We start from the raw sequence: 144,179 nt of genomic DNA, 5'->3' as shown, positions 1-144,179 counted from the left end.
GCGCTATGTGTACCCCTAACAACAATATTCAATACATCTATCGAAACAGGGAGATTGCCTGAGGCATGGAAGACAGCAAATGTAGTCCCAATCTTTAAAAAAGGAGACAGACATGAAGCATTAAACTACAGACCAGTGTCACTGACATGTATAGTATGCAAAATCATGGAGAAGATTATCAGGAGAAGAGTGGTGGAACACCTAGAAAGGAATGATCTCATCAACAGCAGCCAACATGGTTTCAGGGACGGGAAATCCTGTGTCACAAACCTACTGGAGTTCTATGACATGGTGACAGCAGTAAGACAAGAGAGAGAGGGGTGGGTGGATTGCATTTTCTTGGACTGCAAGAAGGCGTTTGACACAGTTCCACACAAGAGATTGGTGCAAAAACTGGAGGACCAAGCAGGGATAACAGGGAAGGCACTACAATGGATCAGGGAATACTTGTCAGGAAGACAGCAGCGAGTCATGGTACGTGGCGAGGTGTCAGAGTGGGCACCTGTGACCAGCGGGGTCCCGCAGGGGTCAGTCCTAGGACCAGTGCTGTTTCTGGTATTTGTGAACGACATGACGGAAGGAATAGACTCTGAGGTGTCCCTGTTTGCAGATGACGTGAAGTTGATGAGAAGAATTCACTCGATCGAAGACCAGGCAGAACTACAAAGGGATCTGGACAGGCTGCAGACCTGGTCCAGCAATTGGCTCCTGGAGTTCAATCCCACCAAGTGCAAAGTCATGAAGATTGGGGAAGGGCAAAGAAGGCCGCAGACGGAGTACAGTCTAGGGGGTCAGAGACTACAAACCTCACTCAAGGAAAAAGATCTTGGGGTGAGTATAACACCAGGCACATCTCCTGAAGCGCACATCAACCAAATAACTGCTGCAGCATATGGGCGCCTAGCAAACCTCAGAACAGCATTCCGACATCTTAATAAGGAATCGTTCAGGACCCTGTACACCGTATACGTTAGGCCCATATTGGAGTATGCGGCACCAGTTTGGAACCCACACCTAGCCAAGCACGTAAAGAAACTAGAGAAAGTGCAAAGGTTTGCAACAAGACTAGTCCCAGAGCTAAGAGGTATGTCCTACGAGGAGAGGTTAAGGGAAATCAACCTGACGACACTGGAGGACAGGAGAGATAGGGGGGACACTCTCTCTCTCTCTTTTTTTTTTTTTTTTTTTTTTTTTTTTTTTTTTTTTTTTTTACACAGGGTTTGACAAGGTTAAGGATCCCTAGCTTTATTGACAGCTATTTACAGGTTAAGGATTCCTAACTTTATTGGCAAGCTAAGAGCTGTTACCTACATCAGCTCATTTGAAAGCATTTTTATTGTTATGAGACATACAAGTAGGGAACAGGATGAAGTTGGAGCCATCTGTGGGCCAGCATTTTCATTTGATCAACTGACTTTATCTCGTTGACATCATTATGCTGTACGAATGTGTTCCATACTCGAGTCATCCTGGGTATGTATGATCTCAGATGGAGTGATGTTCTGGAGAAGGGTACAGCCAGAGTGAAGTTGCTGCTTTCTGCCCGTCTTGTGGCATAAAAGCTTGTTTCACGCTGTCCTCGAAGTGGATCCAAGTGTGGTATTTTGACAATATTGGCCTTGTACATAACAGTAAGGCCACCCACATCCCTCCTATGTTGAAGGCTCTGCTGAAATGACAGATCTATCCAGGATGGGTCCAGGCGAGAGATGAGACGTCTTGCTCTGTTCTCTACTCTGTCAAGCAGTCGCAGATGAGAGGGGGGGCAGGCAAACCAAGAAAGTGGAGCATACTCAAGGTGTGAGCGTACTTGTGCCTCGTACAGGATCTTGCAACCCCTACTGTCAAGCAGATGCGAGATACGGCGAAGTGCTGTAAGCTTCCTGGCTGCCTTGTTTGCAAGATTTACAACATGGTTCTTCATGGTTAGTTTGGAGTCAAATTTCACCCCAAGGATATCAACTTCTTCTCCAGGTGCCAACATCCTCCCATTCATCCTTACTACTGCACCAGCATTACCATCATGGTGCCTAGAGACGATCATCATTTGCGTTTTCTCAGGTGCAAATGTTACTTGCCATCTATTTCCCCAAGCTGATATAGCTCTCAGCTGGTGATTGATGTAGCTTAGAGCAGCTGGCATTTCTTCTCTTGGATAAGTGAATGTCAGTGTACAGTCGTCTGCATATGCATGTGATTCTGGGATGAGATGAAGAAGGTCGTTGAAGTAGACATTCCATAACAGTGGACCCAGCACACTTCCTTGTGGAACGCTTGCCCCAATAGGATGTCTTGCTGATTCCGTTCCATTGAGGACTACACTTAGAGATCTACCATGAAGGTAATCACTGAGGAGACATAGCGTAGAGCCTGCAATTCCCAGTGCTTGAAGTTTTGCTAAGAGGCCCTGGTGCCACACCCGGTCGAAAGCGCCAGCAATGTCCAGTGCTACCACACAGCTGACTTTGGATTCATCCAGTGACTGGTGCCACTTAGTGGAGAGGTTTAACAACAGATCAGCAGCAGAGTAACCTTTCCTGAAGCCATATTGACGATCACAAAGTAGTGAGTGGTAGTCAAAAAAATCTGTCATTTGTCTTGAGATTATTGTCTCAAGGATCTTACCAGTGATTGACAGGAGTGACACTGGTCTGTAGTTGCTGATTTCTGCTCTGCTCTTCTTTTTGTGAACAGGGACTACATTTGCCTCTTTCCATGGAGAGGGCCATTTACACTGTACTAGGCAGTGCTGAAAGATGCGAGTTAGAGGTGCTGCTAGCTGGTCTGCACATCTTCTCAACAATCTTGGGCTCAACTTGTCTGGGCCCACAGCCTTTTCTTGGTCAAGTGATTTAAGAAGGAAATGCACCTCCTCCTGCCTTATTGTCACCACTGACAGTTTTGACACAGTTCTTGCAGCTAGCCAAGGAGGGTCCCTTGCTGGATCAGGAACTTGCATTTTGGTAGCAAAGTGTTCAGCAAAGAGGTCCGCCTTCTCTTGACTACTAGTAGAGGTGGTCCCATCCTGTCGATTTAGAGGTGGAATAAGTTCATCAGGCAGATAACCTTGTCTGTCCTTGACCAGGGACCACCAGGTTTTGGAGCCTACCCTACCTGATGCTAGCTTTCTTTTAGTGTCCACCTCCCATTTAGCAATGGCCCACTTTTGAACATCACCCATATGCCTACAGGCTTGCATGTGCAAGTTCCTGTTATAGGTGGTAGGATGTCTCTTATACCTTCGCCATGCTTTGTACTTAGCAGTAGCAGCCTCTCTACAACGAAAGCCAAACCAAGGCTGATCTGTAGGCTTCGTCACATATTGCCGGTGAGGAATGTGTTCTTGTTGTAGATTAAGGATGTGTCCAGTGAAGGCTTTCACTTGGTTGTCAACATCCCCTTGGAGAAGAGCATTCCAATCGGTGGTGGCGAGCTCAGAGCAAAGGGCTGGCCAATTACCTCTTTCCCATAGCCAGGTTGTGCGTGTGGACTCCTCACCTCGTTCTGTTGGGATCTTAAGTGTCGTAAAAACAGCCTTGTGGTCAGACGATCCAACGTAGCCGAGGGGTTGACAAGTGACTATGCCTTCTGCCAGATCACTCACTACTGGGTCAAGGGAGGAGCCAGAGATGTGAGTAGGGAAATCAACAAAGTTTCTCATGTCAAACACTGCAAGAAGGTCATCAAAGTCCCTCTGTATAAGGTGCTGGTTGAGGTCACCAACAATTATAATATGTTGACAGTTGTGTTGTAGCAGAAGGGAGTCAATATTTTCCATTAGGAAGTTGATGGGGTCTGCATGTTGCCACTGAGGTCTGTACATTGCACATGCTAGTACAGAGGTACTAGTGTTTATGCAGAGCTTGAAGAACATCATTTCAAGATGTGTAGGGGTGGCAACATCAATGTGCTGGGCATGAACACTTTTAGAGAAGCACACAGCAACACCTCCTCCTTGCCCTTGCCTGTCTCTTCTCATCCATGAGGTGTAGCCAGCAATTCTTGCAAAATTTTCTGGAGTCCTGTCATCCAAAAATGTTTCAACAACAGCTATCATGTCGGGACGTCGAGTGTTCACAAAACTATGTGTGAGCTCTCCAACATTAGTAATGAAACCTCTAATGTTGGCCGACAGGATGCTGATAGACTGGCTCCTCATGATGTGGTCAGCTTGAGGTGGTGGGTGTGTAGGGCATGTAAGGTGCCTGCCCTTGAGAGAGGTAGGGTACTGAGGCAGCTGCAGGGATGTAGGTCTGTGGTCTTGTATAAGGCACAATACCACCTGCTGGGCTGGGATAGGAGTAGCTGAGTGGGTGACGTGTGAGAGTGTTCACCAATTCAGAGATCCTGCTGGTTTGTTCTGAGAACAGGTCTCTAAACAGGTGGCCCTGTCTGTCAAGTTCCTTTTTCTTCCGACACTGGTCCTCCTTATGTCCTTTCTTGTAGCAGTAATTACACCTGGTATCTTTCTCTCTCTCTCTCTCTCTCTCTCTCTCTCTCTCTCCCTCCTTCTCTCCCTCTCTCTCTCCCTCTCTCTCTCCCTCCTTCTCTTTTTTTTTTTTTTTTTTTTTAACCAGGGTTTGAACAGGTTAATGATCCCTAGCTTTATTGACAAGCTATTTACAGGTTAAGGATTCCTAACTTTATTGGCAAGCTAAGAGCTGTTACCTACATCAGCTCATTTGAAAGCATTTTTATTGTTATGAGACATACAAGTAGGGAACAGGATGAAGTTGGAGCCATCTGTGGGCCAGCATTTTCATTTGATCAACTGACTTTATCTCGTTGACATCATTATGCTGTACGAATGTGTTCCATACTCGAGTCATCCTGGGTATATATGATCTCAGATGGAGTGATGTTCTGGAGAAGGGTACAGCCAGAGTGAAGTTGCTGCTTTCTGCCCGTCTTGTGGCATAAAAGCTTGTTTCACGCTGTCCTCGAAGTGGATCCAAGTGTGGTACTTTGACAATATTGGCCTTGTACATAACAGTAAGGCCACCCACATCCCTCCTATGTTGAAGGCTCTGCTGAAATGACAGATCTATCCAGGATGGGTCCAGGCGAGAGATGAGACGTCTTGCTCTGTTCTCTACTCTGTCAAGCAGTCGCAGATGAGAGGGGGGGGGGCAGGCAAACCAAGAAAGTGGAGCATACTCAAGGTGTGAGCGTACTTGTGCCTCGTACAGAATCTTGCAACCCCTACTGTCAAGCAGATGCGAGATACGGCGAAGTGCTGTAAGCTTCCTGGCTGCCTTGTTTGCAAGATTTACAACATGGTTCTTCATGGTTAGTTTGGAGTCAAATTTCACCCCAAGGATATCAACTTCTTCTCCAGGTGCCAACACCCTCCCATTCATCCTTACTACTGCACCAGCATTACCATCATGGTGCCTAGAGACGATCATCATTTGCGTTTTCTCAGGTGCAAATGTTACTTGCCATCTATTTCCCCAAGCTGATATAGCTCTCAGCTGGTGATTGATGTAGCTTAGAGCAGCTGGCATTTCTTCTCTTGGATAAGTGAATGTCAGTGTACAGTCGTCTGCATATGCATGTGATTCTGGGATGAGATGAAGAAGGTCGTTGAAGTAGACATTCCATAACAATGGTCCCAGCACGCTTCCTTGTGGAACACTTGCCCCAATAGGATGTCTTGCTGATTCCGTTCCATTGAGAACTACACTTAGAGATCTACCATGAAGGTAATCACTGAGGAGACATAGCGTAGAGCCTGCAATTCCCAGTGCTTGAAGTTTTGCTAAGAGGCCCTGGTGCCACACCCGGTCGAAAGCGCCAGCAATGTCCAGTGCTACCACACAGCTGACTTTGGATTCATCCAGTGACTGGTGCCACTTAGTGGAGAGGTTTAACAACAGATCAGCAGCAGAGTAACCTTTCCTGAAGCCATATTGACGATCACAAAGTAGTGAGTGGTAGTCAAAAAACTCTGTCATTTGTCTTGAGATTATTGTCTCAAGGATCTTACCAGTGATTGACAGGAGTGACACTGGTCTGTAGTTGCTGATTTCTGCTCTGCTCTTCTTTTTGTGAACAGGGACTACATTTGCCTCTTTCCATAGAGAGGGCCATTTACACTGTACTAGGCAGTGCTGAAAGATGCGAGTTAGAGGTGCTGCTAGCTGGTCTGCACATCTTCTCAGCAATCTTGGGCTCAACTTGTCTGGGCCCACAGCCTTTTCTTGGTCAAGCGATTTAAGAAGGAAATGCACCTCCTCCTGCCTTATTGTCACCACTGACAGTTTTGACACAGTTCTTGCAGCTAGCCAAGGAGGGTCCCTTGCTGGATCAGGAACTTGCATTTTGGTAGCAAAGTGTTCAGCAAAGAGGTCCGCCTTCTCTTGACTACTAGTAGAGGTGGTCCCATCCTGTCGATTTAGAGGTGGAATGAGTTCATCAGGCAGATAACCTTGTCTGTCCTTGACCAGGGACCACCAGGTTTTGGAGCCTACCCTACCTGATGCTAGCTTTCTTTTAGTGTCCACCTCCCATTTAGCAATGGCCCACTTTTGAACGTCACCCATATGCCTACAGGCTTGCCTGTGCAAGTTCCTGTTATAGGTGGTAGGATGTCTCTTATACCTTCGCCATGCTTTGTACTTAGCAGTAGCAGCCTCTCTACAACGAAAGCCAAACCAAGGCTGATCTGTAGGCTTCGTCACATATTGCCGGTGAGGAATGTGTTCTTGTTGTAGATTAAGGATGTGTCCAGTGAAGGCTTTCACTTGGTTGTCAACATCCCCTTGGAGAAGAGCATTCCAATCGGTGGTGGCGAGCTCAGAGCAAAGGGCTGGCCAATTACCTCTTTCCCATAGCCAGGTTGTGCGTGTGGACTCCTCACCTCGTTCTGTTGGGATCTTAAGTGTCGTAAAAACAGCCTTGTGGTCAGACGATCCAACGTAGCCGAGGGGTTGACAAGTGACTATGCCTTCTGCCAGATCACTCACTACTGGGTCAAGGGAGGAGCCAGAGATGTGAGTAGGGAAATCAACAAAGTTTCTCATGTCAAATACTGCAAGAAGGTCATCAAAGTCCCTCTGTATAAGGTGTTGGTTGAGGTCACCAACAATTATGATATGTTGACAGTTGTGTTGTAGCAGAAGGGAGTCAATATTTTCCATTAGGAAGTTGATGGGGTCTGCATGTTGCCACTGAGGTCTGTACATTGCACATGCTAGTACAGAGGTACTAGTGTTTATGCAGAGCTTGAAGAACATCATTTCAAGATGAGTAGGGGTGGCAACATCAATGTGCTGGGCATGAACACTTTTAGAGAAGCACACAGCAACACCTCCTCCTTGCCCTTGCCTGTCTCTTCTCATCCATGAGGTGTAGCCAGCAATTCTTGCAAAATTTTCTGGAGTCCTGTCATCCAAAAATGTTTCAACAACAGCTATCATGTCGGGACGTCGAGTGTTCACAAAACTATGTGTGAGCTCTCCAACATTAGTAATGAAACCTCTAATGTTGGCCGACAGGATGCTGATAGACTGGCTCCTCATGATGTGGTCAGCTTGAGGTGGTGGGTGTGTAGGGCATGTAAGGTGCCTGCCCTTGAGAGAGGTAGGGTACTGAGGCAGCTGCAGGGATGTAGGTCTGTGGTCTTGTATAAGGCACAATACCACCTGCTGGGCTGAGATAGGAGTAGCTGAGTGGGTGACGTGTGAGAGTGTTCACCAATTCAGAGATCGTGCTGGCTTGTTCTGAGAACAGGTCTCTAAACAGGTGGTCCTGTCAAGTGCCTTTTTCTTCCGATACTTGTCCTCCTGATGTCCTTTCTCTCTCTCTCTTTCTCTCTCTTTCTCCCTTTTTTTTTTGTTTTTTTTTTGTTTTTTTTTTTTACACAGGGTTTGACAAGGTTAAGGATCCCTAGCTTTATTGACAAGCTATTTACAGGTTAAGGATTCCTAACTTTATTGGCAAGCTAAGAGCTGTTACCTACATCAGCTCATTTGAAAGCATTTTTATTGTTATGAGACATACAAGTAGGGAACAGGATGAAGTTGGAGCCATCTGTGGGCCAGCATTTTCATTTGATCAACTGACTTTATCTCGTTGACATCATTATGCTGTACGAATGTGTTCCATACTCGAGTCATCCTGGGTATATATGATCTCAGATGGAGTGATGTTCTGGAGAAGGGTACAGCCAGAGTGAAGTTGCTGCTTTCTGCCCGTCTTGTGGCATAAAAGCTTGTTTCACGCTGTCCTCGAAGTGGATCCAAGTGTGGTACTTTGACAATATTGGCCTTGTACATAACAGTAAGGCCACCCACATCCCTCCTGTGTTGAAGGCTCTGCTGAAATGACAGATCTATCCAGGATGGGTCCAGGCGAGAGATGAGACGTCTTGCTCTGTTCTCTACTCTGTCAAGCAGTCGCAGATGAGAGGGGGGGCAGGCAAACCAAGAAAGTGGAGCATACTCAAGGTGTGAGCGTACTTGTGCCTCGTACAGAATCTTGCAACCCCTACTGTCAAGCAGATGCGAGATACGGCGAAGTGCTGTAAGCTTCCTGGCTGCCTTGTTTGCAAGATTTACAACATGGTTCTTCATGGTTAGTTTGGAGTCAAATTTCACCCCAAGGATATCAACTTCTTCTCCAGGTGCCAACACCCTCCCATTCATCCTTACTACTGCACCAGCATTACCATCATGGTGCCTAGAGACCATCATCATTTGCGTTTTCTCAGGTGCAAATGTTACTTGCCATCTATTTCCCCAAGCTGATATAGCTCTCAGCTGGTGATTGATGTAGCTTAGAGCAGCTGGCATTTCTTCTCTTGGATAAGTGAATGTCAGTGTACAGTCGTCTGCATATGCATGGGATTCTGGGATGAGATGAAGAAGGTCGTTGAAGTAGACATTCCATAACAATGGTCCCAGCACGCTTCCTTGTGGAACACTTGCCCCAATAGGATGTCTTGCTGATTCCGTTCCATTGAGAACTACCCTTAGAGATCTACCATGAAGGTAATCACTGAGGAGACATAGCGTAGAGCCTGCAATTCCCAGTGCTTGAAGTTTTGCTAAGAGGCCCTGGTGCCACACCCGGTCGAAAGCACCAGCAATGTCCAGTGCTACCACACAGCTGACTTTGGATTCATCCAGTGACTGGTGCCACTTAGTGGAGAGGTTTAACAACAGATCAGCAGCAGAGTAACCTTTCCTGAAGCCATATTGACGATCACAAAGTAGTGAGTGGTAGTCAAAAAACTCTGTCATTTGTCTTGAGATTATTGTCTCAAGGATCTTACCAGTGATTGACAGGAGTGACACTGGTCTGTAGTTGCTGATTTCTGCTCTGCTCTTCTTTTTGTGAACAGGGACTACATTTGCCTCTTTCCACAGAGAGGGCCATTTACACTGTACTAGGCAGTGCTGAAAGATGCGAGTTAGAGGTGCTGCTAGCTGGTCTGCACATCTTCTCAGCAATCTTGGGCTCAACTTGTCTGGGCCCACAGCCTTTTCTTGGTCAAGCGATTTAAGAAGGAAATGCACCTCCTCCTGCCTTATTGTCACCACTGACAGTTTTGACACAGTTCTTGCAGCTAGCCAAGGAGGGTCCCTTGCTGGATCAGGAACTTGCATTTTGGTAGCAAAGTGTTCAGCAAAGAGGTCCGCCTTCTCTTGACTACTAGTAGAGGTGGTCCCATCCTGTCGATTTAGAGGTGGAATGAGTTCATCAGGCAGATAACCTTGTCTGTCCTTGACCAGGGACCACCAGGTTTTGGAGCCTACCCTACCTGATGCTAGCTTTCTTTTTGTGTCCACCTCCCATTTAGCAATGGCCCACTTTTGAACGTCACCCATATGCCTACAGGCTTGCCTGTGCAAGTTCCTGTTATAGGTGGTAGGATGTCTCTTATACCTTCGCCATGCTTTGTACTTAGCAGTAGCAGCCTCTCTACAACGAAAGCCAAACCAAGGCTGATCTGTAGGCTTCGTCACATATTGCCGGTGAGGAATGTGTTCTTGTTGTAGATTAAGGATGTGTCCAGTGAAGGCTTTCACTTGGTTGTCAACATCCCCTTGGAGAAGAGCATTCCAATCGGTGGTGGCGAGCTCAGAGCAAAGGGCTGGCCAATTACCTCTTTCCCATAGCCAGGTTGTGCGTGTGGACTCCTCACCTCGTTCTGTTGGGATCTTAAGTGTCGTAAAAACAGCCTTGTGGTCAGACGATCCAACGTAGCCGAGGGGTTGACAAGTGACTATGCCTTCTGCCAGATCACTCACTACTGGGTCAAGGGAGGAGCCAGAGATGTGAGTAGGGAAATCAACAAAGTTTCTCATGTCAAACACTGCAAGAAGGTCATCAAAGTCCCTCTGTATAAGGTGCTGGTTGAGGTCACCAACAATTATATGATGTTGACAGTTGTGTTGTAGCAGAAGAGAGTCAATATTTTCCATTAGGAAGTTGATGGGGTCTGCATGTTGCCACTGAGGTCTGTACATTGCACATGCTAGTACAGAGGTACTAGTGTTTATGCAGAGCTTGAAGAACATCATTTCAAGATGTGTAGGGGTGGCAACATCAATGTGCTGGGCATGAACACTTTTAGAGAAGCACACAGCAACACCTCCTCCTTGCCCTTGCCTGTCTCTTCTCATCCATGAGGTGTAGCCAGCAATTCTTGCAAAATTTTCTGGAATCCTGTCATCCAAAAATGTTTCAACAACAGCTATCATGTCGGGACGTGAAGTGTTCACAAAGCTATCTGTGGGCTCTCCTGCATGTTGGCTGATCAACTGACTTTATCTCGTTGACATCATTATGCTGTACGAATGTGTTCCATACTCGAGTCATCCTGGGTATGTATGATCTCAGATGGAGTGATGTTCTGGAGAAGGGTACAGCCAGAGTGAAGTTGCTGCTTTCTGCCCGTCTTGTGGCATAAAAGCTTGTTTCACGCTGTCCTCGAAGTGGATCCAAGTGTGGTACTTTGACAATATTGGCCTTGTACATAACAGTAAGGCCACCCACATCCCTCCTATGTTGAAGGCTCTGCTGAAATGACAGATCTATCCAGGATGGGTCCAGGCGAGAGATGAGACGTCTTGCTCTGTTCTCTACTCTGTCAAGCAGTCGCAGATGAGAGGGGGGGGGCAGGCAAACCAAGAAAGTGGAGCATACTCAAGGTGTGAGCGTACTTGTGCCTCGTACAGGATCTTGCAACCCCTACTGTCAAGCAGATGCGAGATACGGCGAAGTGCTGTAAGCTTCCTGGCTGCCTTGTTTGCAAGATTTACAACATGGTTCTTCATGGTTAGTTTGGAGTCAAATTTCACCCCAAGGATATCAACTTCTTCTCCAGGTGCCAACATCCTCCCATTCATCCTTACTACTGCACCAGCATTACCATCATGGTGCCTAGAGACGATCATCATTTGCGTTTTCTCAGGTGCAAATGTTACTTGCCATCTATTTCCCCAAGCTGATATAGCTCTCAGCTGGTGATTGATGTAGCTTAGAGCAGCTGGCATTTCTTCTCTTGGATAAGTGAATGTCAGTGTACAGTCGTCTGCATATGCATGTGATTCTGGGATGAGATGAAGAAGGTCGTTGAAGTAGACATTCCATAACAATGGACCCAGCACGCTTCCTTGTGGAACACTTGCCCCAATAGGATGTCTTGCTGATTCCGTTCCATTGAGAACTACACTTAGAGATCTACCATGAAGGTAATCACTGAGGAGACATAGCGTAGAGCCTGCAATTCCCAGTGCTTGAAGTTTTGCTAAGAGGCCCTGGTGCCACACCCGGTCGAAAGCGCCAGCAATGTCCAGTGCTACCACACAGCTGACTTTGGATTCATCCAGTGACTGGTGCCACTTAGTGGAGAGGTTTAACAACAGATCAGCAGCAGAGTAACCTTTCCTGAAGCCATATTGACGATCACAAAGTAGTGAGTGGTAGTCAAAAAACTCTGTCATTTGTCTTGAGATTATTGTCTCAAGGATCTTACCAGTGATTGACAGGAGTGACACTGGTCTGTAGTTGCTGATTTCTGCTCTGCTCTTCTTTTTGTGAACAGGGACTACATTTGCCTCTTTCCATAGAGAGGGCCATTTACACTGTACTAGGCAGTGCTGAAAGATGCGAGTTAGAGGTGCTGCTAGCTGGTCTGCACATCTTCTCAGCAATCTTGGGCTCAACTTGTCTGGGCCCACAGCCTTTTCTTGGTCAAGCGATTTAAGAAGGAAATGCACCTCCTCCTGCCTTATTGTCACCACTGACAGTTTTGACACAGTTCTTGCAGCTAGCCAAGGAGGGTCCCTTGCTGGATCAGGAACTTGCATTTTGGTAGCAAAGTGTTCAGCAAAGAGGTCCGCCTTCTCTTGACTACTAGTAGAGGTGGTCCCATCCTGTCGATTTAGAGGTGGAATAAGTTCATCAGGCAGATAACCTTGTCTGTCCTTGACCAGGGACCACCAGGTTTTGGAGCCTACCCTACCTGATGCTAGCTTTCTTTTAGTGTCCACCTCCCATTTAGCAATGGCCCACTTTTGAACATCACCCATATGCCTACAGGCTTGCCTGTGCAAGTTCCTGTTATAGGTGGTAGGATGTCTCTTATACCTTCGCCATGCTTTGTACTTAGCAGTAGCAGCCTCTCTACAACGAAAGCCAAACCAAGGCTGATCTGTAGGCTTCGTCACATATTGCCGGTGAGGAATGTGTTCTTGTTGTAGATTAAGGATGTGTCCAGTGAAGGCTTTCACTTGGTTGTCAACATCCCCTTGGAGAAGAGCATTCCAATCGGTGGTGGCGAGCTCAGAGCAAAGGGCTGGCCAATTACCTCTTTCCCATAGCCAGGTTGTGCGTGTGGACTCCTCACCTCGTTCTGTTGGGATCTTAAGTGTCGTAAAAACAGCCTTGTGGTCAGACGATCCAACGTAGCCGAGGGGTTGACAAGTGACTATGCCTTCTGCCAGATCACTCACTACTGGGTCAAGGGAGGAGCCAGAGATATGAGTAGGGAAATCAACAAAGTTTCTCATGTCAAACACTGCAAGAAGGTCATCAAAGTCCCTCTGTATAAGGTGCTGGTTGAGGTCACCAACAATTATGATATGTTGACAGTTGTGTTGTAGCAGAAGGGAGTCAATATTTTCCATTAGGAAGTTGATGGGGTCTGCATGTTGCCACTGAGGTCTGTACATTGCACATGCTAGTACAGAGGTACTAGTGTTTATGCAGAGCTTGAAGAACATCATTTCAAGATGTGTAGGGGTGGCAACATCAATGTGCTGGGCATGAACACTTTTAGAGAAGCACACAGCAACACCTCCTCCTTGCCCTTGCCTGTCTCTTCTCATCCATGAGGTGTAGCCAGCAATTCTTGCAAAATTTTCTGGAGTCCTGTCATCCAAAAATGTTTCAACAACAGCTATCATGTCGGGACGTCGAGTGTTCACAAAACTATGTGTGAGCTCTCCAACATTAGTAATGAAACCTCTAATGTTGGCCGACAGGATGCTGATAGACTGGCTCCTCATGATGAAGTGGTCAGCTTGAGGTGGTGGGTGTGTAGGGCATGTAAGGTGCCTGCCCTTGAGAGAGGTAGGGTACTGAGGCAGCTGCAGGGATGTAGGTCTGTGGTCTTGTATAAGGCACAATACCACCTGCTGGGCTGGGATAGGAGTAGCTGAGTGGGTGACGTGTGAGAGTGTTCACCAATTCAGAGATCCTGCTGGTTTGTTCTGAGAACAGGTCTCTAAACAGGTGGTCCTGTCTGTCAAGTTCCTTTTTCTTCCGACACTGGTCCTCCTGATGTCCTTTCTTGTAGCAGTAATTACACCTGGTATCTCGCAGGCAGTTGTTGGCAGTGTGCCCCTTCCGGTGACAGCGAGAGCACAGCCTAGGTGCCTGGGAGGGTGGACTATGATTTGTTGCACCTCCTGTGTTTTGCAGATTTGTCCTCAGGTTCTGCCGCTGGAACTGTGTTAGTGGAGGGTGAGACGGCTGTAGATGTCTTCCTCCTCCACGTCCTCTTCCACGTCCTCTACCCCGTCCTCTACCAGTTCTGACAGATGTGTCCCTGCTGTTCGTACTTTGGCGCAGTAGGTGATCAGGTGCAGTGATAGTTCCCTGATTATTAACTGCACCAATCTCTGGTGGAGAAACTCCTGACTCAGAACTTGCTGATGAAGCACTGCTGCCAGATTCTGGAATAGTGTCGGCAGGTGTGCTGACAGGTGTAGGATCAGAGATGGTATGTGCACTGTCAAGTGGACTGGCAGTGGCTGAAGCAGAGATGTCAGGTGTAGGAGAATTAACAGATCCAAGGCTTCCCTCGTTGCTGGGAAGAGGATTTGTTCCCTCTGTGGTGGTCAGAGGAATTGTGTTAGAATTCCCAAAGGTAGTGTTTTGAACTCTGTCAGTCTGTGGGACCTTAGCGATGACAGAATTCCACCAGTTATTTACCCCTGAGTTAAGCTCAGTGTGGGACTTCCAGTCTTTGTCAATAGTGTCACCATCAGCTGAGCAGCTTACGTCACTTGATGTAGGCTTGCACTGGCCTTCTACAATAGCTTGTAGGTTATCTAATGATTTGAGGAGCTCATGAAGTGCTTCCCTGTGATGGATTATCTTAGCTGCAACTTTACAACACAGCCCAAGAGGGCAGTCTTGATCTTTGGACAGGAGTCCCTGAGGTAGGACTTCTGAACCTTCCTCCTGTAGCTCCAGGCTTGTATCCACATATACCACAGGATTATGGATATCCTTCAATTTTCTGAAATTTTCAACCTGGCTGCAACAAAATTCTTCTTCTGGAATGCAATCTGTGTGGCAGTAGTTGGAACAAGTAGGCTCCTTACATCTAAGAAGAATTTTGTCCCTTGTGGTATACCCACAAACACTGCAGTAACTACTGGGACAATAGCCAGATAGCGTAGATATTCTTGCTATTTTGCGATGTGAAGTCATCCCAGAGGAGGCTTGTAGGTTTGCAATGAAGTTCACAGGAGAGAGAGGGTGGGTGGTGGTATCGTGGGTGGGGTGGAGTATGGTGGGTGTCTCTCTCTATTTTTTTTTTTTTTTTTTTTTTACACAGGGTTTGACAAGGTTAAGGATCCCTAGCTTTATTGACAAGCTATTTACAGGTTAAGGATTCCTAACTTTATTGGCAAGCTAAGAGCTGTTACCTACATCAGCTCATTTGAAAGCATTTTTATTGTTATGAGACATACAAGTAGGGAACAGGATGAAGTTGGAGCCATCTGTGGGCCAGCATTTTCATTTGATCAACTGACTTTATCTCGTTGACATCATTATGCTGTACGAATGTGTTCCATACTCGAGTCATCCTGGGTATGTATGATCTCAGATGGAGTGATGTTCTGGAGAAGGGTACAGCCAGAGTGAAGTTGCTGCTTTCTGCCCGTCTTGTGGCATAAAAGCTTGTTTCACGCTGTCCTCGAAGTGGATCCAAGTGTGGTATTTTGACAATATTGGCCTTGTACATAACAGTAAGGCCACCCACATCCCTCCTATGTTGAAGGCTCTGCTGAAATGACAGATCTATCCAGGATGGGTCCAGGCGAGAGATGAGACGTCTTGCTCTGTTCTCTACTCTGTCAAGCAGTCGCAGATGAGAGGGGGGGCAGGCAAACCAAGAAAGTGGAGCATACTCAAGGTGTGAGCGTACTTGTGCCTCGTACAGGATCTTGCAACCCCTACTGTCAAGCAGATGCGAGATACGGCGAAGTGCTGTAAGCTTCCTGGCTGCCTTGTTTGCAAGATTTACAACATGGTTCTTCATGGTTAGTTTGGAGTCAAATTTCACCCCAAGGATATCAACTTCTTCTCCAGGTGCCAACATCCTCCCATTCATCCTTACTACTGCACCAGCATTACCATCATGGTGCCTAGAGACGATCATCATTTGCGTTTTCTCAGGTGCAAATGTTACTTGCCATCTATTTCCCCAAGCTGATATAGCTCTCAGCTGGTGATTGATGTAGCTTAGAGCAGCTGGCATTTCTTCTCTTGGATAAGTGAATGTCAGTGTACAGTCGTCTGCATATGCATGTGATTCTGGGATGAGATGAAGAAGGTCGTTGAAGTAGACATTCCATAACAATGGACCCAGCACGCTTCCTTGTGGAACACTTGCCCCAATAGGATGTCTTGCTGATTCCGTTCCATTGAGAACTACACTTAGAGATCTACCATGAAGGTAATCACTGAGGAGACATAGCGTAGAGCCTGCAATTCCCAGTGCTTGAAGTTTTGCTAAGAGGCCCTGGTGCCACACCCGGTCGAAAGCGCCAGCAATGTCCAGTGCTACCACACAGCTGACTTTGGATTCATCCAGTGACTGGTGCCACTTAGTGGAGAGGTTTAACAACAGATCAGCAGCAGAGTAACCTTTCCTGAAGCCATATTGACGATCACAAAGTAGTGAGTGGTAGTCAAAAAACTCTGTCATTTGTCTTGAGATTATTGTCTCAAGGATCTTACCAGTGATTGACAGGAGTGACACTGGTCTGTAGTTGCTGATTTCTGCTCTGCTCTTCTTTTTGTGAACAGGGACTACATTTGCCTCTTTCCATAGAGAGGGCCATTTACACTGTACTAGGCAGTGCTGAAAGATGCGAGTTAGAGGTGCTGCTAGCTGGTCTGCACATCTTCTCAACAATCTTGGGCTCAACTTGTCTGGGCCCACAGCCTTTTCTTGGTCAAGCGATTTAAGAAGGAAATGCACCTCCTCCTGCCTTATTGTCACCACTGACAGTTTTGACACAGTTCTTGCAGCTAGCCAAGGAGGGTCCCTTGCTGGATCAGGAACTTGCATTTTGGTAGCAAAGTGTTCAGCAAAGAGGTCCGCCTTCTCTTGACTACTAGTAGAGGTGGTCCCATCCTGTCGATTTAGAGGTGGAATAAGTTCATCAGGCAGATAACCTTGTCTGTCCTTGACCAGGGACCACCAGGTTTTGGAGCCTACCCTACCTGATGCTAACTTTCTTTTAGTGTCCACCTCCCATTTAGCAATGGCCCACTTTTGAACATCACCCATATGCCTACAGGCTTGCATGTGCAAGTTCCTGTTATAGGTGGTAGGATGTCTCTTATACCTTCGCCATGCTTTGTACTTAGCAGTAGCAGCCTCTCTACAACGAAAGCCAAACCAAGGCTGATCTGTAGGCTTCGTCACATATTGCCGGTGAGGAATGTGTTCTTGTTGTAGATTAAGGATGTGTCCAGTGAAGGCTTTCACTTGGTTGTCAACATCCCCTTGGAGAAGAGCATTCCAGTCGGTGGTGGCGAGCTCAGAGCAAAGGGCTGGCCAATTACCTCTTTCCCATAGCCAGGTTGTGCGTGTGGACTCCTCACCTCGTTCTGTTGGGATCTTAAGTGTGGTAAAAACAGCCTTGTGGTCAGACGATCCAACGTAGCCGAGGGGTTGACAAGTGACTATGCCTTCTGCCAGATCACTCACTACTGGGTCAAGGGAGGAGCCAGAGATATGAGTAGGGAAATCAACAAAGTTTCTCATGTCAAACACTGCAAGAAGGTCATCAAAGTCCCTCTGTATAAGGTGCTGGTTGAGGTCACCAACAATTATAATATGTTGACAGTTGTGTTGTAGCAGAAGGGAGTCAATATTTTCCATTAGGAAGTTGATAGGGTCTGCATGTTGCCACTGAGGTCTGTACATTGCACATGCTAGTACAGAGGTACTAGTGTTTATACAGAGCTTGAAGAACATCATTTCAAGATGTGTAGGGGTGGCAACATCAATGTGCTGGGCATGAACACTTTTAGAGAAGCACACAGCAACACCTCCTCCTTGCCCTTGCCTGTCTCTTCTCATCCATGAGGTGTAGCCAGCAATTCTTGCAAAATTTTCTGGAGTCCTGTCATCCAAAAATGTTTCAACAACAGCTATCATGTCGGGACGTCGAGTGTTCACAAAACTATGTGTGAGCTCTCCAACATTAGTAATGAAACCTCTAATGTTGGCCGACAGGATGCTGATAGACTGGCTCCTCATGATGAAGTGGTCAGCTTGAGGTGGTGGGTGTGTAGGGAATGTAAGGTGCCTGCCCTTGAGAGAGGTAGGGTACTGAGGCAGCTGCAGGGATGTAGGTCTGTGGTCTTGTATAAGGCACAATCCCACCTGCTGGGCTGGGATAGGAGTAGCTAAGTGGGTGACGTGTGAGAGTGTTCACCAATTCAGAGATCCTGCTGGTTTGTTCTGAGAACAGGTCTCTAAACAGGTGGCCCTGTCTGTCAAGTTCCTTTTTCTTCCGACACTGGTCCTCCTTATGTCCTTTCTTGTAGCAGTAATTACACCTGGTATCTCGCAGGCAGTTGTTGGCAGTGTGCCCCTTCCGGTGACAGCGAGAGCACAGCCTAGGTGCCTGGGAGGGTGGACTAGGATTTGTTGCACCTCCTGTGTTTTGCAGATTTGTCCTCAGATTCTGCCGCTGGAACTGTGTTAGTGGAGGGTGAGACGGCTGTAGATGTCTTCCTCCTCCACGTCCTCCTCCACGTCCTCTACCCCGTCCTCTACCAGTTCTGACAGATGTGTCCCTGCTGTTCGTACTTCGGCGCAGTAGGTGATCAGGTGCAGTGATAGTTCCCTGATCATTAACTGCACCGTTCTCTGGTGGAGAAACTCCTGGCTCAGAACTTGCTGTCGAAGCACTGCTACCAGATTCTAGAATAGTATCGGCAGGTGTGCTGACAGGTGTAGGATCAGAGATGGTATGTGCACTGTCAAGTAGACTGGCAGTGGCTGAAGCAGAGATGTCAGGTGTAGGAGAATTAACAGATCCAAGGCTTCCCTCGTTGCTGGGAAGAGGATTTGTTCCCTCTGTGGTGGTCAGAGGAATTGTGTTAGAATTCCCAAAGGTAGTGTTTTGAACTCTGTCAGTCTGTGGGACCTTAGCGATGACAGAATTCCACCAGTTGTTTACCCCTGAGTTAAGCTCAGTGTGGGACTTCCAGTCTTTGTCAATAGTGTCACCATCAGCTGAGCAGCTTACGTCACTTGATGCAGGCTTGCACTGGCCTTCTACAATAGCTTGTACGATCATGTGGTTTTAAGCTTCGAATACACAGTAGATCTACAAGTGGAGGGAGAAGCAGGAAGGCCAGGACGAATGAAGCCAAACTACAAGAAAGGGGACTACACAGGAATGAGGAACTTCCTGAACGGGGTTCAGTGGGACAGAGAACTGGCAGGGAAGCCAGTTAATGAGATGATGGAATATGTAGCAACAAAATGCAAGGAGGCTGAGGAGAGGTTTGTACCCAAGGGTAACAGGAATAATGAAAATGCCAGGATGAGCCCATGGTTCACCCAAAGGTGCAAGGAGGCAAAAACCAAGTGTGCTAGGGAATGGAAGAAATATAGAAGGCAAAGGACCCAGGAGAATAAGGAGAGCAGTCGTAGAGCCAGAAACGAATATGCACAGATAAGAAGGGAGGCCCAACGACAATATGAAAACGACATAGCAGTGAAAGCCAAATCTGACCCGAAGCTGTTATACAGCCACATCAGGAGGAAAACAACAGTCAAAGACCAGGTAATCAGGCTAAGGAAGGAGGAGAGACAACAAGAAATGACCATGAAGTATGTGAGGAACTCAACAAGAGAGTCAAAGAAGTGTTCACAGAAGAGACAGAAGGGGCTCCAGAAAGATGGAGAGGTGGAGTTCACCACCAGTTGCTGGACACAGTACACACAACCGAGGAAGAAGTAAAGAGGTTTCTGAGTGAGCCTGAGAGAGGGTCCTGAGAGAGGGAGCAGAGGCGCTGTGTGTACCCCTAACAACAATATTCAATACATCTATCGAAACAGGGAGATTGCCTGAGGCATGGAAGACAGCAAATGTAGTCCCAATCTTTAAAGAAGGAGACAGACATGAAGCACTAAACTAGAGACCAGTGTCACTGACATGTATAGTATGCAAAGCCATTGAGAAAATTATCAGGAGAAGAGTGGTGTAACACCTAGAAAGGAATGATCTCATCAACAGCAGTCAACATGGTTTCAGGGACGGGAAATCCTGTGTCACAAACCTACTGGAGTTCTGTGACATGGTGACGGCAGTAAGACAAGAGAGAGAGGGGTGGGTGGATTGCATTTTCTTGGACTGCAAGAAGGCGTTTGACACAGTTCCACACAAGAGATTAGTGCATAAACTGGAGGACCAAGCAGGGATAACAGGGAAGGCACTACAATGGATCAAGGAATACTTGTCAGGAAGACAGCAGCGAGTCATGGTACGTGGCGAGGTGTCAGAGTGGGCACCTGTGACCAGCGGGGTCCCACAGGGGTCAGTCCTAGGACCAGTGCTATTTCTGGTATTTGTGAACGACATGACGGAAGGAATAGACTCTGAGGTGTCCCTGTTTGCAGATGACGTGAAGTTGATGAGAAGAATTCATTCGATCGAAGACCAGGCAGAACTACAGAGGTATCTGGACAGGCTGCAGACCTGGTCCAGCAATTGGCTCCTGGAGTTCAACCCCACCAAGTGCAAAGTCATGAAGATTGGGGAAGGGCAAAGAAGACTGCAGACGGAGTACTGTCTAGGGGGCCAGAGACTACAAACCTCACTCAAGGAAAAAGATCTTTGGGTGAGTATAACACCAGGCACATCTCCTGAAGCGCACATCAACCAAATAACTGCTGCAGCATATGGGCTGTTACAAAAAACGCGATTCTAAAAGCTTAGAGATCTCCAGTGAATACTAGAAAGGACTGCCCTTCTAGCATCCAGCCTGTTACTGGGTTTTCGTAACAATTAGTCAGTATCCTGGTCCAATTATCCATTAGAATTCAGTATGAATTATTAGTGCTTCAGGATTACAACTGGTAGGCCACTAAGTAGAGAAATTAAAATTTAATAAATTTATTAATCATAGTCTAGAGGTATATTATCAAATTAAATTAAATTAATCAATTAATCAAAATAATAAATCACTTCTCTCGAGTACAATATTATTGTGCTGAAAGCACATATCACATTTATAATTCTTAAGTACCGTCTGGTACATTAACATTTAATAAGATATTACAAATATGTACAAGTAAGTTTGTGTGTATGTGTGTAAGTGCTCTAAGTAGTTCGCTATGTCTCACGACTCGACTAGACTTAAACAAGTGACTGACAAAGTCCTCAAATAAACTAACTTCTTAACCAACTGGCAATCAGAACAGTCTGCTTGAACAATAAAAAAAATGCTAAGCCCAATAGCAATATAACAAGCAACTGCGACACAGAATCAGGAACAAGGAGATAATATAACGACACTAAGTAGGGACCATCAGCAGATCCTCCACAAAAGTCACAAAACTCCCATACTACTGAATCTAAGTTCAGCATAAGAAAATCCCCGACTGTGATAATACACAGATACCAGTACAAGTTAGATACCAGTACAAGTTAGGTCAGAAGCTACAGTTCAGGACCTGAGTTACTCAGAGTGTCTATGAGACACACAACCTCAGTACAACGTCGAAAATCACTAAGTCTATACAGTGTTCTGTGAACAGAGTCCCACAGAACCTACAAGAAAGCTAGAGCCGATCTTCCAACAAATGCCAATAAGGGAGATTTAGGCACTTCTTGTCAGGAATACGTCCAACCACCCAGCGAGTCTAGACCAGACTGAATACTTCAGGAGAGGTGAGAACACCCCCCCCCCCCTCGATCACGTGATAGCTCCGTGGACAGCTGCTGCCCAGCAACACCGAGAAGCCGGCAGAGTAACGAGCCACGAGCGATAATTACAGTAGTTAGACAATCAAGACTTGAACTATAAGCACTGAATAATATGTTACATCCTACCTAACAAAAGTAACTAAGACAAATAATAATATAAAGCAATATATTCACGATTTAGCTATTATCGCAAATATAAGCAATATAAAATTACATGAAAAGGTAATATAATTATATACATAAAAATCATATACATTGTAACCCATTCAAGGGTTGCAACACACTCTTAAGTAGTGGTTGTGGAATGCTATGCAGTATGGACATCTGAGTATGAAACAGCTTAAAGTGTGTAGTGAGGGGGGGGGGGGGGTCTGCGGCAGGACAGTGTTGCGTCACGCAGTACAACGCCCACACAACACTACCCACTCAACACTCAGCTTCTGTCTCCTCCTCACACATATCAACTACTGTGAATATATAAATATAATAATTAGACATGAGTATATATAGTTAATATGGGCTGGAGGGATTAAGTTACTTTACTGAATTTGACTAGCAAGTAACAAAAGGTATTTGGGCATAAAATTACGTTAATTTAATGTAACATAATTATTAAGGACGTGACAGAGCGTCAGCAATTACATTACAATGACCACTCATGTGTTTTATACTAATAGAATAAGGTTGGATTCTGAGAGCCCACCTCATGATCCTAGCATTTTTACTCTTCATAGTGTTTATGTAAGTGAGTGGATTGTGGTCTGAAAAAACGTTAATTTTAAATGGGGAAGTGCCCAAATACACGTCAAAATGTTCCAAGGACACCACAAGAGCTAGAGCCTCTTTCTCAATAGTGGCATAATTTTTCTGGTGTCGTTTAAGCTTAGATGAATAGTAACATATAGGATGGAGAATGTCAGTGGATGTTGACTGTTGGAGCAGCACAGCACCCACTGCATAACCACTCGCATCTATATGTAAAAAGAAGGGAAGATTGAAATTAGGACTCCTCAACACTGGAGCAGAGGAAAGCAGATGCTTCAACCTTTTGAACAAATCTGAACAATCACTAGTCCAGATGAACTGAACTTTGCTACTAGTGAACACAGTGAGAGGTGTAGGTGGAGGTGTGTGTGCTGGCTTGCCTGTCACTTGACACACGTGGCAACGTCGCACATGATCAGCTACTGTTTCCTTCATCTTTGGCCAAGTAAAATGTTTTGCCAGTTTACCGAGTGTCTTCTTGACACCCAAATGTCCTCCTATGGGACTATTGTGAGCAAAATCAATGGCTTGTTCACGAAATGTAACTGGTAACACTACGAGATGCTTGACTGTGGTGGAAACACTATCAGCTGACAACTTACATGTATTTTTCTCCATCAGTACACCGTTACTATAATAGTAACAATTATCGAGATCCTTTGCTTCACTCTCAGTAACTGCTATATCTCTCAGTCTTTCCAGTGACTGATCAACAAACTGATCCTTGATTAAATCATCATGAGTTAGAAATTTAACGTCAGTTGTGTCCTGACTAGGTTGATGACCGGGGGGAGTCAGTGTTAATGATCCTGGGCGCAGAGCGTCACTAAACAACATATTCAAGCCCAAATCATTGTCATCCACTAACTCAACAGGAGACAAGGATGGTTGTTGAATCTTTGACATAGCTCTAGTAATTGCGCTGAGAGGAAATAAAATAGGTTTCTCTCTACAAGCTTCAATGGCATAATTATCATCAGTGTTATTATCAATCACAAGTGGTTCTTTACATATACCAGCATGAAGGATATCGTTCCCTATCAACAAGTCCACTGACCTGATGGGAAATACACCACTGGATATACCCACTGAAATATAACCAGTATAATAGCTTGTTTCAATGTAAACTTTGTGCAGAGGTACTTTTATAACAGCCCCTCCATAGGCTTCTAACAATACATCTATCTTGCAATAGGTATCATCAGTTATGGGCAGTACATCTTCTCTTAATAACGTGAGATAACTGCCAGTGTCTCTGAAAGTAATTATCTCAGTTAGATGTGATTCGTCAAATCCTACTTTACCTCTCGAAAAGTAAGGACTCATCGCTGAACGAATCTTTTCGTCAGATACACTTTCTGACGCTAGTCATCTATCCTGAGTAATATTATCTAAAACAGTAGGATCAGAGGTATTACTAGGATTTTGGTGCCTTTGTTGCTCGGAAGAGGATACGACTTGAGTGGGGGCGCCAGCCGCACGACTGCTTCTCGTATCTCTTTCTAACTCATAGCAATACTCTCTAGCATGTCCTTTTCTGTTACAATAGGTACATTTAACTTTCTTCTTCTCGATATCAGATTTCTGTCTAGCCACAGAGACAGATTCAGGATTGTGAGTTTTCCTGGTAAAGGTACGAGAAGTTACAGTAGCAGGTACATCAGGCCGGCAATGAGCAGCTGATTTAGGTTGCCAACTTCTAGGACAATTTTTAGTTACCTTGTTTCTCTGTGTTTTAGTACGTACAAGTTTGTGAGAAATCTCGTAATTGTCTGCTAATGCTGCAGTTTCCAGAATATCCGAGGTAGTATGATCGATCAGATATTCTTGTAAGTCTGCAGATATACAGTTGTTAAACTCATCGTGTAGTAACAACTGAACAAGGCTGTCGTAGTTGTTACACTTGGCAGACCTACACCATCTCTCAAATGCAACTTTTTTCTCACGAGCAAACTCTACACAAGTTTGATCTTGTCGTCGTTGTAACGTACGAATGCACATTGATAACTTACAGGCAACAAGTTATATGTCTCTAGAATAGTTTGCTTGACAGCGTCATAACTAATGTACTTGGCAAATGGTAAAGCAGCAGTACAAGTTTGAGCTCTTCCTGTCAAAGCTGTGTGCAACAAGGTAGCCCAGTGCTTACGTGGCCAGTTCATAGCACGTGCCTGGTTCTCAAACACATCAAAATAGGTGTCTAAGTCACTCTCAAAAAACTTAGGAACCATGGATGCAGCTTTCTGCACATTAAATGTGTCCTGTGATCTATCAGTCTGTTGTCTTCCCAGACGAACATTTTCTCTCTGGAAATCTTCTTCGTTCAATTTCCTCTGTGCCTCTATTTGTGCAGTCTGCAACATAATGAGGCGTTCAAACCTCTCAAACTGTTCCTGAGAGATAGGACCAGTGGGTAATGGAGGAGTAGGGAAATTAACATGTCTTTCTAGACGGTCCTTGGGTCGGACACCTCGTCCAGCCATCCCTAGAGAGTCTAGATATGGTCTAGCATAAGTAGATACAGGTGTAGCATACACTGTACTAGTATGAGGCTGAGTCATACTACCAGCTTTACTCTGTACTATTGTGTCAGTGAGGCGGGGAGGCGTGAGTGAGAACTGAGCTACACTAGGCTCAGACACTTCTGCCTGCCTAGTTGCTCTTTCTTCTACGTCATCAAATAGAGTCATACTTCCTAATTGTGACACTAGGCTTTCTGAATCTGAATCATAATCAGACATCTCTGTATGAGCAGGAAACAATATATCTTTAATTAATGCTCTGACAGTTTCTGCGGTGTAATTCCTGTTATACGTCACACCGAGATATTTGGCTACTCGCCAACACGTCTGAAGTTTTAATGTACTTAACTCAGACAAAGTCAGAGTATCAATTAACTGTTTCACTTTGGCATACATCACGAAAATAATTGTACTACGAGAGAGTGATTATGGGAAACTATAATCCTAATAGGAATTTTAGTGTTGGTTGTCTTAGAGCTAGAGCTCATAAACAGTATTTCCATCTCCTTGGATCAAGAGACTCAGTCAAGTACATACATCCACCTGGTATGTTGTACAAGACTAAACTCAAAGTCTTCAGATTAGGAAAGTACTCAAAGTGTTTGATCATAGAGTTACTAGTATGTCAAACTGGACAATTTCTCCAACACCTTGGATCAAGAGCATCCCGGACAGGCCCCCATTTGTTACAAAAAACGCGATTCTAAAAGCTTAGAGATCTCCAGTGAATACTAGAAAGGACTGCCCTTCTAGCATCCAGCCTGTTACTGGGTTTTCGTAACAAGTAGTCAGTATCCTTGTCCAATTATCCATTAGAATTCAGTATGATTCAATAGTGCTTCAGGATTACAACTGGTAGGCTACTAACTAGAGAAATTAAAATTTAATAAATTTATTAAGTCTAGAGGTATATTATCAAATTAAATTAAATTAATCACAGTAATCAAAATAATATCACTTCTCTCGTGTACAGTACTATTGTGCTGAAAGCACATATCACATTTATAATTCTTAAGTACCGTCTGGTACATTAACATTTAATAAGATATTACAAATATGTACAAGTAAGTTTGTGTGTATGTGTGTAAGTGCTCTAAGTAGTTCGCTATGTCTCACGACTCGACTAGACTTAAACAAGTGACTGACAAAGTCCTCACATAAACTAACTTCTTGACCAACTGGCAATCAGAACAGTCTGCTTGAACAATAAAAAGAATGCTAAGCCCAATAGCAATATAACAAGCAACTGCGACACAGAATCAGGAACAAGGAGATAATATAACGACACTAAGTAGGGACCATCAGCAGATCCTCCACAAAAGTCACAAAACTCCCATACTACTGAATCTAAGTTCAGCATAAGAAAATCCCCGACTGTGATAATACACAGATACCAGTACAAATTAGGTCAGAAGCTACAGCTCAGGACCTGAGTTGCTCAGAGTGTCTATGCGACACACAACCTCAGTACAACGTCGAAAATCACTAAGTCTATACAATGTTCTGTGAACAGAGTTCTACAGAGCTAACAAGAATAATGAGACAGACAATACTGTCCAACCACCAAGAGAGTCTAGACCAGACTGAATACTTCAGGCGAGGTGAGGACACCCCCCCCCTCGATCACGTGATAGCTCCGTGGACAGCTGCCCAGCTCAGAAGCCGGCAGAGTAACGAGCCACAAGCGATAATTACAGTAGTTAGACAATCAAGACTAGAACTATGAGCACATAATAATATATGAAGGTTACATCCTACCTAACAGCATAACTAAGTCAAATAATAATATAAAGCAATATATTTACGATTTAGCTATTATCGCAAATATAAGCAATATAAAATTATATGAAAAGGTAATAATACTCTTGTGCTACAGTCCACAGGATGAATTTGGGGTACACAGTAAACTAGTCACTTCATTGGCAAAATCTAAAAACTTCTTCCTGCCGTCTGTATCACCATAGACGAGGAATTACAGAAGAGTAGAGTATTCCCTGTGGTTTGCTGGAGGTAAGAACATGCACCTGTAACTTAATTTTTCTGTTACTGGAGTATACCTGGACAGAGTTCCAGGTGTCAACGCCCAGCTGACCTCAGTCACATACTACTATATAAAAAACTCCTTGTTATGCAGAGCATTTCCCACAAATTAGATTGCTACACTTTCAAATCTAACAAACAATTAGGAAATAAATTTTTGAAAGATACCAGATGAGGAAATCTCAAAGAGTTTACCTGGAGTTTACCTGGAGAGGGTTTTGGGGGTCAACGCCCCCGTGGTCAGTCTGAGACCAGGCCTCACTTATATTTAAAAAGTCTTTTGTGGGTATTAATTACTAAAACCTGTTGGCTTCTCTCATCTACTGGTATTTACAAATATTCCTTCAAATCTAATTTGATAAATATCTTCTCTTGACTCGCTATAGACAATAATTCTTCAATTCTGGGTATAAGATATCTTTCACAATGAATTATGTTTATTTGCATAACTAAAAACCCCACATATCCTCATAGACTCAGCATTAATACAGGTACAATAGGCACAGATCATACATGTCAGAAATAGGCTCAATAATTCCTCTCTTTACCTAATTTTATATCATTCTGCTGTAATCATTTCTTTGTGAAAAAAAATGTTACCAGCCTCACTTTCACAATCTTAGGGACAACATCACTTTTCACATGAATTGTGGTCACAATGCTGGCGATAAGTCTACTAGAATTTACCTTAAATTTATCCTTACATTTCTTAAGTACTGTTTAGTTTGTTAATTTTGTTAGATTCATCTAATCCAGCAAAGTAAAATCCTACCTTTTATCATAAGATCTTTTCCACACCAGGAGGCCTGGTCACAGACCATACCTGGAATTTACCTGGAGAGATTTCCGGGGGTCAACGCCCCCGCGGCCCGGTCTGTGACCAGGCCTCTGGTGGATCAGAGCCCGATCAACCAGACTGTTACTGCTGGCTGCACGCAAACCAACGTACGAGCCACAGCCCGGCTGGTCAGGTACCGACTTTAGGTGCTTGTCCAGTGCCAGCTTGAAGACTGCCAGGGGTCTGTTGGTAATCCCCCTTATGTATGCTGGGAGGCAGTTGAACAGTCTCGGGCCCCTGACACTTATTGTATGGTCTCTTAACGTGCTAGTGACACCCCTGCTTTTCATTGGGGGATGTTGCATCGTCTGCCAAGTCTTTTGCTTTCGTTGTGAGTGATTTTCGTGTGCAAGTTCGGTACTAGTCCCTCTAGGATTTTCCAGGTGTATATAATCATGTATCTCCCGCCTGCATTCCAGGGAGTACAGGTTCAGGAACTTCAAGCACTCCCAGTAATTGAGGTGTTTTATCTCCGTTATGTGCGCCGTGAAGGTTCTCTGTACATTTTCTAGGTCAGCAATTTCACCTGCCTTGAAAGGTGCTATTAGTGTGCAGCAATATTCCAGCCTAGATAGAACAAGCGACCTGAAGAGTGTCATCATGGGCTTGGCATCCCTAGTTTTGAAGGTTCTCATTATCCATCCTGTCATTTTTCTAGCAGCTGCGATTGATACAATGTTATGGTCCTTGAAGGTGAGATCCTCCGACATGATCACTCCCAGGTCTTTGACGTTGGTGTTTCGCTCTATTTTGTGGCCAGAATTTGTTTTGTACTCTGATGAAGATTTAATTTCCTCGTGTTTACCATATCTGAGTAATTGAAATTTCTCATCGTTGAACTTCATATTGTTTTCTGCAGCCCACTGAAAGATTTGGTTGATGTCCGCCTGGAGCCTTGCAGTGTCTGTAATGGAAGACACTGTCATGCAGATTCGGGTGTCATCTGCAAAGGAAGACACGGTGCTGTGGCTGACATCCTTGTCTATGTCAGGTATGAGGATGAGAAACAAGATGGGAGCGAGTGCCTTGTGGAGCAGAGCTTTTCACCGTAGCTGACTCAGACTTTACTCTGTTGAGTACTACTCTTTGTGTTCTGTTTGTGAGGAAATTATAGATCAATCTACCAACTTTTCCTGTTATTCCTTTAGCACGCATTTTGTACGCTATTATGCCATGGTCACACTTGTCGAAGGCTTTTGCAAAGTCTGTATATATTACATCTGCATTCTTTTTGTCTTCTAGTGCATCTAGGACCTTGTCGTAGTGATCCAATAGTAGAGAAAGACAGGAGCGACCTGCTCTAAACCCATGTTGCCCTGGGTTGTGTAACTGATGGGTATCTAGATGAGTTGCGATCTTGCTTCTTAGGACCCTTTCAAATATTTTTATGATATGGGATGTTAGCACTATCAGTCTGTTGTTCTTTGCTATTGCTTTACTGCCCCCTTTGTGGAGTGGGGCTACGTCTGTTGTTTTTAGTAACTGTGGGATGACCTCTGTGTCCATGCTCCCTCTCTATGGAATGTTAAAAGCTCATGATAGGGGCTTCTTGCAGTTCTTGATGAACACGGAGTTCCACGAGTCTGGGCCTGGAGCAGAGTGCATGGGCATATCATTTATCGCCTTTTCGAAGTCATGTGGTGTTAGGATAATATCAGATAGGTTTGAATCTACCAAAATCTGAGTCAGTCTCATAAAAATTTCATTTAGGTCTTCGACTCTTCGGCTGGTTAGCTGCTCTGCAAAAACTGAGTCATACTGGGACGTAAGTAGCTCACTCATTTCCTTGCTTTCATCTGTGTAGGACCCATCTCATCTAAGTAGGTGTCCAATACTGGATGTTATACTCGACTTAGATTTGGCATAATAAATGAAATATTTTGTGTTTCCTTCAATTTCATTTATAGCTATTAGTTTTACCTGCATTTCTTGCCTCCTATAAGATTCCTTTAGCTTAAGTTCAATGTTTGCTATTTCTCTTTGTATTACAGATAAATTGGCCTCTTTTAGCTGCTGTTATTCTTCGTCTTCACCTGTATAAGGAGCGCCTCTTACTTTCTAGTTTACATCTTCCCTTACTTTTCCTTAAGGGAATATGCCTTGAGCATACCTCGAGTGCAACAGAGCTAATTAATGCTCAGCATTAATTAATTGCACCTTAGGAACAGTGTGCTTCTCACTAACAAATGCCTGTTCCAAATTCAACTGTCTCTCAAAAATTTTGGGAGGTTGCATACTTTGCAAGTTCAAATTTTCTGCAACTAAGTTAGTGGAAATAAATTTCATTCACCACTGTCGTGAATAGTTGATCTCTAACTCTGGGGTCAAATTGGCCCCCAAAGTTACATTTTCCTGGCAAAGCGTTTAAATTCATGCAGGGACTTATCCTATCATTTTTAAATTCAAAGTTTATTCTCTATAAGGATTACAATGCTGAGTTTACAGAATTTGGTTATTGTGTGGTTTACATGTAGTTAAATAATGATTACAGAGTGTACCACTAGAACACCTAGCATGGCTAGGCATTTCGGGCAGACTTAGTTTAATTCTTAATTTTAAAATATTACAAATTATGAGGTAAGTTGGTATTATGGCTAAGTGACTAAATACTAGTTTGTGAGTTTAGCAATGTGAATGCTTTTGTTTTGGCACAGTACATAGTTTCAGTATTGGAGTATCACAGGATTCATTATTTTAAGATTGAGATTAATATTTCTGTTTATGGTCAAATGGGTGAGTGAGTGTAAGTGTGAACCACCAGGTGGTATTCGTGTAGTTAGTTGACGGGGTGTATCAGGGAGATAAGATGTTTTCTAATGGTAGTTTTGAAGGTGATGAATGTGTCTGCAGTTCTAGAGTTCTCAGGTAGGGTGTTCCAGATTTTAGGGCCTTTGACATACATTGAATTTTTGTAAAGGTTTAGTCGGACACGGGGAATGTCGTAGAGATGTTTGTGTCTGGTGTTATGCCTGTGGGTTCTGTCACAACTATCAAGAAAGCGTTTTAGGTCAAGGTTGATATTGGAGTTTAAGGTCCTGTAGATGTAGATTGCACAGTAGTAAGTGTGGATGTACTGAACAGGGAGTAAGTTTAGATCTATGAAGAGTGGGGGGGGGGTGTTGCCAGGGATGGGATTTAGTGATTATTCTTACTGCAGCTTTTTGTTGGGTTATTATTGGCTTTAGGTGTGTTGCTGCAGTTGATCCCCAAGCACAAATAGCATAGGTGAGGTATGGATAAATAAGTGAGTGGTATAGTGTGAGAAGGGCATTTTGCGGCACGTAGTATCGTATCTTGGAGAGGATCCCAACCGTTTTGGATACTTTTTTGGTTATGTGTTGGATATGGGTGCTGAAATTCAGGTTGTTGTCAAGGTATAGGCCTAGGAATTTGCCCTCATTATGTCTGGTAATTAGAGTGTTGTCGATCTTAATGTTAATTTGTGCATCTCCTGCTCTGCTACCAAACATAATATAGTAGGTTTTGTCAGTGTTAAGCGTAAGTTTATTGGCTGTCATCCAAGTCGATATTTTGATCAGCTCCTCGTTAACAATGGTGTTGAGGGTGGCAAGATTAGGGTGAGAGATGACATAAGTCGTGTCGTCAGCAAAGAGAATGGGTTTCAGGTGTTGGGATACGTTTGGAAGATCATTGATGTATATGAGGAAGAGCAGGGGACCAAGGACACTTCCCTGCGGAACTCCAGTATCAAGTGGCCGTGTTGTTGATGCTGTGTCTTTAATGGTGACATACTGATACCTATTAGTAAGGTAAGATTTGAAATAAGCAAGCGCATGGCCTCTTATACCGTAATGGTCAAGTTTGTGGAGTAGGATGTCGTGGTCTACTGTGTCAAAAGCTTTTCTTAGGTCAATAAAAATTCCTAGTGGATATTCCTTATTTTCCAATGCTGTGTAAAGCAGATCTAGCATTTTTATGATTGCATCATTAGTGCTTTTATTTTTCCTGAATCCAAATTGGCAGGGGTTGAGTATGTTTTGTGCCGTTATAAATGAATATAGTCTCCTGTGCACGAGTTTCTCAAAGATTTTGGATAGCAATGGTAAGTTTGATATTGGCCTATAGTTGTTTAAGTCTGTAGGGTCACCACCTTTATGTATTGGTGTAACCCTTGCCATCTTGAGTAGTTTCGGGAAGGTGCTAGTTTCTAGTGACTTGTTAAAAAGTAATGAAATAGCATGCGAAAGGACATGGGCCGCTCGCTTGTACAGTAATGGTGGGACATGAGACAGATTCCCTGAGTTATTTTTAAGTGACTTTATAATCTCGGTGACTTCCGTGGGCTCAGTTGGTGCAAGATAGAAGGAATTTGGGAAATTCCCATCTAGGTAGTCCCCGGCATGGGCATTGGTATGTGGGATTTTATTGGCGAGATTAGATCCTATGGTTGAGAAGAAGTCGTTTATCTTGTTAGCTGTGTCAGTGGGATGTAGTGGTGTTTCATTAGGTTTAGTTAGGACAATATTCTTGTTTTTTTTTCAGTTTGTGGGTCCCTAGAATCTGAGAGAGTGTTTTCCAGGTCTTTTTTATATCTCCTCTAGTGTCTGTGAATCTACTGGAGTAGTATAGTTGTTTGGCTTTCTTTATTACTTTGGTGAGAACTGATGAATAGTGTTTAAGAATATCTTTGTGTATTAAGCCCTGTCTATATTGCTTTTCATATTGGTGTTTCTTGTCAATGGATTTCAGAATGGTGCTGGTTAGCCATGGGCAACCAAGCCGTTTGTTTGTGATCTGTTTCGTTTTTATAGGACAATGTTTGTTGTATAGTCTAAGTAATTTGTTAAGAAAAATGTCTGTCCAGTCATCAATACCATTGGCCTTGGAGAATTCTGTAGGCCAGTCAACAGTCTCTAGGTCAGCTGTGAACTTCCTTATTGAGGCCTCGTCATGGAGTCTAAATGAGACTTTGTTGTATTCAAGTGGTGGTTTACTAATGTTTGTCAGGAGGAAGGTAGGGTAGTGGTCTGTAGTGCTATCTGTGATTATCCCTGATTTAAGGGGGGCTAGTATATTGGTCCATATGTGGTCTATTATGGTTGCACTTGTCTCAGTGAGCCTGGTTGGTTTAGTTATTGTTGGTATGAGAAGTGTGTTGTTCATATTGTTGATGAAATCAGTTACAGGCTGATCATCTAGTAAGCCAAGGTTGATGTTGAAGTCTCCAGCTAAGAGAAGGTGGTGCTTATTCATTTGTCTGTTTGTTATTAGTGACTTTAATTTCTCACTGAAATTTGGGATGTTTGTGTGAGGTATCCGGTAAATGGCACCGATTGTTATAGGTGTCTTAAGGTTTTTTACAGTAAAATTAGCAAAAATGTATTCCCCATATTCATCACTAAAGCAAGTGGTGCTAATACAAGATAATTGGTTAGAGTAATAGATTGCAATACCACCCCCAACTTGGTTTGGTCTGCAGTTGTGAATTGCTGTGTATCCTGGTAGAGGGTAGATATCTATTGTGTCCTGCTTAAGCCAGGTCTCAGTAAGAATAATGCAGGAGAAGGGTGTCTTTAGTGATTCAAGGAGTGCCAGGAGGTCATCATAGTGTTTGCTTAAGGACCTGATGTTGTAGTTAAGTACTGATAGACTTTTAGCATTGTTTAGGATAGTGCTGGCTTGTGATGCTGTGTAATAAAGGCAGTTACTTTCCAATAGGTTTTGATTGGGTGTCAGATTATGGAGGTTTAGATCAGGGTCAACGTGATCAATCATCTTCTAGGTTTAAATTATGGTTATTTATATCCTGAGTTGTGTGTTGAGTTCTAGTACTGATATCTGTAGTGGTGGGAAGTTTGGACAAGTATATAGCTAGAGTATTTTGGTCATATAGAGTATAGTCACTACTACACATAATGAAGTTGATGTTGTCTATGTGTTGTGCTGGAATGAACTAAAGTACAACTAGGTATAAACTAGTAATATAAAAATACAAATTAAAAATAGAACAAGACTCTCACTTGTAATTGCACTAAGGTCTAATATAATGACTTTTGTGGAGTCTATGTTTTGAGCTAGAATGAGCTATAGTACAACTAGGTTTAATCTAATAATATAAAAATACAAATTAAAAATAGCACCAGTCTCTCACTAGTAATTGCACTATGGTCTAATATAGTGAATTTGGTATTGACTATGTATTGAGCTAGAATGAGCTATAGTACAACTGAGTTTAATCTAATAATATAAAAAGTACAACTGAGTTTAATCTAATAATATAAAAAAGGCACAAGACTCTCAATTGTAATTGCACTAAGGTCTTATATAAGTTGTTTACAAGAATTAGAGTATAACTAGATTTAAATTGACAGGATAAAATACACAAGTTAAGGTAGCAAAAGAATAATAAAAAAAAAAATGATAAAAATAAAAATGGCAATGACTTGGTTATAATATGCTAGTAAGATGGTAGACAGGATAATATAAAAGTTGTAGTTGAAAATACTAGTTTAAAAAAGTATAGAATAAAAATGGTCAATAAAAGAAGTTTACAATAAGTTTGATCAATATAGTTTAAAGCAAAATTGGGCAATAATAGGGATTTTAGAATAAAATTGGGCAATTGAGTATTTCTTAAAGTGAGGTAGAATTATTGAGGACAAGTTATGGTTAGTTTATAATAAAATAAGATGGAACAGTGATGTGGTAAGTTGTAAAAAAGGAGATAGATTCTGTAGATATTAAACACAATTAAGACTATGAGGTAGAATGGTCGTTGAATACAACAATGACAATCAAAAGTAGTTGGGGTATTAGAATTTTAGGGGGGCACAAATTTATGACAATATAACACTAACGGTGGACTGTGGGTATTATCTGCACTTTACTCTGATTCTGTTAGTCCAGCCTCACTTAGGAATGTTTTAAGGTCATGTTCTGTAGAGATGAAGTATCTCTTCCCAGTGGGCTGTTTCCTAACTGCGATTTTTCCATCCCTCACAAAGCACTGGTGGATTTTTTGGGCATAGCGTAATTTTCTTAGCCGATAAAGAAGGTTTTGTCTTGTTTTGGTAAGGCACTCATTGACGTAAACATCAGTTTTCATAGAAATAGATGTTTTTAGTAGGTTGTTTCTTTGTAGGCTAGTTTGGAATTTTAACAGCACTGTTTTTTTACCTGCTTGGTAGCCCATCAGTTTGCAATCCTTTAGGTCATCACTACGTATGTTAAGGCGAAGGTGGTCCTTGATAAGCTGTAGGGTGGTCTCCATGCAGGTCTCTTGGGTGACTGTGGGTGGGAGATGTTTGCTGTTAACTACAACAGCGTCAGATAGCTGCTGTTGGTCATTATGGTCTTGGAAGTTGGTTATGACATTGGCAAGTTGTTGGTCCACTCTTGATCTTTCCTCTGTAATGTTGGTAGTAAGTAGGGTGACTTGGTCTTTTAGAGTGTTGATGGTGTCTAGGGACTGGGTGTGGGTGTTGCTTTGTTGTTCCAGAGTGTCTAGTTTATGTTCAAGAGCAGTGATCTTGTTGAGGTAATCTGCATTGCTAGCTTTTAGTTCCTGCATTTCTTGAGTTAGTTTGGTGATCGTTTGGTTCTGAATCGTAAGGAGTTTAGCTATTTCTGGGTCGGTGATCTTCTTGACATCAAATACTGGGAAGGAGTTATCTTGGACTGTGGCGGCGGCCATGTTTGTTGTTGTCTGTCGTGTGTTGTGGTGGTGCCGGTGGGTGATGAGGGTTGTGTCCTGGCTGGCAGTACCACAAGTTTTCCTCGTGTTATTACTGCTCTCACCTTTGATGTTAGGAGTCCTTAGCTGGTTACTGGATCTTCTTTTATTGCTCTGACCCTTGTCCATTGGCTGTGGCTTCGGGTGAATAGTAGGCGATGGGTGAATGTTGTGGAGTATCACTTCAGTGGCAGCGGGGTAGGAGGTGGTAGTACGAGTCCTATTAGTTGGTAATTTGTGAACTTTTGGGTGATTTCTGCAGTTGATTTATATCATTCTGGGTATCCACACATGTTAGTGTTATGTGGGTCTTGATTAGGTCATCACTGGGCTGCTGGGAACCTCAGGTAGAAGTAAAAATAGAGGACAAGGTTCCTGTTGCCGCTGCCGACCCGGCATTGGCTCCCTGCGTAGGGAAGTGACAGTTATCGTTACTTGCACCTGCATGGCAGGTCTTCAGCAGGAAGGGAGGGGTACCTCACCGGCCCTATGGCCAATTGACGTACCAAACGTTAGTGTGCACTAACAGTGGCTGGTGTGCAGTGCAATGGAGGCCCAAAGCAGGCCCTCGCAGCAACTTCAGCGGGGGGGCGGGCGGATGACGTGCAAGGACTGGAATTAAGGTTTCCAAGTCCCTGACAGCTAAGTACACAAGATGTGCTGCCTCATCCTCTCGGGCCTGCCTTACTGGGGTCATTGGGAAGTGTCTACGGCGAAGGGGCATCGTAGCCAGGCAGTCTAACAGGTAGTGCACCAAGGGCTGCGGAACCATTCGGTCACAATGGGCACAGAGCTCCTCTCGTGCCCGTTCAACAATCCGCGCAGTGGTGGGATACCCTAAGCGTAGGCGGTGGATATGCACCCTCAGTTCTCTGGACTGTGTCTGAATACTTGGAGGGGGCACCCTGTGGGTTGCCCTGACATACCAACAGAGGCTCCGTGAATCCCCAGGGTCAGGGAATGGGCGCCTGGCCGCACCAGCAGCCCACAGCGCAATCTGGCTGAGGCTGATGGAGATCGCAGCACGTGGCTGTGCCTCGAGGGTTGCAGTCCTAGCAGCCTCATCTGCAGCATCATTGCCAGGGATACCCACATGGCTCGGGATCCAGTTGATGGTAGCCCTGCGACCCTGGGCCATGAGAGTCTGCAGGTCACCCTGGATGGATGTGATTAAGTGTATGTTGTCCTTTGGCTCTCTGTGCATAAGTGCTTGGATCGCTGCCTTGAAATCAACGTGGATGATGGGGGGGATGCTGATGTCTGCAAGAGCATGCTGCAGAGCTTGTTGGATGGCAAAGAGTTCGGCCTGGAGGATGGTGCAATGGTCTGGGAGGCGCCAACCTGCTGTCAGATTGCTGTGGAACATCCCAGCAGCTGTGTGGCCTGCCACTGGGTCTCTGGAGCCATCAGTGTAATATGGCACACACCCTGGGCCTTCCGCACCCACAATGCTAGCCGAGGCAAGGTGGTGCAGAATGTCCCAGGTGCAATGCCTATTGCTGTCTGGTAGGATTGTCCAGCGCACCGCAAACAGCTCTGGTGCCCAAGGGGGTTGCACCGTGTAGTTCGCTGACAGTCTGTCGCAGCCTCCCACCTGGAGCAATGTCATGGGCAAGAGCTTCTGTGTGGCATCTGCTACCGACCACATCCATCGGCGGCCGGGATGCAGTGGAATGACCTGTCCCTGGCGGACCCGTAAATCTCTCATCAGTTTGTCAGCCCCTGGGAGTCGGAGATACTTTGCAATCCTCCTGGCAGCTACCAGTTGGATCCTGTCTTCAAGAGGCTGTAGCTGCACCTCAAGGTTCAGAGCCACTGCATTGGCCCACCTAGGAGCCCCCAGCATGGCCCGTACAGCTGTGTTCTGGATGACACAGAGGGATTTGATGTTTGTGGGTCTGGCGTGAACCAGAGCAAGTGCCCCATAGTCAACGAGGGAACGTATTGCCTGGATGTAGAACAACCTCATGACCTCGAGGCTGGCCCCAACCCTAGGGTTGGCCATGGCACTCAATGCCCTGACCCTCTGCAGAGCCCTCTCTTTAATGTGGCGCACATGTTTCTGGAAGGTGAGGTGCCTGTCAATGTAGATGCCAAGGTACCTATAACTGTGAACCCACTCCAGGTCGATGCCCAGGACCCACAGCCTCTGACTGGGCACCTTCGTGCGAAGGATCATGGCTTTGGATTTTGCCGCAGATATCTTGAGCCCCAAGTGACGGCAGGTGGAAGCCAGCAAATCGAGGTCCTCCTGGGCACGCTGCAAAAGCCGGCACTTCCTAGGTACGACAAGTGCCAGGTCATCGGCATAGCTGAGGAGGATGGTGCCTCTGGAGAAAGGCAGGCACACCAGCTGGTGCATCAGTACATTGAACAGGGTGGGACTAAGCACCCCACCCTGTGGAGTGCCGTTGTCCAGGGTCTTGAGAGAAGAGGCATGCCCCTGGAAGCGTACCCGGGCCCGCCTGTCCTGGAGATAGGAACGAAGCCATGAAAGCAGCCTGCCTTTAATCCCCCTGCGGGCCAAGAGTGAGAGGATGGCAGGTGCACTGGCTAGCTCAAAAGCTTTCTCGAGGTCAAGAAAGACAACAATGTGGGCTTGGGCGTCCGACCCAATGCCGGTCAGTAGAGTGGTAAGGCTTTCGAAAGTGCCCACTCCTCTGGTGAAGCCATAGAGGTGTTTATGAGGAGGGCCAAGCTTCCACCTCAGGCGCTCCAACACCATCCTTTCAGACACCTTCGAGATGCAACTGGTGAGGGAGATGGGTCTCACACTGCCAGGATCCCCAGGCTTAGGAATCGGTATGATGTCAGCCTCCTTCCATACGACAGGGAGTTTGCCAGCTCGCCAAGTCTGGTTGATGACCCCCAGGACAGCTGAATGTCCAGAATGGCCAGACCGAGTGATCATGCCATAGGTGATACCATCATGCCCCGGTGCAGTGTCTCGATGAGATGTGAAGGCTGCCTGGAGCTCCTGGTCGGTGAAGTCTTCATCCGTGATGTCCTTAGCCTGGCATGCCAATTGGATCACCATCACCCTTCTAGGAAGGAGGGTGGCTTGGAGGTCCTGGAGATCGTGAGGAAGTTGAGCCATGGCCGCTCTGGAGGTGAATAGGTCCACCAGACGCTCTGCCTCTGTTGCGGGGTCTGGGTGCAACCGAGCCACACTGCGATGCTGCCCAGTGGCCAATCGTAACTTGGTCCAAATCTCAGATAAGGTGGAGGAGTAGCTGAAGGAGGCACACCACTCGAACCATTTAGCCTGCTGGACCCTGTGTGAGACACGGCGTGCATGCCGCACCACTTCCCTGAGCAGACGCATGGACTCAACTGTGGGATTACGCCTGTGCATCTTGCGTACAACATTGATGCGGTGGTTCTGTTCCCTGATGTCCTCATTGTAAAACCACCAGTCATGTTTATATGACCCTCTGCCTGTAATCTTAGGTATTGCTGCCTCAGCTGCACATGTGAAGGCCACCTTCAAGCTTTGAGCCACCTCATCTGTGTCTTCTGGAAGAGGAGACTCCGCCCACCAGCGCTCAATGACCTCCTGGAAGCACTGCCGGCGGCCTTTTTTAGATTTCATCTGAGAGTAGGTGTGGGGATCGGGCACCGCTGGACCATCAGCATGGTGACCACTGCAAAGTGATCACTGGTGAGACGGGGGTGGACCTCCCATCTCGCACTCGAGAGCAACCGCCTAGAGATGAGTGTGACATCCAAGCGGCCACCATAGTGATGGGTTGGCTCACCATTATTGAGGAGGGCGATCTCAGGGACCTCCTCCAGCACAGCCGCAAGGTGCCTCCCAGCTGCGTTGGTAGGAGAGACAGAAGAAAGTATTGGGTGGTGGGCATTGACATCCCCAGCCACAACAAGACCCTCCCGTGGGGCGAGTGCTGCCACCTCTGAAATGTCAAGGGTGTACCGAGAGCTTCTGTAAATATTGTAAACCACGAGAGGTCCATCCGCCAGGTGTAGGGTGACAGCCTGAACCTCTACGCCCTCCCCACAGTCGATGGGGTCAGTGGAGATTGAATGAGGGATAGTGGTCCTGACATAGATCGCCGTGCCCCTGCCAGTCCCTTCCAGGCGCTGAAGGTAGGCAGAGAATCCCGGAATACGTGGCTGCATTTGACGTGACGAATCGGTGAGTGTCTCCTGAAACAGGAAGACATCAACCTCATCCTGAACTGCAGCTTCAATCACTAAGTGAATTTTCCACTGCAGCCCACAAATGTTCCACTGGAGGATCTTCAAGGGCCGCAGAGGTGGCTCACTGATTCCATCTCTGCCTGGGACTCGTCGTCCGTTGTTGGCGACTCCGGGGCCTCCTCCATCACAGACTGGAAGGACTCCTGGATGATGGCTTGAAGTTCCATTGAGTCTTTCCTGTCCAGTAGGACCACGCCCAGCATCCATGACAGGAGCTGCCTGCAGGCGCCCCTGTCCTCTGCCGACGGCAGCAGGCGACAGAGGAGCGCTGAGATGACCCCGATGGTTTTCTTCAGTCGATCCGGAAAGGATTCGACCATTACCTTTGCAGGCATTGAGCTGGACGACCCGTCGAGTCGGGGCTGGGTCACTGGGTATGTCTGGGTGGCTGTCGACACTGCAGCAGCATAAGCTGGGTGCACCCTGGGCCTGGCATGAGTGGCCATGGGCTTCCAAGTCCCCTGGCGGGGGAACCTCTGCCTGACTCTTGCCGCTCACAGTAGGGGCCTGCCCTTGGGAAGAGGCCTGCTGGCGGTATGGCAAGGAATGTTGGTGCCCAGCTGGGACCTGCTGGGCAGTGTGCCTGGCCTGTGGCTGTTTTTCCCAATGATTCTGTCTTCTTGGCCACCTTGCCATCTGACCCCGCAGTTGACCGCGCTGCTGCAAACCAGTGCCTGCCCCCTGATGCCACTGCTGGGAGCCCAGTGCTGGGAACTCGCTGGTATTGCCCTCCTGCGGTATCCGGGGAACCATGATTGGAGCCCATGCTGACTGTTGCTGGGCAGTTCCAAGGCTGGGTGGCGTCGGGGCTGTCGGGTCGTTCTGATGACGAACCTGCTGCCAGTGCTGCACCATCACAGGACAGCTCCGGTTCCAGGCATGGTGCCTCTTTGAGCAGTTGGCACACTTGGGCTCTGGCCGAAGGGCTTCGCCAGTTGGCTGTTTGAGGATTGCAATGCAGTCCTTCGAGTCGTGTGCCTTGCTGCACACACCACACTTCTTCTCTCGCTGGCAGGTGGCTGCAATATGATTGAACCCCTGGCAGTTGAAGCATTGTACTGGGCCCGACAGGTATGGTCGGGTCTTGAATCTTCACCAGACCCCAAGGTCCAGGTGCGTGGGAAGTGGACCTTTGTGTTGGATCCGCACCTGGTGGGTGGGCACCTTGCTCACCGTTGCAGTGAGTCGCTCTGCCTTGACAATATTGGGCACTTCCAAAATGGGATCCAGTGGGAGGGGCACAGGGACGTGTAAAAGCACCCCCTTGTACATCTTCTCCGAAGCAACTAGTTCCACCATGCTGGGATGGGTCACAACCAGCCCCTTCAACTCCTCGTAAGTCTTCGTCCCGAGGAATGACCAGAACCTAGTCTTCGTCCCGAGGAATGACCAGAACCTCGTTCCTGAGAGTGAACTCGCAGCAGAACTTGAGGTGGGGTAGACCTTCCAGATACCGTACAAACCCGTAGTTGGGAACCTTGAATTTGTTGAAGGCCCTGGCTGCTTGTGCCCGAGCTGAGCGGGAACTCCTCCTTCCACGTGGAGTCAGCCAGTCCCCGTCCACTGTGGAGGCTGACGCAACTGGTGTAGGGACCTGGGATGGCTCCATCCTTGCCAGTTGAGGAGCTACATCCTCCTGGCTTCCTTCCACGTCCCCCATGGCCATCTGGGGGTGCAAGTCTTCTTGGGTAGGGGATGCCGACGGACCTAGTGGCAGTTTGGTAGATACAGTAGTCTCCACTGCATCCTTGGCCTTCTTGGTGGGGGCTCCCACCTGCCCCACGTCGTCCTCCAACTCGTCCCCGCATTCCATGGAACGTTTAGGCCGCTCTCCTGGATCTGTCATGGTGACTGTAGGTGTGGGGACAGAGCCAGCAGCAGAGCTGCTGCCTGTGACCTCACAGCCGCCCACACTGGGTGCAGAGCTGTGAGGCTCAGAGCCCCAGTCAGGGCCTGTAGCCACCCTCTCGTGGCTCACTGCTCTGAAGCACTGAACACAGTCCAAGGATCACCAGTTATGACGCTAATCTGTGCATAAACTAACACAGATTTGCGAACACAACACACACTGTTTTCCAACCTTCGTCCAGTTGATAATCCTTATTTTGCTTCCTTTCCGATTCTTCCGACCTGTGTGATAATAATAATAAAATAATAATAATAAAATAATAATAATAATAATAATAATAATAATAATAATAATAATAATAATAATAATAATAAAAATAATAATAATTATTATTATTATTATTATTATTATTATTATTATTATTATTATTATTATTATTATTATTATTATTATTATATATTATAAAAAGCACTAAACCCACAAGGGTCGTGAATTGCGATACATAGAGTAAAGGCATACGAAAAGAATATTTTTCTACAGTTACCCCCCAGTGTTTGACTAGAGAAAACGTAATTCTTCCGACACTACCTACACAGCTGCTTGGTAAACAAATCTCATATTTACATAAATTTTTATTCTGAGTGTATGTATCATGTTTATATGCTATGTAATGGGTTTAATATATAATTTTGAGGAAAATATCATAGATGGATTAATGAAAATGCCTATATTGATGTAAAATAAGACATTTAGTGTGCCCAAGAGTGATTATTATTACCTAGTATTGGCGTCATGAGTAGAGAGAGACTTAGCGATTTTAATTTGTACCTGCACACCAGCTCAGTGTGTAAGTATATTTAAATACAGGTACACATAAGTATAATTATCAGAGTACATATAAAATATGCAGTAACTTTAAAACACTTGAAATTTTGGAAAGTTTCCTGACATAATAGATGTGGTCACGGAAAATGTAAACAAACCGGGTAGGGGGCGCAGTATTTAAAAGACCACTTGCCCTATACCAAATTTTGGTCATAATTTGACATCGCCGTATTAGCGGAACGCCGTAAGGCGAAACGCCGTAAAGCGGGGCCTTACTGTACTTGCTTGCTAGGTGACTGGGACAACAGGTGTAAGGAAAGATGCCCAATGTTTTCAGCCGGCTGGGGTTCAAACTACGAACAGTGTGAAGCAAGAGTGTTGCCTACCAGGCCGTGGGCCACCGTGGTTGTAGGTAATAATAAAAGCTGGATTAGCAATAACAACACCGTACTCTGAAGTCACTGATTGCAACAATAACATGAAACAAAATATGATTGGCATGTGCAAAGTAATATAGGATTTAATTTTATTTACTGCTTCCAACACCTTACAGTAAGAAACTACTAGCACTCGGCATAGGTTCCGTAGATTGGTTTTAGTCCTACCTAAACAACAGAAAACAAATTATCAAGGTAACTACATAGAATTAGAACTCCTGCAGATAGCATGTGGGGTTCCGCAAGGCAGTATTTGGGTTCCCTTATTGTTCCTGTGTTATGTGAATGACATGCTTATCAAGTGTAAAGAAATGATATGGCGATACCGACAAGATATGAACTAAACAAGCCACTTGTGGCGACATGTTTCCATTAATAAATGTCCTGAACTCTACAAAAGTGTTATTTTCCACATTAAGTGTAAGCTTCTGTTGTATTCAGACGACAATGCTCTATTAGTGTCAGGTAAAGACCCACTGTAACTAGAGTCCTGCAGCAAATGATTAGTAGACCTGGAATTTACCTGGAGAGAGTTCCGGGGGTCAACGCCCCCGCATCCCGGTCTGTGACCAGACCTCCTGGTGGATCAGAGCCTGATCAACAAGGCTGCACGCAATCCAACGTACGAGCCACAGCCCGGCTGGTCAGGTGCTTGTCCAGTGCCTGCTTGAAGACAGCCAGGGTAATCCCCCTTATGTATGCTGGGAGGCAATTGAACAGTCTCAGGCCCCTGACACTTATTGTATTGTCTCTTAACGTGCTAGTGACACCCCTCGTCTGCCGAGTCTTTTGCTTTCATTGTGAGTGATTTTCATGTGCAAGTTTGGTACTAGTCCCTCTAGGAATTTCCAGGTGTATATAATCATGTATCTCTCCTGCTTGCATTCTAGGGAGTACAGGTTCAGGAACTTCAAGCGCTTCCAGTAACTGACGTGTTTTATTTCCGTTTTGTGTGCCGTGAAGGTTCTCTGTATATTTTCTAGGTCAGCAATTTCACCTGCCTTGAAAGGTGCTGTTAGTGTGCAGCAATATTCCAGCCTAGATAGAACAAGCAATCTGAAGAGTGTCATCATGGGCTTGGCATCCAAAATTTTGAAGGTTCTCATTATTCATCCTGTCATTTTTCTAGCAAATGCGATTGATACAAAGTTATGGTCCTTAAAGGTGAGATCCTCCGACATGATCACTCCCAGGTCTTTGACGTTGGTTTCTTGCTCTATTTTGTGGCTGGACTTTGTTTTGTTCTCTGATGAAATTTTAATTTCCTCAAGTTTACCATATCGAAGTACTTGAAATTTCTCATCATTGAACTTCATATTGTTTTCTGCAGCCCATTGAAAGATTTGGTTGATGTCCGCCAGTAGCCTTGGAGTGTCTGCAATGGAAGACACTGTCATGCAGATTCGGGTGTCATCTGCAAAGGAAGACACAGTGATGTGGCTGACATCCTTGTCGAAAGCTTTTGCAAAGTCTGTATATATTACATTTGCATTCTTTTTGTCTTCTAGTGCATCTAGGACCTTGTCGTAGTGATCCAGTAGTTGGGACAGACAGGAGCGACCTGCTCTAAACTCATGTTGCCCTGGGTTGTGCAATTCATGGTATCTAGATGGGTGGCGATCTTGCTTCTTAGGACCCTTTCAAATATTTTTATGATATAGGACGATAGTGCTATCGGTCTGTAGTTCTTTGCTATTGCTTTACTGCCCTCTTTGTGGACTGGGGCTATGTCTGTTGTTTTTAGTAACTGTGGGACGACCCCAGTGTCCATGCTCCCTCTCAAAAGGATGTTAAAAGCTCGTGATAGGGGCTTCTTGCAGTTCTTGATGTACACGGAGTTCCATGAGTCTGGCCCTTGGGCAGAGTGCAAGGGCATGTCATTTATCGCGTGTTCGAAGTCATTTGGATAACATCAGATAGGCTTGTGTTTACCAAATTCTGTGGCTCTCTCATAAAAAATTCGATTTGGTCTTCGACTCTCAGTCTGGTGAGCGGCTTGCTAAAATCTGAGTCATATTGGGACTTGAGTAGCTCACTCATTTCCTTGCTGTCATCTGTGTAGGGCCCATCTTGTTTAAGTAGGGGCCCAATACTGGACGTTGTTCTCGACTTTGATTTGGCATAAGAAAAAAAATACTTTGGGTTTCTTTCGATTTTATTTATGGCTTTTAGTTCTTCCCGTGATTCCTGACTCCTATAAGATTCCTTTAGCTTTAGTTCGATGTTTGCTATTTCTCTGACCAGTGACTAAGATAAGATTTCGTTCGGATTTTTAACCCCGGAGGGTTAGTCACCCAGGATAACTCTAGAAAGTCAGTGAGTCATCGAGGACTGTCTAACTTATTTCCATTGGGGTCCTTAATCTTGTCCCCCAGGATGCGACCCACACCAGTCGACTAACACCCAGGTACCTATTTGCTGGTAGGTGAACAGGACAACAGGTGTAAGGAAACGTGTCGAAATGTTTCCACCCGCCGGGAATCGAACCCGGGCCCTCCGTGTGTGAAGAGGGAGCTTTAGCCACCAGGCCACTGGGCCACCCCTACGTATTTCAGATATATTGGCCTCTTTTACCCGCTCTGTTATTCTTTTCCATCGCCTGTAAAGGGAGCGCCTGTCTCTTTCTATTTTACATCTACTCCTCCTTTTTCTTAAAGGACTAAGCCTTGAGCATACATCGAGTGCCACCGAGTTAACCTGTTTTAGGCATAAGTTGGGGTCTGTGTTGCTTAGTATATCTTCCCAGCTTATATCGGTTAGGACTTGGTTTACTTGGTCCCACTTTATGTTCTTGTTATTGAAGTTGAGTTTGTTGAAGGCTACCTAGTGACTGATCAAATTTTATCGGTCTGGGGCACTGTGCATACATGTCTGAACCTCAATTATGTTGTGATCTGAGTATATTGTTTATGATTGCCTGGAGTTTACCTGGAGAGAGTTCCGGGTGTCAACGCCCCCGCGGCCCGGTCTGTGACCAGGCCTCCTGGTGGATCAGAGCCTGATCAACCAGGCTGTTGCTGCTGGCTGCACGCAAACCAACGTACGAGCCACAGCCCGGCTGGTCAGGAACCGACTTTAGGTGCTTGTCCAGTGCCAGCTTGAAGACTGCCAGGGGTCTGTTGGTAATCCCCCTTATGTATGCTGGGAGGCAGTTGAACAGTCTCGGGCCCCTGACACTTATTGTATGGTCTCTTAACGTGCTAGTGACACCCCTGCTTTTCATTGGGGGGATGTTGCATCGTCTGCCAAGTCTTTTGCTTTCGTAGTGAGTGATTTTCGTGTGCAAGTTCGGTACTAGTCCCTCTAGGATTTTCCAGGTGTATATAATCATGTATCTCTCCCGCCTGCATTCCAGGGAATACAGTTTTAGGAACCTCAAGCGCTCCCAGTAATTGAGGTGTTTTATCTCCGTTATGCGCGCCGTGAAGGTTCTCTGTACATTTTCTAGGTCAGCAATTTCACCTGCCTTGAAAGGTGCTGTTAGTGTGCAGCAATATTCCAGCCTAGATAGAACAAGTGACCTGAAGAGTGTCATCATGGGCTTGGCCTCCCTAGTTTTGAAGGTTCTCATTATCCATCCTGTCATTTTTCTAGCAGATGCGATTGATACAATGTTATGGTCCTTGAAGGTGAGATCCTCCGACATGATCACTCCCAGGTCTTTGACGTTGGTGTTTCGCTCTATTTTGTGGCAGTTTTCCCTAGGTGTAATGATAGTTTGTTGTCTACTAATCATTTGTTGCAGGACTCCAGTTCCAGTGTTAATACATTAGCTATGTCTTGTGGGTCATTACCTTACACTAACAGAACACTGTCATCTGCATATAGTAGGAGTTTGCACTTGACATCTAAAGGCATGTCGTTAACATAGCATAGGAATAATAAGGGACCCAGAATACTACCTTGGGGGAACTCCACATGCTGTCCGTTTTGTCGATTTTGGCAATTTGTCTCCTGTTACTAAGGTATGACTTAAACCAGTCTTCAGAACCTATACCGATAGCTTGAAGTTTCTTACATAATATAGGCCTTTTGCAGGTCTAAGGTTACCATACCTATGAGGTTCCCCTTTGACATTTAAGTTCTCATGTAATCCATCAGATTAATTAGGGAGGTGTCGGTTGAGTAAGATCTTCTGAAGCCCGATTGATAGCTATGGAGAATGTTGTTGTCATTAAGGTACTTAACTACTTGACAGTATACCGCCCTCTCTAGAATTTTGGATATTATACTGAGTAATGGTCTGAGCTATGATATGTATACCTTGTACATGTACTTGTATTCCTTGTACATGTACTTGTATACCTTGTACATTTACTTGTATACCTTGTGCATGTACTTGTGTACCTTGTACATGTACTTGTATACCTTGTACATGTACTTGTATACCTTACACATGTTCTTGTATACCTTGTACATGTACTTGTGTGGAGAAATTTTCTCCAGGAGGGGGGTATCAGCCCCCTTCAGCCCTTTCAGCCCTGAGGGGCCAAGCCCTCTCAGAAGGGGCGAGCGTCTTGTTTACTGCTAGAGTGAGTAATTGATCACAGATGCTATGCCACGTAGTCAAGTGACCTCTGCTCCTTGCAGCGGTGTTGCAAAGTGTATTTTTATAAGAGACAGTACATTCTTACTTTAGGAGGACAATTAAGGAAAATCCTGCTCCCAATTTATTACCATAGTAAAGATAGTGTACATTGTTGTCTATGCTTAAGACAGCGAGAAACAAACATTCTGCTTTGCTTCATCGAGGAGGTGACAAGGATGCAAGGTACTAGGTCAGCGTTTTTTTTGTGTACCAGGGCAGTGACGGCAAGGGGCGCTGTGGCGTCGCCAGACTATCTTTGACTCTAGGGAGAGTGACACTGACGCCAGGATAACTAGCAAAGAACACTGATCTGTGCGTTAGTGTGAACAAAGTGTCTCAAATACAATAAACATAAGAGAAATGTGATCAGCTTCTCTTGTGATACATTGTGAACAATAAAGACAAATCTTGTGGAACATAGTGTACCAGTGTGCGTTTCCTAGACAATGGAAGACGTGGACATCCAAGGACACTTCAGCTTCTATCAAGTCACCGATACCTGTCGAAGGTGTTGAGAACACCATAGCTCACGTTACAAAGAGCAAGGTATGTTACGAATTTCCTGTAGATCGGGGGATTGCGCAATTCTTGAGTCACAAGGAGTTTGTAATCAACCTATAGTCGGCAGTAAGGTGTGGACTTTTGAGTCCAAACAAGTACGAACATCGTCAGCCACCAGTGTATGAAACATGCTGACATAACACCCCCTAGGGGCAATTTATACTTACAAATTATATTTTTTTGACAGCCCATGTTGAGATGGTTTCGACAGCTTCTAGACCTCGTCTGCAGGGGCGGCTGTGTAGACGATTTGCTGTCCTTTATCAGCTAAATGTTCATATTCAAATTTATAAATTATATCTTAGCTGGTAAGGCCAATATCTTCAACAACTTGTATAACTTGTACATGTACTTGTATACCTTGTACATGTACTTGTATACCTTGTACATGTACTTGTATACCTTGTACATGTACTTGTATACCTTGTACATGTACTTATATACCTTGTACATGTACTTGTATACCTTGTACATGTACTTCTATACCTTGTACATGTACCTGTAGAAATTAATATATTATTATTAATCCCACTTTGGTCGAGCTTTCATTTCCGCACACTGGAAGTCAGGGCTCGATACGGCGCGCGTCTCAGTGGCCCTACATACCACAACAACATCCTGCCAGTGTTGTCACTGACCGTCACTGCTGCCAGTGTTGTCAATGACCTTCACTGCTGCCAGTGTTGTCACTGACCTTCACTGCTGCCAGTGTTGTCACTGACCTTCACTGCTGCCAGTGTTGTCACTGACCTTCACTACTGCCAGTGTTGTCACTGACCTTCACTTCTGCCATTGTCACTGACCTTCACTGCTGCCAGTGTTGTCACTGACCTTCACTGCTGCCAGAGTCGCCACTGACCTTCACTGCTGCCAGTGTTGTCATTGACCTTCACTGCTGCCAGTGTTTTCACTGACCTTCACTGCTGCCAGTGTTGTCACTGACCTTCACTGCTGCCAGTAATGTCACCCTGACCTTCACTGCTGCCAGTGTTGTCACTGACCTTCACTGGAGCCAGTGTTGTCACTGACCTTCACTGCTGCCAGTGTCACTGACCTTCACTACTGCCAGTGTTGTCACTGACCTTTACTAGTGCCAGTGTTACCACTGACCTTCACTGCTGCCAGTGTTGTCACTGACCTTCACTGCTGCCAGTGTTGTCACTGACCTTCATTACTGCCAGTGTTGTCACTGACCTTCACTGCTGCCAGTGTTGTCACTGAACCTCACTGCTGCCAGTGTTGTCACCCTGACCTTCACTGCTGCCAGTGTTGTCACTGACCCTCACTGCTGCCAGTGTTGTCACTGACCCTCACTGCTGCCAGTGTTGTCACTGACCTTCCCTGCTGCCAGTGTTGTCACTGACCTTCACTGCTGCCAGTGTTGTCACTGACCTTCACTTATGCCATTGTCACTGACCTTCACTGCTGCCAGTGTTGTCACTGACCTTCACTGCTGCAAGTGTTGCCACTGACCTTCACTGCTGCCAGTGTTGTCACTGACCTTCACTGCTGCCAGTGTTGTCACTGACCTTCACTGCTGCCAGTGTTGTCACTGACCTTCACTTCTGCCATTGTCACTGACCTCCTTCACTGCTGCCAGTGTTGTCACTGACCTTCACTGCTGCCAGTGTTGCCACTGACCTTCACTGCTGCCAGTGTTGTCTTTGACCTTCACTGCTGCCAGTGTTGTCACTGACCTTCACTACTGCCAGTGTTGTCTTTGACCTTCACTGCTGCCAGTGTTGTCACTGACCTTCACTGCTGCCAGTGTTGTCACTGACCTTCACTGCTGCCAGTGTTGTCACTGACCTTCACTGCTGCCAGTGTTGCCACTGACCTTCATTGCTGCCAGTAATGTCACCCTGACCTTCACTGCTGCCAGTGTCGTCACTGACCTTCACTGGTGCCAGTGTTGTCACTGACCTTTACTGCTGCCACTGTTGTCACTGACCTTCACTACTGCCAGTGTTGTCACTGACCTTTACTATTGCCAGTGTTACCACTGACCTTCACTGGTGCCAGTGTTGTCACTGACCTTCACTGCTGCCAGTGTTGTCACTGACCTTCACTACTGCGAGTGTTGTCACTGACCTTCACTGCTGCCAGTGTTGTCACTGACCCTCACTGCTGCCAGTGTTGTCACTGACCTTCACTGCTGCCAGTGTTGTCACTGACCTTCACTGCTGCCAGTGTTGTCACTGACCTTCACTGCTGCCAGTGTTGTCACTGACCTTCACTGCTGCCAGTGTTGTCACTGACCTTCACTTCTGCCATTGTCACTGAACTTCACTGCTGCCAGTGTTGTAACTGACCTTTACTGCTGCCAGTGTTGCCACTGACCTTCACTGCTGCCAGTGTTATCATTGACCTTCACTGCTGCCAGTGTTGTCACTGACCTTCACTGCTGCCAGTGTTGTCACTGACCTTCACTGCTGCCAGTGTTGTCACTGACCTTCACTGCTGCCAGTGTTGTCACTGACCTTCACTGCTGCCAGTGTTGTCACCCTGACCCTCACTGCTGCCAGTGTTGTCACTGAGCCTCACTGCTGCTAGTGTTGTCACTGACCTTCACTGCTGCCAGGGTTGTCACTGACCTTCACTGCTACCAGTGTTGTCACCATGACCTTCACTGCTGCCAGTGTTGTCACTGACCTTCACTGCTGCCAGTGTTGCCACTGACCTTCACTGCTGCCAGTGTTGTCACCCTGACCCTCACTGCTGCCAGTGTTGTCACTGACCCTCACTGCTTCCAGTGTTGTCACTGACCTTCACTGCTGCCAGTGTTGTCACTGACCTTCACTGCTGCCAGTGTTGTCACCGACCTTCACTGCTGCCAGTGTTGTCACCCTGACCTTCACTGGTGTCAGTGTTGTCACTGACCTTCACTGCTGCCAGTGTTGTCACTGACCTTCACTGCTGCCAGTGTTGTCACCCTGACCTTCACAAGTGTCAGTGTTGTCACTGACCTTCACTGCTGCCAGTGTTGTCACTGACCCTCACTGCTGCCAGTGTTGTCACTGACCCTCACTGCTGCCAGTGTTGTCACTGACCTTCACTGCTGCAAGTGTTGTCACTGACCTTCACTGGAGTTTATCTGGAGTTTACCTGGAGTGATTTCCGGGGGTCAACGCCCCCGCGGCCCGGTCTGTGACCAGGTCTCCTGGTGGATCAGAGCCTGATTAACCAGGCTGTTACTGCTGGCTGCACGCAAACCAACGTACGAGCCACAGCCCGGCTGGTCAAGTACCGACTTTAGGTGCTTGTCCAGTGCCAGCTTGAAGACTGCCAGGGGTCTGTTGGTAATCCCACTTATGTATGCTGGGAGGCAGATGAACAGTCTCGGGCCCCTGACACTTATTGTATGGTCTCTTAACGTGCTAGTGACACCCCTGCTTTTCATTGGGGGGATGTTGCATCGTCTGCCATGTCTTTTGCTTTCGTTGTGAGTGATATTCGTGTGCAAGTTCGGTACTAGTCCCTCTACGGTTTTCCAGGTGTACATAATCATGTATCTCGCCTGCGTTCCAGGGAATACAGGTTTAGGAACCTCAAGCGCTCCTAGTAATTGAGGTGTTTCATCACTGTTATGCGCGCCATGAAGGTTCTCTGTACATTTTCTAGGTCAGCAATTTCACCTGCCTTCAAAGGTGCTCTTAGTGTGCAGCAATATTCCAGCCTAAATAGAACAAGCGACCTGAAGAGTGTCATCATGGGATTGGCATCCCTAGTTTTGAAGGTTCTCATTATCCATCCTGTCATTTTTCTAGCAGATGCGATTGATACAATGTTATGGTCCTTGAAGGTGAGATCCTCCGACATGATCACTCCCAGGTCTTTGACGATGGTGTTTCGCTCTATTTTGTGGAAGGAATTTGTTTTGTACTCTGATGAAGTTTTAATTTCCTCATGTTTACCATATCGGAGTAATTGAATTTTCTCATCGTTGAACTTCATATTGTTTTCTGCAGCCCACTGAAAGATTTGGTTGATGTCTGCCTGGAGCCTTGCAGTGTCTGCATTGGAAGACACTGTCATGCAGATTCGGGTGTCATCTGCAAAGGAAGACACGGTGCTGTGGCTGACATCCTTGTTTATGTCAGATATGAGGATGAGGAACAAGATTGGGGCGAGTACTGTGCCTTGTGGAACAGAGCTTTTCACCGTAGCTGCCTCAGACTTTATTGATTAATACTCTTTGTGTTCTGTTTGTGAGGAAATTATAGATTCATCTACCAAGTTTTCCTGTCATTCCTTTAGCAAGCATTTTGTGCGCTATTACGCCATGGTCACACTTGGTTGTACCATAGTCATCATTGGTTGAGTCATAATTATCATTGGTTGTGCCATAGTTATCATTGGCTGTGGCATAGGTGTCATTGGTTGTGTCATAGTTATCATTGGTTGTGCCATAGTTGTCATTGGCTATGTCACAGTTATCATTGGTTGTGTCATAGTTGTCATTAGTTGTGTCATAGTTGTCATTGGTTGCATCCTATTTATCATTGGTTGTGTCATAGTTATCATTGGTTGTGTCATAGTTATCATTGGTTGTGTCATAGTTATCATTGGTTGTTTCTTAGTTATCATTGGCTGTGTCACAGTTATCATTGGTTGTGTCATAGTTATCATTGGTTGTGTCATAGTTATCATTGGTTGTGTCATAGTTATCATTGGTTGTGTCATAGTTATCATTGGTTGTGTCATAGTTATCATTGGTTGTGTCATAGTTATCGTTGGTTGTGTCATAGTTATCATTGGTTGTGTCTTAGTTATCATTGGTTGTGTCTTAGTTATCATTGGTTGTGTCATAGTTATCATTGGTTGTGTCATAGTTATCATTGGTTGTGTCATAGCTATCATTGGCAGTGTTATAGCTGTCGTTGGTTGTGCATTAGTTATCATTGGTTATGTCATAGTTATCATTGGTTTTGTCATAGTTATCATTGGTTGTGTCATAGTTATCATTGGTTGTGTCATAGTTATCATTGGTTGTTTCTTAGTTATCATTGGTTGTGTCATAGTTATCATTGGTTGTGTCTTAGTTATCATTGGTTGTGCATTAGTTATCATTGGTTGTTTCATAGTTATCATTGGTTGTGTCATAGTTATCATTGGTTGTGTCTTAGTTATCATTGGTTGTGTCATAGTTATCATTAGTTGTGTCTTAGTTATCATTGGTTGTGCATTAGTTATCATTGGTTGTATCATAGTTATCATTGGTTGTGTCATAGTTATCATTGGTTGTGTCATAGTTATCATTAGTTGTGTCATAGTAATCATTGGTTGTGTCATAGTTATCATTGGTTGTGTCATAGTTATCATTAGTTGTGTCATAGTTATCATTGGTTGTGTCATAGTTATCATTAGTTGTGTCATAGTTATCATTGGTTGTGTCATAGTTATCATTGGTTGTGTCATAGTTATCATTGGTTGTGTCATAGTTATCATTGGTTGTGTCATAGTTATCATTAGTTGTGTCATAGTTATCATTGGTTGTGTCATAGTTATCATTGCCGGTGTCACAGTTATCATCGGTTGTGTCATAGTTATCATTGGTTGTGTCATAGTTATCATTGGTTGTGTGATAGTTATCATTGGTTTTGCATTAGTTATCATTGGTTGTGTCTTAGTTATCATTGGTTGTGTCATAGTTATCATTGGTTGTGTCATAGTTATCATTGGTTGTGTCATAGTTATCATTGGTTGTGTCATAGTTATCATTGGTTGTTTCATAGTTATCATTGGTTTTGTCATTGTTATCATTGGTTGTGCATTAGTTATCATTTGTTTTGTCATAGTTATCATTGGTTGTTTCATAGTTATCATTGGTTGTGCATTGTTTATCATTGGTTGTTTCATAGTTATCATTGGTTGTGTCATAGTTATCATTGGTTGTGTTATAGTTATCATTGGTTGTGTCATAGTTATCATTGGTTGTGTCATAGTTATCATTGGCAGTGTTATAGCTATCGTTGGTTGTGCATTAGTTATCATTGGTTGTGTATCAGTTATCATTGGTTATGTCATAGTTATCATTGGTTTTGTCATAGTTATCATTGGTTGTGCATTAGTTATCATTGGTTGTGTCATAGTTATCATTGGTTGTGCATTGTTTATCATTCGTTGTTTCATAGTTATCATTGGTTTTGTCATAGTTATCATTGGTTGCGCATTAGTTATCATTGGTTGTGTCATAGTTATCATTGGTTGTGCATTAGCTATCATTTGTTGTCTCATAGTTATCATTGTTTGTGTCATAGTTATCATTAGTTGTGTCATAGTTATCATTAGTTGTGTCTTAGTTATCATTGGTTGTGTCATAGTTATCATTGGTTGTGTCATAGTTATCATTGGTTGTGTCATAGTTATCATTGGTTGTGCAATAGCTATCATTACCTGGAGTTTACCTGGAGAGAGTTCCGGGGGTCAACGCCCCCGCGGCCCGGTCTGTGACCAGGCCTCCTGGCGGATCAGAGCCTGATCAACAAGGCTGTTGCTGCTGGCTGCACGCAAACCAACGTACGAGCCACAGCCCGACTGCTCAGGAACCGACTTTAGGTGCTTGTCCAGTGCCAGCTTGAAGACTGCCAGGGGTCTGTTGGTAATCCCCCTTATGTATGCTGGGAGGCAGTTGAACAGTCTCGGTCCCCTGACACTTATTGTATCGTCTCTTAAGGTGCTAGTGACACCCCTGCTTTTCATTGGGGGGATGTTGCATCGTCTGCCAAGTCTTTCGTAGCTTTCGTAGTGAGTGATTTTCGTGTGCAAGTTCGGTACTAGTCCCTCTAGGATTTTCCAGGTGTATATAATCATGTGTCTCTCCCGCCTGCGTTCCAGGGAATACAGGTTTAGGAACCTCAAGCGCTCCTAGTAATTGAGGTGTTTTATCTCCGTTATGCGCGCCGAGAAGGTTCTCTGTACATTTTCTTGGTCAGCAATTTCGCCTGCCTTGAAAGGTGCTGTTAGTGTGCAGCAATATTCCAGCCTAGATAGAACAAGTGACCTGAAGATTGTCATCATGGGCTTGGCATCCCTAGTTTTGAAGGTTCTCATTATCCATCCTGTCATTTTTCTAGCAGACGCGATTGATACAATGTTATGGTCCTTGAAGGTGAGATCCTCCGACATAATCACTCCCAGGTCTTTGACGTTGGTGTTTCGCTCTATTTTGTGGCCAGAATTTGTTTTGTACTCTGATGAAGATTTAATTTCCTCGTGTTTACCATATCTGAGTAATTGAAATTTCTCTTCGTTGAACTTCATATCTTTTTCTGCAGCCCACTAAAAAGATTTGGTTGATATCCGTTTGGAGCCTTGCAGTGTCTGCAATGGAAGACACTGTCATGCAGATTCGGGTGCCATCTGCAAAGGAAGACACGGTGCTGTGGCTGACATCCTTGTCTATGTCGGATATGAGGATGAGGAACAAGATGGGAGCGAGTACTGTGCCTTGTGGAACAGAGCTTTTCACCGTAGCTGCCTCGGATTTTACTCTGTTGACGACCACTCTCTGTGTTCTGTTAGTGAGGAAATTATAGATCCATCGACCGACTTTTCCTGTTATTCCTTTAGCACGCATTTTGTGCGCTATTACGCCATGGTCACACTTGTCGAAGGCTTTTGCAAAGAATGTATATATTACATCTGCATTTTTTTGGTCTTCTAGTGCATTTAGGACCTTGTTGTAGTGATCCAATAGTTGAGACGGACAGGAGCGACCTGTTCTAAACCCATGTTGCCCTGGGTTGTGTAACTGATGGGTTTCTAGATGGGTGGTGATCTTGCCTCTTAGTGCCCTTTCAATGATTTTTATGATATGGGATGTTAGTGCTATCGGTCTGTAGTTCTTTGCTGTTGCTTTACTGCCCCCTTTGTGGAGTGGGGCTATGTCTGTTGTTTTTAGTAACTGTGGGACGACCCCCGTGTCCATGCTCCCTCTCCATAGGATGGAAAAAACTCGTGATAGGGGCTTCTTGCAGTTCTTGATTAACACGGAGTTCCATGAGTCTGGCCCTGGGGCAGAGTGCATGGGCATGTCATTTATCGCCTATTCGAAGTCATTTGGCGTCAGGATAAGATCGGATAGGCATGTGTTAACCAAATTTTGTGGCTCTCTCATAAAAAATTCATTTTGATCTTCGACTCTCAGTCTGGTTAGTGGCTTGCTAAAAACTGAGTCATATTGGGACTTGAGTAGCTCACTCATTTCCTTGCTGTCATCTGTGTAGGACACATCTTGTTTAAGTAGGGGCCCAATACTGGACGTTGTTCTCGACTTTGATTTGGCATAGGAGAAGAAATACTTTGGGTTTCTTTTGATTTCATTTATGGCTTTTACTTCTTCCCGCGATTCATGACTCCTATAAGATTCCTTTAGCTTAAGTTCGATGGTTTCTATTTCTCTGACCAGTGTCTCCCTACGCATTTCAGATATATTGACCTCTTTTAGCCGCTCTGTTATTCTTTTCCGTCGCCTGTAAAGGGTGCGCCTGTCTCTTTCTATTTTACTTCTACTCCTCCTTTTTCTTAGAGGAATAAGCCTTGTGCATACATCGAGTGCCACCAAGTTAATCTGTTCTAGGCATAAGTTGGGGTCTTTGTTTCTTAGTATATATTCCCAGCTTATATCGGTTAGGACTTGGTTTACTTGGTCCCACTTTATGTTTTTGTTATTGAAGTTGAATTTGGTGAATGCTCCCTCGTGACTAGTCTCATTATGTCGGACTGGGGCTCCACGCATACATGTCTGAACCTCAATTATGTTGTGATCTGAGTATATTGTTTTTGATATGGTGACATTTCTTATCAGATCATCATTGTTAGTGAAGATGAGGCCTAGTGTATTCTCCAGTCTAGTAGGCTCTATTATTTGCTGGTTTAAATTGAATTTTGTGCAGAGATTTAAAAGCTCGTGTGAGGTGAGTTTTCATCAGAGCTGCCTCCTGGTGTTATTACTGCAACAATATTATTTGTTATATTCCTCCATTTGAGGTGCCTTAAGTTGAAATCCCCCAGGAGCAAGATGTTGGGTGCAGTAGCTGGAAGATTTTCCAGACAGGGGTCAATTTTTAACAGCTGTTCCTGGAATTGCTGGGATGTTGCATCCGGAGGCTTGTAGACTACCACAATGACTAGGTTCTGGTTCTCGACCTTTACTGCTAAAACTTCCACTACATCATTTGAGGCAGTTCTGTGCAAACAACTGACTCTGCAATGTACAGGCCAACCCATCCCCCCCCTTTTGCCTCTTCACTCTGTCACATCTGTATAGGTTGTAACCTGGGATCCATATTTCGTTGTCCAAGGGATCCTTTATGTGGGTCTCAGTGAAAGCCGCGAACATTGCCTTTGCCTCTGCAAGCAGTCCACGGATGAAAGGTATTTTGTTGTTTGTTGCTGGCTTTAAACCCTGTATATTTGCAAAGAAGAATATCATCGGACTGGTGGTATAGTTGGTACTGGGGGGGGGGGATTTTTTTTTCCGGCATTAGTATCTGTATCTGTTGGTTTAGAGTGGAGGCCATCGACTGTGGTTCCACTCCACGAATGACTGGATTTGGTGTACGATTTCTGCCATTTCCTGCCAGTTTTTTTTCCTTCCTGGCACTAAAAAACCTCTCCCTCTTGAGTGGCTGTGGCTACCCAGGTTTTCCCTTGGCCTGGATGTTTTGTATCTTTTTGTCCCCTTTAGATGGTGTGCCTGGCAATTTAAGTTATAGCACAGTCTTTCCTGTACTGAAGAGTTTCCGTTTGCCTTGGGTTTCTGTGACTGTATTCCCTGTTGGTGCATGTTTCCCTGTCTTATTCCTATCCTCCCTAGCACCAACAATGGAGCTCCCACCAGTTATTTTTGGTAATACATCCTCACTATTGCTAGTGGAGTCCTCTTGTTTGCTATTTCCTGTGGTATTTCTAGTTTGCAATATTGGTTTTATCTTATCTTTGACTACACTTGTTTCCCCACTACGGCTCCTGTCCCCTATGAGGTCATTTATATGTATTCCTTCCTGCGTATTATTCCCGACTACCTGGACAAAATCTCCAGCTTCACCATTACTGTCTCCCAGGACAGCACCTCCAGCTTCACCATTACTGTCTCCCAGGACAGCACCTCCAGCTTCACCATTACTGTCTCCCAGGACAGCACTATCAGCCCCACATTTACTGACTACCAGGACATCACCTCCTGCCTTACAGTTTCTGACTACATGGCCAGTATCAAGGGCAGTACCATTCAGCCCAGACTTTTTACGTTCCCATCTGTTGTAGAATGCTTCCAGGTTGTCTATGAAAGCAGCTTTGATGTTATCCTCTTTTAATACCCTTGTGATTTTAGTCCACAGATTTATCTCATTTGGGCATACCCAAAAAGACTTCCCTGTTTTAATACTGCTTCTAGCTAGTTCTTGGATATCTGCACAAGGGGCGTGACACCAATTTCCACAAAAATGACAATTTATCCATGTGGAAACCCGTTTGTTTGATTAACTGTAGACTATACAGGGCTTCATAATGATTTGAATGGTTGATTTACTGTAATTCTACTAGCAACCTCTTGAATATTCTATTAATAACCTCCATAAATGAAGCTCTAGCTATTTGTATTTCTATTTCTAACTTTACTTGTATATTGGACAGCTTACCGTGTACGTTCCTGATTTATATTTATTGTTTGTGTTTGATAAGGGCGCCTACAACCCCATGTGTTTACAATCTGCTTTATTGTCCAACGAATCCGTTTGAAACCAGTCAAGGGTTCGGACCAGTCATTGGTTGTGCCACAGTAATCATTGTTTGTACTATAGTTATAATTTGTTGTGCATTAGTTATCATTGGTTTTGTCATAGTTACCATTCGTTGTGTCATAATTTTCATTTGTTGTGTCATAGTTATTATTGGTTATGCCATAGTTATCATTGGTTGTGCCATAGTTATCGTTGGTTGCGCCCTAGTTATCATTGGTTGTGCCTTAGGTACCATTGGTTGTGTTATAGTTATCATTGGTTGTGCCTTAGGTACCATTGGTTGTGTTATAGTTATCATTGGTTGTGTCATAGTTATTTTTGGTTGTGTCATAGTTTTCATTGGTTGTGCCTTAGTTATCAATGGTTGTGCCAGAGTTATCATTGGTTGTGCCTTAATTATCATTTGTTGTTTCGTAGTTATCATTGATTGTGCCATAGTTATCATTGATTGTGCCTTAGTTATCATTGGCTGTGTCATAATTATCATTGGTTGTGTCATACTTATCTATGATTGTGCCATAGTTATCATTGGTTGTGCCTTAGTTATCGTTGGTTGTGTCATAGTCAGCATTGGTTGTGCCTTAATTATCATTGGTTGTGCCTTAGTTATCATTGATTGTGTCATAGTTATCATTAGTTGTGCCTTAGTTACCATTGGTTGTGTCATAGTTATCATTGGTTGTGTCATAGTCAGCATTGGTTGTCCCTGAGTTATCATTATTAGTGCCGTAGTTATCATTGTTTGTGCCCTATTTATCATTGTCACTTCAGAGACAGATATGATTGCCAGACATAGATAAGATGAGCAGTTGGAAGAGCACCACCACTAGTAGCAACCAGTCTACCACAAATAAGAGTATCAGCAACTACACCATGTTGTGTTGGTCAGTGAGAGTACTACTGCTGGGTCTACTGTTACTGACTGTTACCGCCCTCAACACTGAACAACATGACGTAGGTCCTACTGATGATCTCTGTTTTAAAGTTCAACGTTATCTGTATAGGATATTGTTGTACTGTAGTGATGTTCTTTATTGTAGAGGTTAATAATACATTTATAGGGCGCTGTTGTACTGTAAGAGAGGTACTGAAAAGTAAAAATCTAGAAAGCGTAAGACAGTTCCTAATGTGCTTGCCAGATATATACAACTAGTGGAAAACAAGGGGTAAGGAACAAGAAAAGGGAGAAAGTGCAAATAAAGGTAACAACGAAGGAAAAGAACAAAACATGGGTACAAAACATAGAGGAAAAGGAAAGGGAGGAAGAGAAAGCAAAAGCAGGAACAAACCGAAATGAAATAAGGGAAGAAAAACACAAAGATGAAAGAGAACAAGATAACTCAGATCAGGTGGCATAACTTGGGAACGACACAAAATCAGTAAATATAGATAGTCAGTACATTTGCAGATACTAAGCACAAGGTATGTGGTTATATGGCAGAACTTGCTGGAATAAACACACCAGAAAATGTGCCGACATGTTGAGGAAGGGAAAGTGTCGTTCTGACAAAGAGTGCAGCAGCAGGTACTTCCATCCAGTGATGTGTAAAGCTTCAACACAGTCCAGAGAATGTTATAACCTGAGCTGCTCAGACCTTCATGTAAAAGGAACGTGACGATAAAAGAGAAACCAGAGATAAGGAAAATGAACAGCAATATTTTTTATATACATAAAGAGAAACGATCCGACCAAAGAAAGAGACAAAAAGAGAGAAAAGTACAGAGGGGAGGGCGCAGATGGGCAGCAAAATGGGACATACCAAACCAATCATCAGCCCATCAGGGCAGAATAAACAACCAAATGCAAAGTTAGTACTGGAGAAACCAGGAGTATGTACACCAGGGGTCATACCAGGTAGTACATCACCAGTGGTATGTACACAAGGGGTCATATCAGGTAGTACATCACCAGTGGTATGTACACCAGGGGTCATATCAGGCAGTACATAACCAGTGGTATGCACACCAGAGGTCATACCAGGTAGTACATCACCAGTGGTATGTACACCAGGGGTCATATCAGGCAGTACATAACCAGTGGTATGCACACCAGAGGTCATACCAGGTAGTACATCACCAATGGTATGTACACAAGGGGTCATATCAGGTAGTACATCACCAGTGGTATGTACACCAGGGGTCATATCAGGCAGTACATAACCAGTGGTATGCACACCAGAGGTCATACCAGGTAGTACATCACCAGTGGTATGTACACAAAAGATCATACCAGGTAGTACATCACCAGTGGTAAGTACACCAGGGGTCATACAAGGCAGTACATCACCAGTGGTATGTACACCAGGGTTCATACCAGGCAGTACATCATCAGTGGTATCTACACAAGGGGTCATACCAGGCAGTACATCACAAGTGGTATGTACACCAGGGGTCATGCCAGGAAGTACATCACCAGTGGTATGTACACCAGGGGTCATACCAGGTAGTACATCACCAGTGGTATGTACACCAGGGGTCATACAAGGCAGTACATCACCAGTAGTATGTACACCATGATTCATACCAGGCAGTACATCACCAGTGGTATGTACACCAGTGCTCGTACCAGGTACTACATCACCAGTGGTATGTACACCAGGGGTCATACCAGACAGTACATCACAAGTGGTATGTACACCAGGGGTCATACCAGGTAGTACATTTCCAGTGGTATGTACACTAGGGGTCATACAAGGTAGTACATCACCAGTGGTATGTACACCAGGGGTCATACCAGGCAGTACATCACCAGTGGTATGTACACCATGGGTCATACTCTCAGTAGTAGTAACCAGTTACCAGTAACCAGTGTACCAGTAGATGACTCACTACCAACCGTCTCTGCCTGAATCACTGACTGTATTCATATTGTTGCTGACCACAGCAGTATTTCAAAGACCCCCTCACATATGGGTACTGTCAGTCAGTCTAGCCAAGAGAGAGCAAGGAGGCAGGTTCGGCTGTTTGGCCCTTCCACATACTTATCCGTTAAATATACGTACTTCCAGCCTACGTGAGTATTACTTTACCCTATCCACGTGTTCGAACCCCACATGATAAATGGTGGCAACGGTGTGGAGCGTGGATTTAAGCTTTTTAAGGGTATTTCAAGACGTTAGAAGACTGTTTGTGAGTAGCCGGCAGGTCAAAGGTGAACCGTCTCAGCTAGCCGCTACTCGCTCCCCTCACAACCTCCACCCTCCAGCCTGCAAGCCTGTTGCAGCCGTTTTTTCAAGCTTCCTGGCTTAGTTCGTGTGCTAATTGCTTCAATCTCCGAGGGGTTGACCCGGATTTTGCAATTAAGCCAGTCAGTAAGCCAGACTGTGGAAGTGAACGCCAGTCAGCCTATCATCCAGCCTGTCTCCTGTCATCCACCTGCTCCTCCGTGCTGTGTGCATCGTTACACGTCTTCCAGTCAGCCATTCTCGTGGGTTAAGCCAGTCAGCCAACCCAGCTTCTAACCCAGCTGAGAGAGAGAAGTAAGCCACGCAAGTTCCTCTGAAGTTCCTCTGAAGTATTGTTTCATATATCGCTTTGTGCTCCCAGTTGGATGCTTGGATGCTAAGAGTGGTCTTCACCATCCCTGTGGCATAGTGGCTTATCAAGCCACCTTCGTGGGTAGTGAGTGGAGTGCGCGCCAGTGAGCGCCAGCGAGCGTCACACCCACCACCACCCATCCACTCTACTCACACCACCACCACCACCACCCACCTCATCTACCTGTGGTTGTTTGCACCCTTGTACCGGGTCCTAATACTGTTTTGGCTCACATAATTGGTCAAGAGATTGTAGCTGAGCGCCACCGATAAAGCCAGTTATGTGAGTTCACCGAGAAAGCGCATTTCTTCACGACGACAGTGTGAGTGTCGGCGTCATCACCGCGCAGGACAACCTTCCTCATCACCAGTCATCCCGTCGACTCCTCCAGACTTCAGTGATAATTTTCTGTTTAGAGACATTTTTCTTGCATTTAAAGACATTTGCGTGTGTGAGACATTTATAGTGAATTTCTTGTGTACTCTAAACCTTGTGTTTTCAGTGTAGACTCAGTGTTTCTTTGACTCGTTATTTTTGCAATATTTTTCAGTGTTATTCGCTCATCTCATATTTTTTTATCTGTGTTTTTTTTTTGGCTACTCTCTGTCTGTAGTAAGTATTATTGTGTAGTGTACCAGTCAGTCACTCTGTGTGAAGTGATTCATTCATTTTTTTTGTATTCTTTCAGCATTGTATTCTCCAGTAATTGTCATTGTAGTTCATGCAGTGATATTCACCCCAGTATACCAAATTATACATTTATTTCTATGTGTGTACTTTTTTTTCGTATGCCAGCAGTGTCTCATTCCTCTAATTTTTTCGCAGACTTGTGTACCATTATTTTTGCTAGCAAATTTTTGTCGTATCAGTCACAGCAAGATTTTGTTGTAAGAATATACTAAAATAATGAATACGTGATTAAGTGTTGTGTGCCCCGCCACTTGTAAGTGTTACACTTGCCTCACCACTTGTATGTGTTACACTTCCCGTTTTATTCCTTTGTTTTATTTTTATTCCTATTTTTTATATTTCTTTGAACAAATTCATTCTTAATGTAATTTCAATTACTTTTAACGTAAAGTGTTTTCTTTACTCTGTTTGAGTAAATTGTTTTGTCTAATTTACAATTAAGAGTTAAAGTGTTCAATCAGTTTTTCTTCATATTTTTATTTTATTATTTAACCTGAGTTTTCCCAGTGAGACTTTATTATTGCAGTGATTATTTCTACACCTTATTTTGTTGCACTTGTTCTGCAGTGAATTATTTTGTTGCACTTGTTCTGCAGTGAATTATTTTGTTGCACTTGTTCTGCAGTGAATTATTTTCTTTTATTGATATTTTTATGCATTATTATTCTCAGTTCATTATTGCATCTTGTTTTTCATTTTATTAATTTTCCTGATGTTGTCTTTGCATTATATTTTAATTTTGTTTATGCATTCTTAGAAAATATTTAAATTTCCCAGTTATCTCTCGTTGCATACAATTTAGTGATTTTATTTTATACTTTTTACATTGATTTAAAATTTTATTAGTTAATTCCTTTATTAGCAAGAGTAAAGACAGCTCATTTTGCATTTAATTCAGTCTCCAGTAATATTTTTACTTGTATATTTCAATGTAATTTTTTTTTCTTGGCCAATAGTCCTTTACATTGAGTTGTCCTTCCTCTTGCAGTGTATCTTAGACATTTTTTTATTACTTATGCAGAATTGTTAAGCATTTTCTTCCACTTAAGCTTACTGTGTCATTTCTCTATTTTTTTTTTTTTTTTGCCTTATGTCCTTGAGTAAGTTCCCTGAGATCATGTCCCAGTCACTTTTGAATGTTCACTTAGTGTATCATGCCAGTCAAAGTCAATATGAATCAGTCCACAGTACCAACATTCCCTTACTGACTGAAAGACAATACCTAGCCCTTGAGCAATGTGTTTGTTCTCACAGCTTGTATCTGAGATTTGTTAAAGTGCTGCGAAATGTGAAGTTCAGATTAAGTTCCTATAGATCCGTGAATTACTTATTAACGTAGCCGAGCGGTCAGGCACTAGTAATACTGTCACTCCTGTCTGGACTCCAGCCACAATATCACGCACGCAGGATAGTGCCTTGAGTGCACTACTATCCTTGCAATGGCGACTTGTTCAAGTATTCGTTCCTTCCCAGGGGACGCTTTGAGAAGAACTTTACTTGCAACGAGTTATGCCATCTCTTGCTGATGCCACAAGCCGTTGCAGAAAGACGTTTCTGTGGCTAGTGTGCTCACTTGAGTGTTGTTGTTGTCCCTTGTGTTTCAGATTGTGATCCCATCCTAGTTGACAGTAATCAGTGCATTGTAAGAAGTTATTTCTCGAGTAACTTCCACGTTGTTAACGTTTGTAAGTGAAGTTTATAGCTGATACCTCGTGTCACTGTGTGCGACTCAGATTGAATATCAGCATTGTTCACCGTGTTCATTTCTTTTCTCCTGTGCTTGCAGTTTGAGATAGTAGATTCGTTCTCCCTTGCTCATATTGCGTGTTATAGCGTTAATTTTTTTCAACCGGGGGGAGTCATCCACTCCACCGAGTTTGTTCATTCCTCCAGTAAGAAAGAACCGATCCCTTGTGTTCTGGTGATTCGATTCCTGCTCCAGGAAGATCTTATTCTGACTGTGAAGCCACCAGCACCCATCAGTGACTTTGTCATGAACCAAGAATTACTGTATCGAACAGCCGAGTTGGGTACTCCTAGCAGAAGAGTATACCAGTTAGTAATTCCACAGTCACTAGTGAATGTAGCCTTACAGCTAGTTCACGATGTACCAGGTGTTGCACACCCTGGTATGGATCGTTCAGTAAAACAAGCCAGATTGAAATACTTTTGGCCTCGTATGGCAACTGATATTTCTGAGTATGTTAAGAAATGTAGTGTCTGCATGCAACATAAAGGTAATGCTAATGGCCCTAATCCAATCCAAGTGTATCCAACTACTAGCGAACCGTGGGAAAGAGTTGCGCTAGATTTGTTAACTAATTTCCAATGTTCCCTCCAAGGCAACAAACATCTGTGTGTTATGGTAGACCATTTCACCAGATATTGTGAGTTAGTTCCTATTGCAGATAAGACTGCCGAGACAGTAGCTAAAGCGTTTAAAGAACGCATTATCTGCAGGCATACCACCCCTAAGTCCCTAGTAACAGATAATGGAGGTGAATTCTGTAATGAGATTCTTGAAAATTTGTGTACCTTGTACAAGATCTCTAAATCCACCATTGTTCCTCATCATCCTGCCAGCAATGGGTTAGCGGAACGAACCAATAAGAAAGTACTTGATGTCTTGAGAGCCACTATCAATCCCAACAGTGAAACTTGGGATGAAGTTATACCTGATGTGCAGTGTGCTATAAATTCTGCTTACAATGTTTCTATAGGTGACACTCCACATTATGCATTGTACGGTGTAGATAAACGTTTGCCTTATGAGTTGTTATATTCTAATCCGAAACCAAATTACAACCCTGATGATTTCATAGCAACTCGTACCAGCTTAGCTCAAAGTGTTTTTAGAAGAATCCGTGAAACACTTCATAAATCAACAGCAGAATTTACAAGAGTCGCAAACACTCGAGCAAAGCCATCCAAAATCAAAGTAGGTTCGAGAGTTATGCTGACTAACTTTAACAAAACGTCTGCAATGCCAAAGCTTGATCAAAAGTTTGTTGGTCCTTATCGAGTAGTTGAACATATCACTGGTAATAAGTATAAGGTTAGAGAGATTAGTACTGGTCAGTATAAAGAATCGCATTTAGATCATATGAAGTTAGTATGTGATGATAATGATGTTCCAACCCAGACTAATGTGACAGACTCTGACAATCCTCCTGATCCTGTACTCTCTTCCTCTGATACTCAGTCAGACGATCAACCTGAATGTCGTTATTCCCTACGTACACGACAGGTATTGAGAAATCCTCAAGTATCATTTGTAACTTCCAATTCAGATTTGCCTCAAATACAGCATGAGTTAGCCAATGCAACAGAGTTTGATCCTCCCAGAGATGACACCCATTCTGCATATGTCAATCTTACCCTAGCAGAGTTGGGGTTAAATGTAAATAACCTGTATAGATGAATAATTACAGTATCAACTTATCAGTATTCAAGAATTTTTTTTTTTTGTGTTCACGTTCTCTCCGAATTCTGAGAGTTAACAGTCTAGATTTGAGTGCACCGAATCTGCCTTTCTGTTAAACACTTCTTTCTTTGTATATATTCCTTCCTCAGAATCCGTAGATCACATGAATACAGATCGATCGATCAAATTTTTTTTTATCACTTCTCTATTGTGTAATCTCATCGTTGAGTTTCTTCGATGAGTTGTGCTATATTATACCTTGTATTGCATTACAGTTTCAGTTACGTAAGCTTCCATTCCAATGTTCTACTTATGTATGTTATAATGTTCAATTGTTGTGTACTTTGACATTGTATAGAATCAGCCCAAGCCGTATACCTGCCATCTCTAGTTTGTATTAGTTGTATGTCGGGACGACATACGTTAGCGTCGCCGAGCTCTCAGTAGTAGTAACCAGTTACCAGTAACCAGTGTACCAGTAGATGATTCACTACCAACCGTCTCTGCCTGAATCACTGGCTGTATTCATATTGTTGCTGACCACAGCAGTATTTCAAGCACCCCCTCGCCCATGGGCACTCCTCAGTCAGTCTAGCCAAGGGGCAGAGAGAGGCAGGTTCAGCTGTGGCGCCTTTCCACATACTTCAGTAACAATATACGTACTTCCAGCCTACGTGAGTATTTTTACCCAATCCACGTGTTCGAACCCCACATGATATCACCAGTGGTATGTACACCAGGGGACATACCAGGGAGTACACCACCAGTGGCATGTACACAAGGGGTCATAACTGGCAGTACATCACCAGTGGTATGTACACCAGGGGTCATACCAGGTAGTACATCACCAGTGGTATGTACACCAGGGGTCATACCAGGTAGTACATCACCAGTGGTATGTACACCAGGGGTCATACCAGGTAGTACATCACCAGTGGTATGTACACCAGGGGTCATACCAGGTAGTACATAACCAGTAGAATGTATACAAGGGCCATACTAGGTAGTACTTCTCCAGTGGTATGTATACCAGGGGTCATACCAGGTAGTACATCACCAGTGGTATGTACACCAGGGGTCATACCAGGTAGTACATCACCAGTGGTATGTACACCAGGGGTCATACCAGGTAGTACATCACCAGTGGTATGTACACCATGGGTCATACCAGGTAGTACATCACCAGTGGTATGTACACCAGGGGTCATACCAGGTAGTACATCACCAGTGGTATGTACACAAGGGGTCATACCAGGTAGTACATCACCAGTGGTATGTACACCAGGGGTCATACCAGGCAGTACATCACCAGTGGTATGTACACCAGGGGTCATACCAGGTAGTACATCACCAGTGGTATGTACACCAGGGGTCATACCAGGCAGTACATCACCAGTGGTATGTACACCAGGGGTCATACCAGGTAGTACATCACCAGTGGTACTAACGAAACACAAAGCAAAACAAAGCATCCCTAATGGTAATTCCTGCTTCATATTTGCAAATATTCAGGGTCTGAATCAAATAAAAACGACAAAGTTAGTTACGTCAGTTGGTTCCTGCCAGAAGTGAATGCCATGTTTGGAGCATTTATAGAAACACATACAAGGGATGTTTTGTACTGAGAAATAAAGACAGAAAACTGTAATATGTACAGATGTGATTGAATTAATAGATCACAGGAAGGAGTAGGAATCTATGTATTGGATACTTTCTGTTGTACAGAAGTACTGAACTTTTCAAATGATATAGTAGAAATTCTAGGCATTAAAGTTGAAAATAGAAATTTGGTAATTATCCTAGTATACAAACCACCATCAGCAACTGCTGAGGAATTCACAGATCAGTTAAGTAAGATAGCTATCTGGATAGGCTAGAAAATCCTACACCAAATATTTTACTCCATGAAGATTTTAATTTCCCTCATGTAAAATGGAAGATGACGCAACATAACGTTATACCAGAAATATTCTCCAGGAAGCACCCTGGCTCAACAGGCACATACCAGGGAACTATTGAGGATTTGTGAAAAATACTTATTAAACCAACAAGTAACTGATTGCGCTGGAAATGAAAATACACTGGATCTGATATTCACAAACAACGAGGAACTGATCAGAGACATAACAGTTACAATATATTCTGACCACTACATCATAGAAGTTCACACGAGTATTAACTCTGGGTTAGGAAACTCCATCACTAATGTTTAATTTTAACAACCATAGAACTGACTTGGTAAAAATAAACCAAGAGCTATCAGACAACTCTGGGAACCAGACATGAGCGCCCTAAATCCACACCAGTGCCTAGAGAAGCTGAATACAGAAGCATACAAGGCATGCTTCTGTGTTCTGTATGCATAGGAGATGGTACAGAAGAAGAAAACGGGTTATGAAATGCTTTAAAACACAAATATGTTTCAACAGAGGAAAGATTGTCTTAACAGATAGATCACTGAATTAGAGCAAAAACTGAGGATGTCATACCTGACAGAAGTACAAAGGGAACAATGGGCCATACAAGATATTGCAAGAAACCCAAAATATTTCTATTCCTATGCAAAATTCAAGCATTGGACCATTATTGAGAGGAGACTCGTATACTGACGATAAACAGGAAATGAGTGAAATCCTAAAAGAACAGTATGAGTCGGTGTTCAGCAACCCACTAAATGACAGTAAGGTAGAAAATGCAGAAATATTTTCACTCCAGCAGAAGGCCGCACAGACCAACTAAATGACGTTAGTACAAATCCCATAGATTTCGAAGAAGAAATGGAAAACATACACACTCAGCACCTGGACCAGATTCACGGAATGTTCTATTTATAAAAAAGTGCAAAGTACCACTAGCACGAGCCCTCGGTATTCTTTGGAGAAAGAGCTTAGATCTAGGTGAAATACCGGAGGCCTTAAAGAGTGCAGACATAGCTCTTTTGCATAAGGGAGGTAGAAGAGTACTAGCTAAAAGTTACAGACCAGTAGCACTAACTTCTCACATAAAATCATTCGAAAGAGTGATGAGAAGGCAGATTACAAATTTCATGTAGCAACACAACATAATATAACCCGAACCAGCATGGTTTTAGAGCAGGACGATTATGCCTATCACAGCTGCTGAACCATTATGACAGAATATTGGAGGCGTTGGAAAACGATCAAAACACAAACATGATTTACGCAGAATTTGCAAAGGTGTTTGACGAATGCGATCATGGAGTGATAGCTCACAAAATGAGGGCCATGGGCATTACGGGGAAGGTAGGCAGATGGATTTTCGGGTTCCTAGCACACAGAACACAAGAAATAGTAGTGAACAGCATCAGCGAAGTCAAAAGCTCAGTGCCCCAAGGCACTGTCCTGGCACCTCTATTGTTTCTTATCCTCATAGCAGACAGATAAAATCACCCGTCACACTTTTGTATCATCATTTGCAGATGGCACTAAACTAAGAATGAAAGTCAATACGGTAGAGGACACTAACAAAGTACAGGAAGACATAAACAGGGTTTTCCAGTGGGCAGTGAAGAACAACATGACGTTCAATGGTGATAAGTTCCAACTGCTTAGGTATGAAAAGAATGAAGAACTTAAATGGAACACTATATACAAAACTCAAGAAGGTCACCAAATAGAACGAAAGGAACACGTAAAATACCTGGGAATAATTATGTCAGCTGACCTTTCTTTTAAAGACCATAACAAGACAAAGATCACGACAGCCAGGAAGATGACGGGGTGGGTATTGAGAACTTTCAAAACAAGGGAAATAATGCCGATGGTGACACTCTTCAAATCTCTTGTGCTCCCTCATTTAGAACATTGCTCAGTCCTGGCGGCCCCGTTCAAAGCAGGAGAAATATCAGAGTTGGAACAAATACGGCTCACATTGAGCCAGTAAAGCACCTAAATTACTGGGAACGCCTTCAAGTCTTGAACATGTACTCATTGAGTGGAGGAGAGAGAGATATATACATGATAATGTATACATGGAAAGTACTCGAGGACCTGGTCCCAAGTCTGCACACTGCCATAACAACGTACTGGAGTGAGAGATATGGGAGGAAGTGTAAAATAAACCCAATGAGGGGCAGGGGTGCAGTGGGGACAATAAGGGAACACTGTATCAACATCCGGGGTCCCAGATTATTCAGCATGTTACCAGAAGATATCAGAATCACGGCTGAAACAAGTGTAGAAGCCTTCAAGAGGAAACTGGACAAGTGTCATCAACAGGTGCTAGATCAACTATGCTGTGACGCATATGTGGGGCAGCAGGCCTGCAGTAGCAACAGCCTCGTTGACGAGGCAAGGACCAGACGAGCCTGGCCCATGACCGGGCGCCTAGAGTAGAGAAACTCTCGAAAGTTTTCAAAGGTATTCAAAGGTAAGGAAAGGATGCTCTATAATCCAGTTGTTGTTGCACTGTGCACACTGACTGTGTGGTCTGTTGTTGTACTGTGCACACTGACTGTGTGCACACTGACTGTGTGGTCTGTTGTTGTACTGTGCACACTGACTGTGTGGTCTGTTGTTGTACTGTGCACACTGACTGTGTGGTCTGTTGTTGTACTGTGCACACTGACTGTGTGGTCTGTTGTTGTACTGTGCACACTGACTGTGTGGTCTGTTGTTGTACTGTGCACACTGACTGTGTGGTCTATTGTTGTACTGTGCACACTGACTGTGTGGTCTGTTGTTGTACTGTGCACACTGACTGTGTGGTCTGTTGTTGTACTGTGCACACTGACTGTGTGGTCTGTTGTTGTACTGTGCACACTGACTGTGTGGTCTGTTGTTGTACTGTGCACACTGACTGTGTGGTCTGTTGTTGTACTGTGCACACTGACTGTGTGGTCTGTTGTTGTACTGTGCACACTGACTGTGTGGTCTGTTGTTGTACTGTGCACACTGACTGTGTGGTCTGTTGTTGTACTGTGCACACTGACTGTGTGGTCTGTTGTTGTACTGTGCACACTGACTGTGTGGTCTGTTGTTGTACTGTGCACACTGACTGTGTGGTCTGTTGTTGTACTGTGCACACTGACTGTGTGGTCTGTTGTTGTACTGTGCACACTGACTGTGTGGTCTGTTGTTGTACTGTGCACACTGACTGTGTGGTCTGTTGTTGTACTGTGCACACTGACTGTGTGGTCTGTTGTTGTACTGTGCACACTGACTGTGTGGTCTGTTGTTGTACTGTGCACACTGACTGTGTGGTCTGTTGTTGTACTGTGCACACTGACTGTGTGGTCTGTTGTTGTACTGTGCACACTGACTGTGTGGTCTGTTGTTGTACTGTGCACACTGACTGTGTGGTCTGTTGTTGTACTGTGCACACTGACTGTGTGGTCTGTTGTTGTACTGTGCACACTGACTGTGTGGTCTGTTGTTGTACTGTGCACACTGACTGTGTGGTCTGTTGTTGTACTGTGCACACTGACTGTGTGGTCTGTTGTTGTACTGTGCACACTGACTGTGTGGTCTGTTGTTGTACTGTGCACACTGACTGTGTGGTCTGTTGTAGTACAGTGCACACTGACTGTGTGGTCTGTTGTTGTACGGTGCACACTGACTGTGTGGTCTGTTGTTGTACTGTGCACACTGACTGTGTGGTCTGTTGTTGTACTGTGCACACTGACTGTGTGGTCTGTTGTTGTACTGTGCACACTGACTGTGTGGTCTGTTGTTGTACTGTGCACACTGACTGGATGGTGTGTTGTTGTACTGTGCACACTGACTGTGTGCTCTGTTGTTGTACTGTGCACACTGACTTAATGGTCTGTTGTTGTACTGTGCACACTGACTGTGTGGTCTGTTGTTGTACTGTGCACACTGACTGTGTGGTCTGTTGTTGTACTGTGCTCACTGACTGTGTGGTCTGTTGTTGTACTGTGCACACTGACTGTGTGGTCTGTTGTTGTACTGTGCACACTGACTGTGTGGTCTGTTGTTGTACTGTGCACACTGACTGTGTGGTCTGTTGTTGTACTGTGCACACTGACTGTGTGGTCTGTTGTTGTACTGTGCACACTGACTGTGTGGTCTGTTGTTGTACTGTGCACACTGACTGTGTGGTCTGTTGTTGTACTGTGCACACTGACTGTGTGGTCTGCTGTTGTACTGTGCACACTGACTGTGTGGTCTGTTGTTGTACTGTGCACACTGACTGTGTGGTCTGTTGTTGTACTGTGCACACTGACTGTGTGGTCTGTTGTTGTACTGTGCACACTGACTGTGTGGTCTGTTGTTGTACTGTGCACACTGACTGTGTGGTCTGTTGTTGTACTGTGCACACTGACTGTGTGGTCTGTTGTTGTACTGTGCACACTGACTGTGTGGTCTGTTGTTGTACTGTGCACACTGACTGTGTGGTCTGTTGTTGTACTGTGCACACTGACTGTGTGGTCTGTTGTTGTACTGTGCACACTGACTGTGTGGTCTGTTGTTGTACTGTGCACACTGACTGTGTGGTCTGTTGTTGTACTGTGCACACTGACTGTGTGGTCTGTTGTTGTACTGTGCACACTGACTGTGTGGTCTGTTGTTGTACTGTGCACACTGACTGTGTGGTCTGTTGTTGTACTGTGCACACTGACTGTGTGGTCTGTAGTTGCACTGTGCACACTGACTGAGTGGTCTGTTGTTGTACTGTGCACACTGACTGTGTGGTCTGTTGTTGTACTGCACACACTGACTGTGTGGTCTGTTGTTGTACTGTGCACACTGACTGAGTGGTCTGTTGTTGTACTGTGCACACTGACTGTGTGGTCTGTTGTTGTACTGCGCACACTGACTGTGTGGTCTGTTGTTGCACCGTGCACACTGACTGTGTGGTCTGTTGTTGTACTGTGCACACTGACTGTGTGGTCTGTTGTTGTACTGTGCACACTGACTGTGTGGTCTGTTGTTGTACTGTGCACACTGACTGTGTGGTCTGTTGTTGTACTGTGCACACTGACTGTGTGGTCTGTTGTTGTACTGTGCACACTGACTGTGTGGTCTGTTGTACTGTGCACACTGACTGTGTGGTCTGTTGTTGTACTGTGCACACTGACTGTGCGGTCTGTTGTTGTACTGTGCACACTGACTGTGTGGTCTGTTGTTGTACTGTGCACACTGACTGTGTGGTCTGTTGTTGTACTGAGCACACTGACTGTGTGGTCTGTTGTTGTACTGTGCACACTGACTGTGTGGTCTGTTGTTGTACTGTGCACACTGACTGTGTGGTCTGTTGTTGTACTGTGCACACTGACTGTGTGGTCTGTTGTTGTACTGTGCACACTGACTGTGTGGTCTGTTGTTGTACTGTGCACACTGACTGTGTGGTCTGTTGTTGTACTGTGCACACTGACTGTGTGGTCTGTTGTTGTACTGTGCACACTGACTGTGTGGTCTCTTGTTGTACTGTGCACACTGACTGTGTGGTCTGTTGTTGTGCACTGTGCACACTGACTGTGTGGTCTGTGCACACTGTGTGTGGTCTGTTGTTGTACTGTGCACACTGACTGTGTGGTCTGTTGTTGTACTGTGCACACTGACTGTGTGGTCTGTTGTTGTACTGTGCACACTGACTGTGTGGTCTGTTGTTGTACTGTGCACACTGACTGTGTGGTCTGTTGTTGTACTGTGCACACTGACTGTGTGGTCTGTTGTTGTACTGTGCACACTGACTGTGTGGTCTGTTGTTGTACTGTGCACACTGACTGTGTGGTCTGTTGTTGTACTGTGCACACTGACTGTGTGGTCTGTTGTTGTAGTGTGCACACTGACTGTGTGGTCTGTTGTTGTACTGTGCACACTGACTGTGTGGTCTGTGCACACTGTTGTACGGTGCACACTGACTGTGTGGTCTGTTGTTGTACTGTGCACACTGACTGTGTGGTCTGTTGTTGTAGTGTGCACACTGACTGTGTGGTCTGTTGTTGTACTGTGCACACTGACTGTGTGGTCTGTTGTTGTACTGTGCACACTGACTGTGGTCTGTTGTACTGTGCACACTGTTGTACTGTGCACACTGACTGTGTCTGTTGTTGTACTGTGCACACTGACTGTGTGGTCTGTTGTTGTACTGTGCACACTGGTCTGTTGTTGTACTGTGCACACTGACTGTGTGTTGTCTGACTGTGTGTTGGACTGTGCACACTGACTGTGTGGTCTGTTGTTGTACTGTGCACACTGACTGTGTGGTCTGTTGTTGTACTGTGCACACTGACTGTGTGGTCTGTTGTTGTACTGTGCACACTGACTGTGTGGTCTGTTGTTGTACTGTGCACACTGACTGTGTGGTCTGTTGTTGTACTGTGCACACTGACTGTGTGGTCTGTTGTTGTAGTGTGCACACTGACTGTGTGGTCTGTTGTTGTACTGTGCACACTGACTGTGTGGTCTGTTGTTGTACTGTGCACACTGACTGTGTGGTCTGTTGTTGTACTGTGCACACTGACTGTGTGGTCTGTTGTTGTAGTGTGCACACTGACTGTGTGGTCTTTTGTTGTACTGTGCACACTGACTGTGTGGTCTATTGTTGTACTGTGCACACTGACTGTGTGGTCTGTTGTTGTACTGTGCACACTGACTGTGTGGTCTGTTGTTGTACTGTGCACACTGACTGTGTGGTCTGTTGTTGTACTGTGCACACTGACTGTGTGGTCTGTTGTTGTACTGTGCACACTGACTGTGTGGTCTGTTGTTGTACTGTGCACACTGACTGTGTGGTCTGTTGTTGTACTGTGCACACTGACTGGATGCTCTGTTGTTGTACTGTGCACACTGACTGTGTGGTCTGTTGTTGTACTGTGCACACTGACTGTGTGGTCTGTTGTTGTACTGTGCACACTGACTGTGTGGTCTGTTGTTGTACTGTGCACACTGACTGTGTGGTCTGTTGTTGTACTGTGCACACTGACTGTGTGGTCTGTTGTTGTACTGTGCACACTGACTGTGTGGTCTGTTGTTGTACTGTGCACACTGACTGTGTGGTCTGTTGTTGTACTGTGCACACTGACTGTGTGGTCTGTTGTTGTACTGTGCACACTGACTGTGTGGTCTGTTGTTGTACTGTGCACACTGACTGTGTGGTCTGTTGTTGTACTGTGCACACTGACTGTGTGGTCTGTAGTTGTACTGTGCACACTGACTGTGTGGTCTGTTGTTGTACTGTGCACACTGACTGTGTGGTCTCTTGTTGTACTGTGCACACTGACTGGATGGTCTGTAGTTGTTCTGTGCACACTGACTGGATGGTCTGTTGTTGTACTGTGCACACTGACTGTGTGGTCTGTTGTTGTACTGTGCACACTGACTGTGTGGTCTGTAGTTGTACTGTGCACACTGACTGTGTGGTCTTTTGTTGTACTGTGCACACTGACTGTGTGGTCTGTTGTTGTACTGTGCACACTGACTGTGTGGTCTGTTGTTGTACTGTGCACACTGACTGTGTGGTCTGTTGTTGTACTGTGCACACTGACTTGATGGTCTGTTGTTGTACTGTGCACACTGACTGTGTGGTCTGTTGTTGTACTGTGCACACTGACTGTGTGGTCTGTTGTTGTACTGTGCACACTGACTGTGTGGTCTGTTGTTGTACTGTGCACACTGACTGTGTGGTCTGTTGTTGTACTGTGCACACTGACTGTGTGGTCTGTTGTTGTACTGTGCACACTGACTGTGTGGTCTGTAGTTGTACTGTGCACACTGACTGTGTGGTCTGTAGTTGTACTGTGCACACTGACTGTGTGGTCTTTTGTTGTACTGTGCACACTGACTGTGTGGTCTATTGTTGTACTGTGCACACTGACTGTGTGGTCTGTAGTTGTACTGTGTCTGTTGTTGTACTGTGCACACTGACTGTTTGGTCTGTTGTTGTACTGTGCACACTGACTGTGTGGTCTGTTGTTGTACTGTGTGACTGTGTGGTCTGTTGTACTGTGCACACTGACTGGATGGTCTGTTGTTGTACTGTGCACACTGACTGAATGGTCTGTTGTTGTATTGTGCACAATGACTGACTGGTCTGTTGTTGTACTGTGCACACAGACTAGATAGTCTGTTGTTGTTCTTTGCACAATGACTGGATAGTCTGTTATTGTACAGTGCACACTGACTGGGTAGTCTGTTGTTGTACTGTGCACACTGACTGGATGGTCTGTTGTTGTACTGTGCACACTGACTGTGTGGTCTGTTGTTGTACTGTGCACACTGACTGTGTGGTCTGTTGTTGTACTGTGCACACTGACTGACTGGTCTGTTGTTGTACTGTGCACACTGACTGTGTGGTCTGTAGTTGTACTGTGCACACTGACTGTGTGGTCTGTTGTTGTACTGTGCACACTGACTGTGTGGTCTGTTGTTGTACTGTGCACACTGACTGTGTGGTCTGTTGTTGTACTGTGCACACTGACTGGATGGTCTGTTGTTGTACTGTGCACACTGACTGTGTGGTCTGTTGTTGTACTGTGCACACTGACTGTGTGGTCTGTTGTTGTACTGTGCACACTGACTGTGTGGTCTGTTGTTGTACTGTGCACACTGACTGGATGGTCTGTTGTTGTACTGTGCACACTGACTGTGTGGTCTGTTGTTGTACTGTGCACACTGACTGTGTGGTCTGTTGTTGTACTGTGCACACTGACTGTGTGGTCTGTTGTTGTACTGTGCACACTGACTGTGTGGTCTGTTGTTGTACTGTGCACACTGACTGGATGGTCTGTTGTTGTACTGTGCACACTGACTGTGTGGTCTGTTGTTGTACTGTGCACACTGACTGTGTGGTCTGTTGTTGTACTGTGCACACTGACTGTGTGGTCTGTTGTTGTACTGTGCACACTGACTGTGTGGTCTGTTGTTGTACTGTGCACACTGACTGTGTGGTCTGTTGTTGTACTGTGCACACTGACTGTGTGGTCTGTTGTTGTACTGTGCACACTGACTGTGTGGTCTGTTGTTGTACTGTGCACACTGACTGTGTGGTCTGTTGTTGTACTGTGCACACTGACTGTGTGGTCTGTTGTTGTACTGTGCACACTGACTGTGTGGTCTGTTGTTGTACTGTGCACACTGACTGTGTGGTCTGTTGTTGTACTGTGCACACTGACTGTGTGGTCTGTTGTTGTACTGTGCACACTGACTGTGTGGTCTGTTCTTGTACTGTGCACACTGACTGTGTGGTCTGTTGTTGTACTGTGCACACTGACTGTGTCGTCTGTAGTTGTACTGTGCACACTGACTATGTGGTCTGTTGTTGTACTGTGCACACTGACTGTGGTCTGTTGTTGTACTGTGCACACTGACTGTGTGGTCTGTTGTTGTTCTGTGCACACTGACTGTGTGGTCTGTTGTTGTTCTGTGCACACTGACTGTGTGGTCTGTTGTTGTACTGTGCACACTGACTGTGTGGTCTGTTGTTGTACTGTGCACACTGACTGTGTGGTCTGTTGTTGTACTGTGCACACTGACTGTGTGGTCTGTTGTTGTACTGTGCACACTGACTGTGTGGTCTGTTGTTGTACTGTGCACACTGATTGTGTGTTGTCTGTTGTTGTACTGTGCACACTGACTGTGTGGTCTGTTGTTGTACTGTGCACACTGACTGTGTGGTCTGTTGTTGTACTGTGCACACTGACTGTGTGGTCTGTTGTTGTACTGTGCACACTGACTGTGTGGTCTGTTGTTGTACTGTGCACACTGACTGTGTGGTCTGTTGTTGTACTGTGCACACTGACTGTGTGGTCTGTTGTTGTACTGTGCACACTGACTGTGTGGTGCACACTGACTTGTTGTACTGTGCACACTGACTGTGTGGTCTGTTGTTGTACTGTGCACACTGACTGTGTGGTCTGTTGTTGTACTGTGCACACTGACTGTGTGGTCTGTTGTTGTACTGTGCACACTGACTGTGTGGTCTGTTGTTGTACTGTGCACACTGACTGTGTGGTCTGTTGTTGTACTGTGCACACTGATTGTGTGGTCTGTTGTTGTACTGTGCACACTGACTGTGTGGTCTGTTGTTGTACTGTGCACACTGACTGGTGCACACTGACTGGATGGTCTGTTGTTGCACTGTGCACACCTCCTGGATGGTCTGTTGTTATACTGTGCACGCTGACCGGATGGTCTGTTGTTATACTGTGCACGCTGACTGTGTGGTCTGTTGTTGTACTGTGCACACTGACTGTGTGGTCTGTTGTTGTACTGTGCACACTGACTGTGTGGTCTGTTGTTGTACTGTGCACACTGACTGTGTGGTCTGTTGTTGTACTGTGCACACTGACTGTGTGGTCTGTTGTTGTACTGTGCACACTGACTGTGTGGTCTGTTGTTGTACTGTGCACACTGACTGTGTGGTCTGTTGTTGTACTGTGCACACTGACTGTGTGGTCTGTTGTTGTACTGTGCACACTGACTGTGTGGTCTGTTGTTGTACCGTGCACACTGACTGTGTGGTCTGTTGTTGTACCGTGCACACTCACTGTGTGGTCTGTTGTTGTACTGTGCAACTGACTGTGTGGACTGTTGTTGTACTGTGCACACTGACTGTGTGGACTGTTGTTGTACTGTGCACACTGACTGTGTGGTCTGTTCTTGTACTGTGCACACTGACTGTGTGTTCTGTTGTTGCACTGTGCACACTGACTGTGTGGACTGTTGTTGTACTGTGCACACTGACTGTGTGGACTGTTGTTGTACTGTGCACACTGACTGTGTGGTCTGTTCTTGTACTGTGCACACTGACTGTGTGGTCTGTTGTTGTACTGTGCACACTGACTGTGACTGTGTGGTCTGTTGTTGTACTGTGCACACTGACTGTGTGGTCTGTTGTTGAACCGTGCACACTGACTGTGTGGTCTGTTGTTGTACTGTGCACACTGACTGTGTGGTCTGTTGTTGTACTGTGCACACTGACTGTGTGGTCTGTTGTTGTACTGTGCACACTGACTGTGTGGTCTGTTGTTGTACTGTGCACACTGACTGTGTGGTCTGTTGTTGTACTGTGCACACTGACTGTGTGGTCTGTTGTTGTACTGTGCACACTGACTGGATGGTCTGTTGTTGTACTGTGCACACTGACTGGATGGTCTGTTGTTGTACTGTGCACACTGACTGTGTGGTCTGTTGTTGTACTGTGCACACTGACTGGATGGTCTGTTGTTGTACTGTGCACACTGACTGGATGGTCTGTTGTTGTACTGTGCACACTGACTGGAGGGTCTGTAGTTGTACTGTGCACACTGACTGTGTGGTCTGTAGTTGCACTGTGCACACTGACTGTGTGGTCCGTAGTTGTACTGTGCACACTGACTGTGTGGTCTGTAGTTGTACTGTGCACACTGAATGTGTGGTCTGTAGTTGTACTGTGCACACTGACTGGATGGTGTGTTGTTGTACTGTGCACACTGACTGGATGGTCTGTTGTTGTACTGTGCACACTGACTGGATGGTCTGTTGTTGTACTGTGCACACTGACTGACTGGTCTGTTGTTGTACTGTGCACACTGACTGACCGGTCTGTTGTTGTACTGTGCACACTGACTGACTGGTCTGTTGTTGTACTGTGCACACTGACTGTGTGGTCTGTAGTTGTACTGTGCACACTGACTGTGTGGTCTTTTGTTGTACTGTGCACACTGACTGTGTGGTCTTTTGTTGTACTGTGCACACTGACTGTGTGGTCTGTTGTTGTACTGTGCACACTGACTGTGTGGTCTGTTGTTGTACTGTGCACACTGACTGTGTGGTCTGTTGTTGTACTGTGCACACTGACTGTGTGGTCTGTAGTTGTACTGTGCACACTGACTGTGTGGTCTGTAGTTGTACTGTGCACACTGACTGTGTGGTCTGTTGTTGTACTGTGCACACTGACTGTGTGGTCTGTTGTTGTACTGTGCACACTGACTGTGTGGTCTGTAGTTGTACTGTGCACACTGACTGTGTGGTCTGTTGTTGTACTGTGCACACTGACTGGTGCATGCCTTGTATGCCTTGTGCATGCACTTATTATACCTTAATACATGCCTTGTATACAGTAATACATGCACTTGTATAACTTGTGCATGCACTTGTATACATGTACATGCCCTTGTATACCTTAATACATTACTTGTATACCTTGTACACATGCACTTATTATGTGTACATGCCTTATTATGTATGCATGCCTTGTGTGTAATACATGAACTTGTATGCTGTGTGCATGCCTTGTATACCTTGTACATACCTTGTCTGTAATACGTGCACTTGTGTGCTGTGTACATGCCTTGCCATGCCTTGTACGTACACTTGTGTGCCTTGTACATGCAACGTGTACCCATTACCGTACGCCATTATTACTGTATGCAATGCATGATATTACCTTGTACGTACGCTTGTATTGCCTTAATACGTACGCCCAGTATTACTGCGTACATGCTGCTTGTGTGCCTTTGTGCATGCACTTGTGTGTATGCATGCACTTGTGTACCTTGTACATGCATGTGTACATGTACGTCTGCTTATTGTGTACATGCGCCAGTAATGTATGTACATGCACTTGTGTTACCTTGTGCATGCACTTGTGTACGCCATGCGTACTGCTTGTTATTGCCTTGTACATGCACTTGTGTGCCATGTGCACGTACGTAGTGTACCTTGTACATGCGCGTGTACCAGTGACCATGCCTTGGTATGCCTTGCCACGTGCGCCCAATGGCCTGTGTACATGCGCGGCTATTGCCTTGTACGTACGCTTGTGTACCTTGGCCATGCGCGTGTACCTTATTACATGCGCTTGTGTACCTTGGCGCATGCGCCCGTATTACTGTGTACATGCGCGTGTGCCTTGTACGTACGCTTGTGTAATACATGCATGTGTGCCTTGTACATGCGCTGATATTACCTTGTGCATCATATATTTGCCAATACATGCGCTTATTAATACTTAGTACGTACGCCAGTGTTTGTATGCATGCACTTGTGTACCCAGCCCAATGCATGCACTTGTGTACCTGTGCATGCGCTTGTGTGCCCAGCCGACCACGTGCGCCCGTGTGTGTCACGTACGCTGTGTGCCTTGTGCATGCCTTGTGTTGCAGCCAATACGTACTTGTGCCTTGTACATGCGCATGTGTGTACATGCACTTGTGTACCTTGTACATGCACTTAGTGTGCCTTGTACATGCACTTGTGTGCATGCATGCACTTGTGTACATGTACATACATGTGTGTAATACATGCCTTATTAATACCTTAACACATGCACTTGTCTGTAATACATACACTTGTATGTAATACATGCATGATATTGCCTTAATACATGCACTTGTGTACCTTGTACATGCATGTGTGCATGGCACATGCACTTGTGTGCATTAATACATGCACTTGTGTGTAATACATGCTGCTTAGTGTGCAACAATACATGCACTTATTATTACTGTAATACATGCACTTGTGTGCTGTGTACATCACTTGTGTGTAATACATGCCTTGTGTGTGTACATGCACTTGTGTGTGCAACAATACATGCACTTGTGTACCTTATTACGTACACTTATTATTACTGTGTACATGCACTTGTGTGCCTTGTACATGCACTTATGTACCTTGGCCACATTACACTTGTGTGTGTACATGCCTTAGTGTACCTTGTGCAATACGCCAATACCTTGTACATGCCCCCTTGTGTACCTTAATACAATACACTTGTGTGCCTTAATACGTACCTTGTATGCTGTATTATGCACTTGTATACTGTATTACATGCATATCTATGTACATGCCTTGTATACTGTGTACATGCATATGTCTCTTATGTACATGTCCTTGTGTCACCTTATGCATGCTTGTATACTATGTGTCTCTTGTATGTGTGCATGTGCTTGTATGCCTGTATGCATGTCTTAATATGCCTTGTGCAATATGCTTGTATACTGTACATGCTTGTATGCCTTGTGCATGTGCTTGTATACCAATACATGTGGCAGCCCCATGCCTTATTGTCCTTAGCCTTCTCTATGTGCATGTGCTTGTATACTGTGTGCATGTGCTTGTATACACTATTACATGTCTTGTATACCTTAATACATGTGCTTGTATCTGTATGCATGTGCTTGTATGCTAACTATTGCATGTGCTGTATACCTTATTACATGTACTGGTATCTGTAATACATGCTTGTATACCTTGTACATGCTAAATACCTTAATACATGCTTGTATGCATGTGCATGTGCTAATTATGCAGCCAATACATGTGCTTGTATGCCTTATTACATGTACTGGTATACCTGTGTGCATGTGCTTGTATGCTGTGGCCTGCATGTGCTGGGTATCACCTTGTGCATACTATTATCACCTTGTACATGTGCCCCTGGTATACCTGTACATATACTGGTATACCTTAATGCAATATGCTTGTATACCTTATATTACATGTACTGGTATGCTGCTTAATACATGTACTTGTATACATGCCATGTACTGAGTATGCAGCAATACATGTGCTAATTTATACCTTGTACATGTACAGTATATATTACGTAATGCTGGTATACCTTGTCATATGTATACCTTGTGCATGTACTGGCAGTGTACCTTGTACATCATGCTGGTATCTGTGTACGTATTAACACAGGTATACCAGCGGCTGCATGTACTTGTATACCTTATCATGTGCTGGTATGCAACTGTACATGTGCTGGTATACCTTGTGCATGTGCTTGTCCTGTGTACATGCTGGTATGCAACTGTACATGTGTATACTATGTGCATGCACAATTTATACACATTGCATGCTTGTATACCTTGTACATGTGCATCTGTAATACGTAATAACCTTTGGTATTCTTATTACATGTGCTATACCTTATTTTGTATGCTTGTATCACCTTGTACATGCTTGTATACCTTGTACATCATACTTAGCATACCTTGTACATGTGCTTGTATACAACAATACGTGTACTTGTATACCTTGTACATGTGCTTGTATACAACAATACATGTGCTTGTATACATTGTATGCTTGTATAATTGTACATGCTTGTATACCTTATTACATGTCACTTATGCCCTTGCTGTATACTTGTATAGACTGTACATATGTATATTTATGTGCATGTGCTTGTATACCCTTAACTACATACTTATACCTTATTACATGTAGTGTATCACATAATACATGCTCCTTGTATGCATGGCGCATGTGCTTATGCAACATACGCTGTGCTTGTATCTGTGTGCATGTGCTTGTATGCCTTGTACATGTACTTGTATACCTTGTACATGTACTTGTATACACCTTGTACATGTACTTAATACCTTTAATACATGCTTGTATACATATGCATGTGCTTATACAATACATGTTGTATACATGTACATGTATTGTATACCTTAATACATGTGCTTGTATACGTTGTACATGTACTTATATCTGCTTTTGTGTACTTGTATACGTTGTACATGTACTTGCTTCTGTGTACATGCTTGTATGCCTTGTACATGTACTTGTATATTATACATATCCTTGTATACCTTGTGCATGTGCTTATACGACCTTACGTAATACTTATACCTTGTACATGTGCTGTATGCAGTTGTACATGCTTGTATGCCTTGTATGTACTTGCCTTGACATGCAATATGCTTATATACCTTGTACATGTGTATCTATAATATATCATATTATGTGTACATTGTATATACCATGTGTGCACTTGTATACCTTATGCATGCATGTATAACTTATTGCATGCATGTATACCTTATTGTACATGCACTTGCTATATGTACATGCCTTGTATCTGTGTACATGCACTTGTATCCTTGGCATGTATGCCCTTACATGCATATTATGCTTACCTTATTGCATGCTTGTATACCTTGTACATGCTTGTATGCAGCAATACGTACACTTGTATACCTTGTACATGCTTGTATACCTTGTTAAATGCTGTATGTCTGTGTACATGCCTTGTATGCCTTGTACCTTCCCTTGTGCTCCTTGTACATACATATCTGTGTACGTAATAACTTTAATACCTTGTACATGTGTATGCATACATGTACGTATGTATCTATATATGTATTATGCAGTACATCTTCTTCTTTCTATGTGCATGTGTATATAGCGTAACCCAATATCTGTATGTGCTGTACTGCATGCATGCTTATCTATGTACATGTGCTTGTATACCTGTGCATGTCGCTTGTATACTTATTACATGTATCATGTGCATGTATGTATCTGTAATACATGTGCTTATTCTGTAATACATGCCTTGTATGTGTGCATGTATTTGTGTGTACATATGCATATATGTAATGTACATGCCTTGTATACAACTGACCATGTGTATGCCTTGTGCATGTGCTTGTATGTAATAAATAATATGTATACCTTGTACATGTACTTGGCCATACTATGTGCATGCATCTTGTATACCTTGTACATGTGTATGTCTACTGTGTATACTTGTGTATACCTTGTACTTATACTGTGTATGCACTTGTATACCTTGTACATGTATATGCATGTACATGTGCTTGTATACCTTGTGCATAACCTTTTATGTACATAATATGTGTACTAATGCATATACTTGTATCACCTTGTACATGCACACTTGTATACCTTGTGCATCTACTTATATACTGTACATATGCTTGTATACCCCTTTATTGCATGCTTGTATACTGTACATGTGCTTGTATACATGTGCATGTGCTTGTATACTATGTGCATGCATATACCTTAGTGCATGCTTGTATACCTTAATGCATGTGCTTGTATAATGTAATACATCTTCTTGTATACATGTGCAGTACTGTATCTACATTAATATATCTGCCTGTAGCATATGTATATCTGTGTGCATGTCTTGTATACCTTGTACATGCTTGTATGCATGCCATGCTTGTATACCTTGCATCTGCTGGTATACCTTGTACGTATGCTAATTTATGCCTTCAATACCTTGCTTGTATGTACATGTGCTTGTCTAATGTATGTACTTATGAAACCTTGTACATGCTTGTACTGCATGTACTGTATACCTTGTACGTATGCCCATTATCATAATACACATGCCTTGTATGTATTACATGTACTTATCTGTAATACATGTGCTTGTATACCTTGTACATGTGCCCTTCTTCTATGCACATGCGCCTTTTCTGCATGTACTTGTATACATACATGCTTATATGCCTGCACATGTGCTTGTATACCTTGTACATGCATATACCTTACATATGCTTATTATCTGTGTACATGTATTGTATACTGTAATACATGTGCTTGTATACCTTATTTTGGTACTTGTATACTGTGTACGTAATAACATATCTGTAATATGTGTATACCTTGTATACTTATATCTGTACATATGTGTATGTATACATATACTTATATATATGTGCATGTATTGTATACCTTGTGCATATGCTTGTATACTAACAATGCATGTGCTTGTATACCATGTGCAATGTGCTTGTATACTGTGTGCATGTGTATGCATGTACATGTATCTCTGTGTCCTTGTGTGCCTTGTACATGCCTTGTGTACCTTAGCACATGTATGTTATATTTGTGCATGTGTGCTGTGTACATCGCATTATGCCTTGTACATGCCTTGTGTGTATGCATGCACTTGTGCGCTGTACATGCACTTGTGTACCTTAGCCATGCACTTGTGTACCATGTACATGCACTTGTTACCTTGTACATGCACTTGTGTATAAAGCCACTTGTGTACCTTGTACATGCCTTGTGTGTGTGCATGCTTGTGTACCTTAATGTGCACTTGTGTGCCTTGTACGTACGCGGTAATCTGTGTGCATACATGTGTACCATGTGCAGCCGCGTGCCTTGTACATGCCTTGTACCTTGTACATGCACTTGTGTGCCTTGTACATTCACTTGTGTACTGTAATGCATGCGCTTGTCACTGGCATCTGCGCGTGTACCTTAATACATGCACTTGTGTGCTGCCATGTGCATGCAACGTGTGCCTTATTACGTGCCTTGTGCCTTGTGCATGCACTTATTAATACCTTGTACATGCATATTGTACTGTATGCATGCATGATACCTTGTACATGCATGTGTGCAGCCACGTACACTTGTGTGCTTGTACATGCATGTGTGCCTTGTACATGCGCTTGTGTGCTGTGTGCGTGCACTTGTGTGCAGCCAATGCACTTGACATACAGCCCAATACATGCATGTTGTGCCTTGTGCAGTACACTTATTGTGCCTTGACAAATACATGTGTGTATGCAGCACGCTGTATTACCTTGTACATGCCTTGTGTGCCTTATGCAGCTTTGTAGTGTGTAACCAATACGTGCACTTGTGTAATACATGCACTTGTGTGCCTTGCGGCCTGCACTTGTGTACCTTATTAATGCACTTGTGTGCATATGCAATGCACTTGTGTGCCTTGTACGTACGCGCCGCGCCATGCGGCGACCTGTATGCATGCGCGGTGTGCCATGGCCGTGCATATTGTGCCTTGTACATGCCTTGTGTGCCTTGTACATGCACTTGTTACGCCCATGCGCCATGTGTGCCCGCTGACCACGTACGCCCGTGTGCCTGACCCGTACGCTTGTGTGCCTTGTACATGCGCCCCAGTGACCTGTGTGTGCACTTGTGTGTGCATGCGCTTGTGTGTAGCCATGCCTTGTGCCTGTGCAATGCGCTTGTGTCCACCTTGCATGCACTTGTGTGTGTGCGTGCGCTTGTGTGCAACCGTGCATGCCTTGTGCCATGTACGCACCTTGTATGCAACTTGTACACATGCACTTGTATACCTTGTACATGCACTTGTATACCTTGTACATGCACTTGTATACCTTGTACATGCACTTGTATGCCTTGTACATGCATGTATACCTTGTACATGTGTATGCCTTGTACATGCTTGTATACATATGCATGTACTTGTATGCAACTAATACATGTGTGTATACCTTGTGCATGTGCTTGTATGCCTTGTGCATGTGCTTGTGCTCTATGGCCACATGTGCTTGTATGCCTTGTGCATGTGCTTGTATACTGTATGCATGTGCTTGTATACCTTGTGCATGTGTATACTGTATGCATGTATGCCTTGTGCATGTGCTTGTGTGCTGTGTACATGTGCTTGTGTCTGTGTGCATGTGCTTGTATCTGTGTACGTGTGCTTGTATGCCTTGTGCATGTGCTTGTGTGCAACTGTACGTGTGCTGGTGATGTGTGCAATATGTATGCCTTGTGCGTATGCTGGTATACCTTGTGCATGTACTTGTATGCCTTCATGCATGTGCTGGTATACCTTATTGCGTGCTCTTGTACTCACCTTGTACATGCTGGTATGCCTTGTGCATGTACTTGTATGCTGTGCATGTGCTGGTATGCATGTATATGCTGGTATACCTTGTACACGTATGCTGGTATACCTTGTGCATGTGCTGTTCTTCTATGACACATCTCTTGTATACCTTGTACATGTGCTGGGTATGCTGTGCATGTGTATGCATGTACATGTGCTGGTATACCTTGTACATGTGCTGGTATGCAGCAATACATCTTTGGTATGCTGTAATACGTATGCTGGTGTACCTTGTGCATGTGCTTGTATACCTTGTACATGTGCTGGTATACCTTGTGCATGTGCTGTATACCTTGTCATGCTGGTATGCCTTGTGCATGTGCTTGTATGCCTTGGCCACATGTGCTGGTATACCTTGTACATACTGGTATACATGTGCATGTGCTTGTATACCTTGTGCATGTGCTGGTGTCTGCTGTGCAATGTACTTATGTGTGCCTTGCATGTGCTGGTATACTATGTGCATGCTGCTTGTATGCCTTTGTGCAATATGCTTGTATACTGACTGCATGCTGGTATACCCATGTGCATGTGCTTGTATACCTTGTACGTAACCTTGTATACAACAATACATGCTTGTATGCCTTGGCCATGTGTATGTCCTGCCATGTGCTTGTATACCATGGCATGCTTGTATCTGTATGCATCATGCTTATGCTGTATTACATGTGTCTGTGTGCATGTGCTTGTATAATTTGTACATGTGCTTGTATACTATGGCACATGCTTGTATACCTTGTACATGTACTTGTATAATTGTACATGCTTGTATACCTTGTGCATGTGCTTGTATGTATACACGTAATAGCATATGCCTTGTACACGTATAATTGTGTCTATATTACATGTACTTAATATACCTTGTACATGTATCTATGTGCAATGTACTTAATACCTTGTGTACATGTACTTGTGTCTGTAATACATGCTTGTATACCTTGTACATGTACTTTGTCTATGTGCATGTGCTTAATACCTTGTGCACATGTACTTGTGTATGTACATGTGTACTTGTATGCCTTGTACATGTGTAGCTAGCTCTGTACATGTGCTTGTATGCCTTATTACATGTACTTCATGTAGCCTTGTATCTGTATGTGCTTGTATGCAGTTGCCATGTGTATACCTTGTGCATGTGTATGTGTGCATGTGCTTGTATACGTTGTATGTGCTTGTATACCTTGTGCATGCTTGTATACGTTGTTACATGTGCCTTATAATACAGTAATACTTATACGTTATACGTATGCTTGTATGTAGCCATGTACTTGTATACGTTGTACATGTACTTGTATACCTTAATACATGTATGCCTTGTATGCACTTGTATACAACCTTGTACATGCACACTTGTATACATGTACATGCCTTGTATACCTTGTACATGCATGTATACCTTGGCATGCACTTATCACCTTGTACATGCACTTACATGTACATGCCTTATACCTTGTACATGCCACTTGCCTACCTTGTACATGTGCTTGTATCTATGTACGTACACTTGTATACCTTGTGCATGTACTTGTATACCTTGTGCATGTACTTAATATACTGTACATGCCTTGTATACCTTGTACATGCACTTGTATACCTTGTGCATCACTTGTGCTCTGTGTACATGCCTTATACATATGCATGCACACTTAACATGCCTTGTACATACATGTATGCCTTGTACATGTGCTTGTATACTGTGTATGTCTTGTATACCTTGTACATGCTTGTATCTGTATTACATGTGCTTGTATGTGTACATGTGCTTGTCTATATACATGTCTTGTATGCATGTGCATGTGCTTGTACCTTATTGCATGTGCTTGTACTGTGGCCTGTGTGCTTGTATACCTGTGCATGTGCTTGTATACCTTGTACATGTGCTTGTATACTATGTGCAATGTGCTTGTATGCCTTGTGCATGTGTATTGTCTGTACATGTGTCTTGTGTCATGTACATGCCTTGTATACCTTGTATGTGCTTATACCTTTGTACATGTGCTTGTATCATGTACATGCACTTGTATGCCTTGTACATGTGCTGTATGCTGTGTGCATGTGCTTGTATACCTTGTGCATGTGTATGCCTTGTGCAATGTGCTTGTATACCTTGTACATGCACTTATACTGTATTACATGTGCTTGTATACCTTGTTTGTATGCTTGTATACTGTGTGCTTGTATACCTTGTGTGCATGTATCTGTTGTACATGTGCTTGTATGTGTACATGTATACCTTATACATGTACTTGTATACCTTATTACATGCTTGTATGCCTTGTGCAATAACTTGTATGTATAATACATGCCTTGTATGTGTGCATCTCTTGTATACCTTGTGCATGTGCTTATGTGTGCATGTGCTTGTACACGTATTTTTGTGTGCTTGTATGCCTTGTCTATGTACTTATGTCTATATACAACATACATATACTGTGTACATGTGCTTGTATACCTTGTACACATCTTGTATCTTGTACATGCTTGTATGCCTTGTACAAATGTATATGCCTTGTATATGCACTTGTATGTGTACATGTGCTTGTATGTACATGTGCTTGTATGCCTTGTACGTATGCTTGTATACTGTACATGTGTATACCTTGTACATGTGCTGGTGTCTGTAACCATGTGCCTGAACATACCTTGTACTTGCCTTACCTTGTACATGTGCTTGTATGCCTTGTACATGTGCTTATAGGCAATACATGTGCTTGTATACTATGTACGTAATACTTATACCTTGTGCATGTGCTTGTATACTGTAATACATGTAACATAATATGCCTGTACATGTGCTTGTATGCCTTGTGCATGTACTTGTATGCACTGCCTACATGCTGTGTCTGTGCACATGTGTATGCCTGTGTACATGTGCTTGTATATGCACATGTACTTGTATACCTTGCACATCATGCTTGTATCTGTAATACATGTGTGTGTCTATACACAATGTACTTGTATCACCTTGTATGTATTGTGTCTATGTACATGTACTTGTATACCTTGTGCAGATAACACATATACCTTGTACATGCTTGTATGCCTTATTGCATGCCCTTGTATGCAGCTGTGCATGTGCTTGTATACCTTGTGCAGTAATAGCCTTGTATGCCTTGTACGTGTACTTGTATGCCTTGTGCATGTAATTGTATATATGTGCATGTGCTTAGTATGTGTACATGTATGTCCTAAATATTACGTGTGCTTATGCCACATGTACATGTATGCTCTGTGTGCAATGTGGCAGCCATGTAATACATGCACTTGTGTACCTTGACATGCACTTGTGTACCATGTACATGCACTTGTGTGCCTTGTACATGCACTTATTATTACCTTATTTTTGTGCCTTGTGTCTGTGTGCATGTACTTGTGTACCTTAATACATGCATATTAATACCTTGTACAATACACTTGTGTGCCTTATTACATGCCTTGTGTGCCTTGTACATGCACTTGTGTACCTTAATGCATGCACTTGTGTGCCTTGTACATGCAGCAGTAATGCTGTAATACGTGCCTTGTGCCTTGTGCGTGCCACTTGTGTGTGTGCATCTTGTGTGTGTGTAATACATGCGCAGTGTGCCTTGTGCATGCCTTGTGTGTATGCATGCACTTGTGTGTGTACATGCCCCCTTGTGTGCAACCAATACATGCACTTGTGTGCCTTGTACGTACGCCCGTGTGCCTTGTGCATGCACTTGTGTACCTTGTGCATGCCTTGTGTACCTTATTACGTGCGCGTGTACCTTCACCACGTACGCGGTATTGCAGCCCGTACATGCCGTATTACGTAATGCATGCGCGTGTGCCTTGTACATGCGCGTGTGCCTTGTACATGCACTTGTGTGCCTTGTACGTACACTTGTGTACCACTGTACGTGCGCCCATTATTGCCTTATTACATGCGCTTGGTATTACCTTATTACGTACGCTTGTGGCTGTACATGCATGTGTGTGGCGCATGCGCGGTAATGTACGTACCCTTGTGTGCCTTATTGCGTACGCTTGATACCTTGTGCAATGCGCTTGATGTGTATGGAAGTACTTGTGTACCTTGTGCAGCCGCGTGTACCTTGTGCATGCGCATGTGCACCTTGTACAATGCACTTGTGCTGTGTACATGCTTGTATGCAGCCATGCATGTGTTTGTGTACAGTATGTGTGCCTTGTACATGCACTTGTGTACCTTGTGCATGCACTTGTGTGTGCATGCCTTGTGTGCCTTGTGCATGCTTGTGTGTACATGCACTTGTGTGCTGCCAGCCACGTACGCCAGTATTGCCTTGGCTGTGCCTTGATATTACCTTGTGCATGCCTTGTATACACCTTATTACATGCCTTGTATGCCTTATTACATGCCTTGTGCCTTGTACATGCCTTGTATACCTTGTACATGCGCCCCAATATCTGTTCTTACGCTGCACTTGTATGCAGCAATACATGCCTTGTGTACCTTGTGCATGCCTTATTATACCTTTTACATGCCTTGTATACCTTGTACATGCATGTATACCTTGTATAATAGTATACATGTACGTGTGCTTGTATACCTTAATACCATCTGTGTATGCTGTAATACATGTATGTATACCTTGTGCTGTATGCTTGTATACATGTACATGCTTGTATACTATGTACATGTATTATGTGATAAATGTGTATATCTAACAATACATGCTTGTGTATGCAACTGTGCATGTGCTTGTACTCTATGTGCATGCTTGTATACCTTGTGCATATGTACTCTATGTGCACATGTACTTGTATGCCTTGTGTGTTGTATGCCTTAATACATGTGCTTGTATGTGTGCATGCTTGTATGCAACCGTGCATGTACTGGTATGCAGCCATGCAATGTGCTTGTATGCAGTGGCCATGCTGGTGTCTGTAATACATGTACTTGTACTCTATGTACGTATGTATAATTTAATACCTTGTGCGTAATACTGGTATACTGTAATACGTAACTAGTATACCTTGTACATGTGCTAGTATCTATGTATACCTTGTACATGTGTATTATCTATGTACATGTCATGTATACCTTGTACATGTGCTGGTATGTATTACATGCTAGTATCTGTACATGTGCTGGTGCTCTGTGTACATGTGCTGGTATGCATGTGCTTATTATGCATGTACACATGTGCCTAGTATCTATATACACGTATGCTTGTATACCTTGTACATGTGCTGGTATACCTTGTGCAAGTAATATATATGCTAACCTTGCATGTATACTGGTATACCTTGTACGTATGCTGGTATGTAATACATGTGCTTGTACCTTGTACATGTGCTGGTATCTGTGTGCATCAACACTTTATATACCTTGTACGTAACTGTTGTCCCCAGCTGTGCATGTGCTTATACATATGCATGTATATCTATGACATGCTGGTATACCTTGTACAATAATACTTGTATACCTTGTATAGCATGTATACTGTAAACCGTAATATATGCCTTGTACATGCTTATACATGTACATGTACTTATGTAATACATGTACTTGTATACCCTTGTACATGTACTTGTATACTATGTACATGTATATATACCTTGTACATGTACTTGTATAGTTGTGCATGCTTGTATACCTTGTACATGTGTATATCTATGTACATGTACTTGTATACTGTGTACATGTAATTGTATACCTTATTACATGTGCTTAATACCTTAATACATAATAACTTATGTCTATATTACATGTATATACCTTGTACGTAATAGCAGCTATCTATGTGCATGTGCTTGTATACCTTGTGCATGTCTTGTATCTGTAATACATGTCTTGTATGCCTTGTGCATGCCTTGTATACTGTAATATAATATACATGTACCTTGTACACAATGTGCTTGTATACTGTACATGTGCTTGTATGCCTTGTGCAATGCCTTGTATACCTTGTACGTACTTGTATGCCTTGTGCATGTGTAATATACATGTGCATGTGCTTGTATACCTTGTACATGTACTTGTATACTATGTACAATGTGCTTATTGTACCTTGTGCATGCTTGTATATATTACGTAATAACATGTCACCTTGTACATGTGCTTGTATACGTTAATGCATGTGCTTATGTGCCTTGTGCATGTGCTTGTATGCGTTGTACGTGTGCTTGTATACCTTGTACGTGTGCTTGTATGCAGTGTACATGTGCTTGTATCACCTTGTACATGTGCTTGTGTGTACATCCTTGTATGCCTTGTGCATGCATGTATACCTTGTGTGCCTTGTATACCTTGTGCAATACACTTGTATACCTTGTGCATGCCTTGTATACCTTGTGTACATGCACTTGCATACCTTAACACATGCGCCTTATACTGTATACATGCACTTGTATCTGTATTACATGCATATACCATGTGCATGCATGTATGTGTACGTATGCTTGTATGCATAACAATGCATGTGCTTGTATGCCTTGTGCATTGTATACCTTGCCATGCAGCATATGCCTTGATGCATGCCTTGTGTCTGTGTGCATGCATGTAATACCTTGTGCATGCACTTGTATACTGTATGCACATGCCTTGTATCACTGTGCAATATTGTAGCATGCCTTAATACGTAATAACTTGTATACTAACTATTACATGCTTGTATACTATGTGCATGTCTTGTATACCTTGTACATGTACTTGTGTCTGCTGTGCATATGCTGTATACCTTATTACATGTATATGTCTTGTATTTTGTGTACTTATGTCTATAATACATGTGCTGTGTCTATAATACATGCTTATGCCTTGTGCATGTTCTTGTATCTGTACATGTGCTTGTATGCCTTGTGCATGTGCTTTATGTATGCAATAATACTTTATACCTTGGCATGCCTTGTGTCTGTGACACATGTGTATTATACAGCCTGTGCATGTGCTTGTATGCCAACAATACATGCATGTGTACATGTGCATGTGCTTGTATCACATTCATCACATGTGCTTGTATGCCTTGTACATGTGCTTGTATCTGTAATAAATGCTTATTATGCCTTGTACATTGCACTTGTGTCTGTGTGCATGTGCTTGTATGCTGTATACGTGTGTATCTATGTGTATATACAGCAGCTACGTACTTGTATACCTTGCACATGTACTTGTATACCTTGTACATGTACTTGTATACCTTGCACATGTACTTGTATACCTTGTACATGTATTGTATACCTTGTACATGTACTTGTATACCTTGTACAGGTACTTGTATACCTTGTACATGTACTTGTATACCTTGTACATGCACTTGTATACCTTGTACATGTACTTGTATACCTTGTACATGTACTTGTATACCTTGTACATGTATTGTATACCTTGTACATGTACTTGTATACCTTGTACATGTACTTGTATACCATGTACATGTACTTGTATACCTTGTACATGTACTTGTATACCTTGTACATGTACTTGTATACCTTGTACATGTACTTGTATACCTTGTACATGTACTTGTATACCTTGTACATGTACTTGTATACCTTGTACATGTACTTGTATACCTTGTACATGTACTTGTATACCTTGTACATGTACTTGTAGAAATAATTATATTATTATTATCAGTTTTCTTGTAGCTTATTCTTATCTTCAGAACATTTATAGTAGGCTCAGTCACATTTTTGGTAGGCTCAGTCACATTTATGGTAGGTTCAGTAACATCTATGGTAGGCCCAGTCATATTTATGATAGGCTCAGCCATATTTATGGTAGGCTCAGTCAAATTTATGGTAGGCTCTGTAATATTGATGGTAGGCCCAGTCATATTCATAGTAGGCTCAGTCACATTTATGGTAGGCTCTGTAATATTGATGGTAGACTCAATCATATTTATGGAAGGCTCAGTCACATTTATGGAAGGCTCAATCACATTTATGGTAGGCTCAGTCACATTTATGGTAGGCTCAGTCACATTTATGGTAGACTGAGTCACATAAATGGTAGGCTCAGTCACATTTATGGTAGGCTCACTCACATTTAAAAAAAGTTAAAATTGTCGACTTAGTGACAACAATTAGTTTATAAGCACAAGTATATTTCTAAGAAATTCTGGGAACTATTTCAAGTGTCCCGATAAGACTTTTCTGATAAGCTGGACCACAGAAACAAATAAGCTGGACCACAGTAACAAATAAGCTGGACCACAGTAACAAATAAGCTGGACCACAGTAACAATTAAGCTGGACCACAGTAACAAATAAGGTGGACCACAGTAACAAATAAGCTGGACCACAGTAACAATTAAGGTAGACCACAGTAACAAATAAGCTGGACCACACTAACAAATAAGCTGGACCACAGTAACAAACAAGCTGGACCACACTAACAAATAAGCTGGACCACAGTAACAAATAAGATGGACCACAGTAACAAATAAGCTGGACCACAGTAACAAATAAGCTGGACCTCACTAACAAATAAGCTGGACCACAGTAACAAATAAGCTGGACTACAGTAGCAAATAAGCTGGACCACAGTATCAAATAAGCTGGACCACACTAACAAATAAGCTGGACCACAGTAACAAATAAGCTGGACCACAGTAACAAATAAGCTGGACTACAGTAACAAATAAGCTGGACCACAGTAACAAATAAGCTGGACCACAGTAACAAATAAGCTGGACCACAGTAACAAATAAGCTGGACCACAGTAACAAATAAGCTGGACCACAGTAACAAATAACCTGGACCACAGTAACAAATAAGCTGGACCACAGTAACAAATAAGCTGGACCACAGTAACAAATAAGCTGGACCACAGTAACAAATAAGCTGGACCACAGTAACAAATAAGCTGGACCACAGTAACAAATAAGCTGGACCACAGTAACAAATAAGCTGGACCACAGTAACAAATAAGCTGGACCACAGTAACAAATAAGCTGGACCACAGTAACAAATAAGCTGGACCACAGTAACAAATTAGCTGGACCACAGTAACAAATAAGCTGGACCACAGTAACAAATAAGCTGGACCACAGTAACAAATAAGCTGGACCACACTAACAAATAAGCTGGACCACAGTAACAAATAAGCTGGAGCACATTAACAAATAAGCTGGTCCACAGTAACAAATAAGCTGGACCACAGTAACAAATAAGCTGGACCACAGTAACAAATATGCTGGACCACAGTAACAAATAAGCTGGACCACAGTAACAAATAAGCTGGACCACAGTAACAAATAAGCTGGACCACAGTAACAAATAAGCTGGACCACAGTAACAAATAAGCTGGACCACAGTAACAAATAAGCTGGACCACAGTAACAAATAAGCTGGACCACAGTAACAAATAAGCTGGACCAAATAAGCTGGACCACAGTAACAAATAAGGTAGACCACAGTAACAAATAAGCTGGACCACAGTAACAAATAAGCTGGACCACAGTAACAAATAAGCTGGACCACAGTAACAAATAAGCTGGACCACAGTAACAAATAAGCTGGACCACAGTAACAAATAAGCTGGACCACAGTAACAAATAAGCTGGACCACAGTAACAAATAAGCTGTACCACACTAACAAATAAGGTGGACCACACTAACAAATAAGCTGGACCACAGTAACAAATAAGGTGGACCACAGTAACAAATAAGGTGGACCACAGTAACAAATAAGCTGGACCACAGTAACAAATAAGCTGGACCACAGTAACAAATAAGCTGGACCACAGTAACAAATAAGCTGGACCACAGTAACAAATAAGCTGAACCACAGTAACAAATAAGCTGGACCACAGTAACAAATAAGCTGGACCACAGTAACAAATAAGCTGGACCACAGTAACAAATATCAAACAACAGCTTTTTATGCACATTTGTGATGGCAGAGTACAAGAAAAATGTTCTTGTATTTGTAACAGGTAAATAATAGATAATGTGAGAGACAGGAAGAGAGAGACAGACGTCAGTGTTACCTGTGTTTATTATTAATTAATAATAATGTGAGAGACAGGAAGAGAGAGACAGACGTCAGTGTTACCTGTGTTTATTATTAATTAATAATAATGTGAGAGACAGGATGAGAGAGACAGACGTCAGTGTTAACTGTGTTTATTATTCATTAATAATAATGTGAGAGACAGGAAGAGAGAGACAGACGTCAGTGTTAACTGTGTTTATTATTCATTAATAATAATGTGAGAGACAGGAAGAGAGAGACAGACGTCAGTGTTACCTGTGTTTATTATTCATCTGATGTTTGATACTTGTATATTTATTCAATGTTTACTATGAAGGCAGTTGTGAAAAAAACGAAAGTTCTTTACATTGTAAATTGTTAAATAATTTGTTATTAGTTATGTGGAGGATATACCTAGAGAGAGTTTCGGGGATCAACGCCCCCGCGGCTCAGTCTGTGACCAAGCCTCATGGTTTATCAGGGCCTGATCAACCAGGCTGTTACTGTTGGCTGCACACATCCCAACGTACGAACCACAGCCCGGCTGGTCAGGTACCGACTTTAGGTGCCTGTCCAGTGCTTTCTTGAAGACAGCCAGGGGTCTATTGGTAACCCCCTTATATATGCTAGGAGACAGTTGAACAGTCTTGGGTCTCTGACACTTACTGTGTTGTCTCTTAACGTGCTAGTGGTACCCCTGCTTTTCATTGGGGGAATGTTGCATCGTCTGCTGAGTGTTTTGCTTTCGTTGTGAGTGATTTTCGTGTGTAACTTTGGTACTAGTCCCTCTAGGATTTTCCAGGTGTATATAATCATGTGTCTCTCCCGCCTGCGTTCCAGGGAGAACAGGTTCAGGAACTTCAAATATTCCCAGTAATTCGGATGTTTTATCGCAGTTATGTGTGTCATGAATGTTCTCTGTACATTTTCTAGGTCGGCAATTTCACCTGCCTTGAAAGGTGCTGTTAGTGTGCAGCAATATTCCAGCCTAGATAGAACAAGTGACCTGAAGAGTGTCATCATGGGCTTGGCCTCCCTAGTTTTGAAGGTTCTCATTATCCATCCTGTCATTTTTCTAGCAGATGCGATTGATACAATGTTATGGTCCTTGAAGGTGAGATCCTCTAACATTATCACTCCCAGGACTTTGACATTAGATTTTCGCTCTATTGTGTGGTTTGAATTTGTTTTATTCTCCGATATAATTTTAATTTTCTCACGTTTACCGTATCGGAGTAATTGAAATTTCTCGTCATTGGACTTCATGTTGTTTTCTGCAGCCCATTTAAAGATTTGGTTGATGTCCACCTGGAGACTTACAGTGTCTCCAATGGAGGACACTGTCATGAAAATTCGGGTGTCATCTGCAAAGGAAGTCACGGTGCAGTGGCTTACATCCTTGACTATGTCAGATGTTAGGATGAGGAATAGGATGGGAGTGAGCACTGAGCCTTGTGGAACAGAGCTTTTCACCGTAGCTGCCTCAGACTTCACTCTGTTCACTACGACTCTTTGTGTTCTGTTTGTTAGGAAATTAAAGATCCATCTACCAACTTTCCCTGTTTTTCCTTTATCACACGTTTTGTGCGTTATTACAACATGGTCACACTTTTCAAAGGCTTTCGCAATCTGTGTATACTACATCTGTGTTTGTCTTCTAGAGCATCCAAGATATTGTCATAGTGGTCCAGTAGCTGGGACAGGCAGGAGCAACCTGCTCTAAATCCATATTGCCCTGGGTCGTGTAATTTATGGGTATTTAGATGAGTGGCGATGTTGCTGCTTAGAACCCCTTCAAAGATTTTTATGATGTGGGATGTTAGCGCTATTGGTCTGTAGTTCTTTGATGTACAGTGTACAGTGGGGCTATGTCTTTTGCTTTTAGTAACTGAGAGACGAACCCTGTGTCAGTGCACTCTCTCCATAGGATGTTAAAAGCTCGTGATAGGGGTTTCTTGCAGTTCTTGATGAACACGGAGTTCCATGAGTCTGGGCCTGGGGCAGAGTGCATGGGCATGTCATTTATCGCCTGTTCGAAGTCATTTGGGAGCACGATAATATCAGATAGGTTTGAGTCTACCAAATTCTGTGCCTCTCTCATTTAAAATTCATTTAGGTCTTCGACTCTCAGTCTGGTTAGCGGCTCAATAAAAACCGAGTCATATTGGAACCTGAGTAGGTCATTCATTTCCTTGCTGTCATCTGTGTAGGACCCATCTCGTATAACAGGGGCCCAATACTGGATGTTGTTCTTGACATTTATTTGGCATAAAAAAAAGAAATATTTCGATTTGATTTATGGCTTTTATTTCTTTATGTGTTTCTTGATTCCTGTAAGATTCCTTTAGCTTAACTTCGATGTTCGCTATTTCTCTGGCCAGTGCCTCCCTTCGTATTGCAGATATATTGGCCTCTTTTAGCCGGTCTGTTATTCTTTGCCTTCGCCTGTATAGGGAGCGTCTTTCTCTTTCTAGTTTACATCTTCTCCTTTCCCTTATAGGAATATGCTTTGAGCATACCTCGAGTGCCACAGAGCTAGTTTGTTCTAGACATAAGTTTGGATCCGTGTTGCTTAGGAGATTTTCCCAGTTTATATCATTTAGGACCTGGTTGACTAGATCCCACTTTATGTTTCTGTTATTGAAGTTGATTTTGGTGAAGGGTCTCTCGTGACTGGTCACATTTTGTCGGTCTGGGGCTTCGCACATATATGTCTGAACCTCTATTATGTTGCGATCTGAATATATTGTTTTTGATATGGTGACATTACGTATCAGATGATCATTGTTAGTGAAGATGAGGTGCAGTGTATTCTCCAATCTTGTAGGCTCTATTATGTGCTGGTTTAAGGTGAATATGGTGAAGAGATTTAAAAGCTCGTGTGTATGCGAGTTTTCTTCTGAGCTGCCTCCTGGTGTTATCTCTACTATAACATTATTTGCTACATGCCTCCATTTTAGGTGCTTTAGGTTGAAATCCCCCAGGAGCAAGATGTTGGGGGCAGGAGCAGAAAGATTTTCCATATAGTAGTTTATTTTCAAAAGCTGCTTCTGAAATTGCTGGGAAGTTGCATCCAGAGGCTTGTATACAACCACAGTGACCATGTTTTGGTTCTCGATCTTTACTGCCAAAACTTCAACCACATTATTTGAGGGATTTAGTAGTTCTGAGCACATCAGTGACTCTGTGATATACAGACCAACCTCCCACCTTTTGCCTGTTTACTCTGTCGCATCTGTGTAAGTTATAACCCGGATCAATATTTCATTGTCAAGGTGATCCTTTAACAAATCATGTTTCTTTTTCTGCTATGTATTTCAATGCTGAGAATTTGTTACTCAAGTTGTGGGGTAAGTAAAATATTTTTTTTTTTTTTTTATTATCACACCGGCCGATTCCCACCAAGGCAGGGTGGCCCGAAAAAGAAAAACTTTCACCATCATTCACTCCATCACCATTTTTATATTACACTCATATTGACTATCCTTGGGGGCTCTTTTACATCTCAGAGAAGATTACAACTGTTTTGCAAGATTTAGTTTGCAAGACATGTTGCATCGTCTGCTGAGTCTTTTGCTTTCTTGCAAGATTTATTTTGCAAGACACTGAATGTTTTGATCTTGAAATTTCAAGATCAAAAATGAATTAGAATCGTTTACAATATTTCATGATCGAACTGTAGTAATGAACGTTTTACAGAGGAAAACTAAAAAGTTGCTTTCACTCTCTTGATCTTTGAGTCATAACAGCGAGACAAAATACTCAGGAAACAACTCATAGTTATAAATATTAAGAACAAAGTTGTCTCTACAAACGTAAATATTGGCGGCCATTATATGAGAGAGTGTTTATCTCTACCAACGTAAACATTGGCGGCCATTATATGAGGGAGTGTTTATCTCTACCTATGTAAACATTGGCGGCCATTATATGAGGGAGTGTTTATCTCTACCTATGTAAACATTGGCATTGGCTGCCAATGGCTGCCATATGAGGGAGTGTTTATCTCTACCTAAAACAATGGCTGCCAAATGAGGGAGAGTTTATTGGCTGCCATTATATGAGGGAGTGTTTATCTCTACCAACGTAAACATTGGCGGCCATTATATGAGGGAGTGTTTATCTCTACCTACATAAACATTGGCTGCCATTACATGAGGGGGTGCTTATCTCTACCAACGAAATTATTGGCTGCCATTATATGAGGGAATGTTTACCTACGTAAACATAAGAAAGTTACATAAACTTCCTGAAATGATAAACACTGTAATCTCTTTCTGAATTTTTGCAAGAAAGTTATAGTTTATCATTAATTTTCCTCACCTTTTACAGAAAGAAAAAGATCATGACTTCTCTGCTACAGCGGGTGAGTAATATACATTTTTTACTTCTTAAAATACCTGTGTATAACAACTGGGATAATGCAAGTGTCAGTTGATGTCCCGTCCATATATTATATATATATATATATATATATATATATATATATATATATATATATATATATATATATATATATATATATATATATATATATATATATATATGTGTATGTGTGTGTGTGTGTGGTTTAGAAAGACACATAAGCAAACATTATAACATATTTATTAGAAAACGTTTCGGTCCTGGGACCTTGATCACTTCTAACATACAGAGGTAGAAAGACATTATATATATAGGCGGAGAGTGAGATGTGACGCACGTGACCTGAGGAATGTCATAAGAACATAAGAATGGAGGAACACTGTAGAAGGCCTACTGGTCCATGCGAGGCAGGTCCTTATCAAAACAACCTCTACCTATGATGAGGACGGGTAGACGATGAAATCATGTGACTCCTGTGTTGTTGGGTTGGTGCTGCTTAAGTATCATGTAGCACCAACCCAACAACACAGGAAGGGACTGAAGGAAGGAAAACTCCACGGGAAGAAACTAAAACACATCAGAGGATGCAATGGGAGTCACAGTGGGAGGTGGAAAGGGAGAGATCCGTGTTTGTCTATGGGCTAGACGAAGCTAAAGGGGAAACTTATGATGAAAGAAAGCAGGAGGAGAAAAAAGCGATTGAAGATATCATGAAGGTGATAGGCGAGGGGGACATGACCCAGGTGGCAAATTTTCGGAGAATTGGGTGGTTCACAAAGAAAAGGAATCGGCCTCTCAAAGTAATTTTCAAGGCAGAATCAACCCGAACCATGATCCTGCAGGAGAAAGCACGGCTGAGAGGCAAGCAGGAGTTCCGGAGTGTGTACCTCGATCGAGACAGAACACAGGACGAAAGGAAGACAATGAAAGAGAGAGTTCAAAAACGAAAGGAGAAATGGGAGGAAATGAAAAAGGAGAGCAGAATAACCCAGGATCAAATGGAAGGACAAGCACACCCCCCAGAAACACCTGCAGAAGGACTCCAGCCACGACACCCCCAAGGCAACTGAACAATCCAAACCAACCATCACACACCGATCCCTCTGTTTCCACCCCCCACACCACAGTTACAGTATTAGAACAAAAGTTGAAGGTTTGGTACACAAATGCAGATGGATTAACGAATAAACATGAGGAATGGCAAGAAGGAATCAATGAGAAGTCCCCAGACATCATAGCAGTTACAGAAACAAAACTCACGGAGACAATAACAGATGCAATCTTCCCACCAGGATACCAGATCATGAGGAAAGATAGAAGGGGCAGGGGGGGAGGTGGGGTTGCTCTGCTCGTAAAAAACAGATGGAAATTCGAGAAAATGGAAGGCATAGATGAAACGGGAGAAAGAGACTACATAGCAGGTACACTTCAGTCTGGGGAACACAAAGTGGTCATTGCAGTGATGTATAATCCACCACAGAACTGCAGGAGGCCAAGAGAGGAATATGAAGAGAGCAACAGAGCAATGGTGGACACACTTGCTGAGGTGGCAAGAAGAGCTCATTCCAGCAGAGCAAAGTTGCTGGTTATGGGGGATTTCAACCACAGGGAGATCGACTGGGAAAACCTGGGGCCACATGGGGGTCCCGAAACATGGAGAGCCAGGATGTTGGACGTGGTGCTGGAAAACCTCATGCACCAACATGTTAAGGACACTACCAGAGTGAGAGGGGAGGATGAACCAGCAAGATTGGACCTTGTGTTCACCCTGGGCAGCTCAGACATTGAGGACATCAAGTATGAGAGTCCCCTAGGAGCTAGCGACCACGTGGTTCTGTGCTTTGAATACATAGTAGAGCTGCAAGTGGAGAGAATAACAGGAGTTGAATGGGAAAAGCCTGACTGTAAAAGAGGGGACTACATAGGGTTGAAGAACTTCCTGCGGGAGGTCCAGTGGGACAGAGAACTGGCAGAAAAGCCAGTAAATGAAATGATGGAATATGTAACAACAAAATGCAAGGAGGCAGTGGAAAAGTTTATTCCCAAGGGCAACAGTAACAACGGGAAGACCAGAACGAGCCCCTGGTTTACCCGACGGTGTAAGGAGGCAAAAACAAAGTGCAATAGAGAATGGAAAAAGTACAGAAGGCAGAGAACACACGAAAATAGGGAGATCAGTCGCAGAGCCAGGAATGAGTATGCACAGGTAAGGAGGGAGGCCCAGCGACAGTATGAAAATTACATAGCATCGAGAATCAAGACTGACCCGAAACTGTTGTATAGCCACATCAGGAGGAAGACAACAGTCAAAGACCAGGTGATCAGATTAAGGACAGAAGGTGGAGAACTCACAAGAAATGATCAGGAGGTATGTGAGAAGCTGAACAGGAGATTTAAGGAAGTTTTTACAGTAGAGACAGGAAGGGCTGTGGGAAGACAGCACAGAAGGGAACATCAAGAGGGAATATACCAACAAGTGTTGGATGACATACGAACAACTGAGGAGGAGGTGAAGAAGCTCTTAAGTGACCTTGACACCTCAAAGGCGATGGGACCGGACAACATCTCCCCATGGGTCCTTAGAGAAGGAGCAGAGATGCTGTGCGTGCCTCTAACCACAATCTTCAACACATCCCTTGAAACTGGGCAACTACCTGAGAAATGGAAGACAGCTAATGTAGTCCCCATATTTAAGAAAGGAAACAGAAACGAGGCACTAAACTACAGACCTGTGTCTCTGACATGTATTGTGTGCAAAGTCATGGAGAAGATTATCAGGAGGAGAGTGGTCGAACACCTGGAAAGGAACAAGATTATAAATGAAAACCAGCATGGGTTCATGGAAGGCAAATCCTGTATCACAAACCTCCTGGAGTTTTATGACAAGGTAACAGAAGTAAGACACGAGAGAGAGGGGTGGGTAGATTGCGTTTTCCTAGACTGCAGGAAGGCCTTTGACACAGTTCCCCACAAGAGATTAGTGCAGAAGCTGGAGGATCAGGCGCATGTAAAAGGGAGGGCACTGCAATGGATAAGGGAATACCTGACAGGGAGGCAGCAACGAGTCATGGTCCGTGAAGAGGTATCACAGTGGGCGCCTGTTACGAGCGGGGTCCCACAGGGGTCAGTTCTAGGACCAGTGCTATTTTTGATATATGTGAACGACATGATGGAAGGAATAGACTCTGAAGTGTCCCTGTTCGCAGATGACGTGAAGTTGATGAGAAGAATTAAATCGGACGAGGATGAGGCAGGACTGCAAAGAGACCTGGACAGGCTGGACATGTGGTCCAGTAACTGGCTTCTCGAATTCAATCCAGCCAAATGCAAAGTCATGAAGATTTGGGAGGGGCAAAGAAGACCGCAGACAGAGTATAGGCTAGGTGGACAAAGACTACAGACCTCACTCAGGGAGAAAGACCTTATATATATATATATATATATATATATATATATATATAATATATTTATATATTTTTTTTTTTTATCACACTGGCCGATTCCCACCAAGGCAGGGTGGCCCGAAAAAGAAAAACTTTCACCATCATTCACTCCATCACTGTCTTGCCAGAAGGGTGCTTTACACTACAGTTTTTAAACTGCAACATTAACACCCCTCCTTCAGAGTGCAGGCACTGTACTTCCCATCTCCAGGACTCAAGTCCGGCCTGCCGGTTTCCCTGAACCCCTTCATAAATGTTACTTTGCTCACACTCCAACAGCACGTCAAGTATTAAAAACCATTTGTCTCCATTCACTCCTATCAAACACGCTCACGCATGCCTGCTGGAAGTCCAAGCCCCTCGCACACAAAACCTCCTTTACCCCCTCCCTCCAACCTTTCCTAGGCCGACCCCTACCCCGCCTTCCTTCCACTACAGACTGATACACTCTTGAAGTCATTCTGTTTCGCTCCATTCTCTCTACATGTCCGAACCACCTCAACAACCCTTCCTCAGCCCTCTGGACAACAGTTTTGGTAATCCCGCACCTCCTCCTAACTTCCAAACTACGAATTCTCTGCATTATATTCACACCACACATTGCCCTCAGACATGACATCTCCACTGCCTCCAGCCTTCTCCTCGCTGCAACATTCATCACCCATGCTTCACACCCATATAAGAGCGTTGGTAAAACTATACTCTCATACATTCCCCTCTTTGCCTCCAAGGACAAAGTTCTTTGTCTCCACAGACTCCTAAGTGCACCACTCACCCTTTTCCCCTCATCAATTCTATGATTCACCTCATCTTTCATAGACCCATCCGCTGACACGTCCACTCCCAAATATCTGAATACATTCACCTCCTCCATACTCTCTCCCTCCAATCTGATATCCAATCTTTCATCACCTAATCTTTTTGTTATCCTCATAACCTTACTCTTTCCTGTATTCACTTTTAATTTTCTTCTTTTGCACACCCTACCAAATTCATCCACCAATCTCTGCAACTTCTCTTCAGAATCTCCCAAGAGCACAGTGTCATCAGCAAAGAGCAACTGTGACAACTCCCACTTTATGTGTGATTCTTTATCTTTTAACTCCACGCCTCTTGCCAAGACCCTCGCATTTACTTCTCTTACAACCCCATCTATAAATATATTAAACAACCACGGTGACATCACACATCCTTGTCTAAGGCCTACTTTTACTGGGAAATAATTTCCCTCTTTCCTACATACTCTAACTTGAGCCTCACTATCCTCGTAAAAACTCTTCACTGCTTTCAGTAACCTACCTCCTACACCATACACCTGCAACATCTGCCACATTGCCCCCCTATCCACCCTGTCATACGCCTTTTCCAAATCCATAAATGCCACAAAGACCTCTTTAGCCTTATCTAAATACTGTTCACTTATATGTTTCACTGTAAACACCTGGTCCACACACCCCCTACCTTTCCTAAAGCCTCCTTGTTCATCTGCTATCCTATTCTCCGTCTTACTCTTAATTCTTTCAATAATAACTCTACCATACACTTTACCAGGTATACTCAACAGACTTATCCCCCTATAATTTTTGCACTCTCTTTTGTCCCCTTTGCCTTTATACAAAGGAACTATGCATGCTCTCTGCCAATCCCTAGGTACCTTACCCTCTTCCATACATTTATTAAATAATTGCACCAACCACTCCAAAACTATATCCCCACCTGCTTTTAACATTTCTATCTTTATCCCATCAATCCCGGCTGCCTTACCCCCTTTCATTTTACCTACTGCCTCACGAACTTCCCCCACACTCACAACTGGCTCTTCCTCACTCCTACAAGATGTTATTCCTCCTTGCCCTATACACGAAATCACAGCTTCCCTATCTTCATCAACATTTAACAATTCCTCAAAATATTCCCTCCATCTTCCCAATACCTCTAACTCTCCATTTAATAACTCTCCTCTCCTATTTTTAACTGACAAATCCATTTGTTCTCTAGGCTTCCTTAACTTGTTAATCTCACTCCAAAACTTTTTCTTATTTTCAACAAAATTTGTTGATAACATCTCACCCACTCTCTCATTTGCTCTCTTTTTACATTGCTTCACCACTCTCTTAACCTCTCTCTTTTTCTCCATATACTCTTCCCTCCTTGCATCACTTCTACTTTGTAAAAACTTCTCATATGCTAACTTTTTCTCCCTTACTACTCTCTTTACATCATCATTCCACCAATCGCTCCTCTTCCCTCCCGCACCCACTTTCCTGTAACCACAAACTTCTGCTGAACACTCTAACACTACATTTTTAAACCTACCCCATACCTCTTCGACCCCATTGCCTATGCTCTCATTAGCCCATCTATCCTCCAATAGCTGTTTATATCTTACCCTAACTGCCTCCTCTTTTAGTTTATAAACCTTCACCTCTCTCTTCCCTGATGCTTCTATTCTCCTTGTATCCCATCTACCTTTTACTCTCAGTGTAGCTACAACTAGAAAGTGATCTGATATATCTGTGGCCCCTCTATAAACATGTACATCCTGAAGTCTACTCAACAGTCTTTTATCTACCAATACATAATCCAACAAACTACTGTCATTTCGCCCTACATCATATCTTGTATACTTATTTATCCTCTTTTTCTTAAAATATGTATTACCTATAACTAAACCCCTTTCTATACAAAGTTCAATCAAAGGGCTCCCATTATCATTTACACCTGGCACCCCAAACTTACCTACCACACCCTCTCTAAAAGTTTCTCCTACTTTAGCATTCAGGTCCCCTACCACAATTACTCTCTCACTTGGTTCAAAGGCTCCTATACATTCACTTAACATCTCCCAAAATCTCTCTCTCTCCTCTGCATTCCTCTCTTCTCCAGGTGCATACACGCTTATTATGACCCACTTCTCGCATCCAACCTTTACTTTAATCCACATAATTCTTGAATTTACACATTCATATTCTCTTTTCTCCTTCCATAACTGATCATTCAACATTACTGCTACCCCTTCCTTTGCTCTAACTCTCTCAGATACTCCAGATTTAATCCCATTTATTTCCCCCCACCGAAACTCCCCTACCCCCTTCAGCTTTGTTTCGCTTAGGGCCAGGACATCCAACTTCTTTTCATTCATAACATCAGCAATCATCTGTTTCTTGTCATCCGCACTACATCCACGCACATTCAAGCATCCCAGTTTTATAAAGTTTTTCTTCTTCTCTTTTTTAGTAAATGTCTACAGGAGAAGGGGTTACTAGCCCATTGCTCCCGGCATTTTAGTCGCCTCATACGACACGCATGGCTTACGGAGGAAAGATTCTTTTCCACTTCCCCATGGACAATAGAAGAAATAAAGAAGAACAAGAGCTATTTAGAAAAAGGAGAAAAACCTAGATGTATGTATATATATATATGCATGTGCGTGTCTGTGAAGTGTGACCAAAGTGTAAGTAGGAGTAGCAAGATATCCCTGTTATCTAGCGTGTTTATGAGACAGAAAAAGAAACCAGCAATCCTACCATCATGCAAAACAGTTACAGGTTTCTGTTTCACAGTCATCTGGCAGGACGGTAGTACTTCCCTGGGTGGTTGCTGTCTACCAACCTACTACCTATATATATATATATATATATATATATATATATATATATATATATATATATATATATATATATATATATATATATATATATATATATATATATATATATATATATATATATATATATATATATATATATATATATATATATATATATATGTCACTAGAGGATCAGCAATGGGATCAGGCAACCCTCCCAGTGCGACTGGGAGGTATAGGGCTGCGTAAAGCAACGCATGTTGCTTTACCTGCTTTTCTGTCTTCGTGTTTGGCTTCCAGTGCATTAGTCAAGAAGATAGTGCCCGAACGCTTGAGAGACGTGGTAGGAGCTCAAGACCCCAGGTTTACTGAAGCAGCGATTCGGTGGGACACCCTTACAGACTCCTCCAGTAGACCAGCTCCTCCCAAAGAGCACAAACAGTCCCACTGGGACAAACCGATCATGGAAAAAATCGCCAACACAATGCTCTCCAATGCTTCAGGAAAGAACAAAGCTCGTCTCCTGGCAGTGAAGGCACCACACTCAGGAGATTTCCTGTTAGCTGTTCCCAATTCCTCCCTGGGCACCCGTCTCGACCCACAGGCCATTCGGATTGGTGTTGCTCTTCGCCTAGCCGCCCCCATCCTCACCGAACATAGGTGTATTTGCGGCAGGGCGACAGCTGATCAATTCGGACTTCATGGTCTCGTGTGTCACACAGCAGAAGGGAAGTATGCCAGGCATGAGGAGGTCAATGATATAAAGAGAAGCCTCGCCACAGCCCGTTGCCCAGCTCAACGGGAACCCCAAGTACAGAGGTCTGATGGAAGTCAAAAGCGTCCTGATGGAGCCACTATGCTACCCTGGAAGGATGGAAAGCAGATTGCCTGGGACTACACCTGTGCTGCCACATTGGCAGACACCTACTTGCCATACTCCGTAGTGGAAGGGGGTGGAGCTGCCAGCCACAGGGAGACCCAGAAGATCCGAAAATATGAAGACCTTCCCCCTTGCTATAACTTCATTCCAATAGGGTCGGAGACCCTTGGAGCATGGGGCAAGTGTGCTCTAAAGTTCCTCAAAGAGCTGGGTGAAAAGCTCATCATAGAAACCAAGGACCACAGGGCGACCAGCTTCCTCTTTCAGAGACTCAGTGTTGCGATCCAGAGAGGAAATGGTGTATGAGTACAGGCCAAGATTATCGTACATACAAACCTCGAAAAGCTCTTATAAAAACATGTATATCCAGCACCATGCACCATGCTTCCAGTTAACTTGGAAATGATTGTGTCGATGCATGGACTATTTAGAGGCATATGTTATGGAAAAACAATGTGAAATTAATGTTAACGAGGGAGTGACCAGTCAGTGCATCCACCCCCACGTCACGGGGGTGGGTGGAAGAGGTGGGATGTGTAACTAGATGGTGAGTGAACACATTGGTTCAGCAGTGCCCATACCCACATTGTTCATAGTGTACATGGGAAACAAATAAAGTTATGTGTATTGTAAGACAGTGTGAACAATATATAGTGTGCAAGTCCATGTGTATTGTACTTCCCGGGATAACCCCACTCAACAACCTGCGCCTCCCCCACCTAATTCCCAGGGGAAGTTTTCCCCTTCCCCTCCCGGCCCCTCAAACTCCACCAGGCCACCACGGTCAAGTTCACTACCTTCCACGCACCATACCCACCCAGCATGTCATATTCCACTCCTATTGTCTAGTCTAGCAGATGGATGCCAACCAGGAGGAAGCAAGCAGCCAGGGAAATGGCACGGCTGGCAATACTAGGAGAGGCAAGTGTCGGTCATGCTTACAGCTTCGTTGTCTCAACTCTAATGGTTTCCTCCGCAAACACGGTAGTTGCCCTGGTTCAGGATGTCCTCCTGTGGAAAGTGATGATCCAGAGCCACCTCAGGCACCTGAACCCACTCCAACAGATTTCATCTCATCAGACAATCTCTTGGAAGCAATTAAAGCAACAGGTACGAGGACACTCACACATATTCCCAAAGCAGCCCGTCCACACGCAGCTGGGAAACTTACAGACCTCCTGAAAAAAGTAAACGATGGTTCCACTATCTTAAATGCTCCACCAACCATCAAGGCATGGCACAACTTGCTACTTTTTGGCAATGTCTGCTTAGCTGTGCCGGAAAGAAGGGGAAAGAGGCTAGCCTCAATGATAATTAAATCCTTAAGAGATTTTCCTAGAGTTGATAACCTCATTCGCCTTCCCCGTCAACACAAAAAAGGGAGAGGCAGAACCCCCACTCACTCTACTGACAGTGAAAAAGTCAGAGTCCAGGTGAGCAAGAAAATTGAAGAGGGCAACACAGTGGGGGCAATCAGAATTATTACCAGTGAAGATACAGTTGCTCCCAGGGATGCTGACACGGCTGAAGCACTTAGAGGAAAGCACCCTGCCAGGGAAACCAGTGGCACCAACAGTTCCAACACCTCTGTCCCCACTATGGAACCATTGATTGTGGAAGACTCAGACATTTACAAAGCAATAATGTCGTTCCCATCTGGCTCTGCTGGGGGTTACACTGGAATAAGGCCACAGCATTTAAAGGAAATGGTTAATCCAGTTATTGGGGAAATTGCAGAGACACTGCTTTCAGAGATCACAAGGTTCGTCAACAATTCCTTGGCTGGTCTGATTCCTGATGAAATTAGACCTTTCTTTTTTGGTGCAACACTTTGTGCACTTAAAAAGAAGGATGGAGGAATTCGGCCAATTGCAGTAGGCAACACGTTACGCCGCCTCGTATCCAAAGCTGCTGTCCGAAGTATTCGTGCACAGGCAGCCATGATGCTTCAACCAAACCAGCTTGGCTTTGGGGTCTCTCAAGGAAGTGAAGCAGCGGTTCATGCAACAAGGGCGTATATCAACAACCTGCCTGAGGACAATGCAGTGGTAAAATTAGATTTCAAGAATGCGTTCAATCTCCTGAAAAGAGACGTGGTATTAGCAGCAGTACAAGAACATTTCCCTGGTCTCTTCCCTTTTGTTTCAGCTGGGTATAGCAAGGAATCAATGCTTCTCTTTGGAGAGCATGAAATCACATCATCGGAGGGTGTCCAACAAGGAGATCCTCTTGCACCATTTCTCTTCTGTATAGCAGTTAGGGAAATCACAGTCAGACTGACCAGCGAGCTAAACATCTGGTTCCTAGATGATGGCACACTAGCAGGTACAAAGGAGTCCCTCCTACATGACCTTACACAGGTAATGACACGGGGACAGGAAATGGGTCTCATCCTGAATCCATCCAAATGTGAAATCATCTCAGTCAGTCAACAAGTGATAAATGCAGTGAGATCAAAACTACCAGGAGCAGCAGTCATTGCCCCCACAAATAGTGTCTTGCTAGGAGCACCTCTGGGAAGCAATGCCATTGACACAATTCTCAGGAAGAAATTGGAAGAGTTAAGGAGAATGGAACAACGAATAGGCAATCTGGACACCCACGATGCCTTGTACCTTCTCACAAAGTGCTTGAGTCTGCCCAGGTTGACATATTTCCTAAGATGTGCACCTTCATATGATAACCCTATACTGCACGAATATGACAGTATTCTGAGGCAGATTTTTACGAAAGTACTTAACCTTACTCTAGAAGACGGGCAGTGGAACCAAGCTACACTTCCAGTCAGACTAGGAGGCATTGGTGTCCGCAAGTCATCACAGATTGCGTTACCTGCTTTTCTGTCCTCGTGTATTGCATCCAGAGAGCTTGTAGCAGCGATTCTCCCTGAACATCTTAGGGACAAGATTGGAGTCCAGGACCAAAAATTCATTGACGGAGCAATGATCTGGGATAATCTAACGGGCTCTGAAACCAGACCTGCTCCCCCCAACAACTACAAACAATCGCACTGGGATGGTCCAATAGTGGAAAATATAGCCTCAACAATGCTTCAGAGTGTGTCAGGGAAGGATAGAGCCCGCCTCCTGGCAGTGAGAGCCCCTCATGCTGGGGACTTTCTGTTGGCTGTTCCCAACTCCAGCCTTGGCACACGCCTCGACCCACAGACCATCCGCATCGGTGTTGCCCTTCGACTTGCCGCCCCTATTCTCGCCGAACACAGGTGTATTTGTGGCAGTGAAGCAGCAGACCGATTCGGGTACCATGGTCTTGTGTGCCGTAAATCCGAGGGAAAGATTGCAAGACATGAGGAGGTTAATAACATTATCAAGAGGAGCCTCACAACAGCTGGATGCCCAGCAGTAAGGGAGCCACCCCAACTATGCAGATCTGATGGCAGCCAGAAGCGTCCAGATGGTATCACCCTTCAAGCCTGGACAGATGGGAAGCAGGTGGTGTGGGACTATACATGTGCATCTACCTTGGCTGATACCTATCTCCAATACACCAGGGAGGAAGGAGGGGCAGCTGCCAGCTTCAGGGAGTCCCAAAAGTCTAGAAAATATGGAGAACTTGCCCATCATTATATGTTTGTTCCCATAGGCTCAGAGACCCTTGGCTCATGGGGAAAGAGTGCATCTAAATTCCTTAAGGAGCTGGGAAAAAGACTCATCAGGGTAACTAGGGATCCCAGGGCAGCTAGTTTTCTGTTCCAGCGGCTCAGTGCGGCTGTTCAAAGGGGTAATGCCTGCTGTATTTTGGGCACACGCCCCAGCTCTGAGGAGCTGGATGAGATTTTCGCCTTATAATCGGTGATACACACGTAACAACATGTACCGTATATGCCACCTTTATATCAACAATGTATCTCTTAAATCTTCTGTACCATATTATGTAATAAAATATTCCTATTGGTAAAAAAAAAAAAAATGAAAAGACGGGGTGGTAGGGGAAGTGGAATATTCAAACGGCTTTAGGAAGAAATCCAAATATTCTTCCTTGAAGCCTTTTTATCCACTTCTCCAAGGCTATGGGTCCCACAATTTACACCAGAGGTGGACCCCATCCTATATATATATATATATATATATATATATATATATATATATATATATATATATATATATATATATATATATATATATATATATATATATATATATATATATATATATATATATATATATATATATATATATATATATATATATATATATATATATATATGTCGTGCCGAATAGGCAGAACTTGCGATCTTGGCTTAAATAGCAACGCTCATCCTGCCATATAGGACAAGTGAAAATTTGTGTATGCAATAATTTCGCCAAAATCATTCTGAACCTAACGAAAAAAATATATTTCACTGTGTTTGTTTAGTATTAAATTATTGTAAACAAATCTAAAATATATTTAGTTGGGTTAGGCTAAAATAAATTGTTCTTGTTATAATAAGGTTAGGTAAGTTTTCTAAGATTCTTTTGGTGCAAAATTATAAATTTTTACATTAACATTAATGAAAAAAATATATCTTTAAACGTATAAGAGAAAATTTTAGAAAGGACTTAATTTTAAATGAGTTCTTGCTAATTGACCAGTTTTACATATTCGGCACGACATATATATATATATATATATATATATATATATATATATATATATATATATATATATATATATATATATATATATTGCTGAGGGTGCTAGTGTAGTCCTTTAGGACAGTGCTAAGGGTTCTAGTGTAGTCCTGGAGGACAGTCCTGAGGGTGCTAGTGTAGTCCTGGAGGACAGTGCTGAGGGTGCTAGTGAAGTCCTGGAGGACAGTGCTCCTGAAGGTGCAAGTGCTGTCATGGAGGAAAGTGCTCCAGAGGGTTCTAGTGATGTCATGGAAGACAGTGCTCGTGAGGTTACTAGTGTTGCTCTGGAGGAGAGTGAAGACAATGTTATTCAGACCACAGAGGTTCAAAATAGAGATACAGCTCGAGGTGGACTAAAATGGGGTGATGCCACAGGGAATAGTGTCGACACACTACCAGCAAAACCTGGTGGAAGCACTGATGTCCATACTGGGGTGAAAGATAGGGAGGAAACAGGAAAAATAAATGCACTAGTAGTGAATGCAGCTACAATAAATCCTAGCAAACATAATTACAATATATGTAAATACTATGCCTTGGGTATCTGCAGGCATGGTATATCTGGCGAAACAGGTGAGACTTGCACCTTTGACCATCCAAAAAAATGCTGCACCCACATGACAACAGGAGAGTGCAACTTCCCCTCCTGTTATTTATTTCATCCAGAAATGTGTCACTCATCAATCTATGAAAGAAAATGCTGTAATAATGTTGGTAGAATTACCGACAATATATAAAGTAAAAGGGCACAAGTGCAACTAATGTGACATTTTATTTTGGCAACGTTTCGCTCTCCAGGAGCTTCTGTTATGGCTTGACAAAGCTCCTGGAGAGCAAAACGTTGCCACAATAAAATGTCACATTAGTTGCACTTGTGTCCTTTTATTTTACAAAGAAAATGCTACAAGGCATACTGCCAGGCACATCATCTACAGGGGACTAGAAGACACAGAACAGCCGGACTATGGGAAACAAAAGAAAGGAGCCACAACCTCTCCACGGACAGAGGTTTTCTATGACCAGGAAGACTGGTAAGAGATGACAATAATCCTACATTAGCTGAAAACACTTCTGGAGCAGAGGCACAGACATTGGCCTCTACCCCAGAACAACAGATGTTAGAGCCAGCAAATAAAACCCCCTAAATTTCACCAATATAACGACATTTGTCTTTGCAAACATACAGGGTCTAAAGCCGTCAAAAAACAACAAAATTCCTTACATCAAGGGATTGCTCACGGAGTCAAATGCATTGTTTGCAGCATACACAGAGACCCACATAAAGGAATGTTATGACAACGAAATATAGATCCCGGGTTATAACCTATTCCGATGCGACAGACTAAAAAGGCAACAAGGGAGAGTTGGCATGTATGTCACAGAGTCGCTCATTTGCACAGAAATACTGAACACCTCAAATGATGTAGCTGAAGTTTTGGCGGTTTTTAGTGTATACACCTTCACCTCTCTCTTACTTGCTGCTTCTATTCTCCTTGTTTCCCATCTACCTTTTACTCTCACTGTAGCTACAACTAAAAAGTGATCTGATATATCTGTGGCCCCTCTATAAACATGTACATCCTGAAGTCTACTCAACAGTCTTTTATCTACCAATACATAATCCAACAAACTACTGTCATTTCGCCCTACATCATATCGTGTATACTTATTTATCCTCTTTTTCTTAAAATATGTATTACCTATAACTAAACCCCTTTCTATACAAAGTTCAATCAAAGGGCTCCCATTATCATTTACACCTGGCACCCCAAACTTACCTACCACACCCTCTCTAAAAGTTTCTCCTACGTTAGCATTTACGTCTCCTACCACAATTACTCTCTCACTTGGTTCAAAGGTTCCAATACATTCACTTAACATCTCCCAAAATCTCTCTCTCTCCATTACACTTCTCTCTTTTCCAGGTGCATACACGCTTATTATGATCCACTTTTCGAATCCAACCCTTATTTTAATCCACATAATCCTTAAATTTACACATTTATATTCCCTCTTCTCCTTCCATAACTGATCCTTCAACATTATTGCTACCACTTCCTTACCTCTAACTCTCTCAGATACTCCTGACTTAAACCCATTTATTTCTCCCCACTGAAACTCGCCTACCCCTTTCAGCTTTGTTTCGTTAAGCACCAGGACATCCAACTTCTTTTCATTCATAACATCAGCAATCATCTCCTTATCGTCCGCACTTCATCTATGCACATTCAATCATCCCAGTTTTATTACCTGGAGTTTACATGGAGAGAGTATCGGGGGTCAACTCCCCCGTGACTCGGTCTGAAACCAGGCCTCACAGCGGATCAAGGTCTGATCAAACAAGCTGTTACTGCTAGCCACATACAAGCAGATGTACGAACCACAGCCCGGTTGGTCAGGTACTGACATTAGGTGCCTGTCCAGTGCCTTCTTGAAGACAGCCAGGGGTCTATTGGTAATCTCTCTTATGTATGCTGGGAGGCAGTTGAACTGTCTTGGGCCTCTGACACTTATTGTGTTGTCTTTCAATATACTCGTGGCACCCCTGCTTTTCATTGGGGGAATGTTGCATCTCCTGCCTAGTCTTTTGCTTTCATAGGGAGTGATTTTCGTGTGCAGGTTTGATACCAATCACTCCAGGACTTTCCAAATGTATATCATCATGTATCTTTCTCGCCTGTGTTCCAGAGAATACAGATCAAGGACCTTCAACTGTTCCCAGTAGTTTAGGTGCCTTATCATACTTATGTGTGCCATGAAAGTTCTTTGTACTCTCTCGAGGTCTGCAATGTCGCCAGCCTTGAAGGGGGCCGTTAGTGTATAGCAGTATTCCAGCCTAGAGAGCACAAGCAATTTGAAGAGAATCATCATGGGCTTGGCATCCCTAGTTTTGAAGGTTATCATTATCCATCCTATCATTTTACTGGCGGATGAAGTAGATACGTTGTTGTGGTCTTTGAAGGCGAGATCCTCTGACATTATCACTTCCAGGTCTTTCACATTACTTTTCCGTTCTATTGTATAGTTAGAATTTATCATATACCCTGACATATTTTTAATTTCTTCAAGTTTTCCATATATGAGTAGTTGAGTTCAGATTGTTTTGAGTGGCCCATTCGAAGATTTGGTTTATGTCCACTTGGAGTCTCGCAGTGTCTTCGATGGAGGTCACTGCCATGGCAATCCAGGTATCATCTGTAAAGGAAGACATGGAGGTAGGGCTTACTTCTCTATGTCAAAAATGAGGATGAGTAATAGAATGGGAGCGAGTACTGTGCCTTGTGGAACAGAGCTTTTTACAGTGGCTACTTGAGACTTTACTCTGTTTACTATTACTTTTTGTGTTCTATTTGTCAGGAAGTTGTAGATCAATCTACCAACTTTTCCCGTTATTCCTTTGTCATGCATTTTGTGTGCTGTTACACCATGGTCACACTTGTCGTAAGCTTTTGCAAAGTCTGTGTATACTACGTCTGTATTTTGTTTATCCTCTAGAGCATCCAGATCCTTGTCATAGTGGTCAAATAGCTGGGACAGGCAGGAGCTACCTGCTCTAAACCCGTGTTGCCCTGTGTTGTATAACTGATGGGTATCTTGGCTGTTGGCTATCTTGCTTCTTAGAACCCTCTCAAAGATTTTTATATGGGATGTTAGCTCTATCGGTTTATAGTTCTTTGCAATTGCTTTACTGCCACCTTTGTGGAGTGGGGCTATGTCTGCTGTTTTTAGTGTGTGTGGGATGACCCCTGTGTCCATGCTCCCTCTCCATAAAATGCCGAAGGCTCGCGATAGGGGCTTCTTGCAATTCTTGACGAACACGGAGTTCCACGAGTCTGGGCCAGGGGCAGAGTGCATGGGTATGTTATTAATTGCCTCTTCAAAGTCTTGTGGAGTTAGAATAAAATCCGAGATTGTTGGGATGACCAAATTTTGGGTTTCGTTCTGAAAGAATTCATTTGGATTGTCGGCCTTCATTCTGGGCAGTGGCTCGCTGAACACTGAGTCATATTGGGACTTTAATATCTCACTCATTTCATGGCTGTCATCTGTGTATGTCCCATCCTGCCTAAGCAGGAGCCCAATTATGGATGTTGTTTTCCCCTTAGATTTGGCATAAGAGAAGAATTTTTTTAAATTTCCTTTATGGCTTTTAGTTCTTCCTGTGAGTCTTGTCTCCTGTAAAATCCCTTCATCTTAAGTTCGATATTTGCAATTTCATTGACTAGTTCCTCCCTTCGTATTTCCGATATTTTGGCCTCAATCAGCAGCTCTGTGACTCTTTGCCTTCATCTGTATAGGGAACGTCTCTCTCTTTCTAGTTTACATCTTCTCTTTCTTTTTCTTAATGGAATATGTCTTGAGCAGATCTCAAGAACCATAGAATTCATTTTTTTCAAGGCAAATGTTTGGATCCGTGTTGTTTAGGATATATTCCCAGCTTGTTTCATTTAGGACATGGTTTATTTGATCTCATTGTATGTTTTTGTTGTTGAAATTGAATTTCGTGAAGAGACCTTTGTGACTGCTCACATTATGCTGAGTCCAGAGCCCTGTGCATACATTTCTGTAACTCTATTATGTTGTGATCTGAGTGCATTTTCTTTGATACAGTTGTATTACATATCAGATCATTGTTGTTGGCGAAGATGAGGTCCAGCGTAGTTTCTAGTCTTGTAGGCTCTACTATTTGCTGGTTTAAGGTGAATTTGGTGCAGAGATTTAATAGCTCGTTTGTATGTGAATTTTCATCTGAGCTGCCTCCCGGGGTGATCTCTGCTAAAACATTGTTTGCTATACTCGTCCATTTTAGGTGTCTCAAGTTGAAATCTCCTAGTAGTAAGATGTTTGGGGCAGGAGTTGGGAGATTTTCCAGACAGTGGTCAATTTTCTCAAGCTGCTCCTGGAATTGCTGAGAAGTTGCATCTGAAAGCTTGTATACTACCACAATGACAAGGTTTTGGTTTTCAGTCTTTACCGCTGTTATGGTTCGAATCTTAGTCGTTTGCCAGGATTAGTGCCCACGGTAATAAAATCACTTTCAAGAATAAAAAGGAACTTCAAATCTTGGAAACATAAGGTGGAAATAAGAATTATTCAGCATTTTGCAGGCTTTTCATTAAAAATTTTAAATACTTTTCTTGGATATTTGTAAATATCAATTAAATATTACTTAATGAGATTCTTTCAATCATGTAAAAATAGTAAATTGTAGGTATACAATATTACAGGTCTTAACCATAAATTAGCGCCTTCAGTGTCTATACGGACCCTACACTTGAAAATATTCAGAGGAGCAAGACTGTTTCCTCAATAGTAACACATGACTTGAAAGAGTATATACATTAAAAAGAAACTCCTTCACTGAGAGGTCAATATCACTGAGAATTCTACCCAGGATGCTGGTAGACACATTGTATCTGGATATGACTTCCTGCTGCCTTCACCACAGAATTTCCAACTCAAGCCAGTTCAGGAGTTTCTCAACTAGATTCTCCAAGACACCAGGAGAGAACAGTACTAGAGTACTAGTAGGTCTGCCAAGACGTTGTTCACCCAGTCAACAGTGAATGTCAACTGGCCATACACAGAAACGTCGTCGTAAGCTTCTGTCTTTTATGTGCGGGTTATTTGTGTATCGTTCCAGTCACGGTATTGTGCCTTTTTGTTATTTATCAACAGAAAATCATTTCATGACGTCAACTCGTCAAAGGGGGAGAGGGTAGAGCGGTGCAAACTACCCACCAATGGACTTACCTTGTTATAAACCTTAGCCAGGTGTACCTACCTAACACATTACTCAAGATGTATATACATATACACATCATACCTGGGAATATTCCTAAACCAGATAATATTATAAACTAGTGGAATCTTTAATTTACCTAATATTAAAGAAACTCCGAGTATAATATTAAGTGGACAATACATATATAAATTAATCTCATTATGATCTTGGTCATAACAACCGCCAGAACTTCAACTACATCATTTGAGGTGTTAAGTAGTTCTGTGCAAATGACTGACTCTGTGATATACAGACCAACCCCCCCTTGTTGCATGTTTAGTCTGTAGCATCAGAATAGGTTATAACCTGGGATCCATATTTCCTTGTCCTAATGATCCTTTATGTGGGTCTCTGTGAATGCTGCAGACATTGCATTTGACTCCATGAGCAATCCCTTGATGTAAGGAATTTTGATGTTCTTTGACAGCTTTAGACCCTGTATGTTTGCAAAGACAAATGTCGTTGTATTGGTGGAATTTAGGGAGGTTTTATTTGCTGGCTCTAATATCTGTTGTTCTGGAGTAGAGGCCAATGTCCGTGCCTCTGCTATAGAAGTGTTTTCAGGTGGTGTAGGATTATTGTCATTTCTTGCCAGTATTTTTTTCCCTCTGGCCCTAAAAACCTCTGTCCCTGGAGAGGTTGTGGCTCCTCTCTTTTGTTTCCCATAGTCTGGCTGGTCTGTGTCTTTTTGTTCTCTTCAGGTGACGTGCCTGGTAGTATGCGTTGTAGCATTTTCTTTCATGGAATGATGAGTGACACATTTCTTAGTGAAATAAGTTACAGGAGGGGAAGTTGCACTCTCCTATTGTCATGTGGGTGTGGCATTTTTTGGGATGATCAAAGGTGCATGTCTCACCTGTTTCACCAGATATACCATGCCTGCAGATATCCAATGCGCAGTATTTACATAGATTGTTGTTCTGTTTGCTAGGATTTATTGTAGCTGGGTTCACTGCTGGTGCATTTATTTTTCCTGTTTCCTCCCTATTTTTCACCCCAGTATGGACATCAGTGCTTCCACCAGGTTTGCTGGCAGTGTGTCGACACTTTTGATATTAGAACACCCAACCATTACCTGTCTTAGCTTGTTCAAACTTGTCGACACTATCACTCGTTACCCTATTTCTTCTACATTCTACCCTTAATTATTGGTTATTTTTGTACTGAAGAACATGTTACAAATATATTTCCTACTTTAACTAAAGAGTTGTTTTTTCATACATTTCCAGGTATGTGACCTGTACCATCAACAAATTATTAGCAAGTCATAATGCCGTTAAAGTAAGTCTTGGTTGCACTCTACATGGCTAATCAGATGCATTATCTGTTCATCATTCCAAGTGTTTGATAGATATATGTCCTTCAGTTTGTTTATCTATAATCAATGATAACACTTTTTCATAATTTTGCTTGTTAAGAGTACCTCCTGCACACAACACTTTACATATTAAAGATTTTTATACACTCGATTTAAGATTCTTCAACTCAACAAAGAGATCCAACAATTGTTTAATATTTGCCATGTGTGCAACACTCCAACAAACACTTAAGGATTCACTCGACTTCTGACTTCAACAATATAGTTACTACACCGCGACTTTTCTCTCTATAAAATACTTTCATGGAAATATTTTATGTTAATTTTTGTTATGATACATAATAAAAACACTATACAATGAATATAACACACATACCCACATCTCTAACAGTATATTCTTGGTAACCTCTCTGGGTGAAGATAATATAAGAATCTCTAACAGTATATTCTTGGTAACCTCTCTGGGTGAAGATAATATAAGAATCTCTAACAGTATATTCTTGGTAACCTCTCTGGGTGAAGATAATATAAGAATCTCTAACAGTATATTCTTGGTAACCCCTCTGGGTGAAGATAATATAAGAATCTCTAACGTATATTCTTGGTAACCTCAATGAAGATAATATAAGAGTTCAACAGTATATTCTTGGTAACCCCTCTGGGTGAAGATAATATAAGAATGTCCCTAACAGTATATTCTTGGTAACCTCACAGGGTGAAGATAATATAAGAATCTCTAACAGTATATTCTTGGTAACCCCTCTGGGTGAAGATAATATAAGAATCTCTAACAGTATATTCTTGGTAACCCCTCTGGGTGAAGTATATTCTTGGTAACCCCTCTGGGTGAAGATAATATAAGAAAGATAATATAAGAATCTCTAACAGTATATTCTTGGTAACCTCTCTAAGATAATATAAGAGTCCCTAACAGTATATTCTTGGTAACCCCTCTGGGTGAAGATAATATAAGAATCTCTAACAGTATATTCTTGGTAACCTCTCTGGGTGAAGATAATATAAGAATCTCTAACAGTATATTCTTGGTAACCTCTCTGGGTGAAGATAATATAAGAGTCCCTAACAGAAGATAATATAAGAGTCCCTAACAGTATATTCTTGGTAACCCCTCTGGGTGAAGATAATATAAGAGTCCCTAACAGTATATTCTTGGTAACCCCTCTGGGTGAAGATAATATAAGAATCAACAGTATATTCTTGGTAACCCCTCTGAAGATAATATAAGAATCTAACAGTATATTCTTGGTAGGGTGAAGATAATATAAGAGTCCCTAACAGTATATTCTTGGGTAACCCCTCTGGGTGAAGATAATATAAGAATGTCTAACAGTATATTCTTGGTAACCCCACTGGGTGAAGATAATATAAGAATCTCTAACAGTATATTCTTGGTAACCCCTCTGGGTGAAGGTAATATAAGAATCTCTAACGGTATATTCTTGGTAACCTCACTGGATGAAGATAATATAAGAGTTCCTAACAGTATATTCTTGGTAACCCCTCTGGGTGAAGATAATATAAGAATCTCTAACAGTATATTCTTGGTAACCCCTCTGGGTGAAGATAATATAAGAATCTCTAACAGTATATTCTTGGTAACCCCTCTGGGTGAAGATAATATAAGAATCTCTAACAGTATATTCTTGGTAACCTCACAGGGTGAAGATAATTTAAGAATGTCTAACAATATGTTCTTGGTAACCTCACGGGGTAAAGATAATATAAGGGTTGACCTGTTTCCTAACAAACTTCTTGTGAGTTGACGTCAAGTTAAGATATTTTGTTGCACATAATCACAGAGGCTAAATCTTCTATGTCTTATGGGAAAGACGACTTATTGTGATCATGTTGAGTTGACAGTAAGATCCTCACGACTGATCACATTATTTTGTACTCACCTAGTTGTACTAACCTAGTTGTGGTTGCAGGGGTCGAGTCATAGCTCCTGGCCCCGCCTCTTCACTGGCCGCTACTGCGTCACTCTCCCTGAACCATGAGCTTTAGCTCTGTATGGATCCTGCCTCCCCTACATCGCTTCCCAAACTATTCCACTTCCTGACTGCTCTGTGACTGAAGAAATACTTCCTAACATCCCTGTGATTCATCTGCGTCTTCAACTTCCAACACTGTCTCCATGTTGCTGTGTTCCATCTCTGGAACATTCTGTCTCTGTCCACCTCGTCAATTCCTCTCAGTATTTTATATGTCGTTATCATGTCCCCCCCTATCTCTCCTGTCCTCCAGTCTCGTCAGGTACATTTCCTTTAACCTCTCCTCGTAGGACATACCCTTTAGCTCTGGGACTAGTCTTGTTGCAAACCTTAGCACTTTCTCTAGTTTCTTTACGTGCTTGGTAAGGTGTGGGTTCCAAACTGGTGCCGCATACTCCAATATGGACCTAACGTGCATAGTGTACAGGGTCCTTAACGATTCCTTATTAAGATGTCGGAATGTTGTTCTGAGGTTTGCTAGGCGCCCATATGCTGCAGCAGTTATTTGGTTGATGTGCGCTTCAGGAGATGTGCCTGGTGTTATACTCACCCCAAGATCTTTTTCCTTGAGTGAAGTTTGTAGTCTCTGGCCCCCTAGACTGTACTCCGTCTGCGGTCTTCTTTGCCTTTCCCCACTCTTCATGACTTTGCACTTGGTGGGGTTGAACTCCAGGAGCCAGCTGCTGGACCAGGTGTGCAACCTGTCCAGATCCCTTTGTAGTTCTGCCTGGTCCTCGTCCAAATGAATTCTTCTCATCAACTTCACATCATCTGCAAACAGGGACACTTTGGAGTCTATTCCTTCCGTCATGTCGTTCACAAATACCAGAAACAGCACTGGTCCTAGGACTGACCCCTGTGGGACCCCACTCTTCACAGATGCCCACTCTGACACCTCGCCACTTACCATGACTCACTGCTGTCTTCCTGACTAGTATTCCCTGATCCATTGTAGTGCCTTCCCTGTTATCCCTGCTTGGTCCTCCAGTTTTTGGCACTATTCTCTTGTGTGGAACTGGGTCAAACGCCTTCTTACAGTCTAGGAAAATGCAACCTACCCACCCCTTTCTCTCTTGTCTTACTGCTATCACGCTGCCATAGAACTCCATTAGGTTTGTGTGACAGGATTTCCCATCCCTGAAATCATGTTGGCTACTGTTGATGAGATCATTCCTTTCTAGATGTTCCACCATTCTTCTCCTGATAATCTTCTCCATTACTTTGCATACTATACATGTCAGTGACACTGGTACTTCATGTTTGTCTCCATTTTTAAAAATTGGAACTACATTTGCTGTCTTACATACCTCAGGTAATCTTCCTGTTTCGAAAGATGTATTGAATATTGTTGTTAGTAGTAAACATAGCGCCTCTGCTCCCTTTCTCAGGACCCATGGAGAGATGTTATCCGGCCCATTGTCTCTGAGGTATCTAGCTCACTCAGAAGCCTCTTCACTGCTTCCTTGGTTGTGTGTATTGCGTCCAACACTTGGTGGTGCCTTCCACCTCTCCGTCTTTCTGGAGTCCCTTCTGTCTCCTCTGTGAACACTTCTTTGAATCTCCTGTTGAGTTCCTCAAATACTTCGCGGTCGGTCTCTCCTCCTTCCTTCCTTAGCCTGATTACCTGGTCCTTGACTGTTGTTTTCCTCCTGATGTGGCTGTATAACAACTTCGGGTCAGATCTTGCTTTTGCTGCTATGTCATTCTCATATTGTCGTTGGGCCTCCCTTCTTACCTGTGCATATTCATTATACTTATCATCATCTGTGTCTATGTCAAATTGTTAGATGTACTTGTAAGGCCGTTTACTACGTCATTATTTATATTGCAAGTTGCTCCATATTAGTACTTGATCTACGTTCATGTTAACAAAGTGTGTTATAGATCTACATATATATTATCAAGTAGGTGATAGATCTACTTTTATATTATCAAGACTCAAGAAATTCGTCTGTAAAAACTTGCATTTGTGGTCACAGTGGTGCCTGTGCTAACCTTCCAATGATGTAGAAATATACCTGATGAGAGTAAGACACATGTGCAACATCTGGGTATCTTTATTGTATTGATAAAGCCACTGGATGGCGATACGTCTACAATAAAGATACCCAGATGTTGCACATGTGTCTTACTCTCATCTTGTCGGTATTATATACCATTCGTACACAGAAATATACCTAGTTGGATGAATCTTATTGTGGCTAGCTGGTCTAGTGGCTAACGCGACGGGCTGGAGTTTTGAGACTCTATGACCGCGGGTTCAATCCCGGCCGGGGGTATGGTTTATTTGCAATCGTGTCATTACGATTTCTTGAGTCATAAGACACATAGGCAACATTAGGCAATTTTATTCCGAAACGTTTCGCCTACACAGTAGGCTTCTTCAGTCGAGTACAGAAAGTAGGCAGGAGCAGTAGAGTTGTGAAGACGATGTAATCAGTCCATCACCCTTGAAGTCGTAGATTTGAGGTTGTCAGTCCCTCAGCCTGGAGAAGTTCTGTTCCAAAGCCTGGAACTAACTTTGATGTTCACTCTGTCAGACACTGCAACACAATGGCATCTTGGTACAGAAGAGAAAACACCTTGGACAACTTTTTCAAGTGAGAATTGCTTGATCTGAGATGGACGTGACCTCTTAGTGGCTACATTCTCACTACTACTACTCTGCACCTCTCCTTCGGACAGTATTTAAGTCTCAACACTGTCGCTTGATCTTCAGTTAGTTCCAGACTTTGGAACAGAACTTCTCCAGACTGAGGGACTGACAACCTCAAATCTACGACTTCAAGGGTGATGGACTGATTACATCGTCTTCATATCTCTACTGCTCCTGCCTACTTTCTGTACTCGACTGATGAAGCCTACTGTGTAGGCGAAACGTTTCGGGATAAAGTTGCCTAATGTTGCCTATGTGTCTTATCTACCAACCCATCTACCCTGGAAAAAAGTATTTGAGGTGGTCGATCCCTGAGCCTTGAGAAAAATTTAGCTCCATGGTCTGGAATGATATCTTTCCATCATCAGTCATAACGTTGTCTTATTTTTCAGAGTCTACTATCTATAATCATATTTAAGAACATAAGAACATAAGAACGAAGGAACACTGCAGCAGGCCTACTGGCCCATGCGAGGCAGGTCCAAGTCTCCTACCGGCTTAAGCCAATGCACCCAACCTAGTCAGGTCAGGTCACATTGACTTAAGGGAGGAACACGGCAACCGACCTGGTAGCACAAGCTATCAGGTCCAACTCACACCCACCCACATCCACTCATGTATTTATCCAACCTATTTTTAAAGCTACACAACGTTCTGGCCTCTATAACGGTACTTGGGAGTTTGTTCCACTCATCCACAACTCTATTACCAAACCAGTACTTTCCTATATCCTTCCTGAATCTGAATTTTTCCAACTTAAAACCATTGCTGCGAGTCCTGTCTAGGCTAGATATTTTCAGCACACTATTTACATCCCCTTTATTTATTCCTGTCTTCCATTTATACACCTCAATCATATCCCCCCTAATTCTACGTCTTTCTAGAGAGTGCAGATTCAGGGCCCTTAGTCTATCCTCATAGGGAAGGTTTCTGATACATGGGATCAACTTTGTCATCCTCCTTTGTACATTTTCCAGAGAATTTATATCCATTCTGTAATAAGGTGACCAAAACTGTGCAGCATAATCTAAATGAGGCCTAACCAAGAGGAATAAGATGGGGCGAGTATTGTGCCTTGTGGAACAGAGCTCTTCACTATGGCAGCCTCCGATTTAACTCTGTTGACCACTACTCTTTGTGTTCGATTTGTTAGGAAGTTGAAGATCCATCTCCCCACTTTCCCAGTTATTCCTTTAGCACGTATTTTATGGGCTATTACGCCATGATCGCATTTGTCAAATGCTTTTGCAAGGCCATATCATAGTGATCCAGTAGTTGTGAGAGGCAGGAGCGACCTGCCCTGAATCCATGTTGCCCTGGATTGTGCAGGAAGCGTCTTTCTCTCTCCATTTTACTCCTGCTCTTCTTCTTTCTTAGAGGAATATGCCTAGAACATGCTTCGGCTGCCAGGAAGTTGATCCTTTCAAGGCACTGATTTGGATCCATGTCATTTAAGACATCTTCCCAACATGTTTCGTTTAGGACATGGTATGCAGAGTTGAAGAACAACCTGAGAACTTTATTATTTATGCTTCTTGATGTGAAGCCAAGGATTCTGTTAGCTTTATTGTGAACACTTATGCACTGTTGTCTTGGTTTCAGATTACTGCTAACCAGAACTCCTAAATCTCTTTTGCAATCCGTAATATTAAGATCTACATTATTTAGTTTTATGTGGCATGGTTATTTCCTGTCCAACATTTAGAACTTTGCAGTTGTCTATATTAAACTACATCTGCCACTTCTCCGACCACTGCATCAGTCTATTCAAATCTTCCTGGAGTGCTCTAATGTCCTCGTCAGAATGAATTCGACGGCCTATTTTGGTGTCATCGGCAAACTTGCTTATGTCGCTCTTTATGCCCTCATCAATGTCGTTTATGTAGATTGTGAACAATAGGGGGCCCAACACTGACCCCTGTAGAACACTACTCGTGACGTTTCCCCACTCTGATTTCTCCCCATTTATGCAAACTCTCTGCTGCCTATTTGTCAACCATGCCTCTAACCAGGAAAAAATTTCTCCTCCTATTCCATGTGCCTTAATTTTCCTCAATAGTCTCTGTTGTGGGACCCTGTCAAAAGCCTTACTGAAGTCCATATACACAATATCATATTCATTACCATGATCTACCTCCTCAAATACCTTAGTGAAAAAAGTTAATAAATTTGTAAGGCAGGAATGCCCCTTTGTAAAACCATGCTGAGATTCGTTGATTAATTTATGCTTTACAAGGTGGCTACGAACTGCCTCGGCAATTGACTCCATAAATTTTCCCACTATGGAGGTTAGGCTTATCGGTCTATAGTTCGAAGCTGAGGACCTGTCACCTGCTTTGAAAATAGGTATCACATTTGCTATTTTCCACTTGTCTGGCACTATGCTAGTTTGTAGTGATATGTTGAAAATATTCAAAGGTCTGCTAAGCTCCTCTTTACATTCCTTTAGAATCCTTGCTTGCAGTTCATCAGGGCCTGGAGATTTGTTAGGTTTTTATCTATTCTTCTAAGGACATGTCACTTGTGACCCTAATCGTGCACACTTTATCATCCTGTTCTCCATAATTTATTATTTCTAGAATATCGCTAGTATCTTTCTGAGTAAAAACTGAGAGGAAGTATGTGTTAAAAATCTACACATTTCCTTATCACTGTCTGTGAGCTGACCCGAGTAACTTTTGAGTGGGCCTATCTTGTCCCTGATCTTACTTCTGTATACCTGAAAGAATCCTTTTGGGTTAGTCTTCGATTCTCTTGCAACTTAACCTCATAATCTCTTTTTGCTTTTCTTATTCCTTTTTTTTATTTCTCTCTTTAACTGAATATATTGATTTCTTAATTGCACCTCTCCTCTTTTGATCTGTCTTTCTTTTGACCAATGAGATGTTTTAATCTATTGTTCATCCATTTAGGATCATTTTTGCTTGATCTGGTTTCCTTATTTGGAACATAAGTTGTCTGAGCAGCTTGAACTATGCCCTGGAAAACGTCATATCGTCAATCATCACCACTTACCTGACCCACAGTCAGTATCGTAGGGGTTCTTAAATGGAGATATCGAGGGTTGAAGGTAGACACACTTGTTGGATGGTAACGATATATTGTCAGACTGTGATGATGGGAAATGGAGCCCAGCCTCTGCCTGTCCTAGCCTGGATGTCTAACGCCGACTGAGAGGGTGGCAGAGGTACGAACGTACACATGCGCATCCCGTGACGTCACACAAAGTCACAGGCCTAAAAGGGATCTCCTATCTAAAGCACATGGATGATACTAATATGCTATACAACACAGGGATCAGCAACTATGCTGACAGCTCGGTCATGTTACGTATGTCGTCTCGACATACACTACTATCTATAGGCTGAACAGGCAGGTGGTTCTGGGCTGATTCTATACAATAACAAATTCATATATAACTTAGAACTAATGGATGGTATCATAATGGATGTTAACAAAATGAATTTTACGTAATGGGTGTTAACGTAATCACTTTTAACGTAATGCATTACAAACTATAAGAACAAATCATTGTACAATATGGATGGAATTGATCGATCGATCTGTATTCATGCACTCTACGGATTCTGAGGAAGAATAAATATATATATACAAGGTGAAATTAACAGCAAAGGCATCTGGTGCACTCAGACTATTACTGTCAAATTCTCAGAATACGGAGGGAACGTGAATACGAAAAAAAAAAAAAAATCTGAAAAACTAATCAGTTAATAACAAACAGTTGACAATTTACTTCATCTCGGACATCTAGTTATACAGACTATGTACATTTAAACCCAATTCTGCGAGGGTGAGGTTTACATATGCAGAATGGTTATCATCTCTGGGAGGATCGAATTCCTCTGCAATGGCTAACACATGCCTTGACTGAGGGAGATCTGAACGAGTATCTACAAAAGATACTTGTGGGTTTCTCATTACTTGTCGAGTACGCAAGGAGTAACGACATTCAGGTTGGTTATCTGACTGAGTATCTGAGGTAGAGGGTACAGAGTCAAGAGGATTTTCAGCATCTGTCACATTAGTCTGGGTAGCAATATCATCAACATCGCATACTAATTTCATATGATCTAAATGCGATTCTTTGTACTTACCAGTACTAATTTCTCTAACCTTATACTTATTACCAGAGATATGTTCTACAACTCGATAAGGTCCGACAAACTTTTGATCGAGCTTAGGCATTTCGGATGTTTTGTTGAAATTTGTCAGCATTACTCTTGAACCTACTTTGACTTTTGATGGCTTAGCACGGCTATTAGTTACTCTAGTAAATTCTGCTGTTGATTTATGAAGTGTTTCACGGATTCTTCTAAAAACACTTTGAGCCATGCTGGTACGAGTTGCTACGAAATCATCAGGGTTGTAATTAGGTTTCGGAGTGGAATATAACAACTCATAGGGTAAACGCTTGTCTACACCATACAATGCATAATGTGGAGTATCACCTATGGAAGCATTGTAAGCAGAATTTATGGCACATTGGACATCTGGTATGACTTCATCCCAAGTTTCACTATTGGGGTTGATAGTGGCTCTCAGGACATCAAGTACTTTCTTATTGGTTCGTTCGGCTAACCCATTGCTGGCAGGATGATGAGGAACAATGGTGGATTTAGAGATCTTGTATAAAGTACACAAATTTTCAAGAATCTCATTACAGAATTCACCTCCATTATCTGTTACTAAGGACTTAGGGGTGGTATGCCTGCAGATAATGCGTTCTTTAAACGCTTTAGCTACTGTCTCTGCAGTCTTATCTGCAATAGGAACTAACTCACAATATCTGGTGAAATGGTCTACCATAACACACAGATGTTTGTTGCCTTGGAGGGAACATTTAAAATTGGTTAACAAGTCAAGGGCAACTCTTTCCCACGGTTCGCTAGTGGTTGGGTACACTTGGATTGGATTAGGACCATTGACATTTCCTTTATGTTGCATACAGACACTACATTTCTTAACATACTCGGAAATGTCAGTTGCCATACGTGGCCAAAAGTATTTCATTCTGGCTTGTTTCACAGAACGATCCATACCAGGGTGTGCAACACCTGGTGCATCATGAACTAGCTGTAGAGCTACGTTCACTAGTGACTGTGGAATTACTAACTGGTAAACTCTTCTGCTTGGAGTACCCAACTCGGCTGTTCGATACAGTAATTCTTGGCTCATTACAAAGTCACTAATGGGTGCTGGTGGCTTCACAGTAAGAATAAGATCTTCCTGGAGCAGGAATCGAATCACCAGAACACAAGGGATCGGTTCTTTCTTACTGGAGGAATGAACAAACTCGGTGGAGTGGATGACTCTCCCCGGTTGAAAAAATTAACGCTATAACACGCAATATGAGCAAGGGAGAACGAATCTACTATCTCAAACTGCAAGCACAGGAGAAAATAAATGAACACGGTCAACAATGCTGATATTCAATCTGAGTCGCACACAGTGACACGAGGTATCAGCTATAAAGAAACTACACTTACAAACGTTAACAACATGTGAAAGTTACTCGAGAAATAACTTCTTACAATGCACTGATTACTGTCAACTAGGATGGGATCACCATCTGGAACATTAGGAACAACAACAGACACTCTAGTGAGAACACTAGCTGTAACAGAGACGTCTTTCTGCAGACGGCATGTGGCATCAACAAGAGATGGCATTACTAGTTGCAAGTAATCGTTTTCTGACAAGGCATCCCCTGTGGAGAAACTACTACTCGAACTAGCAGTCATTGCAGGGATAGGCTGTGCACTCAAGGCAGTCTGAGTGTCCCCGGACACTTGAGGCAACGGAACACTATCCTGCAAGTCTGAAGGTGTAGGTGGAACACAGATGGGAGTGACAGAGTTACTAGTGCCTGACCGCTCGGCTACGTTAATAAGTAATTCACGGATCTATAGGAACTTAATCTGAACTTCACATTTCGCAGCACTTTAACAAATCTCAGATACAAGCTGTGAGAACAAACACATTGCTCAAGGGCTAGGTATTGTCTTTCAGTCAGTAAGGGAATATTGGTACTGTGGACTGATTCATATTGACTTTGACTGGCATGATACACTAAGTGAACATTCAAAAGTGACTGGGACATCTTCTCAGTGAACTTACTCAAGGACATCAGGCAAGAAAAATAGAGAGAATGACACAATAAGCTTAAACGGGAAGAAAATGCTTAACGATTCTGCATAAGTAACTAAAAATTGACAGGTCACACAGTAAGCAAAAAACTCACACAAGAAAAATACTCAACAAATAACACTTTGAAAATCAAGAGAACTTGTACTTTACTCAAATCTGATTTGCTCAACTTTTACTTTAAATTGAATGAATGGCACAGTGAGTTGTTTTTACTTTCAATGCAACAGGGAAACACACAATAAAATGATAAAATGGACTCAATAAAGCTTGTGCAAAAATAAAACAAACTGGGACACAATTCACTGAAATAAAATAAAATGTCACAGAAAGAATAAAATATTATGCACAGAACAGAGCATATGAAACTGCACTGAAATAAACTGTAGCAATATTTCAAATAACAATTGCTAATCAAAAAGTATTGCACAACACTGCATAAAATCTCTGCAAGAAAAACTTTAATGGCAGCACAATATTTGCATAAGAATTTTTGCAAAATGAGTCAATGTGCAATAATAAAAATTATTACACACACAAGAAAAGAAATATATCAAGGAATGAACTGATTAAACAACACTTAACAAGCAAAAGAACAATTTACTCTAAAAGAAGAACTTAAAAATTGCACTAAGAGTGAATTTGTTCAATGAAACATGAAAAATAATAGGTGCTAAAACACAGAACAAAAAAGTTTGAACACTTACAGTGATGCAGAACACAACACATCAACATAAACACAATACTAGAATTTTCTTGCAATGAAACTTGATGTGTGAAAAATTTTGTAAAAATGATTTCTTGCTTGCACAAAATAATGGCACTATTGTCTGTGGAAATAAGACAAATTAGACACTGGCTAAATGAAAGAATATGAACACAAGAATGTTCAACACACAGGGAACAAAACAAAAATACACAAATGCTGGGATGAAAAAAATTATATATAACTGAGACAACAGTGAGTTGTGATGCAGAATATAACTGAATAAATTACTGAATTACTTCACTGGAATACTGAGAACACAAGGTGATTCTGAAGTGTAAACACAAGTTCTATACTGCTCATATGTTGCACACACAACAAAGGAAAAACACTAAGTACTTACTTCAAGTGTATAAAAAGACACACAACACAACAGACATAAGATAATGCACGAAAATTAACACTGAATTAAGGAGATAAAAAGATTATTGCAAACAAACACTGAGTCTGATCGAGAGTCACTGAATGTCACTAAGAAAAAATCACTGGAAACACAAAAGAAATGTCTCAACACTCGCAAATGTCTCTATGAAAAAAAAATATTATCGCTGTAACGACTTGGTGAAGAATGAGGTAGATGGTAGTGGAGAGTAGAGGATTGTTTATGTCGTCTTGCTGCTGTCCTCTGCACATGTGATCGTAGAATTGTGCTTACACCGACGATAGACTTCACACAGGAGGCTTTCAATGGTGGTGCAAAAGACACTCTAGCTCTTGACCCCCTATGTGGTCCTTAAAATATGGTGCTACAACCCTTAGTGGTGCGCCAAAACACTGGTAGAGGTTGGGTGAGTACCACAACACAGTAAGAGTGGTTGGGTTTGTGGGTAAACAGGGCTAAGACCGGGCAATGGTGAGACACACGTGGTGAGTGGGTGGTTGGGCCTATGGGTTGAACGGCGTAAGCCTCACTGAGGACAGCCACACTGCCGCGAAGATATTCTAAGCTGGCTAGCTTAAAATACACCCACGAAATACCACAACACCACAAGGATGAAAAAGAGCACTCAGAATGGCTTGGAGCTTGAATCACAAGCGATGAAGACTACTCACGTGGCTTGCTTGAGTACTGGGGTAAGACACCTGGGTTAGTTGCTAGCTGGCTTATCTTAACCCTTCACACAGAATAGCTTGATAACTTCACACGATGAGCACAGCAGGGGTGGAAGCTGGCTTGGCAGGCAAAGGAACTGGATGGAGTAGACTAGGCTCGACTGGGCTCCCTCACCACAGACTGGAAGCTGGCTTATTTTGCAAACTCGGGTCAACCCCTCGGGAGTGATGCAAATAAGCAGATAAACACTAATACAAAGAGACTGACCAGTGAATGGTGTAGAAGCTGGTAGGAGCTTGAGAGAGTAGCTGACTTGAGGTAGCTGGCTGGCGTTAACCTTCTCGGTAGGCCTACTCACAAGATGGCAGGCTCAGTCGAAATTTATCTCCAGAAATCGCTGTAATCATCAGAATTACAGGCCCTCCACTGCCACCATTTGTCGTAGGGGTTCTTAAATGGAGATATCGAGGGTTGAAGGTAGACACACTTGTTGGATGGTAACGATATATTGTCAGACTGTGATGATGGGAAATGGAGCCCAGCCTCTGCCTGTCCTAGCCTGGATGTCTAACGCCGACTGAGACCGAGGCAGAGGTACGAACGTACACATGCGCATCCCGTGACGTCACACAAAGTCACAGGCCTAAAAGGGATCTCCTATCTAAAGCACATGGATGATACTATATGCTATGCTATATAACACAGGGATCAGCAACTATGCTGACAATTTAAGTCATGTCTTGCCAATTAGTAATACATATTTAAGTCATGTCTTGCCACTTAGTAATACATATTTAAGTCATGTCTTGCCACTTAGTAATACATATTTAAGTCATGTCTTGCCACTTAGTAATACATATTTAAGTCATGTCTTGCCACTTAGTAATACATATTTAAGTCATGTCTTGCCACTTAGTAATACATATTTAAGTCATGTCTTGCCACTTAGTAATACATATTTAAGTCATGTCTTGCCACTTAGTAATACATATTTAAGTCATGTCTTGCCACTTAGTAATACATATTTAAATCATGTCTTGCCACTTAGTAATACATATTTAAGTCATGTCTTGCCACTTAGTAATACATATTTAAGTCATGTCTTGCCACTTAGTAATACATATTTAAGTCATGTCTTGCCACTTAGTAATACATATTTAAGTCATGTCTTGCCACTTAGTAATACATATTTAAGTCATGTCTTGCCACTTAGTAATACATATTTAAGTCATGTCTTGCCACTTAGTAATACATATTTAAGTCATGTCTTGCCACTTAGTAATACATATTTATCTTATATTTACAATAATGTTTACAAACTTGTAAGTTAAGTTTTGTTAAAAGTCCTGAGGTAATGTTTATATTTAATATCATTAGCAAAACTGAATAGAGATCGTACAGCTGGCAGGAATGTTGGTATATCTGGAGTTTACCTGGAGAGGGTTTCGGGGGTCAACGCCCCCGTGGCTCGGTCTGAGACCAGGCCTCGTGGTGGATCGGGTCTAATCAACCAGGCAGTTACTGCTGGTCACATGCAAACCGACGTACGAACCACAACCCGGTTGGTCAGGTACTGACTTTAGATACCTGTCCAGTGCATTTTTGAAGACAGCCAGGGGTCTATTGGTAATCCACTTTATGTATGCTGGGAGGCAGTTAAACAGTCTTGGGCCCCTGACACTTATTGTGCTGTCTCTCTATATACTCGTGGCACCCCTGCTTTTCACTGGAGGAATGTTGCATCTCCTGCTGAGTCTTTTGCTTTCATAAGGAGCGATTTCCGTGAGCAGGTTTGGTACCAGTACCTCTAGAATTTTCCGTGTACATCATCATGTATCTCTCTCACCAACATTACAGGGAATACAAATTAAGGTACTTCAACAGTTCCCAGTAATTTAGGTCCCTTATCGTACTTATGTGTGCCATGAAAGTTCTTTGTACACTCTCCAGGTCAGAAATTTCTCCTGCCTTCCGGGAACTTATAGATCACTGTATTAAGCTTTCCTGGCACTTTATTTAGCTTTTCTAGTACTATGGTAACACTGTTATTACTTAGGACATTGGTGTGAGGATTTACTAAAAAAATGCTTTCTGTAGTGTGTACAAGGTTTACTGTTGTGTATATTGCATCCACTGCAGTATACACAACAATATTCCACGACCTGTATATTGTGTTAATGGTTGCACAAGGTGTGTACACCCTTGTGTGTCTCTACTGTATTACACTGTGTGGTATAGCTATACATATGTGGAACTAGCTATAGGTATGAATTTTTCAACAAGTGTCTGCCGTGGTAGTACCCTGGTGACTCCTGGTGACTCCTGGTGACTCCTGGTGACTTCTGGTGACTCCTGGTGACTCCTGGTGACTCCTGGTGACTCCTGGTGACTCCTGGTCTGTTTCCACTTAATACACTCTTATTTACCACCATATTTATTATGGTATCTTGTCTATACTCTGTGTATCACTGTTATATACACTGTGTATCACTGTTATATATACTGTGTATCACTGTTATATACACTGTGTATCACTGTGATATACACTGTGTATCACTGTTATATACTCTGTGTATCACTGTTATATACACTGTGTATCACTGTTATATATACTGTGTATCACTGTTATATACACTGTGTATCACTGTTATATATACTGTGTATCACTGTTATATACACTGTGTATCACTGTTATATATACTGTGTATCACTGTTATATACACTGTGTATCACTGTTATATACACTGTGTATCACTGTGATATACACTGTGTATCACTGTTATATACTCTGTGTATCACTGTTATATACATTGTGTATCACTGTTATATACTCTGTGTATCACTGTTATATACACTGTGTATCACTGTTATATACACTGTGTATCACTGTTATATACACTGTGTATCACTGTGATATACACTGTGTATCACTGTGATATACACTGTGTATCACTGTGATATACACTGTGTATCACTGTGATATACACTGTGTGTCACTGATATATACACTGTGTATCACTGTTATATACACTGTGTATCACTGTTATATACACTGTATATCACTGTGATATACACTGTGTGTCACTGTTATATACACTATGTATCACTGTGATATACACTGTGTATCACTGTGACATACACTGTGTGTCACTGTTATATACACTGTGTATCACTGTTATATACACTGTGTATCACTGTGATATACACTGTGTATCACTGTTATATACTCTGTGTATCACTGTTATATACACTGTGTATCACTGTTATATACTCTGTGTATCACTGTTATATTCACTGTGTATCACTGTTATATACACTGTGTATCACTGTTATATACACTGTGTATCACTGTGATATACACTGTGTATCACTGTGATATACACTGTGTATCACTGTGATATACACTGTGTATCACTGTGATATACACTGTGTGTCACTGTTATATACACTGTGTATCACTGTTATATACACTGTGTATCACTGTTATATACACTGTATATCACTGTGATATACACTGTGTGTCACTGTTATATACACTGTGTATCACTGTGACATACACTGTGTGTCACTGTTATATACACTGTGTATCACTGTTATATACACTGTATATCACTGTGATATACACTGTACCACTGTATCACTGTTATATACATATACTGTGTATCACTGTGATATACACTGTGTATCACACTGTGATACTGTGATATACACTGTGTATCACTGTTATATACACTGTGTATCACTGCTATATACACTGTGTATCACTGTTATATACACTGTGTATCACTGTTATATACACTGTGTATCACTGTTATATACACTGTGTATCACTGTTATATACACACTGTTATATACACTGTGTATCACTGTTATATACACTGTGTATCACTGTTATATACACTGTGTATCACTGTGATATACACTGTGTATCACTGCTATATACACTGTGTATCACTGTTATATACACTGTGTACGCTGTCATGTACACTGTGTATCACTGTTATATACACTGTGTATCACTGTTATATACACTGTGTATCACTGTTATATACACTGTGTATCACTGTTATATACACTGTGTATCACTGTGATATACACTGTGTGTCACTGTTATATACACTGTGTATCACTGTTATATACACTGTGTATCACTGTTATATACACTGTGTATCACTGTTATATACACTGTGTATCACTGTTATATACACTGTGTATCACTGTTATATACACTGTGTATCACTGTGATATACACTGTGTGTCACTGTTATATACACTGTGTATCACTGTTATATACACTGTGTATCATTGTTATATACACTGTGTATCACTGTGATATACACTGTGTGTCACTGTTATATACACTGTGTATCACTGCTTTATACACTGTGTATCACTGTGATATACACTGTGTGTCACTGTTATATACACTGTGTATCACTGTTATATACACTGTGTATCACTGTTATATACACTGTGTATCACTGTTATATACACTGTGTATCACTGTTATATACACTGTATATCACTGTGATATACACTGTGTGTCACTGTTATATACACTGTGTATCACTGTTATATACACTGTGTATCACTGTGATATACACTGTGTGTCACTGTTATATACACTGTGTATCACTGTTATATACACTGTGTATCACTGTTATATACACTGTGTATCACTGTTATATACACTGTGTATCACTGTTATATACACTGTGTATCACTGTTATATACACTGTGTATCACTGTTATATACACTGTGTATCACTGTTATATACACTGTGTATCACTGTTATATACATTGTGTATCACTGTTATATACACTGTGTATCTGTTATATACACTGTGTATCACTGTGATCACTGTTATATACACTGTGTGTCACTGTTATATACACTGTGTATCACTGTTATATACACTGTGTATCACTGTGATATACACTGTGTATCACTGTTATATACACTGTGTATCACTGTTATACACTGTGTATCACTGTTATATACACTGTATATCACTGTTATATACACTGTGTATCACTGTTATATACACTGTGTATCACTGTATATACACTGTGTATCACTGTGATATACACTGTGTATCACTGTTATATACATGTGATATACACTGTGTATCACTGTTATATACACTGTGTATCACTGTTATATACACTGTGTATCACTGTGATATACACTGTGTATCACTGTTATATACACTGTGTATCACTGTTATATACACTGTGTATCACTGTGATATACACTGTGTATCACTGTTATATACACTGTGTATCACTGTTATATACACTGTGTATCACTGTTATATACACTGTGTATCACTGTGATATACACTGTGTGTCACTGTTATATACACTGTGTATCACTGTTATATACACTGTGTATCACTGTGATATACACTGTGTGTCACTGTTATATACACTGTGTATCTCTGTGATATACACTGTGTATCACTGTGATATACACTGTGTATCACTGTTATATACACTGTGTATCACTGTTATATACACTGTGTATCACTGTTATATACACTGTGTATCACTGTGATATACACTGTGTATCACTGTTATATACACTGTGTATCACTGTTATATACACTGTGTATCACTGTTATATATACTGTGTATCACTGTGTATCACTGTGATATACACTGTGTGTCACACTGTGTATCACTGTTATATACACTGTGTATCACTGTTATATACACTGTGTATCACTGTTATATACACTGTGTATCACTGTTATATACACTGTGTATCACTGTTATATACACTGTGTATCACTGTTATATACACTGTGTATCACTGTTATATACACTGTGTATCACTGTTATATACACTGTGTATCACTGTTATATACACTGTGTATCACTGTTATATACACTGTGTATCACTGTTATATACACTGTGTATCACTGTTATATACACTGTGTATCACTGTTATATACACTGTGTATCACTGTTATATACACTGTGTATCACTGTTATATACACTGTGTATCACTGTTATATACACTGTGTATCACTGCTATATACACTGTGTATCACTGTTATATGCACTGTGTATTACTGTTATATACACTGTGTATCACTGTTATATACACTGTGTATCATTGTTATATACACTTTATCACTGTGATATACACTGTGTATCACTGTTATATACACTGTGTATCACTGTTATAGACACTGTTATATACACTGTGTATCACTGTTATACACTGTGTATCACTGTGTGTATCACTGTGTGTATCACTGTTATATGCACTGTGTATCACTGTTATATACACTGTGTATCACTGTTATATACACTGTGTATCACTGTGATATACACAGTGTATCACTGTTATATACACTGTGTATCACTGTGATATACACTGTGTATCACTGTTATAAACACTGTGTATCACTGTTATATACACTGTGTATCACTGTGATATACACTGTGTATCACTGTGATATACACAGTGTATCACTGTGATATACACAGTGTATCACTGTGATATACACTGTGTATCACTGTTATATACACTGTGTATCACTGTGATATACACAGTGTATCACTGTTATATACACTGTGTATCACAGTTATATACACTGTGTATCACTGTGATATACACTGTGTATCACTGTTATATACACTGAGTATCACTGTTATATACACTGTGTATCACTGTTATATACACTGTGTATCACTGTGATATACACTGTGTCACTGTTATATACACTGTGTATACTGTTATATACACTGTGTATCACTGTGATATACACTGTGTGTCACTGTTATATACACTGTGTATCACTGTTATATACACTGTGTATATTGTTATATACACTGTGTATCACTGTGATATACACTGTGTACTGTTATATACACTGTGTATCACTGCTTTATACACTGTGTATACTGTGATATACACTGTGTATCACTGTGTATATACACTGTGTATCACTGTTATATACACTGTGTATCACTGTTATATACACTGTGTATCACTGTTATATACACTGTATATCACTGTGATATACACTGTGTGTCACTGTTATATACACTGTGTATCACTGATATATACACTGTGTATCACTGTGATATACACTGTGTGTCACTGTTATATACACTGTGTATCACTGTTATATACACTGTGTATCACTGTTATATACACTGTGTATCACTGTTATATACACTGTGTATCACTGTTATATACACTGTGTATCACTGTTATATACATTGTGTATCACTGTTATATACACTGTGTATAACTGTTATATACACTGTGTATCACTGTGATATACACTGTGTGTCACTGTTATATACACTGTGTATCACTGCTATATACACTGTGTATCACTGTGATATACACTGTGTGTCACTGTTATATCCACTGTGTATCACTTTTATATACACTGTGTATCACTGTGATATACACTGTGTGTCACTGTTATATACACTGTGTGTCACTGTTATATACACTGTGTATCACTGTTATATACACTGTGTATCACTGTTATATACACTGTGTATCACTGTTATATACACTGTGTATCACTGTTATATACACTGTGTATCACTGTTATATACACTGTGTATCACTGTTATATACACTGTGTATCACTGTTATATACACTGTGTATCACTGTGATATACACTGTGTGTCACTGTTATATACACTGTGTATCACTGTTATATACACTGTGTATCACTGTGATATACACTGTGTATCACTGTTATATACACTGTGTATCACTGTTATATACACTGTGTATCACTGTTATATACACTGTGTATCACTGTTATATACACTGTGTATCACTGTTATATACACTGTGTATCACTGTGATATACACTGTGTGTCACTGTTATATACACTGTGTATCACTGTTATATACACTGTGTATCACTGTTATATACACTGTGTATCACTGTTATATACACTGTGTATCACTGTTATATACACTGTGTATCACTGTTATATACACTGTGTATCACTGTTATATACACTGTGTATCACTGTTATATACACTGTGTATCACTGTTATATACACTGTGTATCACTGTTATATACACTGTGTATCACTGTTATATACACTGTGTATCACTGTGATATACACAGTGTATCACTGTTATATACACTGTGTATCACTGTGATATACACTGTGTATCACTGTTATATACACTGTGTATCACTGTGATATACACTGTGTATCACTGTTATATACACTGTGTATCACTGTGATATACACTGTGTATCACTGTTATATACACTGTGTATCACTGTGATATACACTGTGTATCACTGTGATATACACAGTGTATCACTGTTATATACACTGTGTATCACTGTGATATACACTGTGTATCACTGTGATATACACTGTGTATCACTGTTATATACACTGTGTATCACAGTTATATACACTGTGTATCACTGTGATATACACTGTGTATCACTGTTATATACACTGAGTATCACTGTTATATACACTGTGTATCACTGTTATATACACTGTGTATCACTGTGATATACACTGTGTGTCACTGTTATATACACTGTGTATCACAGTTATATACACTGTGTATCACTGTGATATACACTGTGTGTCACTGTTATATACACTGTGTATCACTGTTATATACACTGTGTATCACTGTTATATACACTGTGTATCACTGTGATATACACTGTGTGTCACTGTTATATACACTGTGTATCACTGTTATATACACTGTGTATCAATGTGATATACACTGTGTGTCACTGTTATATACACTGTGTATCACTGTTATATACACTGTGTATCACTGTTATATACACTGTGTATCACTGTTATATACACTGTGTATCACTGTTATATACACTGTATATCACTGTGATATACACTGTGTGTCACTGTTATATACACTGTGTATCACTGTTATATACACTGTGTATCACTGTGATATACACTGTGTGTCACTGTTATATACAATGTGTATCACTGTTATATACACTGTGTATCACTGTTATATACACTGTGTATCACTGTTATATACACTGTGTATCACTGTTATATACACTGTGTATCACTGATATATACATTGTGTATCACTGTTATATACACTGTGTATCACCGTGATATACACTGTGTGTCACTGTTATATACACTGTGTATCACTGTTATATACACTGTGTATCACTGTGATATACACTGTGTGTCACTGTTATATACACTGTGTATCACTGTTATATACACTGTGTATCACTGTTATATACACTGTGTATCACTGTTATATACACTGTGTATCACTGTTATATACACTGTGTATCACTGTTATATACACTGTGTATCACTGTGATATACACTGTGTGTCACTGTTATATACACTGTGTATCACTGCTATATACACTGTGTATCACTGTGATATACACTGTGTGTCACTGTTATATACACTGTGTATCACTGTTATATACACTGTGTATCACTGTTATATACACTGTGTATCACTGTTATATACACTGTATATCACTGTGGTATACACTGTGTGTCACTGTTATATACACTGTGTATCACTGTTATATACACTGTGTATCACTGTGATATACACTGTGTCACTGTTATATACACTGTGTATCACTGTTATATACACTGTGTATCACTGTTATATACACTGTGTATCACTGTTATATACACTGCGTATCACTGTTATATACACTGTGTATCACTGTTATATACATTGTGTATCACTGTTATATACACTGTGTATCACTGTGATATACACTGTGTGTCACTGTTATATACGCT

The 144,179-nt window shown here is 42.7% G+C and overlaps 1 long non-coding RNA gene across 1 annotated transcript; it reads left to right on the top strand.

The window, feature by feature from the left end:
• The first annotated feature begins 59,602 nt into the window (after positions 1-59,602).
• LOC138851355 (uncharacterized) lies at positions 59,603-122,099 on the top strand. Its single transcript, XR_011391172.1, has 3 exons — positions 59,603-59,745; positions 102,054-102,087; positions 121,647-122,099. It is a non-coding gene; the product is annotated as an uncharacterized lncRNA (long non-coding RNA).
• The last annotated feature ends 22,080 nt before the right edge of the window (positions 122,100-144,179 follow it).

The sequence above is a fragment of the Cherax quadricarinatus genome, unplaced genomic scaffold (assembly GCF_038502225.1).
Source record: "Cherax quadricarinatus isolate ZL_2023a unplaced genomic scaffold, ASM3850222v1 Contig402, whole genome shotgun sequence".
NCBI lineage: Eukaryota > Metazoa > Arthropoda > Malacostraca > Decapoda > Parastacidae > Cherax > Cherax quadricarinatus.
Note: the sequence above shows the minus strand (reverse complement) of the source record. Positions and strands in the feature narration are given on the sequence as shown.